A 108,204-nucleotide genomic window follows, 5' to 3' on the forward strand; every position below is an offset into this window, starting at 1 on the left:
CCCACTCTCCATTCTAAACCAGGATTCTGGCTGGCAGCGACGTAGCAATGCACATTTTCTAGCAGGGTTGTCGGCTGCAGATCTGCCTGCGGATTGCACGGACGGCATCGGGCAGCCAAGAGGCGGACGCACAATTTCTGGTTTTCATGGTGTTTTTTCCACAGGACTCGGCTGCTTGGCTGTGGTAGCCCAGTAGCCAGACTGCACATCAGCTGGATGAATGACACAGGTGAAGATCTTTAAGTGGGACAAGCCAGGAATAACATTTTTAAATGCAGCCCCAGGCAGGCAGCGAATTAGTCCAGGCTTGGTTTTTATATGATCTCGGAAGATGGACCGTGTGTTTTATTTTCACAAGTGCAATGTTGCTGCGCCGTAGATTAACAAAAGACTCAACATTGATGTTTTTAAAGGCAAAATTGCATTTTATCTCGAGTTGATCTTTATGGGATGTGCAGATGCCCAAATGTGGGCTGTCACATGAGTTGTGTGACCACTTATGTCGGTATCACAGAAGAGAAAAAGTCTCATTCCTTTGTTGGAAATCTCATTATACACCTTGCTGAGACGAACTGCTGCACCACAAACATTCCAAATGCTGGTAGTTTATCCTTTTTTATTTCCCTGGGGAATATCGTGGGCCATCGACTGCATTTATTGGAGTCCCACTGAAATGCAGGAGTCAGCAGGCAGAGGACACAGACGGGGGCTGCATAATGTCATACATTGTAAAGAGACACAGCCCTGCTTCTGTTGCAAACTCCTGCTGAGAGAGGGTCCTTGACAATCCCGCAGCCTCTCTGTGTCCTTTCCTTGCAGTGATCCGTCACGGAGTGCTTCCATATGTGCTTCCTTTTCCTGTCGTGCCCAGCCTTGTCCATGGGAGGAAGGGATGTGTGGAAAACAGAGGAAGTGCTCTCAGTCCCTTAGGAAAGGTCTGCATTGAGTTCTAGCACGGGCCAGGCTGTTGGCATGGGCACAATGAGTTCTTTGGTGGCCTTTCTGCTTATATTGATGTCTTTATCCATCCTGAAAGCGCATCCTTTATCCACTAATCCATCCTGAAAGCACCATGCTGTGCTCAAAGTCGGGTTTCTGTAGCAAGGTGAAGAAGGTTGAAACTTTCTGCTTGGGAACCAGATCTAAGCCTGAGTTTAAATAAAAGTGTGAATGAGAATTTTGTTTCAAAAGAGTGATTCTGTGGTTTACAGCCAGAAGTTTTTTGTCTTTTATGCCGGACAGCAAAACAAACCCTAACCTGAAGTGTATTACATGAACTGGGAGTCTTTTCTCTGATTAGAAGTGGCTTTGGGTGAAGCCTGAGGGAACCAAAAGGGGCATGACATATAATTCTGTCACCAAGAATTCCTGGCTATCCAGGGGCAGAGCCAGGAATCGCCTTCAGGGAGATAAATCAACTGTGTAAGAGCTCATGTTACCACTTGTCCAGGCAGTGGGTTGGGAGTGAAGGTCATTCTGGGGTGCCTGTGCAGCCTTGTTCCTCCTGCAAGCACAGGACACCAAACTCCTCATTTCACCCCCAGATCATCCCATGTCCTGCCTGTTCTCCCTGAAAACTCTCTTGGTGCATGCTTGAAACAACTGGGAAAGATCCTGTGCCGGAGTAATCAGTAAAAAACAACTAATTTTCCTCTTTTTGTATTTTCAGAGCATGCAGAGTCTGTTACTGCATGTTGCAGGCAGCTGAGGACTGAGAGAGGCTCCAGTCCTTCAACACCTCAGTTTTACCTGCTGTTGTAAGGGTCCGAATTCTCCTGCTTGGATTTCCTCAATCCTGTTAAACCAAGGAGCTTGGCTGAAGTGCTTCTTTCCCTTCAAGCAGCACCTCAAAGCCACTGTAGCCAAATCCACCCAGATAAATCCTTCCTGGGAGTTTGACTCCACACGATACGGAACGGCCAAAAGCCTATAAAAATTAACTGAAATAATTCAGTGTGAGGTGGGAAACTGAGTCCAGTGTGAAAGGAGATTGTTCACTCCTGTGTCCATCCACAGAGACAATGGAAATAAGAATCTCTACCATGGAAAAGGAGGAGATTTGTTTGGGAGGCTGCTGGATAAAAGACCAGTTGAGTTACCCACATCCATCAAGTGCCCAATGCTCCCAGCCCACAGAACTCCTCCACGGGGACCTTCTCAGAGCTTTTTCCCGTCACATTTAGGAGCCTTTAGGAGGCTGTTCCAACACTTGCAAAAACTTCTGCCCATTTAATGACGTTTGACATTTTAAACCTCCTAAATGTGGCTTAAACCTTAGCACTTCTGCCAGAAATCCAGCCTGGAAATCCCAGATCTTCTACCAAAATGACTTGCAAAGCCAGGGATGAACCCACTGCTGTCTCGGGTATGAGTCAGCTGTGATGGGCAGACTTCCCCCAGGTGGGTTCCATGCCAAAACAGCTTTCCCTCTTTTTTGGGATGGAATGCTTTCCCAGGATGATTTGAGCTGAAAGCCCACTCTGTACATGGATGAACATAAAAGCTGACAGACCAATTTTGGGTTGTTTAGAGCGTGATCTCCGTGCCCTTCACCTGGAGCTGCTGGCTCCTTTGGAGATACTCAGCGCTACCTCCTTGCTCTATCCCACCTCTCCCAAATTTCCCGACGCTGATCATCCCCTTCCTCTCCCTTTATCCCCTTCCTGGCTGCCTTGTTCCAAACCTTCCTCCTCATTGCCGTTCTGCCCTGCCTGACGCCCAGCTCTCCCAACCCACACCGAAATCCTTTCACCCTGCGGCTCCACCCCAAACCCCTCCCTGTCCTTTCCTGCCGGGATGCAGTGAGTGGCAGCAGCTGGAGCCTTGCGTGTCTCCACTCCGATCCACGGAAGGGGAAGATAAATATTGCCCTTGCATGTTCTCCCAACTACTTCTGTGCACACGGGTTATTTCCTGTCGGCTTTCACGCAGATGCTGGAATCGGAGCTCTCGGGCTTGAAAAAACAAACAAACCCCGGCTTTGAAGCTCAGAGAAAAATACCACGTGGGCTTTGGGAAGAGGGGGGGAAAAAACCCCAGACCCCAAACCAAAAAGCGGCCAGATGCCGGGTCTGCAGCATCCCTTGGGGTTTCATTTTCAAGGATTAAGCCGGGTTTGGTTTGGGCAGGGTGGGGAAGGTGTCCTTGCTGTGGCAGCAGCGGGAGCGGGATGGATTGAGGGCTGCCAGCGATGAGCGTGTGCCTGCGAGTGTCGCTGCCCTCTGCCGATGGACCCCGACACGCACAGAAGGCTCTGTAAATACGGATTTTCCAGAGGTTTTTTTCCAGCTGGAGGCATAAGAGACTGGCTCTCCTCTCCCTCAGCGAAGATCCCCCCTCAATCACGCCCTGCCTCGTCTGTCACCTTTTAAAATTCAAAGCGTGAGCAGCCCTGAACATCCCTTGCCCCGTGGGTCCCCCGTGTCCCCTCCAGCAGTGCTGGCACATTCCTCTGGGACAGCCAGGATGCCCTTCTGGCTTTTTCACGTCCTTCAGCGTGAAAATCCACAGTGCCTGGCTGCCAAAAACATTTCCTAGCTCCCTTCCCTCGCTCCGTGCATCTGTCTCAGGAACTGCTGCGAAAGAAACACATTTGGGTTTCTCTGTCTTTCCCTGCCGGTGCTTGGGCCTGTCCCAGCCTCTCCTGGCTGGAAGGACAGGGATGCCTCAGCCTGGCCCCCCTGCCCCATCACAGGGCAGCTATTTCCTTTGCATTCCTGTTTGGAATAGTTCCTTACTTAAATCTTACCCCAGCAAAGTCACATTTTGGGTGACTTTACCAAATTAGGGATGGGCAGCAACCTAGCATGGAGTTGTCCTCTGTGATCCACAGGCGGATTCCAGCCCCCATCCATTACACAATGTTAATTTAGTCCTTGTTAAAGCCAAAACACTTCAGAGCTGGAAAGGAAAATCTGGAAGAATTTACTTGATCATTCCAGTGACATTCCTTGGGGTGTTTTCACATCATATCTCTTCTCTCGCTGCTTGGGTCAGTATTCCAATAACCAGCTAGATCCATCTAAAATGCTGGAGGAGAAAGGACGAGGAAGAAAAGGAAAGTGCCCAAGGATGTCCTGAATATGGATGTAAAGTTCAGTGTTTCTTTGCAACATTTGAAATTCTTGCTGCACTTGGTTGTAGAAAATCAGCTTGGGCAAGAATGAAACAATGGTTTGGGTTGGAAAGGAGTTAAAGCTCATCCCATTCCAACCCACTGTCCCAGGTTGCTCCAAGCCCTTGGACACTGCCAGGGATCCAGGGGCAGCCACAGCTGCTCTGGGCACCCTGTGCCAGGGCCTGCCCACCCTCCCAGGGAACAATTCCTTCCCAATATCCCATCTCTCCCTGCCCTCTGGCAGTGGGAAGCCATTCCCCCATCCTGTCATTCCATGTCCCTGTCCAAAGTTCCCCTTGGAGCCCCTTTAGGCACTGGGAGGGGTTCTAAGGTCTCCCTGGAGCCTTCTCCTCTCCAGGCTGAGCAGCCCCAGCTCTCCCAGCCCACCTTTAGAGAGCTGATGTCCCCAGTCCCACCTGCAGGTCCCACACTTAAACACTTCTGTGCAAATTCCCAATATTTACATGTTGGGATGCACGCTGGGGATGATTTCCTGAAGAAACCCACAAATAGCTTCTGAATGACGACCAAAATGAGAAAATTGGGATTGGTTCACGGGCAAGTCATGAATAGAAAAAGAGATGAAATTAGCTGAATGAACTGTTCATTATGCATTATTCAGCCAGCTGTACTAATTAGTGCCTTAAGGACTGTTCCTGTTCCCACTGCAGCCAACTCTAAAACTCCTTTTGATTTCAGTGGGAGCAGGACAGAGCCCTCAGAGAATGGGCCTGGTGCCTGCTCCCTCTACAATGCCTCATGTTTTCTTTTCCTTTTACTATTTCTTACTGATTCCAATTCTTTGTGTCTTCTATTAAAACAGCTTCTGAAATGTCCTGCGTGCTGCTCAGTTAATCACAGGGACAGAAATGTTCCACCAGTCCCACGGCGTGTCCTGTGCCCGATGTGTTCTCTGAAGGGAAAGGTTTTTCATGTCTCCTTTTGCTTTGCTTTTATCCAGAGGAGGAGCGAAGCTTGAAAACCCTTTGGAAAACACAATCCATCCAGAAATGTCACTAGGCCAGGAGGTGCTGGAATTATATATTTGCACTCTGAGCCCAGCAATTGCAGCTGGGCATTTAATTCTTTTTTTTTTTTTTTTTTTTTTTTTTTTTTTTTTTTTTCTGTATATGCATAGTGTTTGTGCTGGTTCTTTCCCACCAGAAATTCCTACAGCTCCGAGTGTGGCAATATTAGAAAAAGACACCAAACCGGTGCCTGTGTCACATCAACAGCAGATCTCTGCCAGACCATGTGTTGGGGAGCAGAAAAATGTGTTTTATATCTCACTTTTCTCCCCATGGACAAACCAACACCTTCAGGAGAAACAAACCCTGATTCTGGTGTGGCTCAGGGGACACTCCAACGTCGTTCTGCTCCCTGCTTTATCCTAGGCTGCAAGGCCAATTCCTTTGGAGAGGCACCACTGCAGATCATCATCCACCGAATTTTTCCAGCTGGTGGGTGAGGCCAGAGAGGAACCAGATGGATGCTCAGATCCCAGGTTGGACTTGAAGGGATCACATTTAAATGAATTAATCCACTCTTGCTGCAGAGTCCTCTGTCCCCCCAGCCCCAGGCAGAGGTGTCTCCACTCAGGACTGAGTAGGAATTGCTGGCCAGAGAGCAGCTTCCCATTTCCAGGTTCTGCTGGATTTTGCCTATCCATGTTGTGCCAGCCACCTTTTTTCTCCCAATTCTTTGGGGCCCTTGGGAAGGAGCAGCAGCGATGCAGCTCCACAGTGCTGCTGGTGGGCTCCTGCCCCAGCCTGCCCCGAGCTGGAGCTGCTGTGGGATTCCTTCCCAGCAATTCCCTAAAATTCCCTCCTGGAGAGAGAGCAGAGGATGTACCAGCAGCTCAGTCTGGAGGAATCTCCACAACCCCACTCTTTGGGCTCCTCTCCACAGACTGCCTAAAATGGGTATAAAGGAGCCTCGGTGTGGAATTTATTTTCTTCCTAAGACCATCCTTAAAATAACAAACAGCAGCAAACTGGTGACATGTGGTGCGTCTGTTTGAATAACACGGACCTTCTGCTTGTAAGAGAGGAAACTCCAAATAACTCTTTGATTTGTGTTTCCTTTCTTCTCCTTCCTCATCTCCTCCTCCTCACTACTGTATACAAATCTGTTCTGCCAGCTCCGAGCCACCAGTCCCCCCCTCCCCTGACGAGCTGCTTTTCACGCCATGTGATGGTTATTTAATTTCCTCTTTGCTTCCAGCGCGGCCAATATTTATCCTCCCTCATGGGATTGTGCCTTTGTTTACACGCTGATGTCAAGAGGGAAGGCCAGCACTTCTCTGGGGCCAGCAGACCAAATTCCTGCCCTCTGACTGCATCCCGAGGAATAGCATCTTCCCTGCGGGCGGTCCTGATCCTCCCGGATCAGAGGAGCAATTAGGATTAAAAGGCTGGTTTAAAGTTAGCTCATGGAGACATCCTTCCCCAAAGAGGGATGGAGGGGCTGCTGGGGCAGGCAAGGGTCAGGCTGTGCTTAAACCTGGCTCGGTGTTACCTCCTGATTCCTTCCCCACAACGAGCAAGGCTGGGAAAACAACACCTAATTGCCATTTCCCCCTTCTTTTCTTGAGACAACACAGTTTAAACACAGGTAAAAGGGAGATTGTAAGGCACTGCTCCCAAAAATCCGACTGAAATCCATCTGACTCTCAGAAAAGGCAGGATCTTACCAGGAGCAGCTTTCCTTTGTTCAAAGCTGTGCTCTAAACTGAGTTAGGAACCATCTTTTCCTCGTTAAATTTGTTTCCTTTCAGCGCTGAGCTTTTCCCTTCATTACCACATGCAATTCTTTTTTTTTTTTTTTAAGCCCTCATAGCTAATATCACAACTATAGATCTTGGGGTTATTTATAGCCCCAAACTCCGCAGAGAGCTGTGTGTCTTGTTGCTGTGGAAACTGGGATTCTAAAAGTAAAACGGTTTTAAAGGGATTTCAGAAGAGACCTGCTGAATTTCAGGACTGGCTTTCACTTCCAGAGGTCTGTGTTTGACTGTGCCTTACTCTTACAGGTAAAATTCACCTGAGGGGCTCAGGTAACCCTCAGGGGATACCGGGGAATACTGGTCCAGTATGGTTTTTATGATCTGGCACATCTCAGCCTGGTTTTTGCTCTGTGTTGCGAGGCAAAAAATGCCCAGGTAGCCATGGGAGTGTCAAACTCTTCATGTCACCACTGGCACATTTGTCAGGCTCTGGGCTGTTTGCTTTTTTCTTTGGCTTTTATTGGTTTTTGGGAGCCTTTTGCCAAGGGAAATGCCACCTGATGGGCTGAAATCTCCTGCACACTGCCGCCAATCATTGAATCATGGAATGGTTTGGGTTGGAAAGGACCTTAAAATTCATCCCAATCCACCCCTGCCATGGGCAGCGACACCTCCCACTACCCCAGGCTGCTCCAACCTGACCTTGACACTTCCAAGGATCCAGGGGCAGCCACAGCTTCTCTGGGCAACCTGTGCCAGGGCCTGCCCAGCCTCACAGGGAGGAATTTCTTCCCAATATCCTACCTAACCCCACTCTCTTTCAGTTTAAGGCCATTCCCCCTTGTCCTGTCGCACCAGTTCCTGATGAAGAGCCCCTCTCCGAGGACTCCGAGCTCCTCTCCACAGCTTTGAGACTGGCACGGAGCAGCGTTTGCTGGGAATTGGATTCTCCTCTATTAAACAGTTATTTAAATGATTTTATTTGTCTCTGGGTATAGAGTGTAAAGGACGAGGGTGAGATTGATGAGCTGGGTCCTGCTTCCTACCCCACTCCTCTGGCAGCTCAGCAAGGGGCAGACTCTCACTCGGCAGACATTCCATGCTTTACCTGGGCAGGGATCTCGCTGAGCCACCTGTGGAAAAGCCAATTCTTCCCCATGATCCACCCTGGGATCCTCAGCCTGAATCCCAGCTCCTGACGAGAAGCCAAAAGCCGCAGCGTCCTGCCCCCTTGGCCTGAGGCTGACAGGAACGCTGTGCTTGCCTCCAGCCCGGCTTTTTCTGTGCCTCTAAATGTCCGGTGTCCCCCCCCAGCTGGGGACAAATCCTTGCAGTGCTTCCCTGGCTATGGGTGTCACTTTCTAGCAAGACCCAAGCTTTCAAAACACCTTATAATTCAACCAGGAATTCTGTTTATAAACCGGCTCCAGAGCCAAGGCCGACCTGAGATTTCAGCTACTTCCAGGATGCCAAACTCGGAAAAATATCCTAGAAAATTCCACCCTCTCAGTGTGGCCGAGGGAAAGGAGGGGGAAAGGGAAGGTCAGGCAATGTAACATGATTAGCCCCCGAGTAATGCGCCTTAAATTCACAAACAAAGCCCAAATGTCAGCGCTGATGAGCTCTCCCCTTGCATTTCCATAAGTAAAGCAGCAATCCCTGTGCGTGCCGGATTCCCGGCGTCGGGGGCGAGCACCAGGCAGCCTCTCCTTCCCCAGAGCAGCCCTGACATTTGTTCAGCACATTCTCCAGGTCCTTCCTGGCACGCCGTGTATCGTGCCTGGCTCGGAGTTATTCCTGTGATACGGGATTAAAAACAGAAAGGCAGGAGCCGAGACTCGCAGCCCGAGACGGTGATTCAGTGACTGAGCTTTTCCATTAGAGGGTGCCAGGAACCTACTGTTGCTACAGAGCCCAGGAATCGCGGAAAACACGACTTTGTGCCGTACATTTCGGGACTGGGCAAATCCATACCCATTTTTGGACCCCATTCTTGTACTGCCCAACTAAAGGAGAACCGTAGAAATGACGGAATGCTCTGAGTTGGGAGGGACACAAAAGGATCATCAGATCCAACTCCTGGATCTGCCCAGAACATTTCCAAGGATGCCACCGTGTGCCTGAGAGCATCGTCCAAACTGCACTGGGGGTGTTTTGCAGGCAGAGGTGTGTTTTGAAGAAGTGGATGTGGGCAGCAGGAGATCTCAGCATTCCCAGGGGATTCTGGGCACTGGAATGCTGTCACACTTGGAGTGAATAGGAAGCCCTCGTTTTAAAAACACCCCGAGTATTAGCCACAAAAAAATGGGTAGTTCTGGTGGAAAACAACAGTTTGTGTGGCTGCCACTGGTTGTGCTCGGGGTGTAGTGGTGAGGACAGACAGTAAAGGATGGGCCTCATCTTCTGCTCCAAGTCTGACGAAAATCACCCAACCTCAGCTAACAGCCCAGTTATCGAATGGATTTGCTTCTCCATCCCAAAGAAGCCCCTTTGGAGGAGCAGAACATCCTCAGCTCTGAGCTGCTTGCAGCAGACACGGCAGATTTAAAAGTGTCTTGCTTGGTTTTGAACCTTTGGAAAAACAAAGTTCTATAATTTTGTGGAAGGGTTGGTGGAACTATTGGGATCAGTCATAGAATGAGAGTGGTTTGGGTTGGAAGGGAATTAAAGCTCCTCTCATTTCACCCTCTGCCGGAGCAGGGACTCCTCCCACTATCCCAGGTTGCTCCAGCCTGGCCTTGGACACTTCCAGGGATCCAGGGGCAGCCACAGCTGCTCTGGGCACCCTGTGCCAGGGCCTGCCCACCCTCCCAGGGAACAATTCCTTCCCAATATCCCATCCAGCCCTGCCCTCTGGCAGTGGGAAGCTATTCCCTGTGTCCTGTCACTCCCAGCAGTGTGGACACCGCTTCCTCTGTGGTGCAGCTGCAGGGGGGACACTGCTGCTGACATGTGGAAAAAGGAAGACGAATCCTTGGAACACGAGCTATCTTTGTCCCTGCCCTGCCTCTGCAGATCCTGGGCACATCCATCCCTCTGCATCGTTTTCCCCACCTGCCTGTCCAGCACGGGATCTTCTGGAGCACGTGGAGTTGTGGTTAATGAGGGGATAGGAACCTTCCTGGGGTCGGTGTCTGGAAAGCTACAGGTGACTGCAGTGAGGGCGGGGAAGGGAACACGTCTAAATCTCAAAGCCCAGCGCTGCCTGACTCTGCATTGCATCCTGACAGCTTTTCCCGTGGATTTCAGCCAACGTGGCTCAGGTTTGGAGCCGTCTGCTCCTGTCCCAGGTCACAGTGGGTGATCCAGAGCAGATGGGATGAAGGGCTGACCCTGAGCCACCCAGCAAGACCAATCCTCACTCTCCTGACTGGGAATTCAGGACAAAGCAGGAGCAGCGGTGTCCTGAGCAGGTGGGTGAGGGCTGTGTCAGCAGCCAGCTCACAGCTGCTTCTTTCCCTGGTTTTTGGAGGAATCCGGTGCTTCTGAACCCAAAAGTCAGGACCGTGTGTTGGCAATTACTTCTGGCTGACAGACAAAACCCAGGGATGGTAAAGGAGCAGGAGACTTGTCTGAGACTGCAGTTTTGCAATAAAACCAGGCTTGGCCAAGTGCTGGTGTTGTCTGTGGTCACCCTTTTGGTCCTGGTGGCTTCCCTGGTGTCACGAGGATGGATTTGGTGGGTCACACACAGCCCATGCAGAGCTTGGGCAGCCCATCCCCGGCTGTTTCCTTGCTGCTGTGGCCAAGGGGCAAGAGGAAACCTTATCCCCAAGTCTGTGGTCCCTGATCTCTGATTTCATGGGATGGGAATAACAGGATCCTGGGCTGCAGTCACACCCTCATGGGAAGAGCCACTGAGGGATGGTCTCATCTTACATTGCTGGAGAGTCTTCCTTCCCAAAATGATCCCAAAGCGTTCTGAGGAGTAAATATAAACCAGAGGTATTTGGGGAGGAGGATGGGGTGGGATTCAGGGCTCGGAGTGGCCCAGCTCAGCAGCTTGGGATGGCAAGGGATGCCAGGACATGTGAGGACATGGGAGGGAGCACGGGCCAGCAGAGTGCACAGAGCAGCAACTGGCAAAGCTGGGGCTGGGCCAAGGAAATAAACACAGGAAGTACTTGAGACTGATGAGAACCATGGGCATGCTCTTGTTTAAGGAGGGGTTTTTGGGACACTGGGGCAGGCGCCTGTTGCAGACGGAGCGAGACCTCCTGTTCAAACTTTCATTGACTTCAGCTGGGCCAGGATTTCATTTCAGATGGTTCTGGTTTTTCCCAGGATGTGATTTCCCCATTTTGGGACCTATCCCTCTACCACCCACTGCCCAAAAGGAATTTTGGAGACTGGTACAGAGATTTAGGGATGGATCCTGTCGGGGCTGGGTGCTGCCAACATGTCAGGAGGAGAAGAGGCTGCTCTGCAGCACTCCAGAGCTGTGTGTGAGCACTGAGGATCGATAAATCCAGAGCTGAAGGCCAAATCTGAGTGCTCAGCAGCTCTGCTAATCAGTTGGGTGCCTGCATGCAGATTGAAAGCCAGTTCCTTCCAAATTTTCTCTTCTAACAAATAACCTGGAGGCTTTTCACTCCAGAGTTTGAATTGGGCCCCTTAATTTAATGTTTCAGCCCCCTGTTTGCTCTTCAGTCTCCTGATGAAGATGGGGCATTCAAGGTAAGTGACAAACTGAAGCAGATTTTCATCTGGCACCAGCTTTCACCCCGAGATCTCCAGAATTATCCATCCAAAATTCACAGGGTCTTGAAAATCCTGTCAATCATGGAGGAAGTCTGAAGGGAAGGGTCAAGCAATACTGGGAAATAAGAGCAGAGGGTAAAAGAGGAGCTTGGGGTGGTTGTGAGAAGAACTTTTCCAGGAGGTGGAAAGCCAGGGAAGGTTGTATTCCTGGCTGGAAATAAAGCTGGGTAAGAAGTGAATGAGGACAGGGAATGCAGCCTCCAGCTCCGCTCCTTTTGGGGAGCTCCGTTCATCCCATCATGTCTGGGATGAGTTTCAGTCCAAATCCAGAAGTTCCCTCACTTCAGAACAATTTCCACTGGGATTTGTCAGCATCTGGGCTCCTTTATTTCAGCAGGATCGAGGTGTGCCTCTCATCCCTGGGAAAATCCCAACATCCTGCTGTTCCCCATCCCTGCTGCTCCTGCTTTGTGCCTGCACCGGCGCCTGACAGTGACAGCCAAGTTAATCTGGTTTAGAACTCTCGTGGCTTGATTTCTGAAGGTCTCATTGTTGTAGGGTGACGTTCCTTTATCCCTCGCCCTTTCTTTTCCTGCTGGATTATCCTATGTTAATAGGTACCCTGTAATACAGGCTGTTATTAACTGCTCCTGAATCCTGCTCACTGATTCCTTAAGCAGATCTTGAAACCCCACGAATCTGCCTTGGAGTTTTCTGGGGGTTTGTTTTGTGCTTTGCTCTTGTTTTTTCCCCTTTAAACCCAATGCATGAAATGTGTAGCATAACTTTCTGCTCTGGCTTTTGGGAAGTACAGGAATTTCTCATGTTCGGACAGCCCAGACACGCTATTCCAGATGGAAGTTGCATCTGTTTAAATCCCTACAAAACAGGCTGCAAGAAGGAAACATTGCTTGAAAACCTACATCAAATATGGAATAAATCCTTCCACAGGTATTTATCTACCCAGAAAAAAGGTCCTTGGACACTCCTGTGTGACAGCAGTTCATAAGAAAAGAATATGAGTAATGTCAACTTTTTTACGTCGCTGTGATTTCTTGGTTCATTTCTTCTTTGTTATGAATTATAAATCCCTATTGCTACAGTCCAAACAATTCTGGGAACTTCTGCCATGGGCTTTCAGAGCCCAGGGAAGTAACAGTGTCCTTCCCATTCACAGTGCTCAAAGCATTTCCAAACATCCATTATTCACACAGGAATTGGTGCATCAGCAGCTCCATTAAACTGAGAGCGGGAGCCCTGCTTTCTTGTCAGGTGCCAAAATACTTGGTTGAGGTTTATTTCTTCCTCTGAGAGCAGATTCTAATCCCAAGGGTCAGAGCAGCCCCTTTTCCAAAGGGTTAGACCAGAGGAGTGAGTGTGGCCTTGGTCCCTGCCTCAGTTGCCCCATCAGGGATGTCACAAATGAGGATTCAGCCCACTGGGAGCTTGAGGGAATAATTTTAAAAAACACATTTGGCCAATACTTGTAAATGCCAGCTCCCACAGTCCTGGAGTTCTTAGGGATCACACAGTCCTGGAATGGTTTGTGTTGGAAGGTACCTTAAAAATCACCTCATTCCACCCCCTGCTATGGGCAGGGACACCTTCCACTATCCCAAGTTGCTCCAAGGCCTGTCCAACCTGGCCTTGGACACTGCCAAGGATGGTGCAGCCACAACCTCAACTTCTCTGGATTATAAAAATCTTCAGAATTTAAAAAACTCCAACTTCCTGTAGCTGTTAAGCCAGAAAAAAACCCAAGCTCTTGGCAGGAAATACCCCAAATGCCCTCAAAGCAAAAAAAGCACCCTCCAAGTTGTTTATTTTTTAACCTCATGCAGCTTCAACCTTATCTCAAGGCTGAGGTGGGACAGAGGGAGCAGAAATAGCTTTTGCTCCAGGTTTGGCAAAGCTTTGGCACGTGACCCTTCCTGGGTCCCACAGCAGCTCCTCCAGCCCTTCCCAACATCGGGCAGGAGCAGCCTTTGCCCGTGGCAGGGCTGGAGCTGGAAGCCAGCATGCCAAGCCCTGCTCCAAAGCAGGTTTCTTCTCCTCACATTATGTCAGCATTTCCTGACAAACCCAGCGGGAACACGCGGGCGACAGATGTCCCTTAATTATCGGCAGCGTTCCCACTCCTCGGGCTCAGACAGAAAATTCCGAGCCTTGAAATGAAGGCCCTGCTTGGTTTGGTTAAGCCTGGCTACCCTGGATTTACTCAAAGGCATTTTTCAGCTGTGGAAAATTGGTCATCTTGGGGGTTTCTGCCCTGCTGAGGGTATCCCAGAGCTCCAGGCAGGCGAGCAGGGTGGAAAATCGGGGGAAATGGGGGAGGCTGGGGAAGCCACGTCCCTGCAAATAAGGGGATTTGCCAGCTGGGCTGAGAAGGGCAAAGAAGGCCCACCCCCTGTGGCAGGCTGTGTCTTTCTGGAAATGGAGCTGGGATTTATCAACATTCATTTTTTGTAGGGTGATCCAGTAAAGTAAAAGGGCGAACGAAGCATGTTGGGGGGAAATCACGCTGTTTTCCCTTGGTTTCTCAGTTTCCAAGATCACAAAAAATCTACCTCTGTCCCTCAGCAAACATCAGAGAGGGATGGAGGGAAGGAGGATGGGATCCCACCACCTGCAGAGCCGTGTGCTGCTCCTCTTTTCCTTGGATGACACCTCCTTCACAGGCCCTTACATGGGATAGCAGCTTGATTGTACCAAACACAGCTGCTGGGTGTGTTCCACAGCACACAGGGACTCAAATCCAGTCATCCATCCATCCATCCATCCATCCATCCATCCATCCATCCATCCCTCCATCCATCCATCCCTCCATCCCTCCATCCATCCATCCATCCATCCCTCCATCCATCCATCCCTCCATCCCTCCATCCATCCATCCATCCATCCCTCCATCCCTCCATCCCTCCATCCATCCATCCATCCATCCCTCCATCCATCCATCCCTCCATCCATCCATCCATCCATCCATCCATCCATCCATCCATCCCTCCATCCATCCATCCCTCCATCCATCCATCCATCCATCCCTCCATCCCTCCATCCATCCATCCATCCAACCATCCGTCCATCCATCCATCCATCCCTCCATCCATCCATCCATCCATCCATCCATCCCTCCATCCCTCCATCCATCCATCCATCCAACCATCCGTCCATCCATCCATCCATCCCTCCATCCATCCATCCATCCATCCATCCATCCATCCATCCCTCCATCCATCCATCCATCCCTCCCTCCCTCCATCCATCCATCCATCCATCCCTCCATCCATCCATCATCATGGAATGGTTTTTAGTTGAAAGAGATCAGGTTTTAGGAAAGAATTCTGTGAGGGTAGTGAGACCAAAGCAGCTGTGGCTGCCCCATCCCTGGAAGTGTCCAAGGCCAGGTTGGACGGGGCTTGGAGCAACCTGGGATAGTGGGAGGTGTCTCTGCCCATGGATGGGGGTGGAATGGGATGAGCTTTGAGGTCCCTTCCAACCCAAACCATTCCAGGATTCTATTCTGGGCATCAGCCTCCCCTCATGTGTCCCTTCCAGCTGATTCCAGCCCTATTCCTTGTCTCCTGAAAGCACATGGAACATCCATACTCCAAGGAGCTCTCAGCCTGCCGGTGATTCCCACACTCCCCAGTTCCTTCCTTCAGGCTGCCTGATGGATGCTGGGGAATATCCAGCCCTGGGGGGAAAAGATCCACCTGCCCACGAGGAAAAACCATCCCAACCCATTTCCTGCTGCCGGCACTGCCAGCCTTCCCTCCCATGTGCTTGGCTGATCAGGATCAGCTTCTTTGCTGCTGTTTTTGTGCCTCCTGATTTCCACACGGAAACTGGCTCTATTTTTACCCGGCTCAAGCTGATTAGATTGGCAGTAATTGGCAGGATAAACAGACACGTCCTGTGTGCAGCAGGTTAATGCGATACAGGCGGTGACCAGGGAATGCACTCAGCCCATGCCCAGCACGGGGAAGGCAATCGAGGTAATTTATTGCCCACATGCCTGGAACATGCCCATTATCCAGCCCCATCCTTCCTCTCCCTGCAAACCTATTTCCCCTCGCAGGGTTGCTGCACGGTGCCAAACGTTTCATCCTTTTCTCCTCAGCTCTTCACAGCCCCGCAGAAAAACCCAAGGACACGCAGGAGTTTTCCTTTCTGCTTAACCCAGGTCCTGGCTTTTCCTGACCTGTGGGATTATTAGCATTGAAGCAGCCACATATTAAAAAAGAAAAATGCTACTTACAACTCCAAGGCTGACCTCGTCCGAGTAATGTAATTTCCAACCATTTCAATCACTTCCATAAGTTCCAGTCTTCCGGAAGATTAGCAGCAGTTCTGCTTGCTGCAATATCATTCTGGGCTTTAATTGGTTTTGGGGGTAATTTAGCCAGAGGCCAAGCGGAGAAGAGAAAACTTAGGGGCAACATCAGGTGATGCTACACTCCTGGAATTCAATTCACTGGGGCAGGGATGGAGCAGGAAGCAAAAATGAAAATCATTCCACTTTGCAAAGCGGCGCATTTCAATCTAATGTTGGGAGACCTTGGGAGTGTTTTGGCTCTTGTGCTTGGTGGGGGCTGCAGCACCTGTTTAATCCCAGGAGAGGCGTGGAAGGTGAGCAATCCTCAAAAAAGTTACGAGCCAGGGAGGTGCCCTGTTTATTCAAAAACATCTCTACCTGTATCAAGTTTGATGCCATCTCAGAGGGCTTCTGATCCCTCCAGCTGCTTCAGGATTCTGCAGCCACCACTGACTCCTCTCGTGCTGCCAAAAGTGGGAGTCCCACTGAGCTGGAGATAGGGAATAAACTCCTCGTTCTTCCTGCCTGCTCTGAACCCCAGCCTTTGCCTCCATGCAGGTGGCACGGGCAGGATATTCAGTCCCAGAGTCATGGAATGGTTTGGGTTAGAGGGGATAATAAGATAATCCAGTCCCACCCCCTGCCATGAGCAGCGACACCTTCCACTATCCAAGGATGCTCCAACCTGGCCTTGGACACTGCCAGGGATCCAGGGGCAGCCACAGCTTCTCTGGGCACCCTGTGCCAGGGCCTCCCCACCCTCACAGGGAGGAATTTGCTCCTAATCTGATCTAAATCTCTCCTCTTTGAGTTTAAAACCATTCCCCCTTGTCCTGTAGCTCCATCCTTCCCCATCCCAGAGCTGCTCCGCTCGGTGCCTCCGGACAGGCGCTCCCTCCCTGTTTACAGCTGAACCTTGGGCCCTCTCACTTTTGTCATTTAATTTATTTAATGCAGGCCCTGTTGATTTTTATTTTTTCCTGATCAATCTGTGGCAGGCACCAAGCCCAGGGCTGTGTGGAAGGCTGAGGAATTCCACTGGTGGGATTATCTCTACCTCACATCCTCATCCCCCCGCAGGTGAAAGCCAGAGGTCTCCACTGCCTGTTTCCCTCAGACCCCTCTTTGTCCCTCATTACACCACCCCTCTCTAATTACCAGTTTTTGCCATGGCACCGCCCTCTTTTAATTACCCAGTTCAGCGTTTGTGGTTCCAGTAATTGTCTAAGAGACCTCCCAGCCTGAAACGCTTCAACCCCGCCGTGTCCTGTTCCCCCCTTGGAGCGTGGGCGTGGTGCTGGCTTTTTCCCAGTCCTCTGGTGCTTCCAGTGGCTCTTCCAAGACCTATTGGAAACCTCCATTAACTATCCAGGCAGCTCCTTGGCCACCTCCTTTACAACTCCCTCAATTCGGATCTGCTGGTTTGAAAACACTGAGCTCCATCAGCTGGATGCTCCTGGGCACTCCTGGAAAGTATTTCCTTTTTTCCCACTAAATACCAGGATAAATCCCTCGCTGAGTGTTCCTGCCTTGTCTGTGTTATTGATAAACCTCCCATTTCCACGTAGGATCACCCCTCTGCTCAAAACTCTGGGAAAATATCCTTCTGTCTTTAATTTCCCCAGCTTCTGAGGTCTATTAATTACAACCAGTTTCCCTTTTCTTCCTTTTGTGTGTTTATATTTTGTGTCTCAGTCTTGGCAGCTCTTTCCCTTCCTTTCCAAGTGGTGTTGGTTATTTTAACAAAGATCCCTGTCTGCTTTGCTGCATTTGGGGTAAAATATTCTCAAAGGTTTCTCCCTTTTCAACACATTTTTCACTTAGAGTCCTTCTCTAAATTGATCTGACTCATAATTATTTTCTGATTTGGGAAACAGGACCTTTTCAAGTGGCAAGTAAATATATAGATTTATAGATATTACTGCTTTAAACTTTATTTGCACACAACAAATATAATCAAGCCATGAAGGCCCCTGCCTGGTACGGTGAGAAATCCACCTTCACCTGCTGGAGTGAGGATAAATGTGGAATTCCCTCATGCTGGAGACAATATTTTTTTCCATTAGGAAATCATCTTTCCCCCTCCCCCCAAAGTTCTAAGGATATTTTAATATTGGCAGCTCAGGACCTCCAGCATCCATCGCTCTGCCGGAATTCCCCAGTGATCCCAAGGTTTTTATTAGATATTATGGATGTGGCTGCTTAAAGAAGCAGAGTGTGTCAAGTTCCTGCTGCAGACCCTTCTTGCCTCATGCTTTATTTCCTGGGATATTGATCCAGAAACACTCTGGATCATTTATTTCCTTGTTATTAATAACTCAGAACCAGACGGTGCTTGGAAGAGGGAGATCATCTGCTCCCAGCCAGTCCCAGTGGGATTCCAGAAAGGACTGGCAGGTCAAGACCTCCAAGCACGAGTGGAAATCAAGTGGAGAGGGTGGTTATAACATGGGGTTGCAGAATTCCAGCCAGGAAAAATCCCTGTCCCCCTGCAGCGTTGGGACAGCAGTGTCATGGTTGGCCACCACACCACGATCACCCTGACACCTCTAATTGTTCATCCAGTCCCTTCATCAGAGAATCCACAGAGAATCCACAGAGAATCCATCCCACAATCATGGAATCATGGAATGGTTTGGGTTGGACGGGGTCTCAAAGCTCAGCTCCTTCCACCCCTTAGGGACACCTTCCACTATCCCAGGTTGCTCCAAGCCCCATCCAACCTGGCCTTGGACACTTTCAATCTGCTTTATTTGCCTTCCAGCGTGGCTTCTGGTAAATTTTGGAGCCTCCTAGATCCCACCTGAAATCCTTTAATAACCAAAACGTCCCTTTCTGACCAAACCCTCTTCTCCAGCCACAGGGCACCAAGACAGGCTGGGGACACACCAAGAAACCCAAATCAGCTCATGACCAGATTTGCTCGAGGCTGCGTTTTTAGAGTGGAACCTGCCCATTCCTCGGCCACAAAGGTGCTGTTCCCAAAATAACCCTCATTTTAAAGCCACACACCATCCTGGGAGTGGATCCCCTTCTCCTCTCTTCCCCCAGCAGGTTGTTGGGAATTCCTTTTTCACCGGGTACCATTAAACTTGCTGTTATTTTAAGCACCTGTTTTATGAGGAGCAGCATCCCACGTTGGTCAGAGGGGTGTCACACACAGGGGTTTGCCTCAGATCCCTACATCCCACCAAATGCCCCCCAAAGGAATAGCTGGCCAATAATTAATTGGCTAATTAACATGTAAACCGACTATAACTGTCTGAAACTACTGAGAAAGCAACAGAACTTTGGGACTGGAACTTCTTTTGTTCCCTGCCAAAATTTTTATATGCATTTAAGCAACTTCACTTCTGGTGTTTTTCTTGGAAAGTTTGGGGGTTTCCATCCAAATTCTTCCTCCATGAAAAAAAAAAAAAAAACGGGAGTCTGCAGTTGCCAAAAAATGCAGCACCTGGAGTGTGGGATTTTTAGGGAAAGAAACAATAAAGTCCCCTGATATATAATGAGCACAGTTCTTGCATTCACAAAGGACTCGGCATAGTTTGAAAAGACATTTTCTACTGGAAAGAAATGCTTCAGTGGGAAAATTTCCACCCACTCCAGTTGCATCTCTTCCCTCCAGCTCCGAGAGAGAGAGAGAGGAAGGTTTTCTTCCAGAGGAGGGTGGTGATGTGTTTCCATGGATGGACAAGAAAATGCATCGAGAGAGAAAAAAAACAACTGAGTGGGAAGACACAGCCTGAAAGTTCCCAGTGGGTGGGCAGTGAGGCAGGTACTGAGCACAGGCAGCCTTTCCAGAGGGGATGCACAGCCTGAATCCCGCGGGTTTCCATCACCAGCAGCTACACAGTTTATTTTTTTTCCTCGGAGTCCTGGCCAGGCTGGGTCTGGCTCAAAACCACCACTCCAGTGACGCTGGTGGCAATGGCAGGGTGCAAATCCGAGCCGGTGCGTGGAGATTTTGGGGAAGAGCCGAGTTTTTCTCCATCGCCCAGATTTTGCTTTATAAGCACTTGTGAGCATCTTTTTAATTATTCTCCAGCAGAGCTCCCCCTTTTATAGTGGTGTGTGAATCCCCCGGTGTAGGAACACAAATATATCCGTATTTGCAGGCACACAGACCCGCACGCACATCCCGGTGCCGCAAAGATTCGGCACGTTCAGATCCAGGGGGATGCACCAGCAGGACCCCGCGTGCTCCGGAGGCACAACGCGAGCTGCCGCCGCTGCCTGGGGAGGATTCCAACATCTCCAGCAAAAATCCCAGGGAGAAAAAGCCCCAATATCTGCGGACCAGAGCGCTGAGGGCCTCCCGATGGATTAGGAGGAACTGGGAGGACCCCGATGGGATGCGCTGTGCTGGAGGGAGGGGACCGAGGCGCGCCGCAGCCCAGCTGGATCGGGACCCAGCCCGGAGCGCTGCCGTAAATCCCGAGCGCTGCCATCCAGCCCGGAGAGAGGCGACAGCGCGGCCTTTTCATGAATAAATAATCTGTGTTGCAGTTGCGGTGTGCCGGACCCGGCACGGAGCAGAGTCTGCCCGGAGACTCGGCGCTGGCGGCGCGGAACGAGGCGTTTGGCCCATTCCCGGTGTCCTCCCACCCTCCCACCCACCCACCTGCCCACAGGGACCCCCGGCTCCGGCGGGGGATGCCGGCCCCTCTCCGCCCCGGCAGGAGCCGTGGGGGAGCGGCGGCGGCGGAGCGGGGGAGAGCCGGAGCGATAAATAAAAATGCGGGAGCATCCCGGGAGGCTGCGGGGGGCTGCGGCCCTGCTGGGCTGCGAGGCGAAGGCGACGCAGTTCCTGTCTCTTTAAATCCACCCTGAGCCCGGCGCCGGGAGCTGAGGCAGAGCAGAAAGCCCAGGATCCTGCTCATTATAAGCGGGATTTATCCCCGTAGGGAGCCGGAGAGGAAGGGGGGGGGGGGGTGGGGGGAGGCGGCGGGGCGAGCCCAGGCCCCCTGTGCACCCCGCAGCCCCTCGGGCCGGCAGCGGGGCTCGCCGCGAGCATCCCCCGGCCGGGATGCGGGCTCGGCCGGGCGCGGCCGGCGCGGCCCCCCGGCACTGAGGTTTGCGGCGGGGAGCGGCGCGGGGGAGGCGGCGGGAGGGGGCGCGGGGCGCGGGGCGTGCGCGGTGCGGGAGCGGCCGGGAGCCGTGCGGGAGGGCGGCGGAGGAGGCACCGCATTGCTGCTGCTGCCGCTGCTGCTGCCGAGCCCCGCGATGCCGCCGCGCCCGCCGCTGCCCCCGGCCCTGCGCCCCAGCCAGCCCGGCCGGCGGCGGGGGGCTCCGCGGGGGCTCTGAGCATCCTCGCCCCGGGGCTGCCCAGCGCTCGCTTTTTTCCCTTTTTTTTTTTTTTTTTCCCCCTTCCCTTCTCTTGGCATTTGGCCTCTTTTTTTTTTTTTTTTTTTTTTTTTTTTTTTTTTTTTTTTTTTCCTCCTTTTCCCCCACCCCCGTTCCCTGCCTTGGATGGTTTTTAGGTGGAGTCGTTTGCACCAAAACCCAATAGCTGCTGCTGTTCTTGCTGCTATTTTTTTTTTTTTTTTTTTTTTAATGATCCTGTTTCCACAGCAGGGGAAGAGAGAACTGATCCTCAACATACTCCCAGAGAATGAATAATCACAAGAAACTGGCTTAAGCAGCTCCGTGGATCTGGTGCATGATTTCGATTGAGTTCGATTTGATTTAATTTTTTTTATTTTTATTTATTTCTTTTTCCCCAAGTCATCATTCGCATTTTATTTCCTGCATTTCTTCCTATTCTCCTATTCTTTTTTTTTTTTTTTTTTTCACCTTTTGGGAGATTTGCAAACCGAATTACATGCATGTCCAGTGGGGGAAGGTTTAATTTTGACGATGGAGGGTCGTACTGTGGAGGCTGGGAGGACGGAAAGGCTCATGGCCATGGAATCTGTACCGGCCCGAAGGGTCAAGGTGAATATTCGGGCTCCTGGAGTCACGGCTTTGAGGTGCTGGGGGTCTACACTTGGCCCAGTGGCAACACTTACCAGGGCACCTGGGCGCAGGGCAAGCGCCATGGCATTGGCATGGAGAGCAAAGGGAAGTGGGTGTACAAAGGAGAGTGGACCCATGGATTTAAGGGACGGTACGGGGTCCGGGAATGCACTGGAAACGGGGCCAAGTACGAAGGCACCTGGAGCAATGGATTACAGGATGGCTACGGGACAGAGACCTACTCGGATGGAGGTAGGTGATGCATTGATCCCTTCCTGGCTGGGGCAGTGGGGTGGAGGGTGGTGGGGAGCACCTTCAAACGGGGTTTGGCTTGGAGTCTGGGAGTTTGCAACCTGCTGGCTTGGATCAAGGGATGCTCCCACCCTGCAGGAGAGAAGGAACCAGCCCAGCATGGCACCAGCCCAGCTCTTTGCCACAGGTAGCCCCATATGTTCCGTGGGGTCTCTGGGCGCTGGGACCTCCCTCCTTCCCCTCCTCACGCAGGTTTTTGGGATGTGGAACGGGCTGTGCTGGTGGGGGGACACCCAGCTCTGGCCCAGAGGGGTCGGAGCATGGAGTGGGCCAGGCCTTGGGGAGACAACCCAAGTTGCACATGGGATTGGCAGTTCTGACTGCACCACTGGAACCTGTAGGATTTGCATGGGAGCAACGCGGGGCAGGATGGAGGCGAGTGAGGGTGTGTGGGGAGATCCGGGGCAGATGGGGCAGCTCCAGTGCTGCCAGAGCTCCCAGCCAGGGCTGGGGGGCTCAGCACCTCCTGCAGCCCCTCCGAAGGCAGCCCCACGCTCAATAATGCCAGGGAAAAGACTTTAATTCAGACAAGAGTCTTACATTCCTAGTTTACGGCTTAATGCTTAGCGTAGGGGCTCAGAGGGATCACCAGAGCTCTTCTCTGCTGTCAACACGGCTTAACGAGATGCTGAGGGGAAACTGGGATTAGAGGAAAAACAAGAAAACCCAATTGGAGCGATCAAACCCAAAAAAATTGCTGGGCTAACAAGCTTTAGGGCTGAACTGGGAGAAACAGCTGGTGCCGTGCTGTAAGTGGCTGTATCATCCTCTCTCCTGGGTTGTGGCTACTTCCACAGTCGGAATTGCCACCATAATCCCAGGCAGGCCTACCTGCCGGCAGCCAGGGGCACTGGGCTCCGCTGGCCCCTTGTTTTCCCGGGAATCGTGGCCTCCTAAAGCAGGCTGCCGGGTTATTTTTAGGACGTTATGGTTTTCCATACGGCTACGGTGAGGAAATTGCAGCGTCGGGGAGCTCCATCGCAGCCTTCCTGAAAGGTGCTGCAAGACCTTGCTCTGGAAAAGCAGTTTGCTGCTTTGTGGTTGCACAGGGAGAAGAGGTTCAACCTCACCTGCAGCTGCTTTTTCTGTGCTCTCACAGAGAGAGGCGGAACCACCTCGGGATTTTTAAGGATAATTTCGTGCCGGTGGTTTTCCCCCAAAGCAAAACAGAGCTGCAACCTTTTGTTTAGGCTGCCTGGGAGGATGCTGGGGACTGAGCTGGGATGTGCTGGGTGTGTGTTTGGAAGGCATGGATAAATCCCAGCAGTCCTTCAGTCGAGAATAAAGCTTGGCCAGGGAATCTGCGCGGTCTCCCACGTCCAAGGTGGTCAGGAGGGGCTGTGGGGGGAGTTCTGCCTGCTCCCAACGTGGGTGCTGTCTCCTCCTGGCACCCAGCCCTTGCCTGGGAGGTTTGAGGGAGAACAGACCCAAGTCTGGACTAACTACAGGTCTCTGAGGGCTGGGTGTTGCAGGGCTGGCCCTGTCCCCGGCCACGCACGTGCCCCCGCCCCGGCACACTCCCCATCCTCTGCAGCGCAGTGTTTTTTAGGGAAACCTGGGCAGCTTCCCCACACTGGGGTGGCTTAGCAGCAGTTTCAGCATTTTCTGAGAACCTACCAGAAGCAAAGAGCTTCTCCTTCCATCTTGGCAGGCCAGCCCGGCTTGCCGGTGCTCGGGGACCCAAAAGCGATGTCGCGTGTTTGCGATTTCGGGAGGAGGGAGGAGGATCAGTGCTGGGAAAGGGTAGGGTCTGTGGCAAAATGGTCCCCGTGGGACTCTGCAAACCTTCCAAGGAGGAAGGAATGCCATGCTGGGGAAATGCAGAGTGCTGGGAACTGTGGATGCTCCTCCACACCAGCTTCCCCCACCTCAGCTGGGCCAGAACCACCTCAAAGGCCACTTTCACCAACTCAGCTCCCAGCACCCAGAGGCCACATCCCTTTCCCAGTTTCCTGGCTCCATTCTGGGTGGAAACCACTAAAGTTGGGCATCGGCAGCCTTTTGGACACCAAGCCTTACTGAACTTTGTGTGTTTGGGTCCCAGAGGCCGCTGTGTGCGGGAGCGGTGGCACCGGCGAGGCAACTGTTGGGAAGGATGTTTCTCATTAATCTATTCCAGTTATTACCTCCAGCAAACTGAAGTATCCAAGAATCCTCGCCCCAGCATCTGTCACTTGCCACCCACAGATAAATATTCATCCCTTGCACATCATTTTTTTTAGCTCCCCAGCCCTGGCTAGGGGATGGGGCCCTAAACGCGCAGCGAGGCTCGGGGAGCCCCAGAATCCACAGATTCGCTCCAGTTTTCCCATTCCCTTGCACAACAGCGGGGAAGGGCACAGCTCCCCCTGCCCCAGCGCTGTGTTGGGAAGGGTGATTGTGTGGCTGCTGGACCGTTGGGTGTCGGGGGTGGCACACGGTGGCCCGGGGGCTCCCGCCAGCCCCGCAGCCGGCGCAGGCAGCGCTGCCCCCACGCGCAGCTTGCCGAGCTCACACCTCCCACGCCGCACACGCCGCGCACCCCACGCCTGTCCCCCCACGCCGACGAGCCCCCCACGCCCTTCCCACGCGCTCCCTGACCCCCAGGGAGAGCAAATCCCGCTCCCCCAGCCTGGGGGATTCGTGTCCATCAACACGGAGCCCAGATCAGCCAAGGCCGCCGTGCTGTTCTCCCAGGAGCCCACGCGTGTCCCTGGCACGGCTGCCACGCGGCCTCTGCGCTGTCCCGTTGTCCCCGTGGCCTCACTCCCTCAGACCTCCCCAGCAGTGCTGATATATCCTCATCTTCCTGCCAAAAACCCCCCTGCGCCCCTCCAGAGCACCCTGATATTACATAAACCAGGCTCCCAAGGATTGCTTCAGTCGGATGCCGGAGTTGGAGCACTCGTCTGATTCATCCCAGCTCTGGGGAGGGAGCAGGAATTGCTCCCTTGCTTCAGGTGAAAGGGGCTGCATGCACCTGCATCAGCACCGATGTGAGGCTGGGGCTGCTGGCAGTGGAGCTGGGGGGATCTGGAGCAGAGGGGTGGAGACCCTCTTCCGAGCAGGCCCGGAGGTCAGGAGACATCACAGCTGGTTCCTGCCTCGGATACTTTGGGAATGCTCAGTGACTTCACCCTAGGGACAGCTGGGATTGTAGCTACTGACTTCCCATGGGAATCCTCCGTGTTGGGTTTGGGTTGAGCTGCTGAAACCATGGCTGTGGGGGTGGAGGAGATGGGGTGGCTGAAGGAAGCCCCAAATCTATTTTTGCCCTTTCCATCCCTGGCAACAGTGTTTTCCTCCTCTCTCCACCTCTTCCCAGCTGAACAACTGGGATCCAAAACCAGACAGGAGCTGTGGGATGGGACCAGCCCCATCCCAAGTGCTCACTGCCCAGCATCCCTGAGGGAATGGGACAGGCTGGAGGTGTGTGCTGTGAACCGGGCTCATCCTGCTGCCAGTCCTCTCCCCATCCTGGATATCCACATGCTCCCTAAATCTTTGTTTCTCAGGAGGGCTACCCCGAAAGGGCCGGGCAGTCGCATGGTGGTGTTCATCTTGTGTAATCTCCGTGCCCACTCACCTAAAATGAATCATCCTTTGATAGGTGAGGGAAATATAATTAGTGTTTGCATTGTTAGCACTGGCTGAGTAGGCAAGTGGGTTTTCTTGGCCCGGGCTGGGAAATATTCCTGCCATGGGGAGAGGGAAGCGGAGCGCTGGGAGCTGCCGGGGTGGGGCCCTGCCAGGCTGTCCTGCTCCATGTCCCACTTTCCCAGCCCTGCAGTGGCACTGGTGACACCTCTCTTAGCAGGTGCACCAGGAGCTACCGACCAAATGGCTTGGGAGTGGTTGAGGAAGGGGAAAATGTGGAATATTTCCCAAAAGCCAACATAAAGGGCTGCTCCAGCAGGATGGAGCAGGAATGCTGTGTGGGACCTGCCTGTCTGGGAAGGAGCTGCATCCCCTCACCTGAGCTGAGCCATGGTTTGGGATGAACCACCACCAGCCAGGAGGGTTGGAATGAGATATCTTTAAGGTCCCTTCCAACCCAAAGCATTCCCGGATTCCACAGTGCCACGATGGCCGCGGCCTGGTGCCTCTCCCCACCCCGGCCTTCCCCTGGGTTCCTGCACAGGGAACTGACGAGCGAGGGCAAATTTCCATAAGGATCTATTCATAGCACGGATGTCAGAATTACCTTAAAAGTACCAGCTCTTCCCTTGTTTTGCTGCCGGGAAGGAATTGTTGATGCACTTTAAACAGTGGGCGGAAACAAGCAAATACAAGAGCGCCCTGATCCTCGATCCTCCCGTCCCTGCAGCACCCAGACGCAGCCAGAGCTGGTTCTAACAACCCCTCAGAACCTGATAATTAATGAAAAAGTCAGGATTTTGGTGATGGAGCATCTCACTGTCTGGCTTGGGTCTAGAAGCTGCTTGCAGTGGTTCCAGGAGAGCAAAACCGGAGACGTCAGGAGCTGCCGAGCCCAGAAAAATGAATCAAAATACTAAATGAAGGTTCTGACCAGCCTCATTAAAAATAAATGCTATGAACTCATGGTAATTACTTCTCTCACTGGAACATGCTGCTTAGTTTCAGGTACAGCTCAGGACAGAGGAAGAAGGATTTTGACCTCGGAGAAAAGAACATGAGACAGAAATTGCCAGACAGGCCTCAGACCCTCACTCCATCTTCCCAAGTCTTTTATCCAGGGCGTGATTCTCCAGGGAATTGTGCAGGACCCCAACCTTGGGGACCCCATCAACCCCCTCTCCCTGACCCACAGCCGAGGGTGACTTCAGCCCTGAAGTGCAATGTTGATGTCGTTTCACTGGGGTGGGTTTCTCATGGCTTTGAATGCAAATCTCAGGATATTTGCATGTGATTTGATATCCCATGGGGCTCCTCGTGGTTGGGTGACATCTGCTCCTGGAGCTGAACAGTTTTTTTTGTTGTTTTTTTTTTTTTTTTTTCCCTTTAGAAGCTCCAGCTTGTGGAATCATGTGATTTTGCAAGATTTTCAGCTTCAGTTTGGAAGCAAGGTTTCCACCCAGGCTATTGCAGAAAAGTCATTCTTCCAGGCTCGGGAAGCAGCAGACGAGAGCTAAAAATGCCTTCTGTTTAAAAATGCCTCGATTTTAAAATGAACCTGATGAATTTTGAATGCTTTGAGTCAGGTAACGCTGACGTAGATGAATGAGCTGTATTAATGTAGGCATGACTTGGAGATGGAGGAGCTGGGCAGGATGAGCTTGGGGATGGTCTTTTGGGGGCGAACACTGGGGTTTAGTGGCTGCCTCGTGAGATTTTTTGTCTCTTTGGGTCTGGTTTTGGCACTGGTTGAACTCCTGAGCAAGAAGGGATTTTTTTTGCAGGAGTTTGCAGTAGTTACAGGAGAGTCTTGGTGGTCATTTGCTCTGCAAGCAGCTGTTTAACTCACAGTTAAAGTATTTTTTAACAGAAAAAATGGGGAGCTTGGAGAAAACAAAACTTGAAAGGCAACTGTGTCTATTTTGGGGCTTAATATTGGCTTTTCAAAGGCAGATTCTTGGCCTCTTGGCCTTTGAACCAAAAATCCTTAAAAATTGCAACGGATGCATGAGCATTCCCTAAGAACAGCCACTCCTTTCCCAACATTATTCCCTGAAGAGGTTCCTCTCACTCTCAGCACCCAGCAGAGCATCATGAATTTTCATGAATGAGTGAACAGCCAGAGCAGGGCCCCTCATTTTGCTGATTTCCAGAAGGAGATGAGCACTACAAAGGTATTATTTCCTGCTCAGGGCATCACTTGGGGTCTGCAAGGTGTTTCCCTGGAATGAATAAAGGTCTGGAAGCATCCAAGGCCAGGCTGGACGGGGCTTGGAGCAGCCTGGGATAGTGGAAGGTGTCCCTGCCCATGGCAGAGGGTTGGAATGAGATGAGCTTTAAGGTCCCTTCCACCTCAAACCACTCTGTGCTTCCGTGATTTATTCCACAGGGAATAACTAAACCCTGCTCGTGCCTCATCCCACCCTGGAGCAGCCCCCTACCCCTGATCCATGGGGAGCTCAGCCTCATCCCACCCATCTGAGCACCCCCCCCAGCCCAGGGGGGGATGCAGCCCCCCAAACCCTCAGCCCCATTTGGGAGAGGTTGGGAATCAGCCCTTCCTCCTGGATCTCTGCTGCGGAATGGGTGAGATCCCGGAGTTTGTGGCAGGATTAGAGCACGGGGGGATTAAGGGAAATCAGCATTATCCCCGTTTCACTCTGCTTTGTGAGAGGAGCACATTGTTCAGGATAAAGGTGCTGAGCAATATCCTAAGGTGGTTTGCATCCTTGGGGATAAAACCTCATCCTGCTTTTGACCCCAGCCGGCGGCTGAATCCGCAGGGATTCAGCTGCCCTGGGAAAACCGTGGCCCCATTTCACCAGGAGATGATGCTTCCTTGACTTTCCCTGTGTCTGGCAAAGCCAGCCCTTCCCACTCCCAGGACAGACAACAAGAACTGTCTTTCTTTGGTTGTTTCCTTTTAAAAGTTGTGTTTTCTCTGACTGCAGGAGCTGGAGCTTTAAGGGGAATCACAACTGGCCTGAAAGGCACCATGAGCTCCACCAGAATCAGTGATGCCGAGATTTGATTGTCTTTATTCTGGTTTTTTGAAGCCTTTCCTTGAATTCTGGCTGGAAAAAGCATTTCCCAACAGGTTTGGGGAAGCAGGAGATGCAGAAGCAATGAGAAGAGGAAGGGGATGCTCAGGATGGGCTTGGTTTTTCCTGGAGAACAAACCAAGATTTTTCCCCCTTGAAGCCAATATCTGAAATGCCTTGGAAAACATTAATTTCCATAGGAAATTAATCTAATGTTTCCCAGTGAGGGAGGAGGCTTCATCCTGCTGCTTGCAGAGCATCCTTGGGACAGGCACCGAGGATAGAAATGTTTCCCCATGTTTGGGATGGGGCTCCAATCCCCCAGAGGAGCATTCTTGCCACCTGTGATTTCCTGGTGATTTTCCCCCTGGAGAAGACCTGAGCAATCCCTGTTCTGTGGTGTTTCAGCCAGAAATACTTTTGTTGTTATTTGCATCCAGAGGAGGAGGAGGAGGAGGACGAGGAGGAGGAGGCAGATTCCCTGGCTGAGGCATGAGGCTGTAGAAATCCATCTCCTCCCCGCAGCCCCCGGCTCCTGCTCCTGCAGAGCTTCTGGCTGCTCCAGAGCCAGCCCTGCTCCCATCCCTACCCCTTCCAAACCTCGTCCAAACCCAGCACCTCCACTGCTTGATGCCTTTAGATAGAGGCTCCCTGCTTTTACAAGTACGAGCTGTAATTCTTTATTATTTACTGACCCTCAAACCAGACTTCATCCTGCGCCCAGGCAGGAGCACAGCAGCCCCTGACAGCTCTCATCCTCCTCATGCTCTTCTCCTTCCCTCCACGCCTCCCTGGATGCCCAGCCCTGGCTGTGCCCACCGTGTCTGGATGCACCCAGCATTAGCACTATGACTAACACCCGTCACGTGTTCGTGCCTGCAGATTAGATTTGCATACTCAAAAATCCATACTTTCTTCCTTCCCCTGTGTAAGCAGTTACCAGAGCATATTTTTGGCAAATTAGCAGCCACAGCAGAAGCATCTGACTGTGTTTTTAGCATGGCTTGGTGATGGAGAACCTTAGCAGGGCTGGAGGGAGGGTAATTTTGCCGTGGATTCTGGATCTAGGAGGAGTTGGACACAGGCAGCGTCACCGATTCCCACATTCCACAGTGGGCAGTGCGGGTGGCATCTGCCAGCCATCCATGCCATGCCTGTGTGGGATTTAGGGGAGGGTTTGGGGGATGAGAGCAGCAGCTGGGGACAGGGCAGGGCATGGAAGTCACCCAGCATCACACCGTGTCCTGCTGCCAGCAGGGACAGTGCAGGAAGGGTGTCCTGGCTGAAAATGTGTCCCCACATCCATGCAGTGACCAGGGGGTTGAGGGGGGGATTCTCCCCCTCTGAGACCCCACCTGCAGTGCTGTGTCCGGCTCTGGGGCTTCCCAGTGTGAGAAGGACCTGGAGCTGCTGGAGCAATTCCAGAGGAGGCCACAGAGATGCTCCGAGAGATGGAGCCCCTCTGCTCTGGAGCCAGGCTGGGAGAGCTGGGGGTGCTCACCTGGAGAGGAGAAGGCTCCAAGGAGAGCTCAGAGCCCCTTGCAGGGCCTAAAGGGGCTCCAGGAGAGCTGCAGAGGGACTGGGGACAAGGCATGGAGGGACAGGACACAGGGAATGGCTTCCCACTGCCAGAGTGCAGGGATGGATGGGATATTGGGAAGGAATTGTTCCCTGGGAGGGTGGGCAGGCCCTGGCACAGGGTGCCCAGAGCAGCTGGGGCTGCCCCTGGATCCCTGGCAGTGCCCAAGGCCAGGCTGGACAGTGGCTTGGAGCAGCCTGGGATGGAAGAAGGTGTCCCTGCCACATCGGGTGGGAACAGTATGAACTTTAAGGTTCCCATACAGTCAGGCCAGGATATTTGAAGGGCACATTTTTCCCAGTGATGCCCCGGGATGGCCAGCGAGGATGTCCCCACGGTCACCCCATCAGGACTGAGGCTGGATGAGCACCCTCCGGTCGTGTCTTTTCTCCTGGACTCCTTCCCTTTGGGATGGGTTTTTCTGAGGTGATTTGTGTGTGAATCCTCCTGGGATTTGTGATATCGAGCAGCTGGAAAGGGATATCTGTAAAACTCCCTCCTTCGGTCGGAATTCAAGAGCCTGGCCTAATTATTGCCATCGGACATCTTTAATTAATATGCTGCAGAGGCCAGAGATAAGAGGGGGGCTGAGCACACCAGGAAAGATCCTTTGCAAGATAAACCAGCAATTTGTAAAACCTAATTACTTCGGCTTGGAAAAGTACAGGGGCACTTCGGACCACTCCACCCTCCTTCCCGGGATTTTGCTGAGTGGGGAAGGCGAGCTGGGAGGTTGGGAATGCTGCTGGTGTCCAGCATGGTCGCTGGACCAGGAGGATCTGGCTGTGCTTCAAGGATGGGATGGAGCTCCAGCTCTTTGGAGCCTGCTGCTCCCATTTTCCAGGCAACCCTGGGAAGCTGCGTCCCTGTCGCTGATTATTTTAGCTAACCTGGGAATATTGACCCACCGTGGTGGGTGTGCTTGGGTTTTTAACTCAGTGTTAGGGATGGAGAAGGAATTTTTTCCAAACATTTGTCTTTTTCTGAGGTCAGGTTGTGATAATGACACGTGTGCTTCCAGCGGCCTCAAAGTGCTTCACAACATCCCAAATTCCTGTTTGGATGTCTCCATATGAGGAACTGGAAGAGGGCAGGTCCGTGCAAACCCCCCGTGGGCTTTATCCATGTGTTTCCCAAAGGATTCATCCTGCAGAACACAGAACCAGCCGCGTGGGTTTGGGAAAAGCCTGGGAGCAGCCATAAAGCTTCTCCTTAATGGTGTTCCTGGAGTGGGGCCAGAGGGCTCAGCGACTCCAAAACACCAAATCTCGGGTGTGGGCAGAGGGGGGAAAGAAAACACCATCATTCCAACCCAAAAAATCCTGATTTTTTCCTCCTTCCAACATCATGGGCCAGGTTTATATCCAAGTGCACGATCCCGCCTTAAGCCAGAGGAAGCCCCATGTGAGCAGCCCAAAATCCTCCCTTGGGGTTTGTTCAAACTCCAGCTGTTCCTGAGGGAGCTCCTTAGGCTGTTTATTTGTGTGAAAGCCGGATTGCCCTCGGCATCACTGTGGGGTTTCACCATCTCTCTGTAAGCAGGAAAGGACTCCAGGTCCAGGAAATTCCTGAGTTTGGAACAGCAAGCCATGGCTTGGTTGCCCCTCCCCATGGAGAAGAAAGACCTTGTCTGCCAGAGGGAGCAGTGCTGGATCCCCACAGTGCCTGGATCCCAGAGGGATGAGCCAGAGCTGGAGATCGCTCCTCTCCTCCCCAGGAAAATCCCCAAAATCTCTTTGGAAATGAATGGAAAGATGTTATTCTTCCTGCGATACCTCTGATCCTCATGGAGAGCTTTGCAAACAGGAGCTTAATTCACGTTCCCAAAAACCAGCTAAACTGCTGGAATGCCACTGCCTTGTCCCTGCAGGGAATATGGAGGTGCAGGGGCTGCACCCAGCCTGGAGCAGGGTCCTGCTGAACCCCCCTCGCTTTGCTGCAGGGTGCAAACCTGGGCCAGCCCCGATTTGGGGGATTTTGGCACTATGGGGCCACCAGGAGCTGCCCTGCAGACTCTCAGCTCTCTTCCCAGGATGGATTTTAGCCAAATGCTGAGGAAGTGCTGCTCCCTGTCACTGCTGGAGAATCAGGAGTGATGCTTCCCAGGCCAGGGACTTCCCGCTCTCTGCTCTCAGCCCCGCTGCCTCCAGCCAAGGATGGGGCTCTGCACGCTCCTCAAGGCAACTGCAATTCCTGCAGGAGTTCTGGAAACAAGCCAGCCCTGCTCCAAGGGGAGTGAGCCACGAAACCCCCAAATTCAGGATTAGGAACACCAGTGAATGTGTACAACAGCATCGCCCCTTTTCTTCTCTCTGTGTTTCCATCCCATCCCTGTCCTTCCCAGGAGCCCGTTCCCTTTCTTACACTTCATCTGTTATTTCTGAAATAGGAATATTCTCTCCAATCCATCTTTTGGGATGACTCCAGTTGTATTTTCCTAGCCTCAGGTTGTGCCCTGTCCTTAGCTCTGCTCAGCATGGACATGGCCACTTCCTCACCCTTTATCCTGACTTCCCATGTCCAAGACTTTCTTCCCTCTCTTTGTCCTTTTTGCCCGGTGCAAAAGGACCGCACAGAAGTGGGACGGGTATTTGTGGCATCTCGGAGGCATCCACAGGAGTGCCCTGCATGGCTGAGGGAAGAGGTTGGGACATTTTCCTCCCCAGGGATTCTCCTCCATCACGGTGGCTTTGGCTCTTCTCTGGCTTGGGCAATAGTTTGTGGCCAGGATTGCCTTGGATTGTTCCCTGCTTCCCACCCCAAGGGAAGCATGTTCCCCTCCTGTGTCCTGGACCCTGTGAGGTGCTCAGAACCAAAATCCTTGGAATTCTCCATGCAGCACCTCAGCAGATCATTCTGTTCCACCAGAAGTGCTCATTCCATCACTCCCAGCCCCATCCTGGCATCCCCACTGCGCCACATTCCCGCTGCACATTCCCTTTCCATCTCCCGAGCTCCGGAGCAGCTGCAGCCGGTCCATCCTGGCACGGGAAGGGGAATATTGTGAAATCCTGTTTCCTCTGCGGGGAGCAGGAGTCTCTGGGCTCCGTGTGAGATCAAGCTTTGTGCACACATCTGCAAATGTTGGGGCAGAGGTTAAGCTGAGCAGGGCTTGGGGAGGAGGTGGTGGCGCTTAGTGATGCAGATCAGATGGCTCCGGGGCCTCCCGGTATCCATGGCCAAATCCTGGGATATCGAGGGGTTTAAAACATAATGAAGTCAGGGGAAGGAAGGAGCGCTGCTGGGCTGAGGAAGGACTGAGCTCCCTGACAGGAAGCTCTTTGATCTGCTGGTGGCCATGAAGGTGCCCAGATGTCTTGGTGGCTGTCAGGGACATGAGCGCGGACTCTGAGGCAATCCCTAGGGATAATCCATGCTGCTGCCTCCTGCAGGGAAGCAACAACACCTAGGAAAGCAGAGCTGGGGGTTGGGAGCTGCTCCACGGTGCTGGGAGGGGACAAGCAGGACGGAGTGGCTGGAAAATCCACCCTGCCGAGGAGATGCCGAGGAGATGCAGAGACTGCTCCTGGCAGCTGCGCCATTCCGGGAGCAAGTTTGGAGGCCAGGCAGGGATGGCAGCGTCCCGGGCACCTCAGCCTGGCTGGGGACACGCACAGGCTGCAGCCGGGACCTGCTGTGACCAATTTGCCGCTGGCGCTCCAGCCGGGCCGCACCGTCACGCTCCAGCCCCAAGCGCTTTGTTCTGCTCCCTGCCAGTCCCTCAGGTTTTCAGCACAGGGCTGTGATCCTTCCCCCTGCTCCAGCTTCATCCAGGGAGCTTTTTCAGCTGCAGATTTGCCAGCAGATGAGGAGGTCGAGGGACCTGTGTGGGGTCAGGGATCGAGTCAAGGGATTCAGCCAAGGGAAAGGGAGATCGGGGCTTGGGCAGGGTGGGCTCTGGAGGATCTCATGCGGGACCTGTTTTCCCTGTGCCCTTGCCCACACTGGCATCTTTCCCTGAAACCCACTGAATCAATCTCTAGGGAAGCAGGAGGCTGAGCACGGTGTGAGGACATCCCAAGCCATCCTGGAGGCTCCTCTGCAGGAGAACTTGGGGCTCTGGGAGGAATCTCTGCCCCAGTTGTTCCATTGTCCCGCTGAGATGCTTTGGGATGGAGCCAGAAAGGGAAGAGAGGTGCTGCCAGGTCCCCAGGGAATGCAGGGACACCTTGGCAGCCTCTGCCCTGCCACAGCCACGATTCCAGGCACGGGGAGAGCCGTGGGTGCACGGCACTGGTTGTTCCCTGTTCTTGGGGACACCACAGAGGACAAGGCAGGCTCACTGCTCAAACCCTGTCTGCTGTGTCCCCCGAGCTGCATCTCGCAGGTTGTCCCCCATCCTTCTCCCTGCCCTGCCAGTGCCTGCCCTAATCCCGCTGCCTGCCCTAATCCCAGTGCTAATCCTGTAAACCCTCAGTAAATCCTGCCTGCCCCTGCCTCTCCATGTCCCTTCTCCAGGGCAGTCTCTGTGGGATGTCCACCTTGGGGCTGGCTTTTTTTGGGGTGCACCAAGTTGTCACCCAGATCATGTAACACCTTGGGGTGTTGCTCGCATTGGAGGGCCGGGAAGGATGCCTAAATCCTGGGGGATTTGTGCAAAGCACTGGCAGCTAAAAGACAGCTGAAGCACCCCAAAATACACCCCAAGATGTGGCCAGGTGCTGGTTTCACACTCTCAGGAAGCAGTTCCTGTGCTCAGCATGAGCTGCTCAAGCCCAGACACCTCTCCAGAACTTCCTCTGAGCTCCAGAACCGGGCAGGGAAATTCCTAAGGGAGTCCTGGGGTAGGACTGGCTCGATTCACGCAGGGTGCACTATTTCAGCAGGTCTGTTCTAAGACTCCCTTGGCGTGTGGGAGCGGGGCTGGCACAAAGGGAGGTCCCACTGCTGCGAGGTGCTGCCTGTGCCCATCCCAGCTCTTCGCATCCCAGAGCTGGGACTGGCCATAGCATTCCAGCAGCTCCAGTGCCCGGCGAGGAGCCATCCTCAGGCTCCTCAGTCTGCCCCAGGAGGGCTTAGGCGAGCAGTGAATTGCTGCATCTTGAGCAGGTCTGAAGAAGATTAAGCCGACCTAAGAATAAAAACAAGCCCTGCGGTTCAACCAGCTGGGATAAGGCCTGGAATTGTGCCAACCTCCGAGCTCCAGGAGGGGATGGGATTAGGAACCCCGAGCAGATTACCACCCACCCCATATTTTGGTGCACAGGGTGGGTGTTGTGGTCCAGCAGTGCCCCCCGGGCTGGGTGGGTTCCTTGTCCCCCCATTCCCAGTGCTGTGGTGGAGCCCTGTGTGTTTTTCGTGCCACCAACAACCAGTTAAGAAACTCCAGGAAGTGCCCACGCAAATGTAGGAGCTCCAACAGGGGCACAATTCCAAGGGGAATATCCAAATGGATCTCTCCCCGTGAGGCCTTTATTTCTATGGAGCTGCTTCCTTCCCCAGCACAGCGGACGAAGGCACTGTGTGTATAAATAAATGTATTGTTATACATTATCCATCCACTGTGAGACTGCCAGCAGCACGGATGGCATCGGAATGTGCTCCTGGATAACCATTCCCCCATTCCACGCCCCTGCCCCCTTCCCTTTCAGCGTAGGGATTGATCCAAGGGGCAGTTCCTTGATGCCTTGGCTGGTTTCTAACATTCCCGTGCTGCAGCTGGACTGCAAGCCTGCAATCCAACCAGTTTTCCCTCCACAACGTGACGCTGCAATCCTCGTCTTGGAGATGGGACTGGGATTCCAGAGCTGCAATGGGCTCCCAGAGGAGTTTGATACCATGACCCCCCGTTTGCTTTTGTCTCCTCTCCGCAGGGACATACCAGGGCCAGTGGGTCGGAGGCATGCGCCAGGGTTACGGCGTCCGGCAGAGCGTTCCCTACGGCATGGCTGCGGTCATCAGGTCACCCCTGAGGACGTCCATCAACTCCCTGCGCAGCGAGCACACCAACGGCACGGCGCTGCACCCCGACGCCTCGCCCGCCGTGGCCGGCAGCCCGGCCGTGTCCCGCGGCGGCTTCGTCCTCATGGCCCACAGCGACGCCGAGATCCTCAAGAGCAAGAAGAAGGGCATCTTCCGGCGCTCGCTGCTGAGCGGGCTCAAGCTCCGCAAGTCCGAGTCCAAGAGCTCCTTGGCCAGCCAGCGGAGCAAGCAGAGCTCGTTCCGGAGCGAGGCCGGCATGAGCACGGTCAGCTCCACCGCCAGCGACATCAACTCCACCATCAGCCTGGGCGAGGGCGAGGCCGAGCTCTCGGTCATCGAAGACGACATCGACGCCACCACCACCGAGATCTACGTGGGCGAGTGGAAGAACGACAAGCGCTCGGGCTCGGGCGTGAGCCAGCGCTCGGACGGGCTCAAGTACGAGGGCGAGTGGGCCAACAACAAGCGCCACGGCTACGGCTGCATGACCTTCCCCGACGGCACCAAGGAGGAGGGCAAGTACAAGCAGAACATCCTGGTCAGCGGCAAGAGGAAGAACCTCATCCCGCTGCGCGCCAGCAAGATCCGGGAGAAGGTGGATCGGGCTGTGGAGGCGGCCGAGCGGGCGGCCACCATCGCCAAGCAGAAAGCGGAGATCGCGGCGTCCAGGTAAGGGGGTTCCCACCCGTCCTGAGGTCATGTCTGAGCTGGGATCCTGCCCTGAGGACTTGGGATAAATGGGATAAGGGTTTTGTTGCGGCAGGGAAGCTGCTGGAGGAAAGCAACTCATGATGGGCATCTGCAGGTTGGTGCTACCTGGGCCCCATTGCAGGAGCAGCAGCCTTGGGCTTGCCCAAGCCTTGGGGTGATGTTCGAAATGGGGTGGATCCAAGCCCAGTTGTCCCTCTGGTAATTCCCAGTAGGCTGGGGATGCACAAAGTCCCCAAGTGAGGCAGGGCAGCCATGCAGGGTCACCAGAGCGGGGCAGCCTGGGCAGGGTGTGGTGGCACCGTGGTGAGACTGCACATGTGGGGCTCACAGGCTGAGAGCTGTCACTTAGGGAATACTGAGTTATTCATCCCGTTTTTCCCTTTCCTCTTGGATAAGCAGGGTGATACCCTGAGCAGAAGAGCTCCTGAGGTGCTCTTTGCCCATACCCTCTGCCTGACTCATAGCCAAGAGAAACCATCCCAGAGCTGACCTGTGCTGGGAGGATTCCCAGTTATTTCCATTCCCAAAAGGGATGTGGAGTGGAAAACCAGTCAAATATGTGGCTGATGCCTGGAGAGGGTTTGCCCTGGCTGAGGCTCTGCTGGAAAACAGCAGATCTGGGTGCCCAGTAATGCCCCTTCTCCCTGTGCAGGCTGCAGCCCTCTGGAACTGCCCAGAGATCCAGAGCTGGGATCTGATCCGGCTGAAAACCAGCAGGAGGGAAGGGGAAAATGAGCCATGTCTAATTTAGGTTGAAATAAGGTCCCAGCTCAAAGCAGGGCCAGCTCAAGCACCCTGTAGCTGGCTCCCAAAAAGTACCTGGAGCTCTGTGCCTTGCAGGAAGCTCTCAGACCAGTGGCGAGGCAAGGAGGAAAAGCTCCTCTGGAGAATTCAGGGCTCTTTGTCTCACATTTTGGGATGGTTTATTAGAGCATGTCATTCCTTTCTGTTTTCTGAGCAAGAGCTATATTTAGCAGCCAGGCTGGGAAAAAGGGCTGGGGTTAAGGGAAAAACCCAGGTACCTCCTGAGCCTCCTGTGCTGGATTAATTGTTGGGTCTGGAATATTTGTATGCAGAGTCACACTTGAAATCTTTATCAGCATGTCTGCCAAGGGCTTATCTGCAATATGAATGAGCCTCCCGGGCCTGCTTGGGGAGCACATTTGGGCTTGATGATGTTTTCGAGCTGATGGTTGGAAAAAAAGAAAAATCCCACTAGAATGCCAGGTAGGAAACAGACTGCAGAGCAGTAGGAAGACCAGATCTTTCCCTGTGATCTGGGGATGGGTGGGAATACCTCGAAAGATTGGAATCCTGGAAGTGTGGAGCTCTAGGATGCTGTGGGATGGATGCTGGAAGAGTGGAGCTCCAGTCTGCTGGGTTTGGGAACCTGAGCATCCTCCATCCCCAAGGGGTAATGATCCTGGAACACTCTGAGAGTGGGATTGGACAAGATGCTTAATGAGCTCTTGGCGTATAATATTCCACCTCTAATTATGGGAGAGAAGGGAAAATATCGAGTCAGGAATGCCAGGTGTGAACACCTCCCTGCCCTGCACTGACTGGGTGGTCCTCGGCTCTGCTGGAGAGCAGCAGGGATGGTGGAGGGTGGAGGATGGAGATGGATGGGATTAGGCTGGTTCAGGGACAGGCTCATCCCTGGAAGTGTCCGAGGCCGGGCTGGACAGGGCTTGGAGCAGCCTGGGATAGTGGAAGGTGTCCCTGCCCATGGCAGGGGGTGGAACTGGATGAGCTTTAAGGTCCCTTCCAACCCGAATCATAAAATCACAGAATCCCAGACTGGTTTGTGTGGGCATTTCCCACTTCTAACCTGGCCCTGGACACTTCCAGAGATGAGGCAGCCACAGCTTCTCTGGGCAACCTGTGCCAGAGCCTCCCCACCCTCACAGGAAGGATTCCTTCCCAATATTCCCATGTAAATCTCTACTCTTTTACCTTAAACCGCTTTGTCTGAAACCTCCAATCCCTCAGCTCAAGCTCTCCCCCCTTGCGAGGGTTTTGGCAGAGTCCCTGAGCCCGCAGAACCAGAGCAGAGTAAGGTTTTACATCCTAGATCCAGCTAGAAAAGCTTTCTTATTAATCTTAGTCTGATTAATTTTAAAGCCTCCTAATGAAGGAACCCTCCCCTGCAGTGCCCACACCAAACTGCATCATCCAAATACCACCAAACAAAACTGGGGGAGAATCCTGCTGCTCATTCCCGAGGTTTTGGGGTTCAGGGGTGGAATATTCCCCCTCTAATGCCAACATAAATTCCGATTTCCCAGCACCCAGGGGTTTTACACAGGCCTGGCGTGGCTGTGCATGTGTGTGTGTGTGTGTGTGTATTCCTTTCTGTCTGATCATCCTGAGTTCACTCTGCAGCCTTTCCCTTGGTGGGGGAAAAAAAAATATATGCCCACCCACGGCTTTCATTAAATTTGTAAGAATTCAGTATTTTTGAAAACTCTGCCGCTCTGTCAGATCTGGTTGGAATTGGCCAACACGCTCAAAAGTTATTAGTGTGGGAGTGATGGCATATAGATACATAAACAGCACAATCACAGGAGTGAGCCCCGTTTCCTGAGGGAAGTAGGCTAAAAGCACAGTGTGCTGGAGACAAGTAAATTGCTTTCCTAAAGTTGTTGGAGTCTGGAGAGAGCACAGTGATATCTGCTTGTTTAAGGAGTTTCTTTTAGGGTCGAGAGGAGTTTCTCCTAAATTTTCTTCGCTGTAATTAAAAGGGGAGAACGCTTTATTCGCTCTGATTCGCTGGAGTTGTTCAGGGGAAGGCAAAGGGGGAGGAGGGATGTGAATGAGAGCTGAGGAACTCCTGTTGATAGCAGCTGGCCCATCCCTGGAAGTGTTCAAGGCCAGGAGAAAGTCTGGAGCAACCTGGGATAGGGATGGTGTCCCTGCCCATGGCGGGGGTGGCACTGGGTGGGCTTTGAGGTCCCTTCCCACCCAAATCATTCCTTGATTCCATGATCAGTTTTCAGAGGGAGACAAGGAGGGAACTCTTTTCCAGCCAGTTTAAAATGGATGTTCAGAGTGTTCTCTCAGTGCTCTGGGATTCTTCATTCCCTCTGAAATCAGCCAAGAGACACCACTCCCTCTGCTGCCACCCTGGAAGGACAAAGGATGTACTGGACACAGACTCCCATCTCATTAGTGCTAATTGATACCTCAGGCAAATTATCTGTAGGCACTGGTGTGTCATGATCCACTAAAATATAATATCCAGGCAACAAAAGTGGTGGGCCAGAAAGCTCATCCCAGCCCCTGGATTTTGGCACAGCCACCTGCTATGGGGGATGGATGCACAGGGAATGGCAGGGGGGAGCTCAGGGCCAACTCCAGCTCTCCAGCATGGGTGATGGGAATTTTAAAGCAAAGCAGGCAGACCCTAAATCTCTCCAGGGTTTCCTCGTGCTTCCACAGTTCAAGGGTTTGTAATTAGCGGCTGGGCTGGCTATGAGAGGAGGGACCATCACTGGTGTTGGGGATGAGTCCCAGGGATGGTGGCACGTGGCAAACACTCTGCTCCTCTCCAGCACAAGCTTCGTGGGAGTCTGCTGTCCAGCACCTTAAATAAGAATTCCTGGGACCACACAATGCCCTGGGTCCCAGAGGGAATGCTGCTCCCAGGTCAGTCCTAAGTAATGCTCTTCCTGGCATAATTATAGCCAAGCCTTGCGCCAACCAGGAGAAAAATATAATTAAAGCTCCACGGTCTCAGGAGGAGCTGGGCTGCAAATTAGCTCAGTGTCATTCAAATTCAGAGAGGGAAACTGGAGGAAAATAGGGGCAGGAAGCAAATAAAGACAACCTGGCAGCGAGGAGGGGAGAAGGGGAATGTTTGGACTCAGCCTGGATGCTCCCTCAGGATGCTGCAGCAAGGGCGAAGCATCGGCAGCGGCTGACGTCGGACGGGGAGCAGGCAGGCAGGAAAAGCCCCTGAGAGCTGAGCAGCAAAGTGCAGGAGGTTCTTAGAGCCAAACAGGTATTTTCTCGAGAAAAATGGAAACGCAGCCCGGGCAAAACCCAGAGAAAAGCAAAGCTGCTGCAGCCGCGCTCCGGAGCGCTGCGAGTGGCGGTAATGTCCCCACCGGCGCTCCCTGGCCCCGGTAATGCTGCTGCTTAATGCTCTGCCAGGCCTGAGCCTGCAGCTCTGCCATTGTCTGGGCTGCCTTTGATTTCGGGTTGCTGCTGCTTTTCGGGTGCCTGGGGGGACCCCGCATTAGTCTCGCCCTAATCCCGCCTCGTGCTGCCCAAGGGACTCCTGCTGTGGATGGAGAGGGACGAGGAGGAGGAGGAGGAGGAGGAGGGGTGGGGGTTAAGGGCCCCAGAAGGGTTTTGTGTCCCCTTCCTCAGGTCAAGATAGCAGGGACAAACAAAGCCAGGATGGGACAGAGCTGAACTGGCTGCAGGGATGGGGCTGATGCCCAGGTGGGGCAGGGTCTCCCACCAGCCCCTCTCTGGGCACCTCTGAGCCCAGGGATGATTCCTCTGCTTATGGCCCCTTGGAGAAGTGCTGCTGTTCCCTGCTGAGGCTCTGGCAGCCAGCTGGAGCTCAGGATTTGCAGGAGTCACCTCAGCCCGTGAGCTGGGCACTGATGGGGTCACCGAGGGCACATCACCGGGTCTCGTGTAGGGTGAATGTGCTGCCTCCATCCCTTCCCGGCCTCTCCACCCTTTCCTTAAGGAGAGACAGGGAGGAAAACACGGAGGGGATGGATGGGGGTGACCCAAAGGCTGAGAGCAGCTGGGGCAGGAGGTGATTCTCTTCACAGCACCGTCTCCTTGTTCCCCCCAGCCCTCTCTCCCCCAAACATTCCCTGTGCAGTCCAAACGGAGCAAAGCCTGGGCTGGCAGCCCCCAACAGTCTCTGCTGCTGATGGAGCCGAGCATTCCCTCCTTCCCTGCCACTTCCCCGCCGCCTCCCTCCCTGCTCCTGCCCGTGCTGGCAAGGGTCAGGGGATAAGATTAGGATCAGCTGTTGTTCCTGCTGGCGGTGTGTCCCTGGCAGCCGGGGTGACAAGGGCACCTCTGACTCACGGCGGGCACATTTCCACCTCCAGCCCAGGCCACCCAAGGACCAGCCATCCCGGAGCGTTCCATCCCTGCCCGTGGCTGGCTCCTGCGGGATGTGATGCCGGCACCGTGACTGTTTACGTGCTCCTGCAATGCCAATTTAATAACTTCCTGCTCAGACGGGATTTGCAGCTTTAAGCCCTTTTGTGGCCGTGTCAAAAGTCAGGAGCGGCCTCTGGGCTTGCACAGGGCCAGCTCGGTGTGTCCCCAACAGCCACCCCACCACGGGGTGCATCCATCCACAGGCATGGACAGGGTGGAAAATGAAGTGCCTTTTGTAGGAACGAAGCTTTGCCAGGAAAAACCTCAGCAGGGTCTTTTGTGTCTTCTGGGAGAGAGTTCAGCTCAGCAAGATTTTGGTTTTTATTGCACTCCCATCCCTCACCCACCACCACTGAACCCAGCTTGGCCATTCCCACCTCCTTCCTTCTCCATTGAGCTAAATATGAGCCAAAACACCCCCTATCCATGGCCCAGGTGTGTGACAAACATTCCTATACGCATTCCCAACTTTGCTGGGCTGTGCAGAGATGGCACAGGCAGAGCAGAGATTCCCAGCCCTTGGATTCAGCGTTGTCCCAGCTGCCTCTGTCCCGCTCCCCGTGCTGGACAGGGAAGATCTCCCAAATCCGTGTGGTTTGTGTCGTGACAGGCCCGCAGCAAAGCGCAGCTGGAAGGGATGGTTCTGCCAGAGAATGGAGCAGGAAAAGGGATTTGGGATGCAGGAGGAAACAGCCGGTGGCAGAGCTGGGATGGGAGAGCGGTGCCGGAGCGCGGTGCCAGCAGCGCCTGCTCCGCGGTCACCTGTGCGGGGACAGCAGATGGAAAAGGACAGGGAGGGGTGGCACTGGCTGGCAGCGAGGCGGGGAGGACGGGAGGTGATTCAGTCCTGGCAGGCACCGCTTCCAAGGGAAGGGGCTGCCCCGGAGCGCTGGGCAGGAGGTGAGGGCAGTGCAGGAGGCAAAGGGGAGGCTGCCTGCTCCTCTTATTGAGTATTTTCCTTGCTGCTTTTCCTTCCCCCCGAGTTTGGGTTGCCAGGAACTGCAGGGAATGGGTTCGGGTATCCCAGGCTCTCCAAGCTCTTGCACTTGGTTTGAAAAGCCCCACGCAATGAGGTTTCTGTCACCTCCTCCCCACAGGACAAATGACAAGCTGTCCTGACTTCCTAATCCAGGAAATTAAAGGATTTGACCATAGACCCTGCTAAGCAAATTTCCCCCCTGAAAATCCCAGGGGGATTTAACCCATGGATCCGACCGATTATCCCTTTGAAGTTGTGACTAAGAAAGCCCCAATTCTCCAGGGTGCTGAGCACCCTAAAATCCCATGGTGGCCATGTCTGGTGCTCAGCCCCACATCCGGTGGGACCTACTTTTCAATTTTAGCCCATCTCCAACCCCCCTTTTCCATGGAGGGCAGCTTCCCTTTGCTGCAGCTCGCTTCCAGCCGGGACAGCAGAGCCCCACTGCCACCACATCCCGAATCCACCCCATCGTGTCCCTGTGTGTCACCCTCCAGGGAGCAAAACACAGATGTTTTCCCTTCCCAAGCATCCTGGTAATCCAAACACAGCTTTCCATCCCTCAGACCCTGTCGCATCACCCAGAAAAGCGGCCTCTCTCCTACCTCACAGGGCTGGAGGCGGCAGAGGGTCCTGGAGGACGAGGATGGACATCTAAGCTCTCTCCTCCAGCAGCTGGAGAGCATCTGTCGGTGCCCTCGAGGCCATTCCAACTCCTTGGCTTGGCCCGAGGCCAGGCTGGGCTGGAAATAAAATTTTAAGTTCAGTTCAATGAGAATTTGCTCGATTCTGGATGAGGTTTTTGTGCTGATTGTTCAGAACTGGGGCAGATTTTGCTGATGGGTTAAAACAGAGGAAATTCGTGGATCTTCCCTCTCCATCACCAGGGGAAAGGGAGGGGCAACATTTCACTCCCTCTTTCGGACTTTTGTGCCTCCATCAGCAGGGGAAAAAAATTGCCTGGAAAGTTCAGTTGCCAAAAGTCTGTTTTGCTTGAGGTGACCAAAACTTGAGAAGTTGCCAAAGGGTTTCGGCCAAAACCCGAAGGGGGCGAAGGGTCAGGGAAGGAAAAAGACTTTTCCTTGTGGTTCTGGTGTGGTTTGCTTTGGAATTTGGTTTAACTCCTTCTTTGTAGATGGAGTTTCAGAAGGAGTTTTCAGTTTCATCCAAATGAAGCTGAAATTCAACAGCCAGCTCAGCTTTGCTTTGCTGTCAGCACCTCCCTCACCTAGTTTTTTGCCCGAACTCCCCAAATTCTCTTCTTCTGAGCCCTTTTCCCTTGGCTGTAAGAAAAATAGCCTCTAATGATTCCCAAGGGCCTGTAGTGTGCTAGTGGCTCCTCAGAGGGATTTAAGGGATTCCCTGGAGGCAGAGCAGAGGCTCCCTCAGCTCCCTTGGCCTGGTTGAGCTTCTCTCCCTGTGCTGCATTTGGCACCTTTGGCTTTGAGAGTCCCACCCCTCCTCCATCCTGTGGGGCCATCAGCCCAGCCAGGAGGAATGGGATGTTTTGGGAGCCTCCTGGTGATGGAGGCCAGGATGGGATGCTGATGGTCCACTGGATCCTCCACATTTTGTCCCTCAGCCTGGGGCAGGAGGAAGTGCCCAGTGTCCACCTGGAGCCAGGCGTTTTCTGACAGCCTCCATCCATCCATCCCTCCATCCATCCATCCATCCCTCCATCCATCCCTCCCAAAAAGGTCATTCCAAATTTGTGGCTGGGCTGGGAGCAATCCTGGAATCACAGAATGTTTTTTTGGGGATTGGGAAGGACCTTAAACCTCATCCCAAGTTCATCATTCCAACCCCGCTGCCGTGGCCATGCCAGGACTGTGTGTTCCCGCCCCTCTCCTTGATGACTCCACGCAGATGGATCATATCCCATCAAACCACCTATCCAGACCCACCCCCAAGCTTCCTCCCAATCCCTGGAATTCCCAGGCCTCAGGAGCAGCGCTGGGCTCATGAGGGTCCTGCGGTGCCGCCTCTGGAGCCGGCCCCACCCGGACACAGCGGTCGGAATGCGGGATCAGCCCGGGCAGCAGCGTGTCCAGCCAAGGCCAGCACTGCCCACGGCCAGGCTGAGCTACGGCTGCTCCAGGAGCTGGGCTTGGCCTGCTGTGCATTCCAAAATCTCCTTCCAACTGCAGCATCCATGGAGGGCTTTCCTGCTCTTCCATTCCTGCCTTAATCCAGCCTGGAGAAGCTGCAGTGTGTGGATGATCCAGCGCTGCTGCCCGGCTTCCTGGGAGGTTTTGTGCCTTTGCTTGCTTTTCCTTGGGTTTTTTATTGCCTTTATTTATTTTGTTTTGCTTTTCCAAGGATTTTTAGGGATCTCTTCCAACCTGTTTTGCCTCCCGCCTGGAAGTGGCGGGCTGGTTTGGAATGAGCTGGTTCTGCCTGGGGTTAGAGGGATGTTTGCTGTGCCTTCGGGATGGGAGGGCTGGCAGGGGATGGAGAGGGGGCACAGCCTTTCCCACTCCTGCTGTGTGCGTTTCCCATGATGGACATGGCAATTATCCAGCAAAATCATGGAAACCTGCCCTATCCAAAGCACTCCAGCTGGAAAGCAGGAACATCCCCCCTGCTCACTCCTTTCCCTTCCCTGAGTGAGCTCTTCCCAAATCCTGCTCTGAGTGGTTTCCCACAGGTTTTGCAGCTCTTTCCAGAAGGTAACGATGCTCAGAGCAGCTCTGCAATTGTCTCCTGCCTTCCCCTGTTTATAGGAAAAGGGGAAAATCCATTCCTGGAGCTGGAGTTTGCTCTTCCCTCCGTGTCTGATTTAGGAGAGGGAATTTCCCGGAGCTTGGCTTCATCCTGGGAGCAACTCCCTGTCCCAGCACTGCCCATTTTGAGTGACAAGCGACCACTCTGGAGAGAGGCCAAACCTCAGGTGGGACAGTGGCCTCAAAGCCACCCTTTCCCAAGGCAAATCCTGGTGTTTTGCACCAGGATGGGCAGGTTCTGCCTGGCTGTGCCATTCACCTGCCTCCTGCGGAGCTCCATTCCCAGTGACAGATGGCCGGGGATGAGCTCCCTCTGCAGATGTTGATTTTCTGGCCAGCTGTAAATAACATCCAGGGCATCATCTCCCTGCAAAGCCCATCAGCTCTGCCCTTGCTGGGGGGCACGAAGTTAAGAGGAAGGAATCTCACCGGGAGGGAAATGCAAGAATCTGCCTGGCCCTGCTTATTCCATGTTTTCCTTGGCCAGAGAGATGCTGGGATCATCCTGGCTGATGGTGCCAGATGTGCCTCTGGGTAGCAGCTCCACCTGGCCCAGCTTTTAAAAGTCGATAGAGTTGGATTTTCTTGGCATTTTTTGTCCAGCAAAAACAGGGATAAAATAAGGAAATCCAAGCACCTTTTTGGGATGGTGGGAATAAGGTGAGCTGGAGAGGATCCTGGCATTTGATGCTCTCACCTTTCTCCACTGGGAATGACCCAGCTCAGAGATGTGGTTTGAGCTGTTTCTCCCAGAATTTTGGGGACATGACCTATCCCTGTCCCCCAAGCCACCGAGATTTCACACCTTTCCATGTTGTGAATTCAGTTCTCCAGCAAAACTCCTTTTGGCCACTCCAAGGCAAGGCACAGGACCAAGGACACAGCCTGGGATACTTTTTTCCTGCTTACTTGGATTAAAAAATGCAATTTCAGTGTAAAATGGCAAAAGATTCCTTGGTGAATTTGTAACTCCAAAAATATAAAGGTACGGAAGGCCCTGGCACAGGTGCCTGGAGCAATGAGCTAAATGGGAACTGGCTCCAGCCCTGTCTCCATGAATTTGGGAGACCTCGTGCATTCCACGTCCCAGCTGGGCCACGGGCACCTGCTCCCCACGAGCTCTCCCAGCTGCCTTGGGAATGATTTCCCCCCGGAACGTGACAGAGAAACTTGGATTTGCCCTTTTGACCACAACATTTTCCATGCTTCTCTGTAATTTGCTTTCTTGGGCAGCAAAAACACATTGAGGGGGTTTTATTCCCAGAATTAAAGGGTTTGAGTATTTTTTTTTCCCTTAATTCTCTTGAAATGTGCCTTCCAGAGCCATTTTTTTCGGAGTGTGCCACCACCATTCCCTCTGTCCCGTGCCATGCCAGCCTTTCCCAACCTCCCCTCCCGCTGGTGGGAGCTTTCCTGCTCCTCCTGCCGGTGCTCAGGGGTGATCCATCCATTCTCCCATCCCAAAATCTCCATCTGGAGCCGGGAAGTCTGGCTCTCTCTTTGCTATGCACAGCACCTGCTCCGTGTCTGGCTGCTCAGAGCCCGAGCAGCCGTTCGGGGCTGCATTACGTCATGTCAGAGGTCACATTAAGCAGCTTTTTTCCCCTTGATTAAGAATTCCAGCGATGGAGGGGGGACAGAGAGAAAAGCAGACGGAGGGAGCGGGCTGGGAAAAATGCCTGCGCGGAGCAGGTAAATGGGAATTTATCCACAGACAGCTAATTGGTGCGTCTAATATTCCACCCCCTGAGGACCAGCGCGGTGTTGCTGCCTGCACAAATCACTCACGGCGAGCCTGGTGCAATAACAAGGGAGCCGGGAGAGATGTGGGAAGAGCCAGGCTGGAATTAGGAGCGGGTTTTATCGGGGCAATAAACGCCAGATAGGGAAAATAACAAACAGGTTGTTAATTGCTGCCATCTCCCCGTTCCCTCAGGGCGATGTCTAGACAGAGGCTGGCTCCGGGCTGTGCTTATCCCGAGCCTCTGGAGAGGGGCTGGATGCGGGATGCAGTGCCCGGCGGAGCTCCTGGAATGGGGAAGGGAGGCAGGATGGGCACTGCAGCTGTGCCCTAAATCAGAGAGGCTCCCGCAGAGGTGGGAAGCAGACAGTCTGCAGTGGTTATTAATAATTCAGTCCCAATTTGTCCCATCTAGGAGAGCACGAAGCCCAGCCAAGCCTCCCCTCCTCGCTGCCCGGAGCAGGCAGAGCCTCCCGGGGCTGTTGCAGCGATCGATCCCACGCTGGCAGGGATCTGGGAGCTGGGATGGCCTGTCCTGCCCCACCCCGGAGCGATCCCATATCCCTGGGAGAGCGCTACATCAGCGTCCCCCTCTCGCAGGGCTCCGGGGTTGGTGACCGGCATCGATCACCGGGGAATCGGTGCTTTGTGTTCCTTGGTGGATGCAATCAGGGCTGGATCCTGCTCCCGCTGTGCCAGAGGGATTGGAAAACAACCCCTGTGGAGCCCACACAGCCGAGGGATTCACGCTGGGGAGGCTGGACTGAAAATCTTCTCCTCACCTGATCCAGCCTCATGCCAGCCTGGGTTTTCCCCATGGGGAGGCTGGACTAAAATTCTCCTTTTCCTCCTTCATCCAGCCATCCCTTCCCAGGACAAGGTGCATCCCAAGGCTTTCCTGACCCCGGGGTTTGGATGAGTCTTAAACGCCCTGCAAATGCTCTCTCTGAATTTTTCCTGAAGTATTTCCTTGCAGCTGGCGTGCGTTTTAATTGAATTTTGCCATTTGAAAAATACATGAAGCTCTTGTAATGGAGGGAGAGAAAACATTCCCTCCTATAGGAAGATAAAGATGCATTTAAAGAGGAAAAAACCAACCCCAAAGCTGCCTGATGAGGTATTGACCTGGAGACAAAGTGAATCCGATGGAGCCAGCCCGGCCCCTCAGGAAAACTTGAGGCTGTTCATTAGGGATGAGCTCACTGCCAGCTTAACTCCATCCTCACCACTCCCGGTGAAACCTGTGGTAAATGTGCCAATTTCCAGCTTTCCCATGAAAATAGGGGTACTTTTATGGGTTGGAAAGGGGTTTTTTGGGACTTGTTGCAGCCTTGTGGCACTCCTGTTGGAGTTGGGATTCCGGGAGAGCTCTGGGTATGGGGTGGAGGAGGGCTGAGCATCTCCATCCCTGCACAGGGTCCCTGCAGGAATTTCCTACTTCCCTATCAGGGGGTCCCTCAGCCAGGCTTTGAGTTCAGGGGGGTGTCAGGGAAGAGAGACATTTCCTTGGAAAAGACCAGCCAGAGCTACCATGTGAATTTTGGAAAACAGGCCTTCCTTCCCAGAAACCTCACCCACAGGATGCCTTTTAACATTCCCAATAATGTGGATTCCTCCCTGTGTTCAGCATGGAGCTCCTTGTGGCCTCAAACATGAGTTTGCTCAGAGTCTGCTGCCTGGTTTCTGCTGGAATGTGTTTTCCTTACAAAAGCACTGGAAAAATAGGAATAAGGATAGCAAATCCCTCCCCTGGATGGATTCAAACGATGGATGGAGAAGGACACACCAGCGATCCGGGTTTCTCCTGGCTCCAGGTGCCATCCTGGCAATTCCAGGTGTCACATTTACAGCTCAGAAAGCTTTCTGGGCTTCTGTAAACTTGCTCTAATTTCCAGCCTAATTTTAAAGCACTTTGTCCCACTTGTTCTTCTGCCAAAGCATTCCTGGAGCCAAAACACCTCTCAAGCCTCACCTGGTTTGAATTTTGCTTCCTTCCTTCCTGAACCCCTGAGGATTTTGCTGGGAGTTCACCCCTTTTTGGCTAAACCAGCCCCCAGCTTTGAGTTTGCAGCAGAACCCTTGGATCCACTCCTCGCTCACTCCGAGCCATCCCGGAGTTGCTGTTGGAATTCCTAAAAAGCCAAGTTCTTCCTTGCAAATCGGTTGATTCCAGCTTCTTATAGATTAGCTGGAGCTGATAAACTTGGCATTAGGAAGCAGGCCCAGGTATTATCCCTTCCTCTGTCAGCTCCAGCCAAATAACAGGAGATCTGCAAAGATTTCCGGGAATCTGGTTGGTTGGGATTTTTCCCTGCCTCCTGCCAGCTCCTCTTGCCAGTTTGACCACTTGCCCGCTCATCCTCTGAGAAGAGTGAGTCAGCTTGGCAAAAAATTAATAAATAAAATATTCCAGGCCAGCCCCGGCAGGGACTCTCTGCCCTGACCCAAAACAGGGCCTCAAAAGCCACAAACCATCCCGGCCTTCCCCCCTGTGGCTCTTCCCAATCCCAATCTTTGCCTAAACACCCTCCTCCAGTTCAGTTTGGATAGTGAACTGCACTAAAATCCTGGAATCATGGAATGGTTTGGTTGGAAGAGACCTTAAAGCTCATCCCATTCCACCCCCTGCCATGGGCAGGGACACCTTCCACTATCCCAGATTCATCCCAGCTGGAGGAGGAGGCTGGGGATGCTCAGAGGTGGGAGGAATTAAACAGCTCCTCTTGCATCACTCTTCCCTCCATCCCATCATGAGCCCACAGGAACAGGATGATCTTTAAGGTCCTTTCCAGCCCAAACCATCCCATAATTCTGTTTCATCAGGACGGCCCCAGCTTTATTTTCACCGTGGTCTCCAGTTTGGCGTCTCCATCCCAGAAAAAATTTACGGCAGCACTGAGGGCAGGAGGAGCAGAGCGATGAGATCAGGCCCTGTCCATGTGTCAGGGAGAAAAAAAAACCCCACTTTTCCAGGGAAATAAACTCCAGGCAATTAAGTGGGAATTAAGATTTAGCGCACGCCACGAGCAGCAGGCGTGGAGAAAGGAGCCAGCTGGTAAATTTAGGACGTGACAAAGTCGTGCGAGCCCTAACTGGATTACTGGCATTTATTTGGGAATACTTATGGATTTTATCATGCAACGTATGGATCTCCATAATTCTGCTTTTCACTCCTCCCGGCGTCTCGGGGAGCTTTACAAACAATTAATCGGCGGCATTCCATGCGCTCCAAGGAATCCAGTGTATCCCATCTGCTCTGGGGAACCCAGTCCGTTCCATCCGCTCCAGGGAATCCAGCACATTCCAGCCCTCTCCAAGTGTATTTTGGATCAGAGGTGGCTTCCTAGACGTGATTGATTTTTAACCTTTTCTGAGCCAAAGCCCCAAGTTTCCATTTTTTAAATTCCCTGCACTTTCTGGGCTGATCCTGGGAGTCTGTGGGGATGAGCAGATCCAGAAGTTGTTGGAGTGAGTTTTTCAGGGATGGAAATGCATCCGTCCCCAAGGGATGGTGATTTTAATCCATTTAGGTTGGATGTCAGGAAGAATTTCTCCATGGAAAGGGTGGTCAGTCAGGCCTTGGCAGGGGCTGCCCAGGGAGGTTTGGAGTGCCCATCCCTGGAGGTGTCCAAGGAAGGCCTGGAGGTGGCACTCAGTGCTCTGGGCTGGGGACGAGGTGGGGATTGGGCACAGCTTGGATTTGGTGATCCCAGAGCTCTTTTCCACCCTCAATGATCCCATGGTTCCATTGAGGGGGTGCTGAATGCTGCAGAGAGGAGCAGAGCCCGGGCGATCCCAGAACCCCAGGCCGGGGTAGTGGCTCCGTGTGGGCTCCTCCAGCGTCACCTCCTGCTCTGCCACCACCCCCGTGTGCCCCAGCCCCTTGGAATGGCACAGGCTGCTTCTCCAGCCTCCTTCCCTGGCAGGCAGAGAGGGATGAGCGCTTCCAGTCGCCTCTCCAGGGAGGAGTGTCGGGAGCAGGGTGTAATCCTGGCTGCTGAGCGCGGGCCAGGCGCCCGCAGACGTTGTTAATCCTCGGCTGGGGCCAGCAGGGACCTGCAGCCTGGAAAACGCTGCAGTGGCTGGGACAGCCCCAGCCCTGGGCAGCTCCCAGGCCAGGAGATGGCACAGGGATAAATGGATGGAGGATCTTCGGATCCACATCCCTGAGAAGCTCTCCTGGAAGATGCCAGAGGTTTCATGACTTCAGAGGGGCGGAATCTCAATTTTAGGCCTCTGGTGGCTCCGATGGGTTTACCCACAGGTTTGATGCCCCAGCCTTTCCCACAGATCACGGTGGTGCCAGCAATGTAGGCAAAAAGAGACCTGGAGAGGGGCTTTGGACAAGGGCATGGAGTGATAGGACAAGGGAGAATGGCTTTAAGCAGAAAAAGAGTGGATTTAGATGGGATATGGGGAAGGAAGTGTTCCCTCTGAGGGTGGGCAGGCCCTGGCACAGGGTGCCCAGAGCAGCTGTACCTGCCCCTGGATCCCTGGAAGTGTCCAAGGCTGGGATGGAATAACCTGGCACAGTGGAAGGTGTCCCTGCCCATGGCAGGGCTTGGAATGAGATTAATTTTAAGATCCCTTCCAAACCAAACCGTTCCATGATTCCACGAAAAATGGGAGCAGGCTGCACCTCCTCTCCCGGCAGTTTGCTGCAGCTCCTCCTTGGCACATCCCTGCTCCTCCTAAAAGAGCAGGGCTGGGATACCTGACAGGGAATGGGCTGTGACACCTTTGTCCCCTCCTCCAACCCCAGTTAGTGTTGAGCAGGGAGAGCACTGGATTCCAGCTGGGTAAAAACCCATTTAAACCCAATTTTTGGGTGCATCAATCACAGACAACCCTCAGGACCTGCGCCAGCATCACCACAGCCCCTCCAGCACCTCCATAACTCTGGAAAACAGCTCAGATCCGCTTCCAGGGCTACTCCAAAGCAGCCAGTGGATGGGAATAAAGCATTTATCAAAGCAAAGACACTTGAGAAGTGTCAGGAGTGGAACACAGGTGACAGCACAGCCACACTCACACCCTGTTCCCCAGCCCTGGCGATGCTTCCAAGCAAAGCAGGCACATTCCTGGCCCTGTTTTCCATTTTTAGGAGCCTGTCAGAAATGGCACTCCCTCTCCACGCAGATGTCGAGAAATTAGAGGGAATTCAGAGAGAGGCAGAAAAAAAAAATGATTAAAGGAGATGGAGGGCCTGATTTTGGAGGGAAGAGAAATCAGCGGAGCTATTTATAACCCTGCCTGCACCAGGGTGGGAGCAGGAATTTTTGAAAGTGCCTGGATAGCTCGGATAAGGGGGAAAAAGGGGCAAAGCAGCTTCCGGAGGATGCTGTAAATCCTGAGTGACGGATGAAATGCCATCCAAAAAAAGCCTTTGGGGAATCATCGGTGAGTGCAGGGGACAGTTGTTGATCCAGAGGGGGGAAAAGTGCCCTGCTCAAAATGTGTGAAGGGATGGTGGAGGCGGCGCCGGAGCCGAACCTCCCGCTCCTACCTCTGCTCCCGGTATTTATTTACATCCAGCACTTTACGCAAAACGTGGGGGTGGGCGTGGAAATGTTCTTCTTTTTTTTCTTTTTCCCATCCCCAAAGCAAATGGGTTTGGTTAAAAAAAAAAAAACAACCAAACCAGAGCTTGAAATTCAGGCCTCCAGCCCTGGAGGCTCGTAGGAGATGCACAGAGAGGCTGCTGGGACGGGGTGGGAAATGGGATGGAGGGACCCTGGGAGAAAACCTGCACCTGATCCCAAATTTCCTGGGTGATTTCCAGGCTGAGGAGCAGCTCAGGAACCTGTTGGAAAATCCCCAACCAGCCCCAAGCTCTGGAGGCGGCTCCTCCCTCACAGCCAAAGGGTTTCGGAGCAATTTGTGGGGGAAATGTGGGGTTTTCCATGGCGGGGTCTGCAGGGAGGAGCTGCCTAACGGGGTCCTGGTGTCTCGTGTTGCCTTGCAGGACCTCTCACTCCAGGGCCAAGGCGGAGGCGGCCGTGACGGCGGCGCAGAAAGCTCAGGAGGAAGCGCGGATCGCCAGGATCACTGCCAAAGAGTTCTCGCCTTCCTTCCAGCACAGGGAGAACGGTCAGTCCGGGAGCCATCCCTGCCAGTCCCTGCCCCTCCAAGCCCCCCAAAACTCCCCTGGCTGGAGGTTCAGTCTGTGCCTGCAGCTCCCAATCCCCAGCAGAGCTCTTGGGGTGGGAAAGCTCCCTGGATCACCAGGTCTGGGGAGATTTAGCACAAGGCTGTCGGTATCCAGCACTTCCACCTTGTTCAGGGCTTTTTTCCTGGGATCGCCTCTTTTCACACCAGAACACCCCCATTTTTTAGTTCACGGTCCTTGATGGTTGCACAGAAAAGCCTGACAAGGGCTCTGGAAGGAAAATGCAAACACAGATGATCCCAGAGGTCACCACTCATCTTACACCCATGGCTTGTGTGGTTCCTGATTTCTTTAGAATGCTTGGACAGCACCCAATGGGACCTGACCCTTCCCTTGGCCGTGCAAATCAGTCACGAGGAAAATCCACATCTGAGGTGGCAAAATCCACATTCCTGGTGGCAAACCCTCCCTCCCTCCCTCCCTTCCTTCCATCCATCCATCCATCCATCCATCCATCCATCCATCCATCCATCCTTTTCACCATTCCTTGTTGGTTTGTCCACATTTTTGCTCAGCAAAGGCTCGGAGAGGATGGAGCCAAAGCCAACCCAGGGTCGGGCCGGGGTCTGCAGCCGAGTGGGAGTGGGAAGCTCCAAGTCCCCTCAGCGATAATTAACATCACCATTAATCTGTGACTGAGTTTATGGGAAAGTTTTGCAGCACCGAGCCCTCCTCAGGAGGCGGCTGTCACTACTCTCCCCCTCCCAGCTCGAAGCCAGGATTACTCACCCGCTTTAATTGCTCCAGGAGCTGCTGCCGGTGACTCAGGGCCCGGGGCTGCTCCCGAGCCCGGGCAGAAGGGAACCTTGGATCTGCTGGTCCAGCCTGGCCCTGGCCCGGTGCTCTCCTCACCGTGGCTCGGAAATGCGGGGGCGGCCGGGGGCATCCCTTGGTCAGCACCACGGCCCAGAAGGGCTTTGGGGGCCGGCTGCAGCCTCAGCCAGGAACACTCCGGGATGGCCGAGCATCCCCTGGCACCCCCCTGGCACCCTCTGCCTGCTCAGCCTTGTTCCAAACCCCCCTCACCCCTCCTCCTGCCGAGGCCCGATTTGTACACGGCAGATCTGAGCTTTCTCGCAGGCGTGCGAGCTCCCAGGGGCTTCTCCAGGCCTGAGATGTTCCTCATCTCCATTTCCTCCTGCCAGGAGATTTTGCTGGCTTAAAGCACCTCTTGGAAAGATATTTTTAGGTAATACATTTTTTACTACCTCCTGGACGGGGCCGTGGTGCTTCGCTCGTGCTGGGGTTTGTGTGGCTGGAGCTCTGGCTGGAGGGGCTGTGCGAGCCACGAGAGGGGAGGGCAGGGGAGGCGGATCCACTTAGAGCGTATTAAAAAACAAACACAGCATCCCTGATGTGCCGGGAAACCGGGAAGTGCCTGCGGAGCGACTCGGGCACATCATGGGTGCGAGTGGCTGTGTCACCCACAGCCCCCGCCACCTCAGGCTGGAAACGGCTGGCGGGGCTGGAAAGGGATGGGGGAGCTGCCACCACCCTCAGGGCATTGCAGGGGCTCTGCGCGCCCACCTTGCACAGGATCGGGGGTGCTGGATGTGCCCACCTTATTCAGGATCCTGGGTGCTGGATGTGCTCCCCTTCCACAGGATTGTGGGTGCTGGATGTGCCCTCCTTATTCAGGATCCTGGGTGCTGGATGTGCTCCCCTTCCACAGGATTGTGGGTGCTGGATGTGCCCTCCTTATTCAGGATCCTGGGTGCTGGATGTGCTCCCCTTCCACAGGATTGTGGGTGCTGGATGTGCCCTCCTTATTCAGGATTGTGGGTGCTGGATGTGCCCTCCTTATTCAGGATTGTGGGTGCTGGATGTGCTCCCCTTTCACAGGATCGGGGGTGCTGCATGTGCCCTCCTTGTTCAGGATTGTGGGTGCTGCGTGTGCCCTCCTTATTCAGGATCGTGGGTGCTGGCTGTGCCCTCCTTATTCAGGATTGTGGGTGCTGGATGTGCCCTCCTTACTCAGGATCGTGGGTGCTGCATGTGCCCTCCTTATTCAGAACTGTGGGTGCTGCATGTGCCCCCCTGTCGGGGTCTCCTCCCCGCCGCCCAGCCCTGGGCGAGGTGCCCTGAGGGAGGCACGGGGTTTCCCGAGCCCCTGGGCAGCCTCGTTCCCGCTGGCTGTTCTGTGCTCCCTGCGCGGGAAGGACCCTCGGGCCCGGTGCCTGTGAGGGTTCCTGGGCAGAGCCCCTGCCATGGCTGGGGAAATAAACATCTCTGAAACATCTACCAAGAATCTGTCCATAGATATATTTCTTTTCCACAGGCCTCCTGCTTTGGTGCATTTTGTTACAGTATCCCCGCTGTAACACCCCCCCCTTTCACAGGATTGTGGGTGCTGGATGTGCCCTCCTTACTCAGGATTGTGGGTGCTGGATGTGCTCCCCTTTCACAGGATTGTGGGTGCTGGATGTGCCCTCCTTATTCAGAATTGTGGGTGCTGGATGCGCCGTCCTTACTCAGGATTGTGGGTGCTGGATGTGCTCCCCTTCCACAGGATTGTGGGTGCTGGATGTGCCCACCTTATTCAGGATTGTGGGTGCTGCCTGTGCCCTCCTTATTCATGATTGTGGGTGCTGGATGTGCTCCCCTTTCACAGGATTGTGGGTGCTGGATGTGCCCTCCTTATTCAGAACTGTGGGTGCTGGATGTGCTCCCCTTTCACAGGATTGTGGGTGTTGGATTTGTCTCCTTTGTACAGGATTGTGGGTGCTGGATGTGCTCCCCTTTCACAGGATTGTGGGTGCTGCATGTGCTCTTCTTATTCAGGATTGTGGGTGCTGGATTTGTCACCCTTGTACAGGATTATGGGTGCTCTAAATGCCTTTCCATGCACAGGATCCTGGGTGCTGGATGTGCTCCCCTTCCACAGGATTGTGGCTGCTGGATTTGTCTCCTCTGTACAGGATTGTGGGTGCTCGATGTGCCACCCTCATTCAGGATCCTGGGTGCTGGCTGTGCCCCCTTCATTCAGAACTGTGGGTGCTGGCTGTGCCCCCCTCGTTCAGGATCCTGGGTGCTGTCTGTGCTCCCCTGCAGGGTGCTGCAGGTCCCCAGTGCCACCCACAGCGCTCTGTGGTGGGTGCTGAGTTCCACCCACCCCTGGGTGCTGGCTGTGCTCCCTGCACAGCACCCTGGGTGCTGGATGTGCTCCCGGCAGGGTGGTGGGTGTGGGTACCACCCACCTGGCACAGCGAGTGCCGGGGATGCTGGGTGGCCCCCTCGGAGGGGTTTGTGGGTGTTGTGGAACACTCCCAGAGTCATAGGGAGGTCCATGCCCACCTCAGCATCAGCCCTGGGCATCCCTGGGTGCCTGCAGCTGCTGTACCTGGGAGGGAAAGGTGTTTACCTGGGAAAACCAAAAAAAATCCCAGTTCAGCATCACCCCCTCACCCGTGGTTTCCATCTCCATCAGCCATGGGGATCTCCAGGTGCTCACCATGGTTGTTCATCCCAATTCCTGGACACAGCGGGATGGGCCCCTGGGTTGAGTGGTGCTGGAGAACTCAGTCCCCCCGGTGACAGCAGCACACCAGAGCCAGAGGCCGGAGCTTGGCACCGCTCCCAAATCCCAAATGTGGCTCCTCAGGGCAGCACAGGTTTGGCTTTGAAGCCTCCTGAGGCCGGGCTCGGCTGCCTCCGTCCTGCTGGAAATCCAGATTTGGTGCTCTGCATCCTCCTTCGTGCTCTCACAACCGTTCTTCCAGGAACATCACGTGCTCCGGGACTAATTTTAGCTCCGGATAATTGTTGCACATCCTCGGGTGCCGAGAGCCAGCCCGGGTGCATCCGCGGAGCTCCTGCGTGAGGAAACGCCTCCATCCCTGTGGGCTCTGGGGCTGGGGGGCAGCTGTGGCCCAGCATCCCCCCAGCAGCTCCAGCCCTGCTCCTCCCAGAGCCCCAGCCCTTCGGGAATTAACCCATGGAAAGGCAGAGTCACGGGAAGATTGGGGCAGGGGTGGCTGGGGAAGGTTTAGGATGAGGAGGATTCTCTTCCCTGGGGTGGGACATCACTGGGATTTCTTGTCCCTCTGTGGGGCTCTGGAACAGGAGCAGTGGGTGTAGCAAGGCTGTGGCTGGTTGTGGGGCTGGAGATCAGCTTGGGAGGCCTTGGAGCTGGTGGGAAGCTCACAAATCCCTGGAATTCCAGCAAAATCCCTGAACTGGGGAAGATAAAGCCCAAAAACCAGGGTCACCCCAAGCCTCGGGTGAGCCCGTTCCCACAGGTGGCTTTCCATCTTTGTCAGGTGAAGTCATTTATTCCCTCTGTGCCTCAGTTTCCCATTTGTACTCTAGGAAAGTGGCTGGGACAGGAATGCCTGGAAAACAGCCCCAAAAGTTTGTCTTTTATCCCAGAGACAGTTATTGTGCAGGAAAACAGAGGGGTGAGCTCCACCTTTCTCCTTCTCAGCAATTTCCCACCAATACCGGGATTGCTCAGGGATAAATCCCAGGAGATTCAGTCTCCCACATACAATCAGGGCAAAGATGAAGGCTGGACTATGTGAGCATTATCCCAAAAACTTGAATCATTAGGAGACCATTTCCCATAAATTGCTTGGATAGATTTCCAAGCAGCTTTTTTACTATTTCCCTCCCTTGCCAGTGCTCCGATGGGGACATCCATCCACACACTCCAGCATTCCCTGCGTGTATCCCAACCCTGGCAGGGGTGAAGGCACATCCCAGCAGCTCCCCAAAAAGATTCAAGAGAGAAAATTCCTCATCAGAAGTGCAGAGACCCGAGCAGGCTCTCCCGAGCGTTTATTTTTAAACAACGGCACGAAAATTGAGCTCTCCCTTTTCAAGCCTCGTTTCTTGTCTCGCCATAGCAATTGCAATTAGATGCATTTCAGGGGCATTAGGCACTTAATATATTTATCAAATTATTCACCCAATTTAGCATGGCTTTAGCTGGGAATGACTGGAGAGGGGAAAAGGAGAATTAACCACTATTAGCTCGCTTGAAATCATTCGGTGTTTCCTCAGTGACGAACACGTTGGAGGGTTTTGTTCCTCCAGCAGCAGCAGACACTCAGCCCCTCCTGAAGTCCCCATCCCCAGTGCGACACTGTCTGGGAAGTCTCTGGGTTGAAGGAATGAGGAGTTTCCAGTGGGATGAGGAGGATGGGGAGTGCTGGCCTCAGGTGGCCCTGAGCAGGCTCCTGCCTGAAGGCACAGCCACCCCTGTCCTTCCATCCCATCCAGGGTGCTGAGCAGGGAAATACCCATGTCCTGCTGGGCTGTGTGGGGCAGGAAAGCTCCTGGATATAAGGTTTGTGGGGTTTTTCTTGCACAACTGCCCAGATGTGGCCATTTCCCTATGAAAAGCTGGAGGTGACATCTCCCTCCTGCACCTCGCAGGGTGAAAACTGAGGTGGTTCCCATCCAGGAGGAATGTGAGGGCTGCAGGTATGGGGTGATCCCAGTGGCACCCAGGGTGATCCCAGTGACACCCAGCACACAGGGGGTGATCCCAGTGACACCCAGGGATGATCCCAGTGACACCCAGCACACATGGGGTAATCCCAGTGTCACTTCAGGTGATCCCAGTGACACCCAGGGGTGATCCCAGTGACACCCAGCACACACAGGATGATTCCAGTGACACCCAGCACATACGAGATGTTCCCAGTGACACCCAGCACATACGGGGTGATCCCAGTGTCATCCAGGGTGATCCCAGTGTCACCCAGTACACACAAACACAGAGCCCAGGGTGTGCCACCAGCCACATCACAGATTTCCCCTCCCATGCTTCCAGACTGGGAACTGATAGGAAATGTGGTCAGATGGATCCCAAAAAACCATCAGAACCCCCTCCCAGCAGCTCTGCATCGTTGGTGGCTTCTCCACATTTCTGGGGCTGGAAAACCATTCCCATGCTGGCTGTGGTTCTGCAGGCCAGGGCTCAGGGCAGGTTCAGTGTCACACCAGCGGTGCCAGCAGCTGTGACACCGCTGTCCCAATCCCACCCCGCTGTTCCCCACCACCCAACCCTCTGCTCCCTGTTCCGTGCCACGAAAAAACCCATGGGGCATCCATAAAATAGAAATAACCCCGTTGCCTTCCTCTCTCCCTTCTCTCCTCCCCACCACCGCCCCCCAAAGGGCTCGAATGCCAGCGGCCGAAGCGGCAGAACTCGAGCGATGACATCGAGGTCCTCTCCACCGGGACGCCTCTGCAGCAAGAGAGCCCCGAGCTGTACCGCAAGGGGACCACCCCGTCCGACCTGACCCCCGACGACAGCCCGCTGCAGAGCTTCCCTGCCAGCCCCTCCTCCACGCCGCCCCTCGGCCCCTCCTGCAGGAACAAGAGCGCCCACTTCTCCAGGCAGGTCTCGGTGGACGAAGAGAGGGGTGGGGAGATCCAGATGTTGCTGGAGGGGCGTGGCGGGGATTACCTGCGCCCCAACAGCTGGAGCGAAGAGAAGGTGGGCGGGAGCCGCGCTGCGAGAAGCGGGACGATGCGCAGCGGGCAGCTGGGCTCCACGCCTGTCCCTGAAGACTACAGAGGTCGGAGCGGGGGACACAAACATTCGGCCTCCAACCACAAGCCGAGAGAGAGGTGGACAGATTCCCCAGCCACGGTTTCATGGACTTCCCACCACAGGTCCCACAACCACAGCTCAGGGAGCTCCAAGCTGCTTGAGCTGGACGAGGAGAAGATGAGCAACTACGAGATGGAGATGAAGCCCCTCATGAGGATGGATTCTTATATGCAAGAGATTCACACCCAAAAAAGACACTACAGCAAAGGGGGAGGCTGCAGGAGCGTGACTGACGAGCACCGCGGGGAAGAGCGGGGCTTCGGGGTTCAGAGACTGAGGTCTAAGTCCCAGAACAAAGAGAATTTCAGGCCAGCTTCCTCTGCCGAGCCCACGGTGCAGAAACTGGAAAACCTGAGATTCGGGGACAAAGCTGAACCTCGGCTACTGAGGTGGGACTTAACCTTCTCCCCGCCACAGAAATCTTTACCTGTTGCACTAGAATCTGAAGAGGACAGTGGGGATGCGCTCAAATCCAGTACGGTGAGTGAAGGGATTGCGCGTGGAATTCCGGTCCGGAAGCCTGGGGCTGTTGTGGGGCTGAGTGGAGTGATGGGAGGGAAATTTGGAAAGTGTGAATTGTCGTCTGTTTGTCGCCTTGAATCCCCTCTCCTCCCTTCTCCCATCCTGCTGGACCTTGGTGTGGGGTGTTCCCATGGGAACAGCAGGATTTTCCCTGGAGGATGTGAGCAGCAAGTTGGAATTTTGCAGCCCAGCCCCTGGGTCAGCAATAAAATTCCATTATTGCTGGGAATTTGGTGGGAAAGCTGCAGGAGAAGGCAAGGCATTGGTGATGTTTCCTTGGGTTATGGCAACAGAGCTTCCTGCTGGCCCAGGAGCATGTGGAGAACAACCCCATGTGAGACATCCCACCCTGGGCTCCTCGTTTTTGGGGGAGACAAGGACACTTTGGGCATGAAGTTGCTGCTGGGAAGGGCTGGAGGTGTTCAGGAGACGAGACAGAGCGATCTTAAAAGCTGCTTCGAAGTGGAAGGGAATAATCTGTTCTCCATGAACAGAATTAATGGGCTTAAAGTCAAGGAGGGTGAGCCATTAACCATCGCTAATGAGGTGAGGGCTGTAATGAATTGCCTGGGGGGCTGTGGAGGCTGGGAGAGGAGAGGGTCTAAGGTTGGACATCACCAGCTCAGACAGGACCTGGACAGAGCTGAACCTCCTCAGGAGAAGGCTGAGCTCTGTGGTTCTTAGGTCCTTTGCAGTCTTGTTTTCTGATGATTCCCAGATTTCCCACCAGAAGCTTCCTCACTTGTTGTCCCTGTTGGTTTGGCATTGACAGAAGAGGTGATGGGGTCTGCTGGGAGCAGTGGGGAAGCCACCACTGCCCCAAACTGCCCCTTGTCGAGTCAATGCCAAACACAGAGCAGGGCTGGAGCTGTCCCATGGGGATGCCCCAGAGCTACCCAGGAGAAATGGAAAACCTGTCACGCTCAGGAGGTGACACTTCAGAGGAAAGAAGCTAAATCTCCCTGTCAGGGGAGCACAGGGTGGTGCCTGGTTATGAAACTGAAATGAATTCATCAGTCAGGCCGAAAATTTGGGTGAGAGGCATCGAGGTGTGTGAGGTGTGGTGACATTTGCCACGGCTGCAGCATCCCTGCTCCTCCAGTCTCTGCCTGCAGAGCTGAGGTGGGGAGAGAGGAGGGAGCAGCCCAGGATGTGGGAAGGATGGATCTGCCCCAGCTTCCCACACAGTAGCCCTGGAGCTCTCTGCCTCCCATCCATGGGCTCTCTGCCTCCCTATCCATGGGCTCAGGCTTGGCACTCCCACCCAGCACTGAGGGGGAGCTGAGCATGTGGGCTGCTGCTGGACTGCTCCACAGGATACATCCTGCAGCCCTGGAAAAACAGAGCCATCCAGGCTGTCCTGGCCTGCTGGCCTGGATGCCTGGGAAGCACTGGAGACATGACAGGCAGCATTAGGAGCCTGACAGGCTCCCAGAGGGGAAGAGCAGCCGCAGTAATTTCACAGACACCAACCCTGGGAAGTCTGTGGGACGCACAGATGTTCCAGCACCTTTGACAACACAACCTGGGAGAGACAGGGCCCAAAGGAGGGATGAAGCCACTGTTTCTCCTCGCTGAGAGCCACGTGATTTTGGAGAGATCACTGGCACAAGCAACCCCGGGGTTCCTCCCCACCCAGCCCATCAGATGTGCTCCCACCTCGGAGCTGTCACAATAAAGTTCCCTCTACATCGCTGGAGGCAAACAGCCGCCAGCGCATTCCTGACCATTCCCAGTGAGTCCTGGGCACTAAGGAAGGGCCCCAGCCTGCATGGAGAAGTGCATGGAAAAGCCATTAGGATGCACATCATACTTTGGAAGTGCTGGAGCTGTGGAGCAGCATGTTCAGTTTTCTCACATTCACAACCGAGGGTGGAACAGATGGCGAAGGTTTGGGAGGAAGCTAATGTAATACAGAGGAAGAGATAATATGTGGATTTAAATAACCCACAATGCCAGCAACAATTTGTTCTAGCAGGAATTGCACGGTGCTAGCAGGGTTTTGTTCCAGTGGCCTGGCAGGGAGGGGGTGGTTGGACAGGAGCAGGGGAAGGTGTAGGGGAGGAATGGGAGGCGCAGGGATCTGCGCTCCAACCTCCTGCCCAAATCTGTGACCTCGCCTGCACCTGCCATCAAAAGCATTGCAGGCTTCAGGGAGTGTGGTGAATCCCTGAGGAAGAGGAGGGGGAGGCTAAGGGGGAAGGATTTCTCCCACAGACCCCACACCCACCTCGGCGTGCCCTCGGCGACACAGGCCATGCACACGCTTGGTCCTGCAAAACCCCCTGCATCCTGCTCGAGCTCCACATTCCCCCACAGAAAATCAAGGCTCCTCAATTCCCCCAAAAGCCCAATTTCCCACAGTGGCCTGAAATCCCTCTTCCCTGTGGCCTGGCAGGGCGTGAGCTCTGGGGCAAGGCCGGCTGTGTGAGAGCCCACACTGCTCCAGCCCGCTCACTGCCTGCTCCAAGCCTGCTCCAAGGCTCTTCCCTGGATCCCAGCAGTGCCAGCTGGAGGCTGCTCCCTCAAAGGGCAGCTCCCACCTCCCACCAGCTGGGCTCCCTCGGAAAGGTGCTGCCAGTGAGCGGGAAGGATGCTCAGAGATGAGCACAGCTATTTTTGCCCTACCTGGAGTATCCCTGTGCAGAACCGAGGTCACCCTCACGGCTTAGCTTGTTTTAAAAATAATCTGCCCTAAACCAGCTCTGCACAAGCCATCCATGAGCGTGGGGGGGCTGGCTGTGTGCTGGAGTGCCAGCTCCAGCTTCCAGAGCCTGCACACCTCTGGAAGTCCTGGAACAGGCTGGGGGTGCAGGTCTTACAAAAACACACTCCCAAAAAAAATCACTGCTCTTGATTCCTGTCTTAAAAACAAGCTGGGACCACGGGGCCTTGCATCCAAGCTTTTCCAAAGTGTCCACAGGAAGGGATGCAGACTCACAGAGGAGTCAGATGTTCAGGTTGCTGGAGGAGCTGTGGGAACTTTGTTCTCCTCTGTCACTTTTCCCCAGCCCTTTAAAAGAAGCTCCCAGAACCCCCCTTTGTTGGGGCTGCACATCAGGAATTGAAAAATACTCTCATAAAGGTCATTTCTTGAGGGCATGGTTCAATAACGTTGATGAAATTCAGCACTGCTTGGTGTTGGCTCCCGGGGGATTTGGGGGTTTCGGGGTCACTGAGCCACACAAACGCTTTAAAATGGCATTTAAGGCCATCTGTGTCTCTGTGAGCACTGACCCCAGCACCCACAGGACAGACACAGCAATTGCCAGCGTTGGGGCAGAGGAAAATGGGAGCGAACGTGCTGGGACCGCTGCTGGTGTTGTGGGATAAAGGGATTTATAGGAACGTCACCATCCTTCCCGGCCTTAAAGGCCCACGAGGCACTGGATGCTTCACAGGTTCTTGGAGCCTTTGAGGAGAACTAAAACGGGAAAGGAAAAAAGGGAATGTTGCGAGACTGGAAAGGGAAAGAAGCTCTCTAAACCGCTAGCGACCCTTTTATCCACGGGCACAAAACACAGCCCGTTGCAGGGCTGGGAAGGAAAAGAAGGGAATAGATCTCCTTTCCTGCAGGTGCTGAACATCTGCCGCTCCTGCAAGGGAGGAGAAGGAAGGGCTTTAGGCACAGAGCAGCTCAGCGTGCCCGCGGGAAGGGCCGGGATCAGGCACGACCGGAGCCTGATTCACCGCCTGTCCTCACTTAGCAGCGGCAATCACGCACAGTCCCAGGGAGCCTTCCAGGGACGCGTCGTGGTGTCACTGCAGGCACCCTGGGCATGTGAGAAGGCTCGAGGTTCGGCCCTTTCAGGCTCTGTCTCATCGCATCCCCAGGGACGCGAGGCCAGCAGCCCGAACCCACCCAGCCCCGCCACCCCGGACATTCCCCGCACCGTCACACGGTGTGGGAGCAAATCCCAGCCCAAATGCAAACATTCCCGGGGAAAGAGCCGCAGCACAGGCTTTAAAGGCATCTCCCTGCTGAGGCATCTCCGAGAGCCCCCCCTGGCCCCGGCGGGTCCCCGCGGGGGCGGCGGGGAGGGATCCCGGCAGCGCAGCCTCTCCTTCCCTCCCTCCTTCCCTCCCTCCCTCCTTCGGCAGCGAGCGGCAGAGGGGCGGATTTGCCAGCAAAATATTCCAGGCAAGTTCCGCTGTCGCTGGGGAAAGGCAGGAGCCGGCAGCCAATCTGCAGCCGGAGCAGGATCTGCCGAGCTGCCGGAGTCGGGGATGCGGGCAGGGGGCTCGGCACAGCCTCCCCCGGCACGGGGAGCGGGGGATGGAGCCCCGGCCCCGGCACCTCCCCGCTGGATGCTCCCTTTGCCAGCGCTGGGCGGTTATTCCTGAAGGGATTCACCTCGAGGTGGAGCGTTGTTTGGGTTTTTTTAGGGAAGTTTGGGGGCTTTAGCCCTAAAGGTTGCAGAATGAGTTGAAAATAAAACCTGGGTGTTTTCTCCATCCCAACCAGGCACCCCCTGGTTGGGGTGTGAATGAAGATGTTCCCATTTGGCTGCCTTGGGATGAGGCTGCTGAGAAAGGGACCTGGGGACTCGTTTGGTGTCAAACAAGGGACTCAACCCCGTGATTTATCCCTGTGGCCTTCCAGCTTCAGGTTTTTCCATTTATTTTTTCCCATCCCTGGGTCTCCCAATATAATCACCCCTGGGTTTTCCTTATTCCTCTCACCTCAACCAAACAGATGCACCCCCGATCCCAGATGGCAGCTGCATGTCCAGACAAACAGAAGCCATAATTTCATGGGAATCAGGAGGAAGAGGAGTCCTGTTGCCATCACACCTCTGGAATGAGGCAGGGCTGAGCATTGCTGCAGGGGTTGTCTCTTCTTAGGACAAATGATAATCATAAACTCTTCCTCCTCTAATCCCTTTTGTGTTCAGACAACCTGAGGTAAATAATCTCCAGAGAGAAATGGTATGTTCCACCTGACAGGCTCCTTTTCAAAGCCTTTTCATCCCCAGGGCCTTTGAAGCACCTGGGAGCACCTTCCTGGCTCTGCTCCTGTCATCTGGATTATGATTTGAGCCCGATTCCACCTCTTAGTGTGGAAAATCTGGGGCCAAACACCAGCTTTTAACTGCTGCTCAGAACCAAACTTTGACTGCTGTTTTTAGAATAAAAACCTTAAAAATAGAGCTCCAAACACACCTAAACAAACACCCAGAGCTCAGTCCCAGCACCTGGAAGGTGAGGATTGAACCAGGGATGACAAACCCGTTCCCTAAGAGGCTAAAGGATCTCTAAGAGGATAAACACTCATTCTTTTAGCCTTTTTTTCCCCCCAGAAGCAGTTTTTTCCATCCCACCCCACTCACTTTCACTCACAAGAGCACTTTTGGCATCTCCTGGGCCCCTTCCTGGAGCCACGGGAGCTGCTGCAACCCGCTGGAGAAAGCCAAGTGACTCCCTGATGTTTCCTTTGCTAAATGCTCCTTAACCATTTCACAGAGCCTGTTCCTGGCAATGATGTGACAATTCAGCACAAATGTCACGGAGCTGCTAAGTTTGCAGCCCTTTCTGCAGTGCTGAGGCTGGAAAATGGTGCATATCTCTATTTTTTTTTTTTTGCTGATCCAAGTCCTTAGTAATTACACTTAATAGATCCCAGAGGGATTCCTAGGTAACCTGCACTCCGGTTTCCATGGCAGACAGGCAGAGCTTGTACCCAGTGATAACAGATAATAATGGACTGCTAATGCTTAAATTAATTATGCCACAATTGCATTTGTAAACCAGCTGTCCGTCGTATTCCCAGGAAAACTCCGGAGTTGCTACACAACAGTTCCAGGATGAAAACAAACAAGGCAGAGGGGCAGGAATTACTCCACAGCTACGATTACTGTTATTACTCCTGTGCCATAACAGGGGTTTATTCCTATTTTAGTGTTTCCATGGGCTTAGGTCTTTCTGTTCTTTAAGCTTGGAAGGAAAGCTTAAAAATCCTTGGAGATCCAACCTGTTGATAGAGAAAGATCCTTTTGCCCAGCTGATATTGGTGTACATTCCCATCCTTGGCAGATGTTTTCCTTCTCCTGTGAAGGACCCCAGGGATCTTATTTAAAACCCCGCCAGCAGGGGGTTGGAATGAGATGATCCCTAAGGTCCCTTCCAACCCAAACCGTTCCATGATTCCACAGGAGGCCACAGATGAGACAAAGCCCCACCAAACTCCTAAAGCATCATTCAAAGCTGCAAACCAAGGGCTCTGTCTCCTCTTTCCAGAGGTTCCTGTTGGAGGGTTGCAACACAGTGGGAAGGGTTTAAAAGCCACTGGTCCTAAACCACCGGTTCTTTGCTGCAGCAAAAGGGAGCTCAGTGCCCTGCAGCCAGGCTGGGCTCAGCAAAGCCTCTCTTGCAAAGCTCAGCTCCAGCACTGATTCGGGCACGGAGCAGGAATGATGCTCGGTGCTGCCACATCTCCCAGGCCATCCCTGCCATAGGACAGGAGAGGGGCAGACATTCCCTTGGAGCAGAGGGGAAGGCACCGAGACCTCCCAGGACAGAAATCAGCCAGACACAAGCGTTTGGAAGTGCAGCAGGATCCATAATTGGAGCTAAACCAGAAGCTTTGGAGTGGCAAAGCTGCTTATCCAGCAGCAACTGCCATTCCCTGCCATTCCCACCTGGACAGCCCTGGCTGGAGCAGCACAGGGAAGAGGGGGTTAAAAAGAGGGAGCTGTGAAAAGGAAGCAGAATTTGTGAGGTGTCAGCTGGATTTGAGCTGTTCGGTTCACAGAGCTCCCAGCCCTCCCTGGTCACCCTGTTCCTGGGGTGCTCTGGCTGGCAAATGTGGGAGACCCCATGGCTGTGGTGGCAAAGGAAGGATTTTCTCCTGGCCCTGCCCTGCTGAGGGGATGCAGGATGCAGCCAGGCCCAGCCTGAGCCGGGGAGCTGAGCAGAGCCTCCGTGCATGGCAATCCAGGGACTGCCAATGCCAGTGGGGCTTGGATCCCCCATTTTCCCAGCTGAGGGCACAACGTGGATGCCCTGTGTGTAAATCACAGAACCATGGGATCATTTAGGTTGGAAAGTGCTCTGGAATTGAGTCCAACCATTCCCCCAGCACTGCCAAGGCCACCTCTACTCCGTGTCCCCACGTGCCACATGCACATGGCTCCAGGGATGGGGATTCCACCACTGCCCTGGGTGGAAAACTTTTCCCAAATACCCAGTCTGAACCTCCCTGGTACAACTCCAGGCTGATTCCTTCACACCAGTGAAGGCTGTGCTCCCTTCATGGACACATCCCACCAAAGGGCTGCACCTCAGTCAGTGAGGGAACAGGGAATTGGAGGGATTAGCAGCGTGAGCAGAACAGGCACAGCTCTGGCTGGGTCCTGGAAGGGTAAAGACGGTTTTCAGGGAATAAATGGGGTCCTGCAAGGGTAAATACAGCCCTGGAAGTTTGCTGTTTTGGCAGGGAATTCATCCCTGGAGCATCCCAGGGCCGCTGGAATTGCGGCTGAGCCTTCCCTGGCTGTGGGGCGCGTTCCGTGCCTCAGCGGGGCCGTGCCAAGGCAAACAATGACACTGATAATCGCCTGCGATCTGTTATTATATTACCAGCAGCTCAAAAACCCTAAAACCCAATAATCTTCTGAGATGCAGCTAATCCCTCCCAGCGCCAGCAAGGCCGGGCTTGGCACAGCCGGGCTGGGAGAGGGAAGGAGCGGCGGGCAGGGGGTGGTTTGTGCCTTTGGAAGGCTGTGCACGGCACAGGAGGAGAGGTTTGCCGGGAGCAGCCGGGCGTGGATGGGCACCTGGCTGCCGGGAGCGGCTCTCTGCCATCCCTGCCTTGGCTTGGCTGCCTTTGACCCTGTTGCTAAGCTACAAATACGCCTTTCCAGCAGGCTCCAGCATCCTCGCTCCCACCCACTCCCAAACGCGAGCTGAATCAGGCTGCTCGGAAAAGAAACCATCCCTGGCCAGCCAGGAGCTGCTCTTTCCCGTTTCTTTGCCAGCAGCTCCGCAGAGCAGCCATGGGGAAGCTCCCAAGGGGTGCCCAGCCCTGTCCCCACTCCATCCCAGCAATGTGAGGTGTGCTAGGAGGGGGACAGGAGCCTGGGGGAAAGCGTTTGGACCATTCCAGGGATGGAGGCTGGCACAGCTTGGATGCAGCAGGAATAGCTGAGGATACCAGCGACTCCAAGAAATAGCAGCCACCCACCTGCTGCCAGCATTGCTCGCCCTGGTGCGAGCCACGTTCACACTGTGGCACCGGGGATGTTGGGTGCCAGGGAAGAGGTGCCAGGGATGGATGAGGTGCCAGGGTGGATGTGTTCCTGGCTGGTGTTCCGCAGAGGGATGTGCTGGAGGGCTGGCTGCAGCCCCCCGACGTTCCTGGGATGCTGATGGGGTCCCACAGCCGTGCCCTCGGGTCCCACAGGATTGTCTGGGATGTGCTCAGGGGGAAGCGATGGATGCTCCCAGAGGAATGGAACCATTCCTGGGATGTCCAGCCCAGCTGGGGTGGGTGTGTGCACGGGGCAGCTGCAGTGGGGTTCCTGCAATGCTTTCCAGGTAAAATCCTGGAATGGTTTGGGTGGGAAGGAACTTAAAGCTCATCCCATCCCACTCCTGCCATGGCAGGGACACCTTCCCCTATCCCAGGTTGCTCCGAGCCCCATCCAACCTGGCCTTGGACACTTGCAGGTATTTCCCAGGAGCTTCATTTGATCCATATAAACTCAGCAGAGGTTATTAGAGCATTCCCAAAAGGTTGCCTGAACAATGGACCCCGTGTCTGGCCTGGTGTCCAGGACACCTGGAGAACAACTGGGAAATGTCCTGAGGACACAGCTCCAAACCATCCCCAAACCACTCTATGATCCAATATCATCTCAGGTTTGGGGTTTTTCTTCCTTTTCATTGACCATCTGATAAACAACTGATTTTAGTTATGCTTTTAAGGCAGAATTCCATGGGATGATCCATGATCCACTTTAGTCAGGGGGTGCAGCCAAGTGTTTGTTTGGCAGCTTAAAGAAATCCTCCAAGGGTTCCTGGGCACTTTGGGAGGTGTAAACTGGGATCTGCTCATGCCCAGAGCTGCCTGGACTGCACAGAGCTCCCAGCAGAATTCCAAGGATCCATCTAACTCCTGTCCTTCTCTTTCTCTTGCAGGGTTCAGCTCCCATCCTGGTAGTCATGGTGATCTTACTAAATATTGGAGTCGCCATTTTGTTTATTAACTTTTTCATCTAATTCAAGACTGTCTTGTTTGCAAAAATAACAGTTACATGTATGAATGGGGGAAAAAAAAACAACCAACAAAAACAAAACAAAAAAAAAAAAAAACCAGAACCAAACAACTACAAACAACAACAACAAAAAAATACAAAACAAAGGGAAAAATCATAACTCGAACTGTCCTCCGACAATTTCCAAGTCTTTTCACAGAAGAACAACAAATGATCGAGTCTCACTCACAGTTTGCCTTTTTTTCCTGGGTAATGTTTTTTGGATTTTAGCCAAAATTCTTTGCTTGTATAACACTATGCTGTGTGGCATGGCAAAATGCTATCAACACTCTGCCCCCCCAACACTGGGAAGGATGAGAAGGAATCCCAACAAAAGAAAAACCTTGTTTCCCTTCCCCTCACCCCCCCAGCCCCCCCCAAAAATTTGTCTTTGTAACAACAGCAATGAACCCCAAAATGGAGATGAGACGAGGGGACCATGGGGAGAGTTTGGGTGGAGTGGGGATGGGCTCTGGGATGCTCCAGGCTGAGATTCCCAGGGAAATCCATAACAGCTTTAATGATAAATGGGAGAGAAAAGCAAAATCAGGCTTTTGTCCCTTTGGAAATGGAGGAATGCTGCTGTAAGGAGGAGGAGAGAAGGAGCATGGGCAAGGAATGAACCCTGTCTGGATGGGAAATGGGAGAACAGGCCCCATTTTGATCCTTGTTTTTAAAACCAAAATTAGCTTTTTGCAAACTTCCTTGGGGCAGGGGGGAATAGGGAACACGAGGCGTGAGCAGCAGCCCCACCACCCTCCTGCCTTCACTCCTCCTTCCCAGGCTGCTCCTCACCCCTGGCAAGGCTGGAAAACCACCCAGAGCTACTTTTAATTCCCAGCCAATTTCTCCTGGCTAAAAATGTGTACCTGGATTCCCCAAAAACAACCAAAACCTTGGAGGCACCTCCAGCAGCACGGATGGAGTGGCTGATGGTGCTGTGCTGCTGAGGAGCATCCCAGCCCATCCCAAAACGTGTGCACAGGGAGCAGGGTGGGGAGGGACAGGGGACAGAGGGCTCAATTCCAATCCACTGAGGATGACAATAAAACAAAACCAAGCAAAAATCCAACTGTTTCTCAAAGGCACCTGGGGAGGAGCACCTGGAGCAGGTCCCAGAGAGGAGGGAGAGGGTGGTGGGTTTGTCTCTTACATCTTGCTGTGGACTGTTTCAGACATCATGCTTGGGCTCTGAGCATGTAGTATTTTGCACTTTGTAATGCAGGATGTATATTCCAGCTTCCAACATGTCCCTGTATTTAAAAAAAAAGGACAAAAAAAAAAAAAAGAAAAAAAAAGAAAAAAAAAAAGAAGAAAAAAAAGGAAAAAAAAGAAAATCAAACCAAACATCATTGGCAATGGCAGCCTCTAAGGATGTATTTTCTTTCTTTTTTTTTTTTCTATGTCACTTAATTTGTTCGTTTCTACCATCTTTGTACTATGCCTGCCTTGATTTTGTCCCCTCCCTGTCCCCACGGATAATCTGCATACTCATTAAAGATGCCGTATCCCTGTTCTGAGCTGTCCTGGTCCCAATCACACAGCGTGCTCTCCGCTCCGTTCCTTGGAAGTGGCTTTCCCAAAGCTCCCATTCCCTCCCCATGGTGCTCCACCACCACCAGCTCCAACGGCTCCTTTGGGATTTGGTAGGGCCAGGGACCAAATCCCACCCTCAGTGTCCCCCCCTGCAGCTCCAGCAGCAGGAGAAGGGTGCAGGAGGGTGGCAGCTCCCGAGGGGGAGGGTGAGACCCTCACAGGAGATTTTGGGGGTGGGGAAGGAGGGAAAAGCCCTCCTCGACATTCACATCCAGAGTTGTTGGATACAGCCCGGACTCGTGGACTCAGCTTTGCTTTGCTTCTGTTTTAGCTGTTTCTCTGCTACCTTTTCAGCAGATTTCTTATTACACTGCACTGGATTGCTATATTTTTAACCAGAAATAAACTAAGGATTAGAGCATGTGCCAGTTAAATTCAGTTCTTTTCCTTACATGGTCTGATTCCCTCCTGTCGCAGTTTTGCTTCCTCTTTTCTTTCCTTTCCTTTTCCAGGCGCAGGGCTATGGGTGGACAGGGGAAAGGATAATTTTGAAATTCCATTCTCCACGGTAACTGTCCATCATCTTCCCACCTCTTCCTTTTTTTGTGTTGTTTTGGGTTTTCCTTTTGGCTCCTTAGTCATCATTTCCCCCCCCCCTTCAACGGTTGCTGCACACTTGAAATGAACCAAAAAACGACATACTGGGATTGCAGCCTTGGGAATTCACCCCTGGGGTTTGGAATTCTGTGTTTACTCTTTGGAAAGACTCTCAAGGACTTTTCTTTTGGTGCATGAAACAAAGGGCCTGTCAGGAGCAGGTTAAACAGAGCCCTGCACACACAGATATTCAGATATCTGTAAAACAGCACCAAAAATGCCTCTTGTTATCCATCAAATAAAAGGACTGGTGGTTTCCTGACTGGATTTTTTCCCACTGGTACCTGCCTAGTTATTCCTGCTTTTGCCTCTGGACCAGCACAAATCCAGCTTGGATTTCCCAGCTCTCTGTTCCACCCGGTCAAGCTGAGTTTTGCTCAGTAGGAAAGACAGCCACAGACTAGTATTAATTGGCTCCCAACCCACATGGTCCAAAAGAATGATTCCTTTCTTAATCCCGGGCAGTTAAGTAATTTGTCTCAGTTCTGGGCTTTTCACATTTGCTCAAGGCCAGAAATATTCCTGAGAAGTAGCCCAGAGAGAGAAGTAATTCAGTGTATTTCCCTGTCTTACGAGCCTGGCTGCTGCAGATCTACCTAAGGCCCATTAAAATGCCCATCAAGGTGGGCCATAAATCCATGGAAATTATCCAGACCTGCTGCTTTATGTCCAGGCTGGCAGAGGTACTTGGATAGTTGAAGGTTTGGATCATTTTTTAGGCTTCACTGGCATTTTTGTGTTCTGACAGCACGAGGAGGGGCTAGAACAGCAGAGCCATTAGGAAGGGGGAATTTGGGAAGGGAGATTTGGATCCCACCTGTGTGAGAGGGGCTGGTCCAGCACTGCATCCTTGGGAAAAGCAAGAAGGAAGGAAGACAAACGCCCTGTGCCATGTCAGCTTCTCCCCAGCCCGTCTGGTGTCTGGGTTGCTGTACCCAAGACCCAGATTCCAGCACTCTCCACGGTCTGAGCTTCCAGAGCTTCCAGAGATCCCGAGCTGTGGCAGCATCTCTGCCAGGAAGCGCTGCCGGGAAAACACAGCCAGACTGCAACAGAAGGGGAGGAGCGACAGTAAAACAGGGTGGGATCGATGGTGAAGGGCTTAATTGAGACCTAAGGACTAATTACACATCCTGGCAGCTTTGGCAAGGCAAGGGAGGATGGAAAGCAGGGATTTTTGGAAGCTGTCACACAGAGAGGGCAGCTCCAGAGGGTTGTGCTAAGGCAGGACAGAGCAGGGATGGGATGGGATCTCCTGAGCTGGGGCCTGGGGGTTTGCGTGGAACAGAATCCTGGCAGAGGCAGTTTTTCCTCATTTAGGGGAATAGCTCAGCTCCTTGGACAGCTCCTGAATGACTGCACCGGTTGTAGGATCATTGAGTCATGGAATGGCTTGGAAGGGACCTTAAAGCTCATCCAGTTCCAATCCCAACACCTTCCACCATCCCAGGCTGCTCCAAGCCCCGTCCAGCCTGGCCTTGAACACTTCCAGGGATCCAGGGGCAGCCAGAGCTGCTCTGGGCACCCTGTGCCAGGGCCTGCCCACCCTCACAAATCCCCCAAAGCTTTGCACAGAAAGATGTGGATTCCCCCAAATGAGAGGACAACAGGGTGAGTGACTGAGCAAGCAGCAGGAATTCCTTCCCAGATCATCAATAAATGCTTTGTTTTCTCCTTTCCCAGATCAATAAATGCTTTGTTTTCACCTCTCACCTGTTATTTCATGGGGAAGGTCCCTCCCTGTCAGACACATTTTTCTCTCACCAATTAAAGCTCCCTGTCAGCTCTATTTAATCTATGTTCTGTCCTAATTAGCCCGGCAGATCCCAGCCCTGCTCTCCCAAGAGCTGCATCCCTGGGGAAGGCCCTGCCAGAGGAATACCCAGGGCACCTGGAATTCCCTGCACAAGGACAGCCAGTCCTGGTGGCACCTCGAGGCACCACTTGGTTGCTGCAGCACCCACTTGGATCCCATCTGTTGTCCCCTAGGACACAGCACTGCTCTGCTGGGAAAGAAGGGATGCCTTGAGGAGAGGGGCTGAAACGGGGGAAAAACAAATCCCTGGATCAGCCCACTCCTTCCTGGCCTCAGCAAGGTCTGCAGGTAGGAATTTCACTAGTCATGAAGAGTTCACTTGCAGGACAACTGGGCCAATAGGGGGAAAAACTGAACTGGGAGATTCCACAAAGGCAAAACTACAGTGAACACGGAAAAGGAAGAGCTTTCTGCGATGTGCATCTCCCAGGTAAGGCAGGAAAGGATTCCCAGGTTTTTCCAGGCATCTCAGAGCTGCTGGTGCACTTTAGAACCACTGCCTGCAGATCTCACAGCAGCAACTGCAATCCCTTTTCCACACAAGTAGAAAAGCTGGGATGGGATTGAGTGAGCAAAACAAGATGATGTAACCGAGCCAGTTTATTGTAGGAACCCTTGGAGACACATCCCAGCCCCAGCCAGGAATTTGGGACCAGTGAACCATTGTCATGCACACAATTTGTCTGGACAGACCCCAAACAACTTTGGAACAATAAAGTCGGTGTTGCACAGCCCAACCTCAGCAGAACAAGTGCTTGGACAGCAATCCTGTTCCTCAGGACCCTCCCACAGCATTCCCAGGAGTAACAGCATATCCAGAGCATCCATCCAGGCCAGTCAGCCCAGAGGCCCTCAGAGCTGGGAAAGGCTGGAATGCCAGGATGGACATCAGGCTGAGCTCAGCAGGGCTGACCACTGCTCTCAACACGTTCCTTCACTCCTGGAGCAGCCTCAGGACATCTACACGGGATCTTCATAGAAAGTCTTGGCCATGGCATGAGCCACCTTGAGCACCTTCTTGTCCTTGGCCTCGGGGCCCATGTGGCTGCGGGCCAGCCTGAGCCAGTAGTGCTCTGTCCTGGCCAGGTACTGGGCCTGGGCCTCCCCAGGCTGCACAGCTGGGTGCTGCTGCTCCCCTGGGCAAAGAGAGGGACAAAGACAGGTCACACACAGCTCACCAGGGCCACATCAGCCAGGCCACGTGGGGCTGAACGTGACAGCCTGAGAATCTACCAGCAGCCAGGAGAAATTCTCTTGTATCCCCAGAGCAATGTACCAGGAAAGCTCTGCTTCTGCTGGAAAACTCACCTGGATGGCAGGGAGACTTTCCAGGCTGGCAGCAGAACCAGGCACTGCACTAAATCCCACTTTGGGTTAGTATGGAGAGTAATTATTAATTATTCATTAATAATTACCTTCCTCATCTTCACTCTCCTCTTCAGAGCTCTCCTCTTCCTCCTCCCCTCCCTCTGCACCTTCCACATCATCATCCTCCTCTTCATCCGACTCCGACTCCTCCAGCCATTCCTGGGTTTCTTTGAGGACAAAGGAAAGAGAAGAGAGGTACAAAGAGATAATTACAGAACAAAGAGATAATTAAGGTACAAAGAGAGAACTCCAGGTAATGCCCACGTGCTCTGCAGGACCTCAGACCATCACTGCCCTGAGACAGGGGGACAGGCAGGAGCATCCCTGAGGGTGGAGCAGATGAGGCGGGCACAGCAGGATTCCCAGGATGGCTCATGCCACCACAACTCTGTTTCCAGGTCTTGGGTTTCCAAGTAACAGGGCAGAGCTCACTCTACAGTGACCCCAGAGCTCTGGGCCACACGTTTCTGGTAAGACACTGCATTATCACACGCTCCCAGGAAAACCTCCACCCCAAGGCTCATCACCAGCCCTGAGGAAGCTCCACAGTTGTTTTTTCTCCCCAGTGTTGCTCCCCTGAAGGCACAGGGAGAGCTGCCCCCAGCAGGGCTTACTTGGATCCATCTCCAGCAGCACCTTCCACTCGTCCATCCTGTGCAGGTCGATGCTGTGCAGGTCACTGAGGGTCACCTGGCGGTCGCCCACCTCGAACATGCCCCCGTACACGTAGAGGACCCCGTGTTTCACTGCCACCATGGCATTGGAGCGTGGGCACGGCTCCACGGGCTGCCCCAGGGCTCCACCTTCCTCCTCCTCCTCCTCCTCCTCCTCTGAGGAAGATCTGTCCTTGTCTTCTGCAGCTCCAGGGATCACCTGCTTGATGGTCATGATGGTGCCATCTTCTGCCACCACCTCCTTGACGATCTCCAGGGGACCCTGGGGAGGCGGCAGCTGCAGCTCCTCCTCCCCAGCAGCCTCTGCCTCAGTCTGTCTGCCACGTCTGCGCTTCCTCTTCTCTGATTTCGGGCCCTGAGAACAGGAATAAAAGGAGATTTTGGGGAAATTGCGTGCCCCTAACAGCAGTTCACACAAACAGCATGGATGCTGCTGGGACGGAAGCGACAATTCCTGTTTTTCATCACAATTTAAAGTCTCAAGTGATCACTGCAGCCCCCTGCTACAGCATGAGCTTCTCCCAGCCTAGAACAAGGAACAGTGGAGATCCAGGATGTGGAATTGCTTCCTCTGTTAAGAGAGGAGCAGCTCTCCTGCTCCAGATGCCACAAGCACACAGAGGTCACTGTTCTGTGACAAGGGAAAGTAACCCACGATTCCCTGAAATCACAATTGCTGGGTGCTGAATTACAGGCCATTACCAGGCAGCACTCCAGGTCTTGGAAGTACTGTACAGAAGGGCTGGAGAACAATTTGGGAAGGCAGAAGCAACCACCTGAGTGGCTGTTTGCCTATTATGGGATTGACTTCTCCATTTGGAGAACAAAGCCAGGAAGGGGCAGGGGGAAGAAGCAGCTGAACCAGGTTTGCACCTCCCTTGGCCTGTGAGAGTGGCTCAAACACAATCCAAGAGCTAAGGCTCTTGGAGCCAAGGTTAATATTTCATCTCTTCTGGTAGCTCATCAACACTGGGGAGAAGAGGGACAGGTTTGATCCCAAACAGATCTTTCACAGTAGCTTTTAGCGAACTACCTTATGTCAGACTCACAGGTCTGACCTGGAGATGGCCTCAAAAACCACCAGAAACACGTTTTCAAGCTGCTTTGCTTCATTTTGCAGTCCACAGTAATGGGGTAGCCCGATTCCCGGAGGAGAGGGATTGCTCAGGTGCACCACCAGAAACACAGGCTTCCTCCAAAGAGAGAAAATTCCTTGCTCCATCCCTGGAAGTGTCCATGGCCAGGCTGGAGCAAGCTGGGCTCATGGAAGGTGTCCCTGCCCATGGCAGGGGTGGAATGAGAGGCTCTTTAGGGTCCCTTCCCACCCAAACCAGTCTGTGACACTGTGAAAGCTCAAGGAGACCAAACCAGGCCTAAAGGATGTGTCAGATGATTAAATGACTGTATTTAACCCCAGACCTTGAGCTGTGCAGGGAACCAGCGGTTCTTCCCGATGTCATAGAAATAAATGTCATTAAAGAAGTCCCCTTCAATGCTCTCCTCCTCCTCCTCATCGTGCACCCCCCCAAAAAGGAGGCAGCGGTTGTTGGGAGCAGCAGCCACGGAAAAGCCGGACCTGGGAGTGGGTTTCACTCCAGAGGGGCTGAGCCGACTCCACGTCCACCTGTCTGCAAGGGAGAGAACAAATGGGAGCGTCAGCAGAGCAGAATCCTTCGTTGGTTTGTGCATTCCAAAGCCTCCCAGAATTGCAGCAAGGAATTCCATGACCCGTTTTGGACATTCTCATGGTATTTTCGGAGCTTTCTGGGGCAAGGAGCCTATTTGTGTTTGCACATTTACTGGAGGGTGGAGTTCAGACAAGGCCTGGTCAGATGCAGCCTTCAAGCACCAAAAAATGTCCCTCAGTTATCCCATGGAGCCCTCCCACCTTCCATCAGTTCTCTCCACCTTTTCTGCCACCCTGCAGCACTGCCTTACCCCCAAAAATAAACACAGCTCATCCCAAGAAGCTCCAACCAGGCTTTACAAAAGGGCTCAGCAGCAGAACAAGGTTCTTGCTCTATCCTTCTGCTTTTCTCCAGCCCCTTCCACTCTGACTTCAGAGCAAATCCCTGAAATGCAGCCTGGGAGAAGCACTGCCAGGCCCTGTGCTTCCAAAGGAACTGCAATTCCAACAAGATTAAACTACAAATAGGAATAACGCAAACAGGGCCTGGAATCCAGACGGTGCTGGTGACCAACCCTCCTTCCCAAATCCCATTCCAGACAGGTTTGGAGTAATCAATCACAATTTGAACCTTTCAGAAACTCAGCTCCAAGGGAATTGTCCCATTGCCTGAGTGAAGGACAAAATACTCTCTCTCCTAAGGAAAACCATGGAATTCCCATTCCAATCAAAGATAACCAACGACCCACAACAGGTCAGTCTGTTCCAGAAGTATTGTACCCCATGGAATGGGCCCACACTGGAGCAGTGAAAGAGCTGAGTGATCTCTCCCTGTCCTTATCTCAACCCATGAGTCTCCCATTGGATTTTCTCTCCCTCCTCCAGCTGAGGAGGGAAGGATAGAGCACCTTTAGTAGGTACCTGGCATCCACCCAGGAATACCCCACCCCAGGAGAATTCTGCAATCCCAACGATTTTCTGTTGTGGAACAGGAAAGCACTGATCAAAATGTCCCAGAAACAGAATTTCCAGAATCTGGAAATGTTGTTTTAATTCCCTCCCACATACAAACCGAAGAAAAAATCACTAAAATCTCTTTTCCTGGATTTCTTCCTGAGCCGACACCGGGGCACAGAGGTTATCACTGAGAGGGGGATTTGGTCCCAGGTTTTTTTGGTGGGTTGTTCCAAGGAAGGGAGAGGATTTGCATTCCCAAGCCTGCAGCGCTCACCTTCCTCCTTGCCTGCCCCTTCAGCCTTCAGCAGGAACATATCCGTGTGCAGGGTGCCTTTGTCCACATCCTTCTTGATCCTCTGCAGGGAAAGGAAACACAGGGATGCTCAGGGAAACAGCTTCAGTGGCCCAAACCATAGAGGGGACCCAACTGAAAAGGCAAACGCTGTAACTGGGCAAGGAGAGGCCACAGAGGAGGCTCTGGAGCATCAGGCAGCTCCAAACCATGGGATTCAAAGCAGGGATACTCCCTGTGATGTGCCACAGTTCCTGCCTGTGGCAGCAGGAAGGGCTCTCCAGGCTGCAGCACAGGTTTGTGGGGATTTGTGGCTGTATGGAGACTGTGGGATGCAGGAATTTTGGGACCCAGAAAGGAGAAATCAATTGTCACAAGGGATTAAAACCAACTGCTTTGCAAACAAAGGACATGGGCAGCACTGAGGAAACAGGAGAGCCAAGGTCCTGCCTTTTACAGCCAGGGCCAGGTGCTCTCAAGGGACTGATTTAACTCCTGTAAAAGGCAGCAGATTCCCACTCCCCCAAAGTGGGACACAACAACTTCCCAGGGCTTGTAAGGCCCTCTGGGATTCTGCCCCTGGATGTTGAGCAGAAGCTCTGATCTGCAAGGACCTCATGTGGTGCAGCCTGGTGACCAGCCCAGGCTGTGGGTCCCTGTCACCCACCCGAGACAGCACAGGAGAGGCAGAGGTGACACCTCTGCCCCACTGCAGCTGTGGCATTTGGGGTGCCACACAGCCCTGAGCAACAGGTTCATTCTCCCAAACAGAAGCACAAACCCCACTCCCACCCCTACAAAAGGCAACAGCAAGACAGCAGCAAGGGCAGGATGAAAGCTCAGCTGAAGCAATTAAATGCCTGACTTCCAGTGTGATTTCCCTGCTCCTTTCCCTGTAAGCCCTGGATTCCAGTGCTCATGGCAACAGCAGCATTCCAAGGCAGCTCTGTGCCACACCACTGTAGGAGGTCTGTTAATAATGTCATTATCCACCCATCCTTCATGCACAGCTCCTGCTTCCTTGTAATTCCTGTCCTCCTGGGGCCATGGCGTTACTGGGATGAGGAACTGTGCTCCCAGGATGCCAGTGGGATCCCAGCAGTGGATCCCGAGGTTCAGCCCTCAGAAAGATGAGGAGCAGGATGAGAGTCCTGCTGCACACCTGTACCCTGCAGCTGGCAGGTTTTGTTGTTGCTGCAGGGCCTGGTATCCAATTCCAGGGAATGGTATTCAGTTCTCAGGGGGAGGAGAGGGAAGTGTGTTCCAGGCACTGCACAACTGCACACAGGTGAAGTGTGAGGAGCACAGCAAGATGGGCATGGCAGGAGAGGCAGGGAAGCAAACACAGAGAGAGCAGCTGGCTCCACAACCATCCGAGCTGTGTGGAATAACTGCATTCCTTCCTCCTGAAAAGCTGCCTGTAGTAAACACACTGTGAGTGCAACATGACAAAGCTCCCTGGGCTCAGAAAACCGCCATGAGGCGGAGTGGGAGTCAGTTTTTGTTGTCACAGACATGCCTGCTTTCCCCAGCTCACAGACACTTCCAGCTGCTGGAGAGATCCATCCCCTCCCAGCCAGGACATGTCTGCCCTGAGCAAATCACTCCATCACTGACAAGAGGTTCCTGCTCCCCCATTATCCTTTGTGCTTTAAAGTTCCAGGTGTTTGTGTTCCAGCACAAAACAGGCTGGGATATCCACTGTGGACAGCCTGTGGTTTGCACATGCAGGTACAGTGGGGAGTTACCAGAGCTTTACAGGTATTAGCTGAAATTCCAACTCTGCTGACAGACAGCAAAGAAACTGAGGCAGGGAGAGCTTGGGAAGTGGAATCAGGATTCTCCACGTGCTAAAAATGTCTGATATGAGATCAACAGTGACAAAAAACATCCAAATAGCAGAAGTGTTCAGCAAGCAGAGCTACAGAGGGAGCCAATCCCACCAGATCTTACAATTCAGGCACTTCAACCCTTCCACATCTCCCAGCACAATCCACTTCAGCTTTGTGACAACTGCCACTAAAAAAAACCCCAAACCAACAACAAAATCCCCACACCCCAGCCATCTCCAGCATCCCAAAGCCCTGCCCACGTGTAACTCCAGCCTTCCCCTGGCCTGTAGGCTGCACCTGCAAGGCGGAGCAGCAGCAGCTCCAGCCCCTCTGTTGCTTAGCAATGGAGAGGCCTTGGTGCTTCACACAGCCTGAAATGCAGCTCGCTGCAGCAAGCCCCATCCCCAGCACGGCAAAGGGCTCAGGACATCTTTAGGATCAGCAGGAGAGCAAGTCTGAGCTCCTCTGGGCATTCTGAGGTGTGCTCTAGGCAGAGCTGGCAGCACCTACAACATCCCCTTCTGCAGGAGATCACAGAAATTGTCTTTATCGTCTCCAGGCCGCTGATGAAACAGGAGCACACAGACACCATTGTGCTAAGAATCCTGCTTTTTAAAATACCAGGCACCAGCATCTCAAGGCAGTCACACCCACGGCTGGAAAGCTCCTTTTTCACCATTTGCAGCCTGGTTTGGTCAGGAAAATGCAGTGGCTGGCACAGCAAAGGTGTGTGGGGACCAAGGTGCTGGTCCTGGCTCTGCAAGTCCTGGAGTGCCTCAGACAAGTCACTTCCATCTTTTCTGCCTCTACTTCCCCAGCCAGCAAAGAGACTTTTTTATCCAGGTCCCATGAAGGGAATTCAGCCCTGGACTGACAGACATTACTGAGAACAGACTCTCCACATCACTTCTGCAAGTTCAGGACATCAAAGCAGGGACCAAAACTCTGTTTCTGCCTTCCCAGCTCCCTGCCCATCACAGGACAGCAGCCCTGCCATGTCACCACCCTCCTCCAGCACTGTGACAGCCAAATTATGTCCCTATTCAAAAAGAAGACCTATTATGATTTTCCTCATCTCTTCCCTTCAAAATTTCCCATCACATGTGTGACTTAGTCCTGTCTCTTCTTAGAGCACTCTACATTTGATGAATGGTGCTTTGCTTGGATATTTGCCTGGTTTCAGATGGAAAAATGTCTTCATATGCCCCAAAATATTTGCACAGCACCCCTGACTGGAGTATCTGCCTCTCTAACTGGAAACAAGGAATAAGTCCTCTCCTGTATCTGCCCAACTCCACTTAAGTATTGTTTTCTCCACGTCTACCTTCTCCCAGGAGTATCCCAGGCAAACACATTTTCTCCACTTCAAAGCAAACCCAGACACTCAGCTCCACAATCAGCTCTAAGTGAAGACACAATGAGAATTAAATAGCCACACATTAACAGAATTGGGTCTCTCCTAGAGGGGCCATATCCTGCTGAATTTAATTTTCAGGAGCGTGCTGAAGGTTTGTTGTTCCTAAAGGCTGCAGAGAAAATTCTGTCCAGAGCTTTGGTCAGTTTGTGCTACAACAGCAGAGCCTGTCAGGAATGGCCCCTCAGAGAGAAGCACAGAGAGCTCTCTACATGACAAAGGAAGGAGACTTTTAACATCTGTTTAAAATGTCTTGTTCTAATGGAATGTCTGTTTTGCCTTAATGGAGTGTCTGTCTTAATGGAAAAGCTGTTTTTCAAGCTGCAGAGAACTTCCCTCAGCTCTTAGCCTTGCCCAGTGCCCTGCCAAAGGCTGAGGGCAGCTTTGCATTCCCCCCCACCCCTTCTTCATTTTTAGCAGCCCACAGCAACCCAGAGCAGAAGTGGAACAGAACCAGCTGCAAACACATGTGACTTCTGTATTTCCATGGGGCTTCCAGGAGAACTCCACACCTAGCAGAGCATGGAGGCTCCTGCTTCCTTCCCACCCTCAGGAGGGAGGAAATGGGACAGATGAGGGAAGAGGACAAAGCCCTTTCAGGTGGGAAAGGCTCTGAGTCGTTACTGCTGTTGAATCCAACGCACATCTGATGAGGCAGAGCCCGAAGCTCAGGCCCTGAGGAGGCCTAAATGCTTCTAAATATACACAGAGACTGACTCCCTTCTCTCCCCTCTCCCTGCTTCCCTCCTTTGTTCATTTATTCCCCTCAGAAGAACAAGGCGTCCTCCTCCCCCAGCTGGAAGTGCTGCCTTTCCACGGGAGCAGCAGGATCCAGGGCCTCTGCCTGCATCCCCCACATGAAAAGCTTTTGCAGGAGCCTTCTGCTCAATGAAACACTTCCTTCCTGCTGCCCAGCACGGAGACAGGGATACCTGCTCAATAAGGAATGTGCTCCAAAGGGCTCTCTGGTACAAATTCCCAAGATTAACGGAGCAAGGAGCAGAGCTGGGGGAGTCTGGTGCTTATCAAAAGTCTTTTTTGGCTTACTGAGTTTGCTCTCTCACCTCTGCCACTGATGGCACAAAATAAAAGTCTCCTGGCAACTGCTGCTTTCAACCTGCAAGTGCTGAAACACAAAGGAATACCTGAGAATGCTTTAAGTTGCCAAAAAAATGTCATTTCTCCCAGTTGCTTATTCCTCCCTCAGTGATATCAATTCCTTATATTGGATTAGAACAGCAGGGAAAACACAGAATTCATCTGAACCAAGATTAGCCCCTCAACCAGCAGAACTGCATGGAAAAAAAGCCATAATTAGAAGATGCCTGTTTTAGTTCCCAGCCTGTGGACAACATCTGACTTAGCACAAAGTGTCCCCCACCTGTTTGGAGTAGCCTCCATAGATGATGATGTTGCCCTCGGGAGTGGGAGTCATCTGACAGCCAGATCTTGGAGCAGGCCCAATCCCTGCTGGAGCCAGCTTGCTCCAGGTGAAGGAGTCCAGGTTGAAGGCGTACACATCGTTGTAGTAGATGTAATCTCTAGGGAGAGCACACGGGCACAGCACATTTTGTGATGGGCACGCTCAGGACAGGCTAAAACAGCACTTCAGAGCTCTGCTCCCAGCCCCGTGACAGCCCAGCTGTGATCCCACAGCATGGCACACCCCACAGGGGAAGATGTTTCTACAAGATAAGGATCTGGTAAGATTCAGAGGCCAAAAGTGCTGGACTGAACTTTGGCTACAAGGATGGGCAGCTACTTCAGTGCTACAATGATTTCTCCCACACCTGAAGACTTTAAATCAAGATCCCTTGTCTTCCTAACCCAAGAATCTACTTCAGTCCCAGTTCTGGTGAGGATAATCCTCCCATTAACACCCAGATATTTCTGTTACTGGTGAAATTTTGTTGCCCTTTTTAAGGAGGACTCAAACCCCCAGCCACCCCTGCAACCCACCTTGCACTCTCATGGAAACCTCCAAAGATGATCAGCTGCCTCTTGCACGCAACCATCCGGTGTCCACTTCGTCCAGAGGGCCCTCCTGGTGCCCTGAAACACAAAGAAATTCCATTTCTCAGCCAAATCCCCTTTCCTGGTAGTGCATCAGGCCTTTTTTGTTGGTCATTGGCAGCTGAGCTGGCTGAGCTCAACCTCTCCTGGACATGGGAACCTTGGGGAACGTGGTTGCCTCAATCCGTGTCTGCTTTTCTCCTGAACAGGACGTGTGCTCTTCCTGGAACTCTTGGGATGGCAGCACAGGCAATTTTATTCCTCGAGATAAACCACCCTAACAGCACCCAAAGTCTTTTCAGTGATGACTCAGGAGCTGATTTTTCAGGAGAGTTTAATGAACAGCGCTTGCACAATTACAGGGAAGACGCTCCAAACTGAGATGTTTTCTCCAAGCACTGAGAGACAAAACCTGGCTCTGACATCCCCCCTCCTTCAGTGTCTTAGGAAATCACATACCCACAACACCTTCACTCATCCACCTGCAGTTTGGGTATGACACCAAACCAGTGAAAACACTTCATGAATTACTCAGATTTCCTCAAGAACAAAGGTATTGCAGCAAAATAAGTCATCATTATCATCATTACCCTACTGAAGGAGAGCAGGGATAGATGGGACGTTGAGAAGGAATTGTTCCCTGGGAGGGTGGGCAGGCCCTGGCACAGGGTGCCCAGAGAAGCTGTGGCTGCCCCTGGATCCCTGGCAGTGTCCAAGGCCAGGTTGGATGGGGCTTGGAGCACCCTGGGATGGTGGAAGGTGTCAGGGTTGGAACTGGATGAGCTTTAAGGTCCCTTCCAACCCAAAGCATTCCATGACTCTGTGACTCACTCTATGATCCTACATGCTCAAAAGCAGCTACACATCCCTGCTCAGCTCTTCCAAGCTTTCCTGACCTTTCAGTTAGATGTGCTGCTTCCACTTCCAAAAACAAGCAACACCCCCTCCATCTGTCACATCCAAGAGGCTCCCGAGGAGCCGGGCAGCTGGACACCATTCCAACATGGATTCTCCTTCCTTCACGCTCACCCACAGCATCACGTGAGAGACAACAAAAACAACTCCAAGAACTTTCAAACAAAGCCAGCTTTAGGCCAAACTGGAGGGAGAACAGGGTTTGCTGCATGTGTTCTTCCCTGCCACCATGGTGGAATCCATCCCGTTTTTCCCTCGCTGAGGAGTCTCCCAAAGTGCCCAGCTGGCACCACTGAGCCCAGCAAGACTCCTCCAACAGGCAGCCTTAAAGTGTGGAAGTGACTGCACAATCAGGGCCTAAATGAAGTTGAAAACAGCAGCAAAACCTAAAGCCCCAACCCTGCCCCCCGCCACACTTGGAGTGGCAGCAGGGAGCTGGGAATGTGGTGATGGATTTCTGTGGAGAGGGAAAATGAGGGCCCTTATTCACCATGGAAAATGACAACCTCACCCCTGTGATAATGAGAAACTCCACCAGAACAGCAGTGTTTGGGGAAGACTGAATTAATATTGATTGCTTGGACTCTTTATTCTAACAGAGAGGTGGTTTTTCCAAGCATTTACTGGGTTTTTAAGTATCACCCTGCAGAACAGCACCTCTGGTATTAATTTCATCAAGCCCTGAAATCATTATTTTCTCTTGCTGTAACAAAGCTCCCGTGTCATTATTCCAAAAGATGGCACTTTTAAAATCACCTTTTTATTTTTTTTAAGGAGAGAATGAATTAAAACCCAACATGACCACTAAAATCCTGTTCCCAGAGTATCTCGTGCCTTGTTTCTCAAGCAAGTTTCCTCCAAGTTCAAAATCAATCCTGAACAATAAAAAGTTTACTCATTGATGTGTTTTAATAAAGCTCCCACCTATGCAGAATTAACTCCAAGGCACAAATGGCACAGTCAGGCAGGACTGGCAGTGATGCAGAACCTCATTCCTGCTCCAGAAGGGTCTTCCTGCAACTTGTTTTCCAACTACAAACTCTTCCCTTTTACCTGTTTCACTGCTCCTGGTCCCAAAGAAACCTTTTGGAACTGGTTTCCCAGACTTTATGATTAATGCTCTATTTCATGGGGTTGACACCAGAAAGCAGACATGTGGGAGGGAGCTGTAAATTCTCCAGACTTTTTTTAAAAATAGATTAAAAAGTCTGGCTGAGGACTGGCTCTACACATGTACAGCATGAGGCTGATCTGAGCTGCTCCATAAGGAATTTCCTTTTGCTCGTGGAGTTACTCTGGGGCTTGTAGTAACAAACCAGACCTGAATTCAGCCCCCAGATTCATGAATTACTTGTCCCAGTGGCTACAGGCTGCAGGAGCTACCTCTTCATCCAGAGAACGCTCAGGTGAAGCTTGGGAACATTCAATAATAATAAAAGTGGGGGTGAAGAGAACATCCCAGCAAAGGGGCACTTCAGGACAGAGCACTTTTATCCTTCAGAGGAAGCTGAACTCAGGATTTGTGTTGTTTTACGCCTTTCCCTGTGAATGCCCCAGTGTTGGGGTCAGTGGCACGCACAGATTCTGTCCCCTCGTGTTTGGACACTCAGGTGGAAGGTGAGAAAGGAAAACACAACTGGCATAGGGCCCAAAATACTCAATTCCAACCCCTTGCAAGTCAATCCACAGTTGTACCTTTGTTTCCTGATCTGCCAAAGAACCAGCTCATTTCTGGGCTGACAATCTACTTGATTTACACCAGAAAACCCTTCTTTTCTTTAAGCACCTTCTACCTGGTGTGGCAGGACCTGATTTTTCTGGTGAGCAAGGAGAGGCATCCATCAGACACAACCCTGTGCTGGGCCACCCTGCTCTGCTCCACTTCAACAGACACTGGTGAAACTGGGATATTTACAGCACCACATCCCACCAAATCCTACAGGAAGTACCATCAGCATTCCAGAATTTCAGTGAAGGGAGCTCCACTGGCTCAAATGACAACTCCAGAGGAGGGATGTGGCAATTCCCAAGCACGAGCCCCAAGGATGCTCCCTGTCTCTCCCTGAGGGAGTGCACTGGGCCACAGGGAGCTGAGGGGGAATGTTCTGTCTAGGAAGGAATGAGGCAATTAGGTTAAAATATTGCTGCTCCAAGGCAGGGTAAGAAACAGTTCATGGACTGAGGAAACCTCGTGCATCACACACAAGATAAGGTGGTTGCACTAAGTCAAAGTCAGCTGCTGGCACGGCTTCTAACGGGCTGGGATTTGCTGTGTTTGGATCATCTTTGTGCATGCAAAATGCAAGGAAACACAGCTAACTCTTGCTAAATATAGCAACTTTGAACTCTGCCAGGCAGCCTGGCACCACTGCGCTCTGTGCTAGGAGAAAATGGAGCTGCACTTCCCCAGCACAGGAAAGTTTTCACAGTTAGTCAAGGTTTTCTCTTCCCAAGTGTTTTACAGTCAAGCCCCTCACAGCACCAGGTTTGTGGCAGGAAGAGTAGGCCAGGAAGGACAATAAAACTGCCTGGAATCTGAACTGTGGGGCTGGAATAACCAGATTTTCTAGAATTTCAAGTTTAGATCACAGCAGGGTCATCTTGGACAAACCAACACATCAAACCCACCTGGAATGGGGCACTTGTGATCCCTCCCATGGGAACAGAAACGGAAACTTTGCCTCTCTTGTCCAGACATTTCATCATGAATAATTAATTCTCTTTATTATTTGCACTAAAATGATGTCTTCTAAACCCAGCTCTAGCCTGTACCCCATGTCTGCCACCTGGCATTTACTGGGGTAACACTGGCACCACACTGGATACATGGAACTCTTCCTTGGCCTGTGTGAAGGCTGTTTGTGCCAGGGATGGTTCCCCACCATGACCCAGCAAATGGGAAATGCTGAGGGAAGTGAAGTGCAGCAGGTGTCACGATCAGAGTTTTAAAAGAAGCTGGAAAAACTTCCTTGCAGAACTCAACAATCATCTCAACAATTTCCTTTTCCCCTTTCCAAGCAGGCTCCTGATCAAGATGCCATACGGAAAAGCAGAGAGGCAGCAGAAGCTGGATTTTCATGCTCAGCCAGGTCAGCATTAAAACAAAGCCATTCCCTCCCATTGCGTCATTAATGCAGCTCCTGGAGCTCAGCCCAAGGATGGGAGATGTGCTTTGTCTGATTCCAACACTGGGACCAGGGCATGGGTGTTCCCAAAATTCCAGCAAGGGCCACCCAAACATGGCAGGAAGCTCAAATGGAGTAGGCTCCAAATTCCCACTTGTCAGGCACTATCAATGCTCTCACTTTGCAGGGAGAGGAGAGAAAGGTGAGACAGGCACAGTGAGTCACTCTGAGGCCTCAGGCATGTGCCAAGGCAAAGCTCATCCCAAACCACCCTCAGCTACTGTGCAAGCAGAGGCAGACACAGGTAACAGACCCCAGACTCTTAACGGGGTGAGAGACACAGATTACAGATCCCATGCCTTAAATAGGGTGAAAAGGGATCAACGTGGGCAGGTCTGGTGTTCCCACCTGAAGGAAGAACGTGGAGCTCCTAAGTGTTCAAAAGCTGCTGCTTTTCCCAGTGCACTTTGAGGGTGATGTGGAGCTCCAGCCCACCCAAAGCTGTGTTCTGAGTACAAGACAATCTCAAGTCCAAGAGGAAGCCAATGCCAAACTCAGACCCAAAGCCAATCTCCTGCCTCTCAGTCCACTGGGTGTCATGTCAGAACTCCTCTCAGGAAAACACAAACATGAAGAGCCAAAGGTTAAGGAAACATCAACCGAGGACTTTGGGCCAGATCCACTGAAAATATTTACACCTTCACTCCCCTCAGAAACTACCAAGGCATTTGGCACCTGTTGACTTTGACAGGTCTCAATCACTGGCTTGTTTATCCCAAGGAATCCCAAGGCAGCAAATGCCAGTTCCCAGGGATGAAGCTGGCTCCGTGGGTAGATACAAACTGGCTTCTCCAGTCAACTGGGAGATCTCCAGGGATCTCAGGGATCACTGCTCCAAATTTCTTGGCAAAAGCATGGTCCAGACATGAAGGCCTAGCACTTACTTGATCTGCTCCCAGGTCTTGGTGGCCAAATGCAGGACCCAGAGATCCTTGTAGTGGTAGAACTGCTCCCCGTTGGGAGAGGCAAACTCCCCCCCGAAGATCCAGAGCTGTCCCCCAGCCGTGGGCACCACAGCTGCCTGCAGGAGAGGGAAGAGCTGGATCAGAGCAGGATTCTAGAGCAGGCACATAAGTTCACCAGCCAAGCACACACCTCCAAATCTGAGGAAACAACAGCAGCTCTCTGGGGCTGAAGGAAGGAGAATTTGGAATAAAAAGTACTCAATGTTTAGCACACCTTCCCGAGAGCAAGGGAAAGCTGGCCAAGGAGCTGGGCTCTTCCCACTTCCTGAGGGAACTTCAAAGTTTCCTAGGAAACATCTTGGGATTAGCTTAACAAAAACTGGTCGACTCCCTCTGTTCAAAACCAACCAAACAAGAAAAAGAAAACAAAACAAAAAAAAAAAAACCCCAAACACAGAAGGAAATGTGCAGCATTTGGACAAGAGGAGAGACTGTTACTGCTCTGATTGTGTCACAGCAGAGAGGGGTATTTTCATATTTTTTTGGCACAGAACAGCACCAAAACACCTCTGGCAGGCAAGCTGCCAGTTAAAAGCAGAGAGGAGAGCAAGGCTCTACTTCATTAAAATTATCTGTATTAGGACCAAGGAAGAAGGAAGGAATCCCAAGAGGGAAATGCTGTGGCTGTGCAAATTTCAAATTGTGTTTTCTTCCAGGGTACCCATCACAGATCAACTTTGGGATAATCTCTTTCCTCACAAGGCTTCATTCCCTGCCTGTCTCTCCCAGCAAAAAAAGATTTTTAGCCCCACACAGGACCATGCCCTCCCATAAACCAGCCCAAACATGAAATGATTATGTAAGAAAATCCAGGGTGTGCTTTCAGGCAGGATTTGTGGGAACATGAAGTTACCTAAACAAAGCAGATATGTGCCTGAATTCCATGGGCATCCTGTGCTTAAAAGCTTAAGGGGAAGGTTTATGCAACAGCCTGCTCATACTTGTGGGTGACCTTTCCAAGAGCTGCCTTGAAATTCGTGACAAAACCAAACCTTTTCCTGGAACAACTGCCAACACCTGCCCTTAGCTCCTCTCACCTCCACTCCAACAGTGGATTGTGTGTCAGAGACCAGGGATGACAAATAAAACTAAAAACATGCACCTGGCACCCCCAGACACATTTCTGTTTAACTCTGAGCTATGCATTAAAGCCACAAAGGAAGGAAGACAAACCAGCCAGCTCATGAGGCTGAACTGTCCCCTGTGAAACTATAATTAATTATCAGACAGGAAACACTGCTGAAAGCAGGACTCCTCAGATTATTGTTGTTGTAATCCAGCTGCAGCTCTTGATCTGCTCCCTTTGGATGGAGCTGCTCGGCAGCCACCTGCTGGCTACTGGAATGCAGCCTCTGAAATCAAGTTCTAGTCCAAACAACACAAAATAGCCCAAAAATCAAGTCAGAATCTTTCAATTCAAGGATACGCAGCTCGGAGCAAGACTGGCACTTAGTAACATAACAAAGGGATATGAACCTAATTGGGGTGTTGCATCTTACCAGGGAGCTCTGGAGAGCTTTGGGATGGGTAGGAAAAGGACATTCACATCCTGTATGGCAGCTTTGGGAAGGTACCAGTCACCCACTGGCTGCAGCAGGTTAAGAAAATTTATCAGCTGGTGAGGGCCAAAGACCTGCAAGAAATACAAGTCTTTGGTCCAGTTTCTACTGTGCAGGTGTTCACATAAAGTAAACAAACCCAAATCCTTCATCCTCACAAGCAGCCTGTGACCTGGATTTCCAGAGAGGTGGAGAAGAGCCCAAGTGCTCCCTGCTGGCAGTAGTGGCAGTGTCTGGAATGCTCAGGGATGTAGGGCTGTGGCCATGAAGGCAATAATGCACTTCGGTCAAATTCCAGTTTGAAAATCCAGGGCCTGCATAATCCAGGGATTATGCATTTGAGCTGGTCCTTGTACAATGCAGCAAAAAGAATTCATTTCTAAAGAAGAATCGCCCCCCTAGCTCTGCTGGAGTCCTGCCAGATCAACAGATACAACCCCAAACCTTCATTCCACACTGAACACTTCCAGAGGACACCCAGGGATCAGAGCACCTCGGGCAGCCTTGGACAGGCCCCTCAGCAGAAGAGCTGAAGTGACACCACTGGCAGCTCATTATGAGGAGAACAAAGAGAGGCAAGAAACCCTCAGGAGGTGAAAAAATTAAAACCCTCCTCCCAAATAATCTTTAAAACAATCCCAGCTGCTGCTCTGGCAGCCAGAGCTTTACCTGGTGAGCACAACGCCTCGGGGGTGGGTTGGGAATCTCCAGTTTGGCCCAGCTGTTCTTCCTGATGTGGTAAATGTACAGCTCATTGTACAGGAAGGTCTGTGGGACAGGGACAGGAAACAGCAGCTCAGCTCAGCTCAGCTCAGTTCTGCCTGGTGGAATTTGGGTGAAGATTGCAAAGCACAACCTCCTCAGCAAGCAGGGAAGGACAAGAAACTCCTGCACTGCATTGGGAGGCAACAACTGTTCCATTGGGCTGGGAATGTTCTTACCCAAACCCTTGGTGACAGCTTGAGATACCAGGATTTAAAAAGCTGGAGCTTAACACAGATGTTCAGGTTAAAGCTGCTCAACTCCAGAGCAAAGAACAGCTCCAGGTGGTAAAAAAGGCAGAATCAGTTTAGCTCATCACACTGGGTAACCCTGAGGTGACCAAATATCACTGCCAGGCTGGAGTTTCCAGGGCAGTTTGTCTCCAGGAGCACAACAACCACTTGCAACCTGCAGCAATCCAGGAGCAAGAGTGCTCCTGAGAGCAATAATTTGCTGCTGCTCCCACCTCCAAGGCAGGCAGTGCCTTGCCAGCAGCAAAGGTGCAGAAATATCTTGTTTTGAGAAGTGGAAGAGATTCTTTTCTAGTTATCCCAAATGAGGGGCAGATATGGCTACAATTAAGTCTGGAGAAATTATGAAGCCCTGAAATATTGATGCTGAGACAATCACTCTGACTCCTTAATGGGTTCCAGCGTGTCTCCTTCCTGCCAACTGCTCAGCCATGAGACAGACCCATGGCAGAATTAAAAGGCTCTTTTGCTCTCATTCAGGGACAAATACATATTTTATGACTCTGCCTTGAATTTCCCTTCAAATGAGACCCGTGCAAATTACAGGAAAAGGAGGGAGGGGGCAGATAAAGAAAACGAAAATGAAGTATACATTACTTTTTGGCCATTGAAATATTCACCTCCAAAAAGGATCAGCTCGTCTCTCTCGGGGTGAGCACAGAGGGAGCAGTTCAGCCTGAAAGAAGAACAAGGATGGAAAAAACAGATCTGAAAGTCCTTAAAACCCTGAACCTTGGAGCCTTTAACTCAGGCATCAGCACCTCTGCCCTCCAGCCACAAAGGTCTCTCTATCATCTGCCAAATTACCCTCCTGTGATGTTCACCCCAGGGCTAAAAACTTCTCCAAAGAAATTAATCTCTTCCAAAACTTCCACCAAGATGAATTGGGCACTGTCTGAGAGCCTCTCCTATTTCAGGAGCACACGCTACTCTGTGATTTAACTCCCCCTTTGACGTGAGCTCCTGAATTTTAATGCTGGGGTGGCAGGAACAAGAATGACTTTTATGAGGGCCCAGAACTCTGCGCTGTCTCCTCTCCATTTATCTGTGTCATTATTCTGCACTTGCTGCTGGTCACTGCTCTCCTGAATACCCCAAGTACGTGAACCCCACTTTAATAAAGTGCTTTTTACCTCATGACACATCCTTTTGCCTCTGAATTCCCTTCAGCCCTCTAGTCCAAATCCAAAACTTCCTCTTCACTTTTATTTTCCCTCAAAGCCCTGAAATCTGACTCTGCGTTGCCTCTTTTGTGCTGATGGAATGGTTAAAAAGGGGATTTTGGCACCAAAAAGATTTTGGTTCCTTTTTTAACCAGGTATTCAGTATTCTAGGCATTTCATAACTCCAGATGTCAGGTATTTTCTAACTCCAGATATCAGCTATACCTTCCACTCTTGGGAAATAACTTTACATAAATAAATGCCATTAAAGGCACCCCCAACTGCTCTGCAAGTAGCAGCCAAAGCCTCACAGGAGCTCTTACCTGGGTGAGGGGGGTGGGCAGGATGACTCAATTACTTGTGTCTTTTTAGCATCCAAACTCTGGAATTCTGCTATCAGGGCTTCAAGATCCTCCTGGAAATAAAAAGCCAGACATGAGCTGCTTGACATGCACAGAAGCACACATGAAACCAGCACTCACTCTCACAATCTCCCTTAAAAAAAAGAACTGAAAACCCTACCTAATTACAACTGGAAGCTCTTTTATATCCAGAGAAACCTCGTGTTTCTTTATTCCCTTTCAACTTCACTCAATTAAAGCCAAAATCTGCCCCCCAAAACTGCTGACAGACCAAGGGCAGAAGCAGGATTGCAGCAGGAGGGAGGTTCTGAGCCAGGGTCTCTCCCACAACCCCACTGCTCATCTCCTCCCTTCAGGTCACCTTTCTGAAGGTGTGGGCCAAGCAGAGATTTCCAAAGTGTGGGAATTTTGCCTCTGCAGCATGGAATCAGCTCTCCCTGCAGCCAGGACACATCTACAGGGACACTTTCCATGTCTTTAAGCCACTAACACCACGTTTTGAACAGGGAAGAGTCACTCGGAAAAGGCTTAAATACAAGCAGCCCCTCGAGGAGTGAGAGAAACAAAGATTTTTGTTTGTTTTTAAGCCCAGAAGGATGAAGGGGATGGAAAGCAAAAAGGAGCCTTAAACTGTGCTTTCCTGTCTTTCTTTTACACCTCCTGTCACACACAATGGACCCCATGCGATTTAACCAAGTAACTGACTCTGCTTAAAATCAGAGAATCAGGGACTTTAAAGCTCATCCCATTCCACCCCCCCGCCGTGGGCAGGGACACCTTCCACTATCCCACATTGCTCCAAGCCCCGTCCAGCCTGGCCTGGAACACTGCCAGGGATGGGGCATCCCTGGAAGTCCAAATTCAGGCAGGTTTGGACACTGCTCTCAGGCACGTGGTGGATTGCTGAGGTGTCTGCGCAGGGCCGGGAGCTAGACCGGATCATCCATGTGCGTCCCCTCCAACTCAGGATATCCTACGGTTCCCTGATCCACACTTTCCCTGGACAGCCCAGGTTCCGTCTGGATTCGCTCCTTTGCTGCCAACCCTGTCCTCATCCTTCCCCGGCACCCGCAGCGGCCCCGCGCCCTCACTCGCGCCCGTCACCTCCTCCTTCTTGGCTCTGCGGGACACCTTCTTCTCCATCTTCGCCGCCGTCTTCTCGGCGCCTTTCCCCTTCTTGTCGCGCTTCCCCTTCTTCCCCATGGCGGCGGGGCCGGGATACCCCGGGATTCCAGAGGGATCACACCGGGACGGGGCCGGGATACCCCGGGATCACACCGGGATCACACCGGGCTGGGATACCGAGATCACGCCGGGCTGGGATCACACCGGGCCGAGCCGGGATCACACCGGGCCGGGCCAGGATCACACCGGGATCACACCGGGATCATAGCAGGCCGGGATTCCCCGGGAATCACACCGGGATCACGCCGGGCCGGGCCGGGATACCCCGGAAGGCCCCGGGATGGCGCCGGGACGAGGCCGCTCCGCCCCGGCCGCTCCTTGTGCCCGGCGGCAGCGCCCCCTAGCGCACCAGCGGACTGGGGACCGCCGCCCGCGCTGAGGGAGCGAGGCGGGAGCTCCCTGAGCCGGTGTCGGGAGCCCCGCAGGGCCGGGGAGAGGGGTTAATGCAGCCCCGCACACCGGCCGGCACCGCCCGCACAGCCCTGGCACAGCTCGGACACGTCGGGATGTTCTGTTTGTTCTGATGCCCGCCCCGAGGAGAACGTGGAGCCCACAAAATGGCCCCCTCCCCTCACACAAAATGGCCCCCCCTCAGGGGAGGGCGTGGAGGGGCACCGGCTCGAGGGGAGGCTCAGGCTGGACAAGGGGACGGTGCCAGGCTCTGTTCAGCGGTGCCCAATGACACGACAAGCAGCAGTGGTCATGAACTAAACCACAGCAAGTTCCACCTCAGTGTGAGGGTGGCAGAGCCCTGGAACAGCTGCCCAGGGAGGTTATGGAATCTCCCTCTCCGGAGACATTCCAAACCCACCTGGATGCATTCCTGTGTCACCTGCTCCAGGTGGCCCAGCCTTGGGCTGGATGATCTCCAGAGGCCCCTTCCAACCCTAAATATTCCATGATTCTGTGATGAGGATCAATTTATTTTGGGTTGTTAAACATTGGCATCAGTTTTCCCCATCCCTGGAAGTGTCCAAGGAAGGCCTGGATGTGACACTCAGTGCTCTGGGCTGGTGACAAGGTGGGGATCAGTCACAGGTTGGACTCGATGATCCCAGAGTTCTTTTCCAACCTCAGTGATCCCGGGATGCTGTGATTCCATCACCTGAGATGTGAGCCAGGCCTGCAGGAGGCCCTGTGCAGAAATAAAATAAAAATAATCCACGGGCAGAATTCCCCAGGGATTGGGGCACTGTGCAAGTGTTTTCATTTCCAGCTGCACGTCTTCGGGAATGGGGTTTATCCAGGCCACTCTCCAAGTCCTGAGTTGTTGGAGAGCCAAAGGAAGTACAGGCGCTGTCAGGCAATGCCCGGCAGCTGCTTTTTCCCTCAGTGATGGAGAAGGAATAATGATGATTTATATAGCATTTACACAGATGCTGAGCCCAGGGAAAAATTCCTGGGAAAACACCTACTTTGAACACCTAAGGGTGTAAATAGGGGTTGAAATGCATCTTTTAGCTGTGAGTTTATCCCACTGCACATCAGAATTGCCACCATGATTGTTTCTTGCTGAGCAGAAGGAATAAAATCATTATCTTTTTCACTGAATTCCCACAAAACCCCTCATTTCCAGAAAGCAGGGTGGTTTTCACCACCCCAAACCAGCGAGGGTCTCCACTAAGGTACAGCTCAACGCCCACCGAGTTATCCCAAACATCCAGCATGTGCCGTGGAGCTGCAGGATGGATCCTTTGCTGTGAACATCCACCTATTCTTGAACCTGGGATCAGGGAAACACAGCCCTGGAGCACGGAGGGAAGAGCTGGGAAAGTTATTTTGAGGTTGCAGACAATGCACACCCTGAGCAGCACTGTGTTTTTCTGTTCCTTCTGAAAACATTGTGGTTCCAGCTCAAGCTGCAGCTTGTCCGTGTTTATGTGCAGGAAGGGGAACAGAAACTATGGAGGCACCAGGTCAAGGGAATGGGACAATTGCAATTCCCAGATGTGGGAGCTCTGCCGAGTTCCCTGACACTACAAATGGGCTCGGAAGTTCCCCTGCTGCTCTTGGGCTTGAACCTCAAAAAGACACCAGTGTGTGAAAACATCCCCTCCTGATGTCTACAGGTCAACAATTCCTCTGGGTCCAGATCTTCCAGCACTTTTTAGGGAGGCTTTGAAATGAAAAAAACCTGCATTTTTAGAAAATTGACCCTCAAAGTCTTCACCTGCGAGAAGTTTTTCACTTCCTGCACACCCAGCTCCACTCACCCCTCCTTGGTGCTTCATCATTCGTGGTTATTTCCATAAGTGCAGAGATTCTCCAAGCTCTGATTGCTTTCTCACCCCTTTATTTTCCATGTTTCTGGTGCAGTTTCGGACGTGCGGGGTCATTTGGAGCTGGCTCCTACGTGGGGCAGGACGTTGCTGGTGTGAGTTCCCTGATCTCTTGAACTCCCCAGTCTGGTTTCTCACAGGGGATGTGAGAAAGGAGGATGGAGAGACAGCCACAGCTTTGCACTGCCCTTTGAAAATGCAAAGCACAACATGAGCGTGAAACAGGACAGGAATTCCTCAGGGATAAACACAGCCCTGCTCCACTGCTGAAGAGTTGCTGTGTCCACAATGGTGACTTAAGGGATGAGCCTGCCTCAAAAGGATGAGGGTAAAGATGAGACTAAAGACCTGAGAGCACCAACGTGCCCTAAAACATCAATTTAGGACTCCAACACTGACGTAGGTGAGTTCTTTCCACAAGCTTCCCATCACCCAGGATGGGAAAGGCCACTCCATGTTCCCACAGTCCCACCAACATCTGCACACAGCTGGCAGACAGCTGCAGCTCCGAGCTGGGGCACACACACACACACAGAGCTCCCACGCCCTGATGTCCCACACCCTTTCTGTTGTGTCTCAGGTTTGGTCCCTGCTTTGTTTGGAAGAACATAAGCTGGACTTTGGCTGTGTTTGCACATTTCGTGCTCTGAAGTTGTCCTGTGCTGTTGTCTCTGGCAGCCCCTCTCCAGCTCTGACCTATACAAAGCCCACGTGGTTTGACTGTTATTTTTTTATAGTCTGGAATATGCTCATTCAACAGGATGGTAAATCCAGCTGTATCAGCAAAGTAAAGAATAACAGGCATGAAAGCCTCAGAAAAGGCTCAAAAGCTTTTTCCCACAAGTCTCCTTTGTGCTCTAACACTTGATTTATTTTTCCCTTGTTAATGCTTTCTGAAGCCAGTAGCAAGAAAGGAATTAATGCCACAGATTAAGCGGGAGGACATGCTGACAGCACAGGAACTAAACCAACCAAAAAGGCATTGCAGTGGTTGGAATTGCTGGTGTTGGAGAGTTCTGACTCTGTCTGTATGGAAGGAGGAGGATAAAGATAAGCCCTGCAAACAGAGAGAGCTGTGGGGCTGCTGATGGGGAGTGTTTCATAGAATGATGGAATGGTTTTGTTGGAAGGCATCTTAAAAACCATCTCATCCCACCTCCTGCCATGGGCAGGGACACCTTCCAATATCCCAGCTTGCTCCAAACCCTGTCCAGCCTGGCCTTGGACATTTCCAGGGATGGGGAGTCAAACCATGCTGGTGGGACACACTGCAGTGGGAATTCAGAGCACTGCCAGGGAACACAACACGGCGGTGTCAGAGAAGTTCAGCAGGGCCAGGGTCCGAGTGTCCTGGGACATGTCAGGATACCCAGGAAAAATTATTTTCTTTAACTACTGTGTGGTAAAAAGCCCAGAAAATCATGGAATTGTTAAGGTTGGAGCAGACCTTTAAAATCATCAAGTCCCAGCACCATGTTCCTCACTAACCATGTCTCCAAGTGCCACATCCACATGGTTTTTACACACTTCCAGGTATGAGGACTCCACCACTGCCCAGGGCAGCCTGTGCCAGGGCTTGACAACCCTTTCCATGAAAAAATGTCCCCAATATCCAATCTAAACCTCCCCTGGCAAATCCTGAGGCCATTTCCTCTCGTCCTGTCACTGGAAGCAGCTTCATGCAGGAGCACTTCACATGATGAATCAAAATAACCCTTGGTCTCTGGGCTCAGGCTGCAATTTCCTCCTTCACACAGATAAAATCAAGAGAAATCCACCCAAAATGTGCCCTCCAGGTTCTGGTGACAGCCAGAATCGTTCATCTCCGAAGGCAAATCCAGCTGAGGGACAAAGGGATGTCCATAACCAAGGCTCACTTTGAAAAAAGTTGGAAACTCTTGGTTTTTATCCTGGCTGTGCTGACAGTCCAGCAGAGGCCCCTCAGTCCTTGCTTATGCCTGGAGCACCTGGAGCTGGATCGGGAGCAGGCAGGCAGCTGCTGCTCCATTCAAGGCTCATTTATAACCAGGAGCTGATAAAATCTCCCAGCCATTAAATTGGCTTCCTGGATTTTCTGTTTGGAAATCGGTGCTTTAATATCTTGAGAACAGAGGAAGCCAAGGAAGGCAGTGGCTTCCCTTGAGGAAAATACAAAGCGTGGCTGTATCCAGATACACGTCCCAAGGGACATCCATTTAAATCCATCAGCAATGTGCCAGGCTTGAGGCCAAAAATTCCCCATGAAGCTGTGAAAGCCCTTACTTTTGCCATTCCAGCAGGATTTCCTTGGGGTTTCTGCAGTTTTTGAGAGGAAAATTGGAGCAAATAAAGAATGTCAGAGCAAAGGAGCTTGAGTCTCCCCCGTCTCTGATCTCTGGTTTTAACTGGTTATGGATTGGGAGAAATCTAGAATTTCTGATTTGTGTAAAGCTGACCCTGCCTCTGCGGGTGCTGAGGGAATGCTGACCGGGATCCACCTTCTGTGCCAGAGCTGGGAGATTGTGGAATTATTTCAGCTGCTCACCAGCAGCAGCTGCCACATGACAGGGGTCTGCTCCCACTGTTCACTGGCTTTCTAGCTTATCTCCCCCCCCTCAAAAGCACCAGAATCCCAAAATTCCCTTCAGGGAAACGTTCTGATGACTCAATCCCAGCACAGGTGTGTGCTCATATCTCTGAGGAAGCACAGGACAGGGCCCTTGGAGGAATGGCTGTTTCCATGCTGTTCCAGCCAGACTTCCACCCAAATTTCTCTGCAAGTGTCACTGCCCTCCTTTGCTTGTCCTTTATCAGACACCAGGATTGCTGCAGGGACTGGGCTCCGGTGCCATTGTTTCATCAGAGCAGCTTTGGTGGGGGTATTTTGGGTGTGTCCACAGTGTCACTGAGCTGTGATGGGATTTACCAGCCCAGAACCGAAGCTGCTCCTGGTGGAAATGCTCCAGCAGCTGCTCCAAAAGGCTCTGTCCAGCTCTTGTCACATTTTCTGGGACACTGACCCCCGTCAATCTGCTCCTGCTGTGTGCCAGCACCACAACGGCGATGAGAAAGCAGTAATCTTAGACTGTCTTTATGTCTGTCCTGGATCTTCATTAATTAGGCTGGTGAACCATTAATTAGGCTACCTAAGCTTCTTTAGAGATGCTTAATCTTCCTGGGCAAGCAGGGCTCACAATATCAGGGATGGATCCAGCTGACACCAGCTGAAACTGCTTTTTCTTACCTGTTACCAACCTGATTTTGCTCTATTCCAAATTTGCTAATGAAGAGGTTTTGATATTTTTCCACTCATTTATGTCCCAAGCTGACCCAGAAGCACTTCAAATGCTTTGTCATTGCACAGGTCCCTGACTCACCTGGGCTCAGGGGTTTGTAGGTCCAGGGACACAATTTGGGGCTCAACCCCATATCTTTGAACCCACTTTGAAATTTCTAAAGAAACAACTGGATGAACCTGGGAAAAATAAAGTGAGTAAAAGGAAACCCCAGAAAATCAGGGGTGAGAGTGAGAAGCGAGTCCTTGACAGTGATGTCGTATTGCTCAGAGAGCAAAGCAGCCAAAAAATATCTTAAAATCCCCTGCTCTTACGCAAAGGAACATTTTTCCCCCCCTATTACTCAAATTCGGAGTCTGATGCAACCCGGGCTGGAGTGGAGTCAGGCTGCAGTGGCTGCGGAGCCCCACGAGGTGTCAGCGCCAGTGCAGCCCCGCTGCTGCTGCTGCTGCTGCTGCTGCTGCAACACCCTCCCTGGCCTTGCATCAGCTCCGAGCACAGCCCTGGATTCAGGGATGCGGATGTCCCGGCTCCGAGCACAGCCCTGGATTCAGAGCGGATGTCCCGGCACCAGGAGGCCGGCAGGGAAGCGACACGATGTTCTCCAGTGAGCAGAGGGTGTTGAAATGTGTCTGTATTGATTGTTGAAACCCTCTGTGTTTTGGTTTCTCCAGCTTCAGGACATCCTCAGGAATTAGGTGCTGGAGAAAGTATTTTCATTCTTAATCCTATGTTTTTGCTGAAGAACGAGTCCCAGCACGTTCAGGGACACATCCTCTGCCATGAGGTGCCTGCACAGCCCACGGTTGGTTTCTGGGATACACCATCTCCAGAGCAGAGCCTGCGGTGGTGCTGCAGAGGACTGGCCACAGTTCTCCCCACTGTTTGTCCTCAGAAAGCAGATACAAATTCACTTAAAAATAACCCTAAGTGCTGTATTAGCCTCCAGTTATCTTACAGCCAATGCTCAGTTCCCAGCACAAACCCTTCCTCACAGGGCTCAGAACATTTTAGAGATGTTTCCCTTTGATGGGGAAGGAAGTGCTGGGGGCAGATGAAATCGGCAGTGAGATACAGCCAGGCTGTGCCAGGGCAGCGTTTAGTGTCCCGCTGGCTTTTGTTGCAGTCCAGGGGACAATGCCCTCATTCAGGTGATCTCCTGCACCAATCTTCCTCTGTGACTTCCTAAGGGAGCCTTAGGAACCTGGGCTCAGTGGCTCACCTGTGTTCAGGGGGACTGATCTTGTGGCAGGGAGGGTGAGGAGGATTCTGCATATATTGCCAGAAAAAGGTTGAATTGAAACATCAGAGAAAAAATGACTGAGTTCCAGAAGAGTGAGACGTGAGAAGAGACTGGCTGGGCTGGCTGTGGAATTTCCAGAGCTGTGTCTAAGCCCCTGTGAGGCCAATTTCTGTCAAAGAGAGTAGGAGGGAGTCAACCTGTTCAGTAGAAAGAGTGTATCTGAAACTTTCCTCCCTGTCCTCCCATGCCCAGCTTTCACAGACGAGGAGCTAAAGGACAGGGACTGACCCAGTGTTTGATTTTTACGCACCTGAGCCCTGACAACAGTGACATTGATGACACGAATTCTGGTTTATCTCCACAAAAACCTGCTGACCCTGGCCTGATAGGTGAGTAGGTTTTTCCAGAGCTGACTGGCACTGCTTTTCCTGGTGGTGCTGTGACAGCCTTTGGGATCAGATTATGGATTTACTGCCCTACCTGCTGCTGTCAAGGCACTTGACAAGGCTTTACCAGTCGGAGCAAGGCACTGGGGAGGATTTGGTGTGTTCTGCTCCAGTTCAGTCTGGTTTCCTGAGCCCCTCAGCAGAGATAACTCCTTACATCTCTTATCTTGCTCAGCGTTTACCCTCAGGAAACGATGACCCTGGCAAGATTCCTTGTGATTTTGCAAAAGGAAAGAAAATATTTGTTAATTCTCAGAGGCTTACAAAGGTACAACTGGGTGTGTTAACCACTCTCGTGAGCAGGAATGTTCTGCTAAAGCATTGACCTGCAGCAGGAGGAGCTGCTCTGGTGGGGTCAGTGCAGGAGACATGGGAGAGCTCTGCTCTCTGTGGTTGAAATTAAATTAAATTTCCTCTTTCTCACTCTTCTCTGTGAACCCCCAAAGTCTCAGCAGACCCTCGAGGAATGGCTGGCAATTTAGGGACCATGAATTGTCAATAAAACTTTTCCTTCCAGCAGAACATGGAGTGTCATCTACAGAGCCCACCTGTGCTCCTGCATGGCTGCTTGGAAAAATTCAGACTCCAGCAATTTAGATTTTAAAAGATGACCTCACATCCACTCCTGAACACGTCTCAGGGTGTTTTTATAGATGTGATGTAACAGGGGATTGTCCCATATCTCTTTATCACTGACTCCGTTTTTGATGAAAAGGTTTAATTTTAGCCTGCAATGTCAGTTAAGAATTTCCACCCTGTCTCATGAACTGTTCTCTCTGAAAATAACCACCTTGGTTTCCTGACGTGAGGCGTCATTTCTGTTTCCTAGAAAAGACAGAGCCCCACCGGAAGGCCAACCCCAGGTGTCAGGGACAAATCACAGCTGTGGTTTTCTGTGCTGCCTGAATGGAAAGCAGGAGTTTCATTGTCACCAGGTGAACAACAAGCTGACATACCACACCGCTGGTGAGGCAGGTGAGAATTAGATCCCACTGGAAAACCAATATTTACTCAGCTCCCTGCTGGGCAGCTCTGTCTGGCATTGCTTGGAGTGCAGATGGGGTTTCTATGGTGGCTCCTGGCACCTGGCACAGCTTCACTCTTCCCACAGGATAAATTAGCACATTTTGGGGAGGAGAAGCCCAGGAGGGATTTGGATTGGGATGGTGGCCGAGTCACTGGGGCTGGTGGGCTACAAGGTATCCCATGAGGGGTATTCCTCTTTTCCATGCTCTTTTCCCAGCCAGCAGGAGTGGTGGGTTATACTCCCCTGGAAGAGAGTCCCAGAATATCCTGAGTTGGAGGGAATCCATAAGGATCATTGAAATCCTGCCCCTGGATTTTATACAGTTGCTTCTCCCTGCTCCCCAGGTACAAAGTGAGAGACCAGGACAGGCCCCTGGAAGAGGAGGACACAGGGAATGTGTTTGTGCAATGCCAGCTGCCCGTTCCCCTCTGCATTCAGCACCTCCTGCTCACTTGTGGCACTGGGGGATGCCACAAAAAAGTTTGGATATTTCAGGACACCATGAAATCAAGAAGCTGCACAGCCCCCACAGGACAATGAGTCCTTCCACGTGGCACTGCTGTCATGGGACATCCATTGGAGAGTCTCCAGGAAGGTTCAATCAATGGGAATTCGTGAGTATCACACAAATACACGAACCAGTGATGCTCTGAAGTGCAGAGCAGCTGTGAGGAGAGGCTGCAGCTGTGCCCAGGCACAGACTTGCCTGGAGGAGGGCTCATCTGGAGGCAGGCATGGGCTGGTGCTGGGCTCATTCCTCCCAAATCCTCACCTTTATCCCCTGCAGCCGGAGGGCAGCGGGGTTTGAGCAGGCCAGTGGGTATTTGCTGGGGAGAGGCAGTGAGTCAGGCACAGTCAGTGCTCTGCCTGCATCCTCACAAATTCCTTCAGCCTCAGGTAAAAACATGAGGAACTTCACCCAGGTGCTGCAGGGAGTCTGGGCTGGCCCTTGAGCAGCTGTATCTAGAGCCCTCCACTTCCCAAGGCACTGCAATCCAAAGGTTGTGGCTGTGGCCCAGTTCTTCCCATCACCCCTCTGGGGTTCTGTGTACAGGGATTTCTTCCTCCTGCCCACCACCAAACCACACACCCAGCAGGGACTCTCCTCCTGACCTTCCTTTTCCTGTTTGTAGGATCAAGATCCCTTTTTCATTCCAGGTCAGTTTTCCTCTTTGTCTCCAATTCCCCATCTCTTCCCAAGCCCTGTTCCTGTCACACCTGGCTGGAGCCAACCACCCCTGAGATCCATTTTTCCTTGTTGTGTTCTCAGAGAGGGGTGGGAGAGAAGTCTCCCCCCTATCCGTGGGTTGCCAGTTGCAGCCCCCTATCCCAACAGGATTTTGGGAATGAGGGTGGAGCAGATCAGCCTTCAGTGATCCTTGGAGGATCAAGCCTGGCGCCTGGGAGGCTGTGGCACACAAAGCAGGGTGTGCAGCTCCACAGAAAAGCTGGAATTCATTTAATAAGGCCAAGGAAAACCAAATGAAAGCATCCTTGCCTGCCTAATCCCCTGCATGAATCAACAGAGCTGCAGCATCCAAAGGCTCCAGGCTGAAGCCTTTTTCCCAGCGGGGAGCGGGCCACAACAGGCAGTTGGGGGAATCCAAGAGTTGCCATAAATTGTGTTCCTGAGGGAATCTTGTTCTGCAGCACAACTTCCCATTGCTGAGACGCCAGCACAGCTCTGCACTCAGCAGCCTCGTGGCTCTAAGTCCCTTTCCTCCAAAAAAAAAAAAAAAAAGGAAGGAAGGAGAATCTGCAATTTTGGGGGAAAACAGGGCAAAGTCAACTGATTCCTGCTGGGTTTTTTTCTGATGCAACAGCCCTTGGCAGGATCTTGCATCAGTCCCTGAGGATGCTGCAAGCCCATGGCCAGAACGAGCAGGGTGTCAAAGTGCTTTTTCAGGCTGATTTTTCTGTGTGGAGGGCAGGGAAGAAATCCAGATGGTATTTGGCCCACACAGTGAGAAGCAAATCCCAGAGAGAATATTTTGCAGGATTTATGGGTTTATCTTGTTTGCCTTGGGTACAGGAGCTTCTCTCAGATTTGGTTTAATGAATAAGAGACAAAAACCTGTTTAACCTTTGCTCAGCAGTGATAGCACCTGCTCAGAAATTCCAGGGGGTACTAGGAAAAAGGCTAATTTTGCTTCAATTTCTATTAGTTTTAATTAAATGTGGAAGATAAAGAGAGAATGGTTTGAGGCTCACAGGATTTCTAACTAGGTAATACCAGGATTCTGGTTTTTCTAGAAAATATTAGAGGTACATGAAGAAAACAAATATAAACAAGGGACAAAAGGATTTTTCCATCCCCAAATGTTCCTCCTCAAGAAAAAACTGTGACCAGCAATAGTAATTTTGGATTATTCAGAGGGTGTGACGTACTCTGGGATCATTGTGGCTTTAAATGACTTTCTTCTGGGAGCTGGGATTTTTATTTTTGAAACCATTATTTCTTCTACCTGTGCAAGGACTCCCCAGTTAACAGCCCAGACCTTTCAGGGCAGCTGCTTTCCCAGGATCCTGCTCTCCCCTGGGAATGGGCTGTCCGGAGCTGATTCCTGCAGTCATTGCACAACCTGAGCCATCATGTGAGAGCTTAAACTCTTTACATTGTGGGAAGCCAGTGCCTCTTTGAAAAGCCTATTTCAGGAAACTTTGTCAATGTGGATTATGATTTTTTCCCCCCAATGCAAACCCAGTGCTGGCACGGTGATAAATCCCATTGGGCACGAGCAGGGCTGTGGACAGACAGACAGACAGACAGGAGGCTGCAGCCACCAGCAGGGAGCTCAGCCCAGCATTCCCAGCCCTGCCATTCCTGCAGTTCACCGGGAATATTATTTAAAGATCCAGCTGCCTCCAAACGTGCAGGAAAAGGTGGCACTGCCCAGCGTGTGGGGCAGCTTCAGTCACCACAGCACATTCCTTTGTGTCCCTGGAAGATTTTTCCTTGATCCAGCTCTGCCCAGCAGTGCCCCCATGCCAGAGACTTGCAGGCAGCCCCCAGTGCCTGGCAGAGGGGCTGGCAGGGTGTTGTGCCAGGCCTGGCCGTGCAGGATGGGTGGGAGCCGAGCCCTGGGCACGCCCTTGGCTGCTCGGATCCCCCACGGCCACAGCAGCGCTCCCCAACCTCTGTTGGGACAACCCCAAAACCTTCAGCTTCATCTTCCCCAGAAAGATTCCCTGGGCTGGTGGTTTTATAGCCATGGGCAACTGCCCTGCTGCCTTTGGGCTGCTGGAAGCCGGGGCCAGCAGGAATCTCACTCAGGTCCTCACAGGCCCCAGGTGTGTTTGGAATATTCTCCACCACACGGAGCCTGGCGGGACTGAAATCCCAGCGACTGGGCGGGAGCTTCACCCCCACCCTGCTCCTGGCACAGGCACCACGTCCCCTCCAGACATTCGATTTGACTTTTAGCTGAGCCGGTGCCTTTTTTTGCTCCCAGATCCGACATGCAGCAGCAGCAGCTCATTGCACCACAAACCTCCCAAATTCCTGAGGTGCCCAGACCTGATTTCTGAGCTCTGTGGAGCCTAAAGGACAACGCTCCCGCCCTTGCAGCTCCCTCTGGTTACACAAGGCCAGGAGCTGCGTGTGGAGAGGGGGAGCCCCTGCTTTTCCCAGGCAAGTCAGAGCAGAAATGACCTCACTGAAATCCAGAGCCAGGCTCCTGGAGATGTTGACCAAACCAGCCAGGAAACTGATCCAAATTGGAGCACACCACACTCCTGGAATATTGCAACATCCTGAGGATTTACTTATGGCACAGGGCTCTGTGCCTTTGATTCCTATCACTCATTTTTGGGATAATTTTGGGCTGCTCTGGAGGCTACAGGATTTATCACCAGATGCTGTTACACACAGTTCCTGGTGGTGCTCCAAGCACCTGGCAGGACGCAGACACATGGAGTGGGAGCTGTCCCTGCCCATGGAATTGGATGAGCTTTAACCTCCAACCCAAACCGTTCCATGACTGTGTGAGAAAAGGAAGGCAGGCAGCCACGGCCGAACGCCTCCCCACCCGCCAAGGTGGCTGTGTGACCTGGGTGTGTCCCTGCGTGTGTCCCTGTCACTCGGAGGGACACAGTGACGAGTGATGCCAACTCAGGCAGAAAAACTGGGAGAGCAGGGTAGGATCCTGGAGCTGGACATTGCAGTGCTACTGCCCTGGCTGCAGAGGGAAGCAGGGAATCACTTCCAAAAGGAGGTGTTGGAAAGAGCTCTCCATACAAAAAAGGAATTATTTTCCAAACATAATGTGTCACCCTGCCTGTTTCCATGTCTTGGGCACTGTCCCTCACTCCTGGTGCCTTCCCAGCTCCATCACAACTCTTTGCTGGCTGCCACGGCTCCAGGTGCGCACATGGATAATTGGATTCAGCTCTCCCAGGTGCTGCAAGGCATGGATTGCACAGGCCTGAGGCAACAGGCACATTTTCTGCTCCAGCAAACTTTGACTGCAGACTGGTTTTGGGGACAGGGTCCTGCATGGTGGCCCCAGGCCAACGGTGGAGGGACATGTTAATTAAATCAGGAAAGAGGCTCAGGCAATAGGAATTGCCATTTCTTGCTTCCTTGGTCTCTAATTCCACAGAGGGATCCAAATGTGGATTCGTCTTTCCCATTGTGCAGCTTGGATGAAGAGCAGGGGAATTTCCAGCACTTATTGCCCCAACTGATGGAGACAGAGCTTTACTCTGTTCTGGGAAGATGAGCAGGACCTTTCTCAGCTGGGGAAACTGAGGTACAGCCAGGAACAACGGTGGTTTCCATGGATTTCCAGGTCCTCCCTGCCCACCCTGCTGTTTCCTGTGCTGTCCATTCCCATCTGGGAGAATTGCAGTCCAGGACAGGCAGGAAATTTGCACCTCCAGGAATTATGCAGAGAGAAAAAACCTTACAGGGATCTGTAAAAAATCCCTGTTACATTTCAAGGTCTGGAATCAGAGGGGGGTTGGAGACATCCTTTTGTTAAAGATCTTTAACACCTACTTTTCCAAAAATCCTGTGCTGCTGAGCTCTGACACCTAAAATAGATCTCCAGCAAAATCAGCTGGAGAGACACCTTTATTTCATGGCTTTTCAGGTTAAAATCAGCAACTCCTTTTAAAAAATGACAAAAAAAACCCCTTCCAGGCAGAACTTCCCTTGCCTCAATATTCAGGGAACAATTTTGTTGCTGGGTATTATTTTGCTGCAAGGAAGTCAGTCAACATCAAGTCTCGTTTTATCCAATTTCCCTCATACCTGGAGCTCGTTTTCACTGTATTAATTTATTTCCCTCCGAGGATCCCTTTATTTGTTCCAGCCACAATTCCCTGTCAGCTCCTTGTTTTGATTTATCTGTGCACCCT

The 108,204-nt window shown here is 52.6% G+C and overlaps 2 protein-coding genes across 2 annotated transcripts; one reads left to right on the forward strand and one right to left on the reverse strand.

Moving 5' to 3' along the window:
* Nucleotides 1-21,683: 21,683 nt before the first annotated feature.
* Nucleotides 21,684-70,005, forward strand: JPH3 (junctophilin 3; the record flags this gene model as incomplete). The annotated part of the gene is made up of 5 exons (XM_082289952.1): nucleotides 21,684-22,065; nucleotides 36,135-36,912; nucleotides 53,499-53,623; nucleotides 59,825-60,744; nucleotides 69,925-70,005. 5 exons carry the CDS (start codon nucleotides 21,684-21,686, stop codon nucleotides 70,003-70,005), a joined length of 2,286 nt encoding a protein of 761 aa, XP_082146078.1.
* A 4,638-nt stretch (nucleotides 70,006-74,643) lies between these two features.
* KLHDC4 (kelch domain containing 4) lies at nucleotides 74,644-94,873 on the reverse strand. The gene is made up of 12 exons (XM_082290061.1): nucleotides 94,493-94,873; nucleotides 93,350-93,441; nucleotides 92,461-92,539; nucleotides 91,520-91,618; nucleotides 89,211-89,347; nucleotides 84,173-84,265; nucleotides 83,595-83,754; nucleotides 78,950-79,031; nucleotides 77,511-77,719; nucleotides 76,032-76,446; nucleotides 75,465-75,584; nucleotides 74,644-75,185 (listed from the first exon to the last, which is right to left on the reverse strand). The coding sequence occupies exons 1-12, from the start codon at nucleotides 94,589-94,591 to the stop codon at nucleotides 75,010-75,012; spliced, it is 1,761 nt and encodes a 586-aa protein (XP_082146187.1). The 5' UTR covers nucleotides 94,592-94,873; the 3' UTR covers nucleotides 74,644-75,009.
* Nucleotides 94,874-108,204: the final 13,331 nt, after the last annotated feature.

This window comes from Coloeus monedula, assembly GCF_965178545.1.
Source record: "Coloeus monedula genome assembly, chromosome: 13".
Taxonomy (NCBI): domain Eukaryota; kingdom Metazoa; phylum Chordata; class Aves; order Passeriformes; family Corvidae; genus Coloeus; species Coloeus monedula.

What these genes read in the sequence shown, in the direction of transcription:
- KLHDC4 (XM_082290061.1), bottom strand. Translation starts at nt 94,591, where the DNA reads ATGGGGAAGAAGGGGAAGCGCGACAAGAAGGGGAAAGGCGCCGAGAAG. An exon ending in GGTTTCCATGAGAGTGCAAG is followed by an intron (nt 83,755 to 84,172) that starts GTGGGTTGCAGG and finishes TGCTCTCCCTAG; the next exon opens with AGATTACATCTACTACAACG. An exon ending in GCTGCTGGAGATGGATCCAA is followed by an intron (nt 75,585 to 76,031) that starts GTAAGCCCTGCT and finishes TTGTCCTCAAAG; the next exon opens with AAACCCAGGAATGGCTGGAG.